This window comes from Pteropus medius, unplaced genomic scaffold (genome assembly GCF_902729225.1).
Source record: "Pteropus medius unplaced genomic scaffold, Ma_sr-lr_union100, whole genome shotgun sequence".
Taxonomy (NCBI): Eukaryota; Metazoa; Chordata; class Mammalia; order Chiroptera; family Pteropodidae; genus Pteropus; species Pteropus medius.
Window position 1 is genome coordinate 5889036 of NW_024350924.1, and position 121896 is coordinate 6010931.

General features: G+C 36.9%; 2 protein-coding genes and 2 pseudogenes across 3 annotated transcripts; 3 read left to right on the top strand and 1 right to left on the bottom strand.

Annotated features, from left to right (window-relative positions):
• Nucleotides 1-12626: 12626 nt before the first annotated feature.
• On the bottom strand, nt 12627-106785 carry TRIM33 (tripartite motif containing 33). Of its 2 annotated transcripts, XM_039841264.1 has the most exons (20): nt 106172-106785; nt 66767-66885; nt 66201-66345; nt 65911-66043; nt 46469-46585; nt 44787-44901; nt 42600-42746; nt 42035-42152; nt 40150-40424; nt 39413-39577; nt 36755-36955; nt 29816-29948; nt 28348-28411; nt 26200-26359; nt 24659-25008; nt 22256-22379; nt 20849-20923; nt 19107-19259; nt 17623-17673; nt 12627-17543 (listed from the first exon to the last, which is right to left on the bottom strand). In XM_039841264.1, exons 1-20 carry the CDS (start codon nt 106695-106697, stop codon nt 17331-17333), a joined length of 3384 nt encoding a protein of 1127 aa, XP_039697198.1. In that variant the 5' UTR covers nt 106698-106785; the 3' UTR covers nt 12627-17330. The 2 variants fall into 2 exon arrangements, with proteins under 2 accessions (XP_039697198.1, XP_039697199.1); XM_039841265.1 differs by lacking the exon at nt 17623-17673 and having other exon boundaries at nt 17283-17543.
• Nucleotides 85805-85923, top strand: LOC120585350 (uncharacterized; annotated as a pseudogene).
• LOC120584945 (uncharacterized) lies at nt 106696-120115 on the top strand. Its single transcript, XM_039841002.1, has 4 exons — nt 106696-106740; nt 106780-107224; nt 117538-117663; nt 119659-120115. Exons 1-4 carry the CDS (start codon nt 106696-106698, stop codon nt 119799-119801), a joined length of 759 nt encoding a protein of 252 aa, XP_039696936.1. The 3' UTR covers nt 119802-120115.
• Nucleotides 120116-120165: 50 nt separating this feature from the next.
• Nucleotides 120166-120284, top strand: LOC120585353 (uncharacterized; annotated as a pseudogene).
• Nucleotides 120285-121896: the final 1612 nt, after the last annotated feature.

Consider the following 121896-nt stretch of genomic DNA (forward strand, 5'->3'; position numbering starts at 1 on the left):
AGACTTTGCGATTCAATAAATGACTCCATTATAATGATCGGATTCATTACAAAAATTGTCTTTTTCACTAAAGGAAGGGAGAAGGCTGTAGTTTTGGGGAAACGTTACCTAACCATAGTCTCACAAGTAAAGTGCACATATTCCAAGAACCGCTATTTGCGTTTTGCTGGTGCATGGGAGCGGTTCGAAGGCTTAAACCAGGTGGCTTTCCAGAAACTTGGTTCGTTTATTGTTCTCCTGACAAGTATAATCGCTCTAATATTTACATGGCGCCACCTCAGATGTTCTCCGTCACAGCTTTGTAAGTGCCTTTGTCAAAGTTGCTTTGGTCCTTTCTGTCCTCAGGAGAGGGTTCCCTGCACCTGTGCCTGACACATGTATCTCCTGAAAACTCGAGGGGAAGGGGGATTCTGGGGAGGAGGCTCGGAGCCTGAGGGGCCTGTGGCTGGGCCGGGAGGGAGGACGGGAGGTCAGACACAGGAGGTCAGACACGTGGCCAGGCCTCAGGCTGTCAGGTCCTAAGCCAGGTTCCCAGGGCTCCTGAGGGGAAACTGCTAGTGTCCCCAGGCCACGGCTGACCATCCTGAGGGGGTGGCCCATCCGTGGGCTGGGGACAGAGTGTCTCCAACAGGCCAAGCCAGGACAAGCTGAGCACGGACAGGAAGCCTGGCTAAATGAGGATTTGTGTGGCTGCCATCCCCGAGGTCATCCGTGAGGTGCCCCAGGAGCAGCTGCCTGCGGCCCCCTCCCCGGGCCCAGCTCCGCCGAAGCTGCCAGGTGCGGACTTGCTGCAAAGCGTCCAGCCGCAGGGTCCTGACCTTCCTGGGTGGGGTCTTCCTCTGTGGGGCTGACACCCCTGCCCCCAGGCCTGTTCCACATCCTCCAGGAAGCTTTTCCTGAACGAGGCCCAAATCCTCCCAGCTCTCAGGAGTCAGTGGCCTGGGGGTTCATTTGGCCCAAAGCGCCCCTCCCCCGGCAGGGCCCTGTGCACCAGAGCCCCCACTCAGACCTGAGCCTTCCTGGGAGCCTCGGGCAGCCTGGGAAGCCGCGGGCTGAATGGCCGCAGCTGAGATTATGCTGTGCCACACTCCTAATTTCCATTTCTCAAGGACTTTTCATGCAGTTTCCTCTCTGTCGGCAGGACCGTCTTATCAACTAGGTGAGACCACGTCCATTGTGTCCCTTACATGAGCACTCTGCCTCGCGGGGCCTCCCGGGTCTGAGGTCGCACAGCCAGGGACCCTCAGACTCGCTTCCTCACTCAAGTCCAGGAGACCCATGAAGCCGCCGGCTCCACCTGTCCCACGCCCACCCTTTAAAAGGGCCCTGAGTGCCACCCCGTTTGAGAGGGCCTGGAGAACCACCCGGGCGGGGCGGGCGGAGCTGGCTTAGGTCTGGAAGGCACCACAGACCCCGGGGTGCATAGGACATGGCCGTGTCTTCCCTCTCCTGCTACTTGTTATAATAAGCGCTTCGTTTGAAAAGAAAGAACATTTAGGGACATGTCTACGAATGAGCGTATTCTCATTTTGTGCAGGAGAGTACAAAATGCGTAATTTATCTAAGAATGGCGCTAAACATTTGCTGATTCCCATGTGTTGCCACTGTTTTCACTTATGAAATCCTCGTGAGGACCCCAGGAGGCAGGTATCATCGTTACTGTTATTCCTATTTTACAGATGAGGAGGCTGAGACAGAGAAAGGCTAGGTGACTTGCCCGAGGCTACAGAGCTCAGACTCAACCCCAGCAACCTGGCTCTGAGCCCACACCCTTAGCTGCTAGATTATACTTCTGAAGATGTGTCACCAAAAAAGGAAAAGCATCTGGGAGCTAGAATATGAGTTATGACCTGCATAGTGCCCAGAGAAATTACCTGTAGTGCTAAGTAAGAACCACTTGCGGGGGGGAGGGGAGGGACAGGGGTAGGTGAGTGGGGCCGAGGGGACGACAGGCCCATGAGGAGCCCACGGCAGTCCCCGTGCACGAGGGCAGCCCCAGGAATGCCCACGACGTCCTGAGGGGGGCCCTCCTGCCGTTGCTGGTACTCGGCTCCCCGGGACCACCCAGGATGCAGGGCCACAGAGGGCTCCTCTCGCCTTGTCCCTGTCTCTCCCCCGTCCCTGTCTCTCCCCCACTTCCTGGAAGCTGAGGTTCCCTCTGCAGAGTCACAGGCCTCGTGGCATTTGTTTGCCTTCGGTCTGCTCCTAGCTGTTGGGGCAAGGCCTGAGTCACATCTGGAAACTGCACCTCTTCGAAACCAATTCAGTCACCCGTGAGCCGCCTGGCATGGTTCTGCGGGGGACCATTAGTGGCTTTCCTGAGCTGAGCATGCTGAGGGTGTCTTCGGGGGCCCCTCTTTCTTGTCATCAGGTTCTATTTTCCTGGTCACCCCTCCTTGCCAGACTTTTTCTTCCCTTTTCCTCAGGTTCCTTAATTTAATATCTGGATCTGGTTTTCAGTACCATTACTGACAAGGAAGGTGTCAGCTGATAACATGGTAATTTCTCCCCTAAAGCAAGTATTTTGAAAGGTTTGTGCTGAGAAAGCTTGTATTTAGGGGATTGCTTAATACATATGATGGAATGAACGAATGAACGAACGAATAATCAATAAAACTAACGAACGAACGAACGAACGAACGAACGAACGGGGCCTTCCGGAAATAGCTTTGGACAAGGTTGGTGTGGGCCCAGCCTTGCCCCTGTACACAGTATGGCCGCCTCACATCTGAGCTTTTCAGTAGCACAGCGGAGGCAACGGGTTTCAGCTCAGCTTCGGGGTTCTAAGAACAAAGAGCCTGGCAGACTAAATGGGGCCCCAGCACGCGGGGCCGGAGCTCCGGGAGCTGCCCGTGGGCCAGGCTCACCTCCCGGCGGCTGCTCTGCTCTCCAAACTGACTCACTGCTGCCGCGTCCTGCCCGGATTATCTTCTCTCTCCTGCGCGCGGCCCCTGCGCGCCCAGACCCCTCAAAGCCCTAGCTCTGCTTCTTGGTCTGGCCCCACAACGTGAACATTCGGCTGCCGTCCCCGTGCTGATTCCCTCCATGTTCCCAAATTCAAACGCCTTTCTAACACCAACCAGCCCAAGATCACCAGAGACAAATTGAGGTCCTGACCTGACAGAGCCAGGTTTATTGACCTGTAGCAAGGAGGGAGACCGCACACCACGGGATCCGCGAGGCATGTCACCAAATGCAGGAGAAGCTGAGTCGGGGTCCCCCGGCCCGAGCCCCCCAAGTTGGAGCTGGGAGGAGGGAGCCTTGTCCTCCTAAGGCCCCATTCCCATAGGGCTGAGCACGTGGCCTCGTACAGGGCGGGTGAATCCCACGTGTGAACGTGGGGGCCAGCTCCAGAGCCGGGGGTCCCTCACACTGTGAGCCGGGCTCAGGCTCAGCGCGCCACACGATCCCTACCAGTTGCTCCCGCCCCTCTTCCACAGGAGGCCACGTCTTAGGGCAAAAACAGAGAGACCTAAAATCCGAGGGCTTGGGCAAGACGGAAGTTCCCTGGCTCTCAGGTAACAGTCCACAGGTAGACAGGGGATCCAAGCGGGTGGTTCTGCCACCCTCGGCACATGGTTTCCACCGGCAGTTCTTGCCAACGGGAAGGAGGGAAGCAGGGCACACACACTCAGTCCTTCTAAGTGGAAACGTGCTTGGGAGGCTGGGAAAGGTCCTTGGCTCAGCAGCCAGGTGCCCAGGTGAACCTTTCACTGTGGAGAAGGGGAGAGCAGATGCGGAGGGGCCGCCCAACACTCAGAGACACGGCTCTTGTTAGGGTGGCCCCTCCGCTCACAGGAAAAGCATCCTTTCTCCTTTGTCCCATCTAGGCCTCTAAAGGGACCAGGGATATTAAGACCTGGGACTCCCTGCACCCACACAAGTGGGAAGGGGGCTGCAAGTGGTGGATCTCGCTGCTGGTGGCCATGAGGGGCTGCTTCAGAATCCTCCTGCAGTGTCCTTCACCACCTAGCACCCCTTCCCGTCATTTGTCGCTTGATTTCAGATACCTGGCCACCTCCAGCTTCTCTCCAAAGGGCTTTGGTAATATAAGAGGTCACTTGTGGGCACTGAAGCATCCTGAGCCTACTGCTGCCTCCAGGGCTTTCCCCAGCCTCCTCCAAACAGCTCGTTCTCTTTTCCCTCCCACGGGGCCAAAAGGCGTGGGACCAGGTGGGGACAGAGGGCACCGAGGTTGTGCTGGCCTTTAGGCCCAGCTCCCTCACTGCACACCCATCTGTACAGTTCTCTTGGCTCAGTGACTGGCCACTCTGTAGAGGCATCTTCCTCACGTTCAGAGCAAGCGGCAGGAGACGGCAGAGTCCGAGGCACCTCACGCACAAGCCCGCGCATCCCGTACCCGATCAGAAGCAGCCCTCCATGGCCAGCACCCACACCCCAGTGGCCCTGGAGGACCCCCAGGCTCTGGCTCCCAAGCCCACATCCCTGATGTGGGGGACACTGTTTTGACGCATGTCAGGCCCAGAGGAAGTGGGAACTGGTGGACACGATAGACCCCTCCCCCCGTCAGCACACACAATTATTGTAAATGGACACCTGCTCTTGAGTTGGCATGGAGGAATGCCCCAGGGAGACGCAGTCACACTGAGGTAACAGTGACCTCATATGCTGAGAGGCTGGGAGGCGTAATGGTTACGTGCATAGACCTGACACCAAATGAATTGAATTTAAACCTAGGGTCTGCCACTTAGCAGCTCTGGGGCTTGAGCAAATCACTTAACCCTTCTGAGCCTCAGCTCCTTCGTTTATAAAATAGGACTAATAACAGTAACTCACTTCATAGTCTTCACAAAAATTAAAGGAATTGCTACATAAAAGTGCTTAAGACTGTGCCTAGAACAAAGTATTCCATAAATGTTGGCTATTGTTACTCTTTTAAGGCCTTTGGATTTTAATAAAGGATGACAATGTGCGACCCTGTACAAGGACACACTAATGGTGGACTCCCACACGAGTTACTAAGTGACTTAAACCTTGGCACTTCCTTCCTCTCCACTCCAATTCCTGCCACCATAATTCAGGCGGACTTCACTGTCCAAGTGGATGAGCCATCGAGTCACTGGTTATTGGCCACCTTGACCGCTTGTCCTCCCTGTCTACACCCTCCTGTGTTCATAGTGGGGATATTATCATTCCCTGATTTTTTTTTGCCTTGAAAAATCACTAACTCAAGTTATCCTATTATCTGACCATGATCTTCTATCCTCTCAGCTTGTTATTCAACTACCCAGGCGACAGCAGGTCTTCAGCATTATTTAAATGCCCCGTCCATCCAGGTAATATTCTCCTTGCCCATCACCTCTTCCTCTCGTTACCTCCCTCTTGACCTGTGGTTCATTTTAGTCTGTGGTTCATCACATCATTACTTTCAGTCAACATTTTAAACTCCTTTAACTCCTGTCTTTTTATGCACCAGTCTGGTCTAGTCTTTTTTCTGATGCCTCAGTCATGCTGAAGAATGTGAGAAGATGCAGGCTCTGCATGACCTCAGTGTAGAGCTGACTCAGGTCTTTTTATCTCGTCTGACACTCTCTGCCATTTGACTGGATTGTTTAATCCATTCATATTTAGTGTTGTTAATATTAATTTGTTGGATTAATGTCCACGGTTTTACTTTTTGCTATGTCTCATATCTTTTTTGTCCCTGTATTCTTCCTTTGCTTTAAGTGAATATTTTCCAAAGCAGTATTTTAATTTCTATACTAAATTTTTGCTGTATTTTTTTTTCAGCTGCTCTAGGCAATACCATATACATCTTACCAGAATCGGCTACAAATTTACAGTAGGCGAATTCCATACAGGAACATTATTCATATAGCTCTATTCCCTTTTCCTGCTTTTTGTGATATTATTTTACATAAATTTCCATGTTATAAATCAGATAATATGCAGCTATGACTGTACCAATTATTACTGTATTATATCCTCAGGATACTACAACTTTGTTCCTATCCACCTCCACATGTTATTAGCAAATACAATATACATATATTACATTTCTGTATGGGCCAACAATATAATTTTATAGTTGCTTCTTAAAACAAGAGGAAGGAAATTTATGCATTTATGCTGTCTTATGTAATTACATCATTACCTTTACTGGTGTGGATTCAAATGACCACAGTGTCACCTGCTTTCAACCTGATTCCTTTTTAGTGTTTCTAAGGCAGATTTGCTAGCAATAAATTCTCCTATGTCTTGTTTATCTGAGAAGTCTTTGTTTCACCTTCATTTTTAAAAGACAGCTATGCTGGATAGAGAATTCTTGGTTGACTTATTTTTCCTTTGAGCATTTTAAATGTTATCCACAGCTGTTTGGCCTCCGCTGTTAATACTGAGAATTCAACTCTTAATCTTATTCCCTTGAGTTGTTTTTTCTTGCTTTCTTATTTTCTTCGCCTCTGACTTTCAGCATTTTTACTGTCTGAGGATGGTTTTATTTTTTTAAATTTTTATCACATTGGAGGTTCGCAGAAGCTCCTGGTTGGGTAAGTTGTTTTGCAAAATACTTTTAAGAAATTTTCAGCCATTATTCCTTTGAATATTTTTACTTCTTTCCTTCTTCTCCTTCTGGTACTTCCATTATGCATATGTCAGTGTGTCTAATGGTGCCCCACATTTCTCTGAAGCTGTATTCATTCTTCATTTCTTTTTATCTCTACTTATCTGCCTCCGAGGTTATTTATTCTTCTGCCAATTCAAGTCTACTGCTGAGTAGTGAATCTGTTATTGTACTTTTCAACTCCAGAATTTCCATTTGGTCCCGTCGAACATCTACTTCTTTACCGGTACTCTCCATTTGATGTGACATTGTCATCAGACCTTCATTTACTTTTTAACCATGGTTTTCTTTAGTTCTGGGAATACGTTTATAATGATTACTTTCAAGTCTTTCTTATATAAATCCAACATCTTATAACTCTCAGGCAGTTTCTGTTGCCTGCTTTATTTCCAGGCTATGAGTTAAAACTCCCTATTTGTTTGCATGATTATTATTTGTTGGGGACTGGAAATTGTTGATAATATATTACAGCACCTGGTCCTTCCCCGCCTCCCCCCCAGGGATTGTTACTGTTGTTTAGCGACTGAATGAATTGTTTTAGTGACGTGTACTCCCGCTCCTCTTCCAGTATTAAGCCTGTGATGTTTCTCTAGAAGGCACAGCTTTGGGTCGACTCAGTTTCCTTGGGATGACAGTGGGTTTGGTGGCCCTCTTACTGTTTCTTTGACCATGCCCAGCTGTTAAACATCCATAATTGCCAGCTGCTATATTGTTTTCAACAATGCCGTGGGGGCATAAATTGCTCTATAAACTAATCATATTCTGCTCCTTTAAAGGCATAGTGAGATCTGTGTTTGAAATATTTCTTGTAATCCCAGGATGGTTCCTTTGAGCTCTTACTCCCTGGTCCTCTCCTGCAAAGTAGCTAACCTACAGCTCAGACTTATCTTAAAACTCTTCTCAGTTGCCTTTTGCCACAACCTCCAATGTTGTACCCTCACATTTGAATTTATCTGTGTCCTGTTACAAATAAAATCTGTTCTTTTGGAAGAGACTAAGGGCTATTAGTTTCATAAAATGCTTATTTTTCAAGGCAAAACCTCTAAACCTGGGCTTAATTGGGACAATGTCAGCTTGAGTGACACTTCTACTCTCTAGAAGCCATGCTCAGTGGAGGGGGTGGGGAAGCAGCCTGAGGCCTTTTCGGCTCTCTCTCCTGATGTGGAACCACAAGAGCCAGGGCAAAGATAACTGGTGTCCTATTTTCTAAGCACACCACACTCAAGGTAGAGCCTCCATTCTCGAATGGGAAACAAGTAGACGAGAGCCCCCACTTCTCAACCACACTCACTCAAGACTTAAGCTCAGCAACAGGTACCTGGGGGCAGAAGACTGATGTCCTGTTTTTACCAGGATGAGTCCTCCAACCAGAGCTGAGGAAGAGGAAACCTTCTGTTATTGGCTGCGGCAGTCCGGGACCTCCATGTTGCTGAAGTGGGAGGTAGGGCAAGGGAGAAGTCTTGGTTCAGGTACCACATACTGTCACCATCCCTACGTAACGTTTATAGGTTTTCTTGAATAAGTGTTTCTTTATCTGCTGTTAGTACAAAGGACCATGTTCAGAAGCTTTATATATACTGTAATTTTCAGCAGTTTCCCTAGGAAGCGAGGAAGCAAAATTTCTTTTTAGCTCACAAAAAATTGTTGTTTCATAAAGTTTAATTTACCCTCATTATCCATTGTTTTTCAGTCACCATTCCTTCTCGTAATACAGATCTTCTGACTTCTTTTTCCTGGAATAAATGCTCAGAAATTCATTTAATGAGGATATGTTGATAGAAATCTCTCACCTTTTATCCAAAATGTTCTTGTCCTTTTTCTTGATAGCTTTGTTGTATAAAAAATTCTAGATTGACAGCTTTCTCTCAGTATTTCTCTCAGCTTTCTCTCTCAATATTATTCCACGATCTTATGGCTTTCATTGCCATTCTCAGGTAGCTGTAACACTAATTACTTCATAGTAAGGTCTTCTCTTGCTCTTATAAAGAAACCTCCAATTTTGGTAGTGTGCATAAAGGTGTCACTCTGACTTTCCACTCGTTAGGTCCTAGACTTTGTCTTCTAGAACTTAGCTCAGTAGGTCTACTTATTTCCCAGCCTCCACAAATCTAAGAATATGTGACTTTAATCAAACTTAGAAAGTCCTCAGCCAAAATACCCTCAAATATCACCCCTAACCACCCTATCATCTCCTTCTGGTATTGTTAGACATCCATGGACCTTTCCCATCAGCGCTTGCTGTCCTTTAACTTCACCTTCAGATATTCTGTCCTGTTGTGCATTCTGTATAATTTCATCTTGGTTTTCAGATTTTGTTTTGGTCTAGATGTTTTACTTTCAAATCTGATAATTTTTTCTCACGCATGAGCTCATTATCCCCCACCCTCATCACTTTTAATACTCTTGTTCATTCTCAATTTTCTATATTATTTTCTATTCCTTATTCGTATTGTAGTTTATTGAATCGAAGCCATCAAGTATTGGACACACCCATTTTTGTACCATTAACATAGCCAATACTACGATGCTATCCCAATTTCAGAGATGTTAAAATGTTTCTTTAAATGCGTCTTTGAAGACTCATCCAATAATTCCAGTATCTGCAGTCATTACAGGTCAGGTTCTATGTCTCCTGATTTTTTAATGACTTGTTTCTCATTTTTGTGACTCTGAATATGAGTCCAAGATTATGGGAACACTACCTATGAAAATTGAGATTGGATTTAAAAAGTCCTTCCATTAAAAACTATTAACATTTGTTTCTATTAAGCACCTGGAATCACTTCTAACCTGAAACCACTTTAAATTCTTAACTTTTCTCATCACATAGGTAGTATGTGCCTGGTTCCAAAACTGTTTTAAGTGTCAGCTAGTGTACACGAATTCTTAGGAGAGATTTTTTTTTTTCCATCCACCCAGTTTTCTTTTCCCCCTCAGCAGACAGGGTATTCTGGTTCATTATTTCACTGAGTGTATCATATTTTGATGTCCCAGGTTTTGGAAGAGTATCTCACTCTGACTTGGTGCTGACATTGGCCCCATACTCATCTTCCTGTCAAAGCTGAGCCAGCACTGAAGCCCTTAGGACACATGTGCTGGCAGAGCCCTCAGGGCAATCATCCTCTTTAACACTTCTCTGAATTCATGTCTTTTATTCCACCCACTACTAGACCTTATTTTGAAAATTTTCAAGTTTCCAAAAATTTGAAACAGTAAAAACCCATCTTATCTGTCACTAAGATTTACCAGTTGTTAATCTGCCACATTTGTACTATCTCACATGTATATTCTATACATACATATTTTTGCCTAACCATTTGAAATCGAATATTTCTTCACCCCTAGATATTTCAGCGTGCATCTCCTAAGAAAAAGGACACTCTCCTACAGCAACACCTAAGAAAATTAAACACTGCATTATCACACAGGAGTTCACATACAAATTTCCATAGAAGTTCCTAAAATGTCTTTAATGGCTGGGTTTATTTAATATCAAATTTAAGTTCATATATTGCATGTCGTTTGATCAAGAACAGTCTCCCCACCTGTTTTATACCAGTTACTTTAAGAAGTCACATTAGGTGCCTTTATAAATGTCCTACATTCCACTTTTGTTTATTCCACATTATTAGATTCAGGTCAAAGGTTTTTGGCAAAAATGCTACAGGTGATAAGGTGAAGCTTTAGTATCCTTCTTTCTTGCTAGCTCAGCAATACATTAAAAAAAATTTTTTTAAATGAATCTTATCCAGCATTTCAGATGTTTTGTGTCATCAGGAAAGTTCTCAGGGTATGTGGTCTGCCATATTGTCAGAAACAGACGTCCCTGTCTTTTCAGATCACCAACAGTAACATCTTTATAAATAATAGTGACATATTTACCACCACCTGAGGCCAGGTAATATGAAAAAGGTGAGCTTAAGACAAAACCTTGCATTAGGTGTGTCCTACCAATTCATTTTTGAATTATTCCCTAAAGTTCTAGAACCTAATATGAGTGCCGACATCTAGAAATCTATGGATCGCTTAAATTAGTGAAGGACAAGCTAAATATGAGTTGAGGATAGATTTTAAAGTCTTGGGGTCTGGGAGTCTTTTCTTACCTCATCAGTAAAAAGGGAAAAATTACATTTCTAACCTGCCTCTTTTCATGGAAATAGTAGGAAGAGGAAACAGGAAAAAGGAAACTGCCTGTTGAGAACTATTACTATGTGTCAACCCTGTGCTATAAATGATCTTATGCCCACGTTAATTCCATGAGCTGGACATGACTAATTTCACTTCACGAATAATCAAAGAGAAAATCAGTGTTCATACAGGTAACTGGTAAACCTGTTTACCATTTCAAACCAACGTCTGCCCAATGGCCAAAACCCGTCCTTTTTCCACTACACAAAATGCATCCAGTAATATAACAATTTGGAAGTTCCATTCTCATGTTTTACTTGGTTAGTCATGGCTGTAAGTTATGTATAACCTTAAAAAAAAAAAAAAGTCAAATTTTTTGAAAAACACCTACACTCAATCATTCATCTGTTATTCTTCCTGCTGCTCACAATGAAACAGCTCTTACCAAGGTCATTTATGGCTTCTATATTGCTAAATTCGATGGCCACTTTATTTTTACTTCATTTCTTGCTCTAACACTTGGTATCACTGATACCTCACGTTCCTCCTTGAAAACTTTCTCTTGTCTTCCATTATGGTCCTGGCTTTCCTCCATGACTAATTTAGTCTCCTGGAGTTTTTTCCTCTACTCCTTAAATTTTGTTTCTTCTGCTATGGTAAGTATTCTACTCTTCTCATTCTATAAATTTCCTAGGCAATATCATACTCTCACATTGTTTTAGTTACCAACTGTTACGCTAGTGGTTCACCTTCGTTCTTTACTAAATGCCTACCATGTGCTCGACATATTCAGTGATGAATAAAACAGTCGTGACTCTTGATGGACCTTACAGGCTCTACCTGCAGCCCAGGGATTCATATGAGCACCAGAGCCATGGACACATGCAACTTAATTTTCCATAGGTACCTTAAGCTCAACATATCCTCAAATTGAACTTACTCACCTCCACTCATAATCTATTCCTTTCTCTCTTTTTTATTTTAAAAGTACCATACGAAATACGCCTTAGGCAACCCCAAGGCCTCAACTACTGGTCCATTTTACTTTCTAAATCTCTCTAAAATTTGACTATTTTTCCTCTCCACTGCCAGATAACTAGTTTAAGGCTCACCTAGATCACTCACAGCATACAACTGCCTCTCCATTTCCAATTTTCTCCATAACCCATTCTTCACAAAATGACCTTTCAAGATACCTAACCACTTTACTGTATACCTGAAACTAATAAAAAATAATACTGAATTTCAACTCTAATAAAAAATAAAAATTAAATAATGGGTGAGCACAATAATAAATAAGTAAATAAGTAAATAAGTAAGTAAGTAAATAAATAAATAAATAAATAAGGCGACTCTGATTATGTCAACACTCCAAGCTCCCTCCTGCTCACAATTCTTCAGGGGCTCCTTGTTGCCCTCTGTGTAAGCCCCAAACCCTTTAATGTGACTTTCAAGACACTCTGCTTGAAAAGGACCCTCCTCAGTTCTCCAGCTTAACATTTCACTCCTCCAAACTTAAACTCTGTTCCAGCCAAACTGAACTTTGCAGGTCTTGAAAGACAAACATTTTCTCTTTCATTTTTGGGCTTCTGTATATTTTAATCACTTCTCTCTCTCTCTTTGCCTGTTCCACTTGCCCACCTTTTGAGTGAAAGAGATCACTTCCCTGAACAACAAAGTCTGGGGTTAGGTCCTGTCCTAAATGTTCCTACTACATTTCGAGTTAACCCCTATCCTAGCAACTCATCATTTTCATAAACAGTCTACTAAACACTTGTGAAGGCAGAGGCTCTATTTTGTCTTGTTTGCAACTATAACTCTCCAGTGCCTGGCACATAGCATACATTTTTTAAAAATGAATTTAAATGATTAAGTCTCAACTCAGAGAGAAATAAAAAAAAGAAATTCATTTGAAAACTTTTTCCATTTTCTAATTTAATAGAAATAACCAAAACAATGTGGCTTTCAAACAAGGCTTTAAACTAATCTAATACAACTTCTACAACACATTCCAGAGCATTGTAACAGGAAATATTTACAGGCAGCTAATGTATTAAATAACCATGGGAAAAAAACTTGCGTTTATTACACACCAGCAAAAAACACAGGAACGGAACAATTAGAAACCGCAACTTTGTTTTAAAAAATTAAATATGATTATTTAGGAGATACAATAGCACAGAAACAGCACTTTTTAAGAATCATATTGAAGGGTAGTTAACCATGTGCAAAAATAATAGTAGTTGTAGTAGTAGTAATAATAATAATAATAACAATGAGGGGAGACCAGTTGAAATACTGGAAGCAAGGAACTAGTAAGGCTGTGAATTTAACCCTTTCGTGTGTCAGTACGTCTACATAGAAAATTAACAGGCTTTCTGATTGCACAAATCTTGTTTCATAGGCTTATATACATGTTTCACTGTGACTTAAAACATAGTAAATGCCTACATTTTTCAGACCAGGAGCAGACATGCGTTTCATTCTTAAGACTGAAATTTAGGCCACACTTGAAAGGGAATATTGCAGTGGCACTTAGAAAATCATTTCAGTGCCCTCCCACATACAAATTTGGTGAATTTAAGAGAACGGCATTTTTAAAGACCACTTGCTAGAAAAGGGCTAAACTTAATTTTGTACATTTTGTAGTTTGACAAATATATCCAAATTGATTTATTTTTGAAGATACTTGTTTCTCAGATACAATAAAAAATATAAAAGACCACGAAGGCAAACACAAGAAACTAAGATGGAAGAAATGTTATACATGCATTCTGACCAAGTAAAAGAATCTATTATATCCCAGAGTACATGTTGAAACCTTGAAATGTCTATGTAAACTGTGGCATATAAATTTTTTTCTTAAAAAAGTACCTTCAATTTTTTTTACTCAAACACCTACTTTTAAAAAAATATGCAACTTTCCCCAATTTTTAAAATAAAATGCCACAATATATTGTCATTAGCTCCAGCACACATTTATTTTTCTTAATTTTTAAAAGATAGACTGGGTGATATGCATACAAACTTCCCTATAAAATCACCATCCAGGAGAGGATTATGACATGCTTAGGCAACAGACGTAAAGCAGTGTTATTGCTTTATCGAGGAGGAGATAACTGAGAGAACGAAAGAAAACAGCTAGGTCCGGGACCGTCAAACTGTGGTGCGGCCTGAAAACCTGGGACGACCTTGAGCAGGTTACTAATACAGACGGTGCGAATTACAAATTCATAGTACGAATCACGAATTCAGAGTACAAATTAAGAACTTGATTGTTTTAAATAAGTAGAGTTAGAACACGTTGATTTTACCCAATGCAGATTATGCAACAAGCAGTGGGAGTAGGTAAGGGACTTAAAAGGTCACGGGAGAGGGGGCCACAGCATCTATTCCCATTTTGGACACTAAGAGACTGTTTAATAACATGTGGCACGCCACAATCCAAGGGCACAGTCAAAAGACCTAAATCTATTGACTTGTTAACACTAATCACTAATAATTACATGGCAGGATACCTGCTGAGGTAATTGACAGATCTACAATTTGCACGCTATAAACCTTTTGCCTCTATTTAAAAACATTATTTCTTTGGATTAACTAAAAAGTTTAAAAACTGTTACAACAAAAAGTAAGAACTGACTTTAAAATTCCCTTTATATGAGAAATAGAAGTCAGAAAGTACCTTGTCGATTCCAAAAAGGATCATTTCAACAGTGGGTCCAATGCCTTATCACTTCTCTGTAGCAATGATTTGCTGTTTCTGCATAACCCATGACCTATAATCTAAACGTACTTTGGAACATGCACATGCTTCACCTGGTAAAGCAATGTCTTTACTCAGTGAATCAGCTCAGCAAAGTGCTAAAAAATACAAATTTATGCCAGTGGAACAGACAGAAGACCACTTTGTTCTTTGCGTTCTGATGGGAGATAGAAATTGAAATGTGGTGAAAACTTTGCAAGCTTTTAAGGAAACATTAACATCTCCAAATCTAAAACACTGCCTTTTAACCAAGAATACAAATGTGAGAGAATATCAATACAAACTGCCTTCAGGAATTGATACTCAATGTCTGTCTTTTTAAAACATAACTAGAAAAACATGTAAGATATCGGAATATCAATTTAAAGTTTTCATACTTTTTAACAGTTATATTAGTGCCCAAGAGATCAGCTTAAAAAGTGATCAATGTGCAAGAAAAAACCTTGAAATGAAATCTAAAGTGAACATCTTCATATAAGTGTGGTTTGTTGATAGCTAGTAATTCCTCAGCAGTATAAATTATCTTGTTAACAGAAATGGAGCCTATTCAATGTTGACAATAAAGTGGCTTTTTAAGAACCAACCTTATTAAAACAAAGGAAAAAAACCTTCCAAAAACCCATCTAACATGGGAATGTTTTTAAGAGAACGCACTATCTTTTAAGGCCCCAGATACCGAGAAATATTTACTGAAAATTCTGCCCCCATTGGTAGAACATATATATCACTTATCTAAGAATCATGAAAGGTTTCATTTGGAGAGTAAGCATAAAATATTAGAACTCGATAGCCTGACATAATGAAGCAGTACTGCCACTCATCGCTATGCCTTTAGACACATCTCCTGATAAAAAGAAATCATGAATGTTGTAGGAAAGAGGGAAATGAGCACAGAAGAAAGCATTTTTAAACAGTTTTCTCCCTCTTGTAAGAAAACTCTTCTTAAGTATTTGAAATTTGAGTAAAATAACAGTTTGTTATATGTTTTTAAGTTTAACTTACAACAAAACTGCAAGAGACACTTAAGATACAGAATGAAGTAAATCAATAGCAATAACAAAATCAATACTCTTTAAATATACCATCCGAAGGCCTGAATCATATTCATGTTCACCCCATCACGTGTTAAGAAAAAAACCCAAAGGAATTTGCATAATAATTTCTTTAGAGCACTTTATTTAATATGCACTAAAAATATTTACCTCTTAAGACAATTATGTCAAATAATTTTTTCTGAGTAGTCTACTGTCTGAATTGCTTAAGCTGAAATTTTTAAAAGGCAAACGATTTGCCACAAATCTGCTGACGTCTGAAAAATATCTAATGGCGAATCTTCTATTTTGGTCACTTTATAATCTAACGTGTCCATACGAAAGTAGGACTAAAATTTTTAATTCAACAAAAGAGAAGCCTGTACACAGTCTAGAACACACATCTTGGATATAAGCATCACAAATGAAGAGAGGAAAAATGAAATAGAGCCAAGGTGGTTTATCTGCCTCAGGTGCGGAAAACGGGGTAGTAAAGGTGGGCTTACTCCAGTAACCGTTCAAGTGGGGATTGGCTCATTTTCAGGATTTACTTACAGGTCTCTTCTAAGTCCTTTAAGCCCCCAGTCCGTGCAAATGTCCCACTTGGTGGACGGATGAGTACTCTAACCCCACCGGGTTTATGTCAATATTTTGATATTTTAATAATAAGCTGCTTCTGAAGATTTTCTGAGAAGTCTGTTCTCTATTAAAATAAGATAGAACCTCAAAATATGAATGTGAACATTAGAAATAGACAGCATATATTACAAATCCATTCTTGATAGGAACATTATTAGTAAGAATACACATTAGCTTAAAAAACAGGCTCAGCAAATGTTGCTGATCTGCCAGAAGTTTTAGTTCACTATTTACAAATAAGACAAAGTGAAATACAGAAAATTTTACACATTTGGTAGTTGACAGATTACTGTTTGCCAATAGTGGTCTATCAGAAAACTGACACGAAGGAAGACTGGATAAGAGCCAGTTGTCATCTTCTTAAATTTAAATGTACAGAAAACTAGGTTAATTTTAAAACAAACATTCTGCCTTTCATGGGAATAACTGTACGATCCGATGATTTGATTGGGAGGTGCAATTCCGTGGAAGGGTTTTCTAGAAATGACTACTATGTGATCTGCTACTGGAAAGTTACCATATTTACTTCTTTCTGTAGATCATTAAAGTTGATTAAATGATGATCAATGGTCACATTTCCTAGACACCAAGTAAGAATAGAAAATAAAACTACTGTTGAGTTCTCCAAATCAATATAAAAACTAAGGCCCAACAGCATCAAAATGAGAAAAAAGATAAGGATATGATCAATGCGCACCTGCACTGACGTCCGAGTGGAATCTCAGCAGCTTTGATTTTAACAAGAAAACAGCCAGTATGTACGTGTGTGAGGGGGAGGCATAAAAGTCGTTTTAATAACTGTGCGCTCTAGTCCAGAGACAATTTAGCAAAAGAATGACCTTTCAGTATTTACTTGTATACCCAGCATCCTGCACCAATCAACACCACATAATCAACATCTGCCATTTCTAACAATCAGAACTATTCTCTTTAGTAACAAAAATCTTCAAATCATTTCAATTTTGCTTTTTATTTTTAAAGTTGCAAATAAGAGTTCTCTCCCCCTTTCTTGACAAGAATGTGTTTTCTGTCCATTATTTTAATCTAATACTGTGTAAAAGCTATCAGCTTCTTCAAGGAGGTGCCCACTGTAGGCAGGATATACCAGCGACACTTAAATAAAAGTGTATTTTCTTCTCTCTCTCTCTCTTTTTTTAAACAATTCATTTAAGTTCATGTCATTTTACTTTATATGTACTGGTCTCTCATCTGACTTTAGGCGTTTTCTGCGGGGCTGTATAAAGTCTTCATCAGAGTCCTCAGTTACCTCACCATCATCCTCTTCCTGCTCAAACTCTGGCAAAGGTGCGAAGGTCCTGTCTGAGTAGATCTCTGTGAGTTTATCTTCAAAGTACAATGCAACTGCTTTCCCTGCCTGAGCTACTTCTGAATCAGCCTGCAAGCAAAAGATAGGAATATTCACCTATTGGTAATGCATATTCCTTCACCAAGTTTGCATGGTCTGAAAAGCTTACCTTCAAATTAATCTCTTGTGTTTCTGCATAAACTTGAACAACTCTCATCATCTAAAAAGGATACCAGAGTCAAAAAAAAAAAAAGGGAAATTATAATCCTTTCTAAAGTTATGAGACTGCATAGGATTGGCAACGAAAGTCAGCCACAGTAGGGGGAACAAATTGCTATAACCAGATTATAAGTGCTTTCTAAAATTCTACAGAACATGGAACCATTTTTTTTTTTTTACAAAGTTCTGTTACTAAAGCTTCTGTGAAACCTCAATAACTGTTTCAAATTCTGAATTAGTGAGGTCAAACTGAATAGAAACCAGTCTGAATTCATCTAAGAGAATAATATTTGTGAAACAAATAATATAAGAAATGTTGCTTTTAAAAATCTGCCGAACTTTCAACAAACCACTTAATCAGAATTCCATTTGTATGGCAATTTGTTAAGTATAAATCATTCAACTATTACTAAAGCAGATTAAAATGGTCTTCCTGGCAAATGTTAGCTATAGTTCAGGAAAGCATATTCATTTGAAAATTTCTAAGTGGATTAGAAAATAAGACAAAATACTTGGGGCTATATTAATTTAACCTCAAGTGAAGTTATACTCTGTTCTCTGTAGCATATTGCTATAAAGGTGACTAGACTTTTCAGCTAATAAAAGTTTTTTTTTTTTTAAATCACCTAGATACTTCCAGAGGCAGCTATGAGTACACTTTAAATGATTCAATGTGATTTATTTTAGTAACGGTCATATGGCACCCAAATTTCATCAGCAATAAAGAGATTTTAGTATTGAAGTAATCTTTTTAAAGGTTTTGTGGATTCTCATCCAATTCCATTTTCTTTTCCTAGTATAATGAAAATCTCTCTTAAAAAACCTTCGAGACTTGACTTATTCCAAGATAACCAAAATGATTTCCTTGAAGGAAGTATATATCAGATTTCTTTTCAAGGTATGGATAGCTCATCTTTATCCTCAGAAAAATACATAACCAAAGCTAATGTAAGTTACACTGTTGTGATCAGAAAACGACATTATACACTCCGGGCTACTATTCAAAGTAAGCCCCCAGAGATTAGTTTATAATTTTAAGGCTCTACATTTATTTGGTCAATAATAAAATCAAAGAACACTAGTACAAACACCTTTCCTACATGTGCCCAAATGTAGGCTATTTATAATCAATTCCCACAGAATATACTTAACTACAGGCTACTTTCTAATCTCAATCCTCAACTCGTTCAGGAAGGGATATTCAATAATATTCTTAATTTATTATGTTTAAGTATATACTTCAAGTTATACACAGTAAACTTTCTTCTTTGGAGCTGTGGATGCGAATTTTACTTTTGACAGAACTGAAGCAGAAATAAAATTTTAAATCAAATTAGAAAAATCTCTTGGCAGGAAAAGCAAAATCCAAAAATAAAACAAACGAACAAACAAAAACTAGTAATCCAAGACTCTATAGTTTAGAAGCTAACATACTTCATTAAACCTTTCACAGTTCTTGAAGATCAAACGGACATCAGCCACAAAGTCATCTGGGACTTGGTAGTGTTGGGAATGTTTTTTCTGAAGCTTCTTTTTCACGGTGGATAAATCCATTGGTTTCTTTATAATTTTATAGTAGTTTGGTATCTAAAGAAACAAATAAGGCTAGATAAGGATTCTCCAAAACACCGAACTGTTTTATTTGACAATGCATAGCATTTTAGTGTTAATTATTGAGCCAGCTGCTTGTTGATTTTAAATATAGTAAATGTACTTTAAATCTTCTGCCTCAATCATATCATGAAAATCAAATCATATTCAGAATATGTGGCAGTTTCCATGTTAGTAAAGGCCCCAAAGTTCTATCTTCAGTGTGTAGATTTGGAAAGAAGGCAATGAGCAAGGATAGTCAACCACATATGCTCATCAGAATTGTGGGATTTGTGAGGAGAAAAAGGTATGGAAAAAAGTGATTATAAAATGTATTGTTATTATTAGAATATGTTATCTTTTAGAGGATATAACAATATCACCAAGTACTCTGGACAAAGCAATAGAGAAAGATTGTAAAAACAAAAGAAAAAAAATTATATTAACCATTTAATGATCATGCTGGGAAGTTCTGCCCCAACTCTTGGCCAAATATTTGTATCCTTGGGAAATAACTGAACAATAGAGAGCTATTTAAATAGTTCACAAAAAATATTTGAAAGTCATTTTCTATTGTAAAGTCCCTAAACTTAAAGATAAGATGCGTATCTCAGTATCAGATAATTACTATTTGCACAAAAATCTTCCTTGTGTCTAGACCTTTTGTGCTTTAAAATTCATTTCTGAGCCTATGCAGTAAATAAGCCTATTATTCAACATTGTTCAACAGGCCTGGTATTCAATAATATCTTAATTCAACAACTGATGGCTAGCGAATAAAATGTGTGTAGCATGTTCTCATCCCATTTATGGCACACTGAGCACCTCTTGTATTCTTTTTACTATGGGACTTGAGAGCTTCTATTCCTTACAAAAGTCCCCTTTAAGAGAAACAAAGAGCACTGAATTGCAAAATTTCTCCAGTCTTTTCTTAATCTTGACTGTTTATGATAGATGGATTATGAAGGCAGAGCCAGTGTGAAAGATTTAATTTTATACTTTTATTCAAATTACATACTTTGTTTTCTCCCCAAGGTATAGAGCCTATAATCACAGAATTAGAATCTTAAAAATAATTCAGTCCAACATTCCCACTGTACAGTTAAAAAAGTAAAGGCAGAAAATTACATAATTTCCTCAAACTTATAAGGCTGGTTAATGGCAAAACTAAGAGAAAAAGTTGTCTTCAGACTCCTGGGTTCCAGATTATTTCCATTATACTTGTATCCCTTACATCCATCTTAGAAGTAAAAGGACACAGAGATCAAATTTTCATCACACAACAAAATATTTAAAAAATAAACCGCAATTTTAACAAGTGAATCGCACATTCACTTAGCCCTAATAAAATTTCTGAATAATAAGAAGTATTTACAACGTTATCAGGTACTGTGCTAACCATTTTACACAGGTTATCGTATACAGTCCTCGGAACAACCCAATGAGGGAAGGAATAGTATCAGGAAAGAAAATCTGAGCTTTGGAGAGGCTGAGATTACTCAAGAAGTCTGAGTTTCAAGAGAAGCTGTCTCCGGTCAGAGCCTCAGACCTGCTCCTCAGGGAGGCTGCTAAGGCAAATTACTCACCGAAGCAGGAACTGGCTCCTGGAACTCAATACTTAATTCATGGCAGTAGAGGTAAAGCAGAAGACGTTCACATTTCTGGCCCAAGAAAAGAAAGGAAAACCTCTAATAAGTTTTTTAGCCTTAAAAAATACTCTTGAGAATGAGAACTTTATCACTGTCAAGTATTATTACACCAAACTGAACGCAAGCCTCCTACATGCTAGCTATCCAACTCAGAGAAAATCGTTTGTTTCCCATTCGGTTTTGAGACTATCTTCTGTTCTATTTTGAATGAACTTACCAAAGATAGAGTGCCTTTGTTCTTGTCTGATCACTAATAATTTATCTACGATTACCTCAACTATATACATGGAAAGGAATAAGAAAAGCAATATACAGCATTTTGCACAACAATTTATAGATTACCCGGTATCTATAAATTATCGTCTTTGCTACTTGTTTTAATTCCCTGAGACAGGCAGGACACATGTTATTATTTCCTTTCTTGAAATGATTCCACTCAGGTTCAAAATTAAATAAAAACTATGTGTGTCTTCTCAATCCAATTCTAGAATTTTCTTACACAATCAGAACAAATTGAAATGCATTTTACATTTTATTTATAGTTTTCAATTGCTTAAACTTCTCTTAATACTGTTTGTATACTCTATACACATACCTTGTCTTCATTAATAGTGGAGAAGGGATTTTGAAAGTCTATACATCAGATGAGAGCCAAACTTAACAGTATCTGACCATAGAACTATGTGAAAGATACTGTGTCTTGGGATCAGGCTACAGACCACATCAGCAGAAATTTGAGTGAAGTGAGGAGAGGATTTTAGATTTCGTTTTTAATATGATGAGATGCTAGTAGAGCGTTTTAAGCAAGAATGTGATACATTTGTTTATGTTTTTAAAAAGAATGTTACGAACAGTACAGAAATAAACTGTAAGGAGGCAAGGGTAGAATCAGGGAGTCCAGTGAAGAGATTATTACAATAGTGCAGATGCAAAACTATGATGTCAGTCTCAGAAAATAATGGTGAGAGGAAGAAAACAGTATTATTGTTATTCCTGATGCTTTCATTTCTAACAGATTTCTGGCTTGAGCAACAGAGATAAATGGTGGTATCATTTAATGAGATAGAATACTAGGGGAGAAGTACAGTTTTTTATGTTGTTACCTGCTTATTTATTGCTTTTGCTTTTTGAAGGAGAAGATTAGAAATCAAGATTTTGATTGGGACATGATAAGTATGAGAAAGCTGGATATGAGTCTGCAGCTGAGGATTAGAGATAAAGATTTCACAAGTCAGGTGGTGAAGTTAAAAAAATGAAAAAAATTTGGGATTACATGTGTATTACACTAAACAAATATATGTATAGCCAGACAACTAATAATATATCAACTTCTCTGACACTCACCCTTTGGTCCACGGGGCTTAACCCCTGTGCAGTTTTCCCCTTCTTACTATGTTGCAAATTATCACAATCATATTCAACTTCTGGTTTCCCAATATCTCTGCAAAATGTGCATATCCAGTCCCCACTAAAGAGGGAAACAGGCAATTAGTCCATATAATTATAACAAAACCCATTCTAGGGAAGCTAATTCCCTAGAGGTTAAGTCTCCAATTTGTTTATTTTCTTTCCTTTCCATTTTTTTTTGGGGGGAAGGGAAGTTCTATTCTTGTCAAATCTCATAAAGTGAAGCTGTGTGATAAAAATGTCCTAAAACTTTTCCCATTCTTCAACTGCCTTCTGGAAAGCAATAAAACAAACAAACAAACAAACAAACAAAACAGTAGGTCGGCATTCAAAAGGGTTCCTCATAGCACAAAGTTCACAATCACTACTTGTAGCATAAGACCCATCCCCAGAGCCCAGTAATCACGATGACCCCATAACCACAAACAAGAAAAGACTACAGGGTACAGAGTTCCTCAGCTATCACGTACTGTTTTGGCATGTATTAAACATGCCCAAAAGAAGTTCTTTTTTCATAGCCAGTCAAGAGCCTAGGACACAGATACACATACCTGTGAGTGCGAGCACATGTACACACACTCCCCTTATCATTTAAATCTGCTCAGTCTATAACTTGTTTACATCAAGATTTCTATCAAACTATAAACTCCAATATGATTCATTCACATGCATTCCTCCCCCATCATATATAAATAAATTTTAAGTCTAGGGATTATACCAATGTATGTCAACAGTTCCTATTCCTTCTAAAGCATCTGCATTTGAGAGGAAGCATTCAGTGGCAAAACTCTACCATTCTAGCAGATGTTACTATTCAAAGAAAAGGAAAATATGAAAAGCCTTAATTTCAAGACCAATATGCCCATGCTTTCCTTTTCTGAGAGAATAAAGAAAAAGAAGCCACTTATTGCATCTATGGCAAATAATTATGCGTCCTAAGATTTAGGTAATTACAATTCTTCAGAAAAAAAAATATTCTGGCACTGTTTATGTATCCACCACTTTTCTAATCCAAAAGGTTGAATTTTTTCAAAAAGAGTAGCATTATTCAACTGAAATCATTGCTTCTCAGAAATCTGAGAGGAAATGTAAAAAATTTATCTATAGGCAGAAAATAAGCTAGGTTTTCCTAAGAACATTTATTTTCACTTAAAAAGAAATCTGGGTTGTAAGGGCTGGGGGAAGGAGAAGGCTGAAAGAAAGAAGCATGACTCTACTATTGCACAGTCTCTGAAATCAACTGAGGATGAAGTTGTGTGAACATGAAACAATAAATGGAAGTAATAAAAACAGCTGTCCTAAAACAAACTCTAATGTAGACACTAATCCCTGAAAATCAGTGAACTGCCCCGAGCTACTAAGCTTAGAGCTACAGCCAGACTCCAGGTGTGTAACCCAGCCCAGCACATCTATCTGTTCCACTGCCTGAGCTGGTAGGCCAGCTTGCCTCGGGTGCTCATCAATGAATATGTTAATGCTTGAAACAAGATTTAGCCAGCATGGAGTCAAATAGTATGAGGACAATGCTCTTATTTTCTCCCAATCTTTATCTTTGCCTCCAAAGTTCTTCATTTTTAAAGAAGGAATTCAGTAACTGTCTATTCCAAAGTTAATGACTGAAAGACACTCCAACTAGGTGATCAAAGGAGAAGTGAGAGAGCTGCACACTTGCTCCAGGCAGGCGCCACGGACCAAATGCTCCCCTTAGGAAGCGACCTCTGAACAACTCAAGATGTTGAAGGTGGTTTTACGAAGCACTTGTTTTTCTTTAAAATACCTTTTGAGAGCTTTCAAACATTAAAAAGTAAGTTTTGGGTAAGACTGAATAGAGTTGCCATAAAACTGAATGAACAGTATTCATTAATAAAATAATTGTAAACCCCATTAAAATTGATGGCAATAGATAAAAAATCCAGCTTCAAGAGGAAATCTAGGGAGTACTGAGATCTTGTTCCCTGGCATATGTCATTAGTTTGGCTCGAACTTAGAAAAATTTAAATATTAAAACAACAACAACAAAAAGAGAGGAAATCTAATAACTTTCTCCAATACCCCAGAACCCCTGCCCCTCAAAATTTAGAGTTCTATCTAATTTGTTCACATTAATTATAAATTGAAATCCAAAAAAATGGTCTATTTTTTATCATTAATGCACCACTTAGATCTCAGATAGTTCATCATTCAGCTGTTAGTTTTTCTAGAAGGTAATACTAAAGGAATAATAAGCTTCTTGTCTTATAGAAATACTATGTATGCAGTGGTTGAGAAGGCCATCTGCCCTGAATAACTTATTTTTTCGGTTTATATAAATAACAAAAATATCAATTATTTCACTAGTACCTTGGAAAGCTAAGAAGCGTTGGAACATGACAAGTTAGATGAAAGACCTTTGGACATTTTTCACAGCACAAGAGATCCCCTCCATTTTGGCAGACAGCACACCAGTCTTCATTTGGGTCATCATCTTTGCTGCTGCCATCTCCTCCAATTCTTGCTGACCTGTGCATGAGGCTTCGAATTGGGGACTTGCCGTTAACAAGGCTGCTGAGCCCTGACTGTTTGCAGCTTTCATTCGAATCTGTAGGTTCTGTTTTCACATGGTTTTCCAGGCTTGCTAATGCATCCAGCTCACTCTCTAGATGCAGGTTGGTTGAGAGAGGTGGTGTCAAGCTACTCTCAGGACTGCTCAACTAAAACAAAACAAGGACAAACTCTTGAAAAATCACCTAGATCACTGTTCACAGTGTGTGTGTGCGGGGGGAGGGGGGGGTATTACATTCAAAACTTATGTCAACATGTTTACATATATATACTGACCTAACTTAAAATTACTTTGGGAATCACATCAGTGACATGAAGGAATGAAATTAACCCCAAAATTATTTAGGCATGTTAATTTATGATTTTAGGGAGCAGTCTCTCCAATATTGGTTCATTCAGATAGTAAGGAACTTAATTAAACTGTGAAGCACTGATTATAAAGTGAGCATAGGGTTATACTTTTCCTACAGAGAACTGACTATGGTATGTCATCTTTCACTCAAGAATCTGTTGCATAGCTTTTGAGAAGCATTCTGAAATATTCTCTGTCCACGTTATCATTCTGCGAATGTAGGAAGACTGTGACAATGTTAAAATATATCTTTCGCCTCTGGGGGTACTTTCCAAACCAGTTCTGGAGGAAGAGGTGACACTGCTCCATGCCCAAGGCTAAATGTGCTCTCTAAATCTACATATACTGCATTGAATGTGTAATACCCTGAGCTGAAATCTCTATGTGTCAACCATATAAAAAATGAAACATAAGCCTGGGCAGAAAGAAAACAATATCGAAATTCCTAAACAAAGAGAAACGTGGGCTTTCTTTCATTCTATATTATAAATTCTATAAAATGTTCCATCTGGGCACTCTAAAATGGTTAATAATTCATAAGGCAAAGGCACTCTTCCAATCGTAAAACCCTTTGATCATTAAACTTCTTTCATGTCAGTGGTCTTAATCTTGAACTTAAAGGACCATGAAAACAGCCAAGGATATTTTGTGGCCCAAGACTCAATGTGACTTTGAGATGATTAATAAATCGGAACAAGATAGAACCTGACTTAGAATCATGGCAAAAATATCAACCAATTACAAACTAAAAGATAATTTGAAATGAATCCTTAACACTTAATGATTAAGTCTTTTTCTGATTAATTATCGCTGACACTTGGTTAAAAAAGTTGAGTCAGAAAAAGAGGTATTTGGCTTGTACCAGGCATAAAAATTCAAAAACAAATAAATGTCATAGAACCGCTATTTAGTCTAATATACTGAGAATGGAAGAATCAGGGAGGTGGCCTTCTCAGTGAAGCCCCTGACAGAGCCCAGCGGATCTCACCATGCAGGCGCTCCTCCTGCCATCCTCTGTCTTTTCCTGCTTCACAGCCCCGGAAAAGCTGCATATCTCGTCTTCGGTCCCGGGTTCTTGCTTGACCTTCACTTGATCAGACTTGAAACTAAGACTTGCTTTCTCAGCAGTTCTTCCTGACGACCCGCAGCTAATAAAAAACAACGAAGATCACGTATGGTATACATAAAAACAATTATATGAAAAACGTGAAAAGAACTATTTATTAACTTCATAGATAATAAGGACACTTCACAATGGTGTTAAAAGAAGTGGAGTATAAACTTCACTTCCAATTCTTAAAAATATAATCCAAATTTCAGAAGGCCTTAAAAACATTTTATGATGAGGCATTATACTAAATCATTTATGGGGTCTAGCAAACATTTTTCCAGGCTAGTAATATAGAATGTTGATGTCTGCTTCTCTCCATGAAAGTAGTTTCAGTTCTACTCTACTCTCAAACGTCTGAAGAAAATAGCATCAACAGTGGTTCATGAGCCTCCTCAAAGGAATTGCTACGTTAGCTTTTAGGGCGGGGATGGGGAAAAGGGGATAAGGAACAGCAGACAACCTAGAACGCCCTCATTTGAATCAACGTAATCATAGGCTAAGAGGACAGGCACGTTACTGATCCGTTCTCTCTAGACCATGAAGTTAAACTACTGGCAAGAAAAGTGAATAACTGGTAAGACTATATTACTACTAAGAATGAAGACTTTTTTCATTTAATTTGTACTTTTCTTCTAAAGTACTGATTATTTACTTAAGTATAATTTTAAAATCAAGCAAATGTTTGAAAATGCATATACACACATACAAACAAAAAACACACATATATCTTAAATAAAATCTTTCTTGCATTGTACTAAATTATATAAAATAAGAGTAAAACTCAGTCATCATTTACTACATTTCATATTAACACAACGCATACTCTCTCTCCCCAACCAAACCTCACTTCCTCACTAATGTGACCAGATTTCTCAGAGAAATGGCCAATTCCAGATCTGAGGCAGGAAATGTACAAGACGAACCTGGAACAACATTTCGTAACAGGAAACAAGGAAGCTTTCAGAGACTATCAGGGTTACAGCCACAGAACTAAGGACCCAACCTTAAAAAGCTCTGACAGGATAAAATGAAACACTTTAAGCACCAATAAAAAATATATTTAAACATCATATAAAGTATGTTTAAATATATGAGTTCATAAAGTTAGAGAAAATTAAAACTCATCGGTCACTGTTGGAGGGTGCTGGGAAATCAACTCATTATTATGAAAATAGGTAAATAAAGAGAAAAAAAATCAATTCATTCTGCCTTTCTTATAACCAAATATAACAGAAATTTTCTCTTTACAGAAGTATTCTAAAATAATAAACACGGAATAATACAATAATTATAATGTATCATTTTTCAAGCAGTAAAAAAAAAAAAATTAGAGTTAGGCAACGATCACTAATGGTTATTACAAAACAAACAAAAATCAACCAGACATTACGTGACCCTGACGAAAGTACATGCCACCACCAATGAAGTATTCTCCCCCACATCAAACATGAATCTCATCAAACCTCCTGATCTAAATACCGATAAGAGAAAAAACAGCAGGCAGTATATTCAAATGACAAAATGGGGAAAACTCTGTATGAGAAAATACATTTCTTAAACCAATACACTGATTTTGACCTTAACACATCTACTGATAACAATGTAGAGAGCTTATTTGAACCATACTCAAAGAAACTATTTTTTAAAGGCATTTATAGGAAAAATTGAGAAATATGAACATTAATTGAATCTCTACTGATATTAAAGAATTAGCTATTAAATTTTTTTAGGTGTAGTAATAGTTCTATGGTTATAAAATTTTTAAATCCTTGTCTTTTAAGTGAAATAGACTGAAACAGTCATAAATGAAATTAGATGTCTGAGATTCGTTTCAAAATAATCCAGACAGACCAAGAGAAAATGGGTAGGAATACAGAAGAATTAAGACTGGCCATAATTTGGTGACTGTTGAAGCTGGGTGGTAAGTACATAAGAGTTCACCATGATATTCTAGTTTTTAAATTTTTTTTGAAAATTTTCTTAATAAAAAGGAGAAAATATAACTATTAATAACATAATACTTACCTGCCTCGACTACCAGTACTAGAGGTACTAGGGGGTCTCACAGGTGTGTGAGAATTAGATAAACCTGCAAATAATAAGTCAAAATTAATATCAATACAGATAAGAATATTAAGAATTCTACCTACTAGTTACAGAATTCAAGATGATTACAATATAATTTAGTAATTCTTGGAAGTCAGACCTAGTTTTACTCTCGAAGTCAGGAATGGCATGTGTAATCGTGGCAGACATCAATCAGTTTCTCTCAGCTGAGCCCCTTTCTCAGAATCCTCCTCAGAACGCAACCCAATCAACAAAAACTAACAAATCAGAGAAAGCTATTTGCCATCCCGCCCCAAGTCATCTGGTAAAATACCCTATGTAGACTCCTATGATTCCTATTATTTCTTCTTTCTTTTAGAAGTCCTGCAATAACCCTATTAAACCTCAAAAACTGTATGGCTCAAAAAAATGTATTAATGATGCATCTCGTGCAAAACCTGCATCTACATTTGAACCATTCTTCCTCTAGAAATAATGAGGTAGTCTATTTCAGTAAAAAAGAAATAGCATTTATTTTCACTAGAAAAATATATTCTATAACCACTTCTGCACCATCGACCTGCTAGGAATTGCTTTAATCAATCACTCATGGTAAGAGGGCTAACAAAACAACTAGGATTTTGGAAGAGATCTATATCTCTTGGACTTGATTAGTCACACTTTAATAGATTCCAATGAATTTGAGTTTTTGTTTTAAAATGACAATTTGAAAGTTCACTTGCCTTTCCTTGATTTTTTTAAAACAATTTTTCCATTTTATTTTTACAAAGTGTTTTAAGCTTGGGTTGAAACCAAAGAATTCTTCAACTGACCATCTATATCATAAAAGACCAGGAAGTAAATGATACTATAAATCCAGCAAGGAACATAAACACAGCTGGGATTGGGAGAGAGGTACACTGGAGTTCTGAACAGTGTACACTACGTATATATTAATATCATTTCAGTTAACTGAGGCCTGCAAACAGCATTTCAAGAAAAATAATTGGAAAGAGCAATCAGAAAAAAAAAATATGGTACCAAGATTGTTAATTTTATGTGGCTAGAATATAGTACCCAGTAGATTTTGAGTAAAAGAGCTCAATCTCCATAATGGGGGTGGGCCTCATCCAATTAGTTGAAGACCTTAAGGGAAACCAGAGGAAGAAGGAATTTTACTTTCAGACTCAATACTAACATCAATTTTTCCCTGGGTCTCCAGGTGACCTGCCCTGCAGTTTTGGACTTGCCAGCCCTAACCATCACAAGAATTAATTCCTAATCCCCTACACATGCATTCAAGTACATATGCATTCACACACGTACGTACGCATGCACATACGTACGTACACACACACAAACACACCACCCCTCCTATTGGTTCTAGTTTTCTGGAGAACCCTGACTAATACATTCACTGAGAGATATTTTTGTAAGCTGGTTTTACCTGATGATCCTGGAGATAGGGCAGAGGGTCCTGGAGAGGGATTCATGGTACTTGTAGGCTGTGGGGGAAGGTGACTGCCTGAGATGTATCTACTTAGTAGATTATCTAAACTACTTGAACCAGCATCTTCCAACTAAAGAGAAAAAATAAAATAAATTTGCTTTGATTAAAGCAAAGAAGTTAATTTCATTAGTATAATTGCTTATGCTCATAGCTTACTAATTAACAGATTATCCTATATCAAACTCAGCTTAACTGTTGCTTCTTTAGGCTCCTCTGAGGACCCACACAATATAAAATTTATATGAATAAAGCTGTAATTAGTATTATTCAATAAATACCCAGCAGATCAAAACAAAACATAATAATCCACTAAATCCTTTATGTTCTAATATGAAAATAGCTATGACACACTGATGCATTTGTCTTTTCTCAAAGTTGATGCAGGACCTAGTTTTTTCAGCATCCTTGTCCCATCTTCCTCTCTTTATTTCAGCATCCATACTCTGCCAGAATCATCCACCCAAACAGAATTTAATCATGTCAATACCTAACCTTAAAGCTGTGAATAGTCTATATACTCAGCAGAAAGCCCTTAGCCTGAGATACAAGGCCCCTTCGTCAACAGGAGACTGAACCCTTTTCTCATTTACAGACAGTAGGCTAAAGCCAGAGAACCTGGTACTTTGGGCTGGTTCCCAATTGAAGATCAGTTTCCTACCTTTAAAACATCCACCCACACTGAGAACTGTGATGATGAAATGAGGAAATATTTATGTAAGAAACAGTAAACAGATACTATTTAATTATGAAAAATTACCTTAAGTAAAAGTTTACACTATTCCATATAAGAGATGGTCAAATTATTCTTAAATAACTACTAATCTACATGCTTACTGATCTGTTTATACTCACACTTGAAGATTACTTTTTCATGTAAATTTACCTCTCATTCAACACAGAAAACTGAACACATATATTTATTACTTGCCCTCCTTTCCTCTCAAAAAAACATACTGATTTTCATGACTATAAGATAGGAAAAGATGGCATCAAAGCAGAAACTTTGGAAGAAATTATATATATATAAACCAAGGTAGAACTGGATTGATAGAAAAATTACCAGAATAAAGCAGCTCACAACATAAAACAGACATGGAAAGACTCTTCTAAAAAGTAAATAGGCTTGATATCAATTTATAATACAAACTATCAACAAAGTGGGTATAGATGGAACATACCTCAATATAGTAAAGGCCATATATAATAAGTCCATAGCTAACATCATATTTAATGATAAAAAGCTGAAAGCTTTTCCTCTAATATCAGGAAAAAGGATGCCAACTCCTGCCACTTTTAGTCAACATGGTATTGAAAGTCCTAGCCAGAGCAATTAGGCAAGAAAAAGAAATAACAGGCATCCAACTTGGAGAGGAAGAAGTAAATCTGTCACTATTTGCAAATGACATGATATTATATGTAGAAAATCCTAAAGACTCCACCAAAAAACTCTTAGAACTAATAAAAGAATTCAGCAAAGTTGCAGGATACAAAATCAATCAAGATTAGAACAACTAATCATAAAATTACATGGAACCACAAAAGACCCCCAAATAACTGAAGAAATTCTGAGAAAAAACAAGGTGGGAGGTATCATTCTCCCTGATATTAAACTATGCGACAAAGCTACAATAATCAAAACAGTATGGAAAAGATGAGAGAGTCCGGGAAAAAAATCCTCATTTATAAGGTCAATTAATCTCTGACAAAAAGGGGCAAGGGTAAACAATGAGATATACAGTCTCTTCAAGTGGTGTTAGGAAAACTGGACAGATACATGCAAAAAAATGAAATTGGACCACTCTTACACCATATATAAAAATGAACTCAAAATGGATTAAAGACTTAAATGTTTAAGACCTGAAACCATAAAACTCCTAGAAGAACACACAGGCAATAAATCTGATATTGCTCTTAATAACATCTTTATGGATATGTCTCCTTGGACAAGGGCAACAAATGAAAAAATAAATGGGACTACACTAAACTAAAAAGGTTTTGCACAATGAAGGAAACCATCAACAAAATGAGAAGGCAACCTACTGAATGAGAGAAGATATTTGTAAATGATATATCCGATAAACAGTTAATACCCAAAATATATAAGGAACTCATACAACCTAACACCAAAAAAACAAACAATCCAATTGAAAACTGGGCAGAGGACCTAAACAGACATTTCTCTAAAAAGCACATACAGATAGATGGCTAACAGATATTAAAAAAAGATGCTCAACATCGCTAATCATCAGGGAAATGCAAATTAAAATCATCAATATATCAACAAATAACAAGTGCTCACAAGGATGTGGAGAAAAGGGAACCCTCGTGCACTGCTGGTGGAACTGTAAATTAGTGCAGCCTTTATGGAAAACACTATGAAGATTCCTCAAAAAAATTAAAAACAGGGTTGCCAAATGATCCAACAATTCCACTTCTGGGTATTTACCCAAAGAAAACAAAAACACTAATTTGAAAGGATATTTGTACCCCTATGTTCACTGCAGGTTACTAGTAATAGGCAAGATATGGAAGCAACCTAGACTTCCATCACTAGATGAATAAAGAAGATGTGATATATATACACAATGGAATATTATTCAGGAATAAAAAAAGAATGAAATTTTTGCCATTTACAACATGGATGGACCTAGAAAGTATTATGCCAAATGAAATAACTCAGAGAAAGACAAATACCATATGATCTCACTTATACATGGAATCTAAAAATAAAACAAAAACAAGCTCACAGATATAGAAAAGTTTGTTGTTGCCAGAAGTGATGAATGGAGTGTGTGTGAAATGGGTAAAGGGATAAAAAGGTACAAACTTCCGGTTATAAAATAAATATATCATGGGGAGGTAATGGACAGCATGGTGACTACAGTTAATATTCTATTGCATATTTGAAAGTTTAAGAAGTAAACCTTAAAAGTCCTCATCACAAGAAACCAAATTTTGTAACTACGTATGGTGACAGATGTTAACTAGACTTACTGTGGTGATCATTTCAACGTGTATAAAAATATCAAATCATTTTGTTGTATACCTAAAACTAATATAACACCATATATATCAATTATAGTTTAATTTTTTTAAAAAGTAGATAGGCCTTTCTCATTAATGAAGTCTTTTTCATTAAAGGTCTCTGAGACACAAAGGACTGAAAGTGAAAGTAGACTGTGGGCTACCTAGAGGGACAATTAAGGCATATTAGTAGTTGTGCCTGCCCAGGGGTCACAGCTATTGGCCAAGGAGTTGCTTGTAAGCTGTAATTACCGGAGGATCCCTCACTGCAACTAAAGTCAACTGGAGGACTTGTGAAGAGGGGCAGCTCCTAATCTGGGCCACAGATGGAAGGTGGGCTACAGCTCACCTAAACATAAAAGAGGAGAAAATGAATCAACCAAACATGAAAGTCCCATATTACCTACCTCTACTCCCACTCTTTTATACTCTCCAACCTGCAATTTACGTCTCTGGCCAGAGAGACATAAAACTGTCTAGGTTAGAAAAGTAGGCAGATTAGAAAGAGGCAAACCAAAAGTACATAAAAGGGCTTCCACGACACTATTACATCTCCAACAAAGAAATGCTAGCTGAAACACCGGCCTCCAGGTTTCACTAAACATGGATGAAGAGCCACCATAAATAAAGCATTCTTTTATTCACTAAACCAATGTTTTCTAAGCATCCTGAATAATAATAATAGTAGTAGTAGTAGTAGTAATAATAAAATTAAAGCTACATGGAATATGTGTGATATAATTTCTATGAATTAAAAGGAAAAAGACAATCCACAGAATACAAATAATCAACAAACTTAAAATAATCAACCACACAAATAAAAGAAATGGTAAATGAAATCAACATCATTTTTACCTATCAATCACATTGGCAAAGATGTAAGAAGACTGATTAATTTAGCCAGCTTTGGGAACATAGTACAGAAATGGGTATTCTTTAATATTTAAATTTGTACATGAATATTAGAAACACAGTCTTCCCAAGACCTCATAATATACAGTATAGTATCCAAACTAAGTTACTAATATGCCAAATACAAACTGTTTACAAAAAATTAATAAATCATTAGACTACTACATCTATTAACCATAATCTAATCTGAACAGAATCTAATGTTCGTTTATCTATTCAAAAAGTATTCAGGTTCATTATGTATGTCCTCAAAGTCTGAATTACAAACATGCATTATCACTGTGCTGGAGATGGGCAGCAGAGAGAAAGAAAAAATAACTCAGGTTAAGAGAATTCTATTTAAATTAAATCCTACTTTATAGTGGATGGCGGTAATGATCAGTATTAAGATATAGCAACAAATATCCAAAACTGCCTTTGTATTTATTTCCTGTTTGCGTTACACAGTTAATGCTACCTTGTCTGCTTCCTGTGTAGCCTCCCACAGGTTTCTTTTTACTATACCATGGAAACTACAGGATAGGAGAAAAAGTAAGTGATTCTTTAAAAGACGATAGGTTTGCTTTCCTTTTTATTTTTGGTTCAGATAGTTACTTCTTACTATGGTTGCGCTTTCTGTGGTAACCACCTCTAATCCCTTTTAAAAGTGACAATAACGAGTGCTGGCAAGAACGTGGAGAAACTGAAATCCTCATATGCTGCTGGTGAAAATATAAAATGGTGCAGCCACTGCGGAAAATAGTTGGGCGATTCCTCAAAAACCTAAACATACTCACAATATGACTCTAAAATTCCACTCCTAGAAATTTACCACCAGATAAGTGGTAACTTATGTCCACATAAAAACTTGCACACACATGTTCCTAGTAGCCGAAAAGTAGAACCCCAAATGTCCATCAACTGATGAACAGATGTGGTATAACCATACAACGGAATATTTAGCCATAAAAAGGAATTAAGTACTGATATAGGCTATGACATGCCTGGACCTAAGAAACATTATGCTAAGTGAAAGAAGCCAGGCTCAGAAGGCCACATATTGTATAATGCCCGTCATATAAAATGTCCAGAATAGGCAAATCCACAGAAACAGAAGTGAATTAGTGGTTTCCAGGGGTAGAAAGAGAGAGAAATGGAGAGTGACTTCTAATGGATAGTTTTTGTTGGAGTGATGAAAATGTTCTGGAACTGGATAGTGGTGATGGTTGCACAATCTTGTGAATATACTAAAATCCACTGAATTGTACACTTTTAAAAGTTGAATTTTATGGTATGTAAATTTTATCTCAATTGTTAAAAGCAGATGACACCAGTAAATCAGTAAATAAAAATAAGGTCTGCAAGGAAGAGAAGGTTCATAGGAGACAGGCTGGATTCTGTTCCTCCTAGCCCACATAACAAAATTAAACATGGAAGGGGATATATTCCAGAGCTTCTTGTCTTGACCTCAAAACTATTCTGGGCAAGAGGACAAGGAATGTCTGATAAGAGCCCCCCTTTCCTTGATGCCCGACTTTTCAAAAATGTGGCGCATTGACATTTCTACCATCTGGTCTGTATGAGAAAGAACTGAACCAAGGTCAGAGTGATCCTAGCAAATTAGAAATTTGACATTAGCGACCTTCCTTCTCCCTTTGAAAGTTTCTCAAGAACTGGAACCAAGTCTTGTTTATCTTTTTCTGCTTAATGCCGAAGGACTTTTGTATACAGTAAGTACGCAGTAAAACTTGGGTGGCTCCTCTAACACTGTACAGACCTCTCTCGGGTTGCCCAGACTCTCACTACTATACCTTTCCAGGCCTACAATCCCAAACTATTTCCCTGCCACATCTACAAATCATGGGGAGAGAAATGATCTTGTAATCTGGAGTCTGGCTTTGAATTCCAACTTTTCCATTTACTGGGTGACTCCGAGAAAGTGACTAACCTCTTACTTTCATCCATAAAACAGGGATATTATACATCATATGAGATGAATCAAGCATTAAATTTATATATTGCCTGTGAACATCCTTTATACATTATAAGCTTACAACTTAGGAATTTTATATTTTTATAAATATATACCAAAAGTTTCTATTCTACATAGTCCAGTACTCTCAGCACCAACGTAACTACCATTTGCTTAGCCAAAATAGATCTCTCTTAATATAAGGAAAGCAATCAGATTAAGAGAATTTACAATGAGTTCGCAATTTTGAAACAATTTTGGAGTTATAGAAATGTCCTTTAAGACTAACTCTTAGAAATCCATTAAACACAATAAACTATAAAACAGCAGTCACAGAAAGTGTCGAAGGTCCTAGTGTCTTAGTAGTTTCACTTCTCTTTGCTCCCATGGTAACTCATGAGGATGTGACCCAGTATAACCTTCAAAGGTTAGATTTACATTTAAAAATAAAGTGCTTTTGATTCAAATGAAGTGATGAAATCTCAGAAGGCACTAAAAAATAATTTTCTTCAGTAAAAAGTCACAGGTGAAAGGTGCAGGACACCTTAGAGACCCTTCAGGTTTCACTCTGACTCCTGCCCACTGCTTCCTCTCTCAGTGTACCCACCACGCCTGGTATCTAGAAGCTCCACCTTCTTCCTTTCTCAGTTCAACCTGTTTGCACAAGGGGTTGACTATTCCCTTTGGGCATAACAGGAACTGACAAAGATCTGACCATATTTAGGTCTTGGGTCTCCTTTCTGGATTCAAACTCACACCAGGAGTGCCTCACCTAACACAAGGTTTGGTAGAAAGATAAGCAAAGCTGACATCTTACAACTTTACAATATTAACAAGTGCTATGTGTAACTTTAAAAAATTCAAATAATATTCTCTTCGGAAATTTCAAAAAAGTTTCATCTAAATTTAGAAACAACCACCAGAAACATACACTCTAATTCCCTAATTAACACAAGGTTTTAAATCTCTCGTTCAACTTAAATACAAACCTGTATGGGTGGAATATCTGGCAGTGACGGAAGGTTTTCTGGATTGGTAACTGAGGGGATCAGCTCTATTGCTGTAACAGAAGGGCTGGTGGGACCTCGATTTGCACTTGCCATGGAAGCTGTGGTAGGGCTGGTGGGATTGATGGTGGTGTTGTGCACCGACACGACAGGGAAGGGTCCAGCGTGCCCCGGGTTTGAGTGCTGCGAGGAAAGAAGATGTTATCATTACTTCACCTACCGGGATACGCTAATGTGAATAAACCTTGACAACAATTTTTAATTTTGTAAAGATGCACAAGTCGAGTGTCTGAAACCTATGGCTGAGAAACGACAAAGTAAGCTCTCTCAAACTTATATGGAAAAAGAATAATTCAAATTAACCGTTTCATTTTTCTATTCATTTTTGTGTAGTATATAGGAAAAAAGAGACTTGGCAATAATTTTCAACCTGTCAGCCTGGTGATTTGATCTTATTTCAGGGTAAAGATGAATGTGATTTGATCTGGAAGCCCCCGAGTTTTCAAACACCATACCAGGAACACCGCTGTTCAGTCTATATTCCTCTTTGACTCATCTTTTTAAAAATAAAAGTAATTAACTGTATAACTGTATATTGTGTATTGATACAGTAGAAAGAACGACAACTCTACAAACAAAAATATGACATCAATTCCTGATTCTAATGCGGTGTGACTTTAGGAAAATCACATAATTTCAGTAATTTAGAAACGTGGATAATAATGAATAAGAATGGATACCTGTCTCATTGTGAGGACTGTGATAAGGGTCATCTAAGATAGTATAGATGAAAAGCTTTGGGAAACAAATTACTATACACATATAAATAATTTCAAATATTTAAAAATTTAAAATTCTAACAGAGATTTCTGTAGGGTCCCTGAAAGTAAAAGGGAAATGATTTTAGATGGTCAGTTAGTCTGCTTCTTTAGCTTCTACACGCTTCCAAAAAGGGTACCTGGCCCTAGTAATACTTGAAGGCTTTCCCTTTACTGAGGGAAAGGTATGTGAACATTTTCTAAGGAAATAAATTCCCAGATCCTTAACCTTCATGTGTACTTTTCTCCTAAAGAAAATCCAATTTACCTAAGAATGTGCTGTTGTAGGCAGGTTTTTTTCTACAACTTCTTTCACAATTGCCCTTCTCACCAAAAAACAGCAACCCTCTGACCCATTCCTAATCTTATCTAGCACATTGCCCCAGGGTGAAAAAAGTTCTAAGAGAGATAAGCAAAAGTACAATTGGAAGTAAAGCTGTCAAGTTGCTGAGAGGGTGCCAGGCTCCAAAACCTGGGTAACAAATAGCTGAGTGGGTTCTGAGACTTGATGATCAACAAAAAATTTAGCAAGACCTGAAGTAGCTATCATCTAATAAGAAAATGTTTAACATAGTTTTGATAGTTCACCACGAGATTCAGCTTTGATAATCCAGAAAAAGTTCAAAGAACCGAGGAAAATTCTTTGAATTCCCAGATACATACTTTTGTGAACGAGATTCTCAATTATCATATGAAAACAAAAACCAAAAAACAAGCTAGTAATAAAAACAGATGTTGAATTCTGACTTACTCTAAAATAAGTAACAGACAAACATATATAACTAAATAGGAAGGGGGAAAGGCTCCATTTATCTCAAAGAAATGTAGATCTAAAAGAATTTTACTTTTCTGTTTCCTAATATTCTTAAATCGTGTAAATATATGTTGTTTAAACAATTATACAGAAATGACTGTAATGAAAATCTGGTCCAAAGAAAAAGTTGTAAAGCTTATAATAATAGCCTTATTGTCATTGGAAATTTAAGAATTTCTAAATTAGACATTCTTCCTGCAGAAACATTGCAATAGAATCATAATTTCATCAAACATAAATATACGTATTACAAAATTCTACAGAGGAAACAGAAGAGAGATTCAAGTCCCTTGAGGAAAGGGAGTATAAAATTTTAATTTTCGAAAGAACTTGCTATCGTATTTGGGACTCATTTACTAGAATAAAATGTGTTTTACTTTATAATGTCAATATGTGAGGGGGAGTGCATATTCTTCAAAAGTCTTCCCAGAATTGTATTATTTTATAACTAGAAATCCTATGTAAAATTAGCCTATTTTTAAAATCATGCCTCCCATACAAAGAAAATCTACTACTGTTCAGGCAAAGATTAGGAAACATGTCTCTAAATACACTTATTTTTAGAAATAGGCATATCTATATCCTAAAAAGAACAATACTAAGTGAAGGAAAAAAGCACAGTTTCATTGTTTTCAAAGTCCTTTTCTATGTATTAGATTCAAAATGTCACGTTCAAAGAACAGAGGAACAATTTCAGAAAACTAAGTTTCTAATCTTGATTTTATCATTATCTCTGTGATTGTCGGTAAATAATAACAAGTTCCTCTGTAAAATGAGTTGGTTGGACCAGATCGGAGGTTCTCAATCCATAATGGATTTAATGGCATCAAAGAAGCGCTTTAAATTAAATACAAAACTTTACGTGTATTTTTCTAGGACAGGAAGATATACAGCATTAACCAAATTCTCAAAGTATCAATGATCCCCCCAAACAACAACTGATTAAGAAAAATGGCGTCTTTTAGTTTTAAAATTGTATGACTCTTACAAACGTAACTCTAGGCATACTTGTCTTTGGAGGTGCGGCTGCATCATGGAATACTGGGGGCCACTGTGCCTGGGTATCCCTGGTATCCGGGCAGCATTCTGGGCCAATCTCATCTGATGGGCTTGGAAAGCTCCACAGTTCATGTTGCCTCTTTGCATTGTTTGCACACTGATCAATCTTGGAGGCTACAAAAGGTAGAAATTGCATTTATATATTAATATTTTTTATAAACTTATCTTTCCATTATAAAATGTTTTAGGATTTGGAAGGGCATAAAGTAAACAGTAAACGTCATTCTCTTCATCTCTAGCCCCAATCCCCTCCTCTGAGTATATGGATGTGTTTAAAGCATTATCCAACCCTGGATTAATAGTTCTTATTTGGATAAGAGTTGGGAGAGCAGAATAGAAATAATCTGAACAAAGCCTAACAGATATTAGGCAAAAACAATCTGGTTCTTTGGCCCAAAACGACATGTGGAAAACAAACAAACAAAAAAACTGGTATGCAGGGATAAAAACTTGTGTACCTTCATAGCACTAGTGAGTTAATTTTGTATCCTATGATACATATTTACTCACTGGCTTTCCTCACACTTTCCCAACATCCCTGCATTACTCAGAGCAAATATTTAAACTCTGACCTTTGAGCTCTGTCCCTGGTGGGAACTTTAAAATGTGTAACTCACCTATGTAGGACAGAATGTGGTCTTAAAGTCGTCACAATTTATATCAATATGTAGTGATATAATATTTACCTGCTGTTGTAACATCTGAGGGGCTGCTTGTCGTGGGTGCTGCTGTGTTGTTGTCGTTGTTGTTGGTACAGGAGCAGGTGGTTGCTGCATTCTCATCTGTTGCAACTGCTGATGCTTCTGTGCATACACCTGCTGCTGCATGTGCTGGAGTCGAAGCTGTGCTAAGTTAATCTGTCCAGGAGTTTTACTAATGTGGTTTGTCCCTGGAGGAACTTGCCCAACTACGACATTAGGCGTATAACCAGGAGCTGGTTTACTCTCTATCACTAGATTACCTGAAGAATCAAAAAATGAGAGTAATTGGCAAATAATTGACTAAATCATCTACTTTGTAGATTAATCCCTATCTTTTCTTCTTTTCTCTGACAACTCTCAGCAGTCAAAATTTCCAACAGTACAGCAAGGATGAGAGCTAGATTTAAAAATGAAGATTAGAAACCTAATATAGTTCAAAGCCAAATAACTAATTATTCAGAATAATATATTATTTGCCCTTATTCTTTATTTACATAGATATACAGAAAAATAAAGAGCTGAAAGAGATGTTACTACAGGGCCATCGAGTCAGTCTAAATCAATTCTCTTTTAACAAGACTGAAGGATACTCAAGATTACTATGCTCATTTCATATGCCTTTGATTCATTAAATATGCAGGACAGAGTACTACACTGCTACAAAACTGTCTTCTGTGGAAATGGTGAATGTTATAAACAACTTATGTCCTTAGAAATGACAATTTTCCTTACTTCTCACAGAGCCCATTTGTTCTAATCTAAATAGAAGGCAAATTTTAGGAAGGTCTAAGGTAGAGTTGGCAAACCTTTCCTATAATGGGCCAGATATTTTAGGATCTTCAAACCACATAAGATCTGTCATATAATGTTTTTTGTTTTTATAACCCTTTAAAATGTAAAAACCAAACTTAGCTACCCTGCCACGCAAAAAGTTTGCTGATACCTGATCTAAGACTATAGCCGCATCTGAATATATACAAAGATTATTTTTTACAGAAGGCTATCTAGCTCTGCCTTTATAGCTTCCAAAGATGAGGACTTGACTTCTTTAAGAGTGAATTAACTCAATCTATACACAAGTCTAGCTATTGAGAAAGTTTTTTGGGTTTTGTTTTAAATTAAGCTATTCGTCTGTCTCTCCAACTTTCACCTATGGTCTTCAAGTCCACACTGTGGAGTAACAGAAGCAAAGTCCACTTCTCTTCCATATGAAAAGAGCTACTCTTACTTTTCAAACACCGCTCAAGACATGACTTTAGGACACATCAGCATCCTGGAGGCCCTCCTCTAGAGCAGGGGTCCCCAAACCCCAGGCCATGGACTGGTACCAGTCTGTGGCCTATTAAGAACCAGGCCGCACAGCAGGAGATCAGCAAATGAAGCTTCATCTGTATTTGCAGCCACTCCCCAGTGCTGGCATTACCACCTCAGCTCCATCTCAGATCATCAGGGATTAGATTCCCATAGGAGCACCAGTCCCTGGTGCTAAAAAGGCTAAAGACCACTGCTCTAAAGGACAATTTGGTACAATTAATATACAAACTACTAAGGACCTTAAAAATTCTCCCAGAGAATAAAGACCTGTTTGCTGAGTTTTCAATATGAAAGAGTTGATGTCAACTTTAATGTGGGGAAAATGTTAAAAATGATACACATTTTAAAAAACTATACAGAGGAGACTCGCAACATTCTTAAAGATGTAATGAACACAACAATTCAACTGAGTTTCCAATGTAGACTATATTTTCCAAGAAGTTTACATGTTAGAGTGAAGTTAAAAAAACTTTTAAGTATATAAAATTTGCTTTAGATGTTTTCCTCTCCTAATTCAGTGTTCCAAGTTACAGTCATAAAACGAATCACTTCTCACCTAAATTGACGACATTCTTTGCCCAGAAGGTGGGATCGCAGTGGAAACGTATCGCTCCGTTAGCAGCAGGGACAGGGTCACATCGTGCTTTCAAAATATGGCGCAACTGAAAAGTAATCTAAAAGGAGGAAATTTACATTAGTCTTAAAATTAAATATCACTTGAGAAAACATATAATATAAAGACATAAAAGCTCATGTAGCCCCACAGTGTCAGTCTCAAATGAGTATTTAAAAAAGACTACATTAGCAATCAAATGCACATTCTTGAATTTCTGCCATTTCTGATTATAAACCACATTATAATACTAGGTAGCTTTAAAACAGTAAATACTGTATGATTCCATTTTTTAAAGTTCTAGAAAATACTGAATCAGATTAACGGTTGCCTAGAGTGAGGAGGAGAGGGAAACAAGGATACTTTTGTGGGTGACAGAGATTTTCTATATCTTGATGTGGTGGTTGATTACATTTGCTAAAATTCAAAATCTGCACCTTTAAACAGTTCATTGGATGTAAATTTAAAAAGTCAATTTAAAGAAAAACAGAGATGCGGTGTGTCTCACCAGTCGTTTGCTGTACAGCAGTGCTGTGCTACTGCCACTCGCAATTGCCCAGTTTGTAAAGTTCATAACATGCTTCACCTGCCTGGAAAGGCCTGTGATGTCGTTTTGCTGCTGTATTAACTTCATCTGTCTTTCTTTTGTAACATTCTGAAACAGAACAAGAGGTTCTCTGAAGAATTCTATATGAAAAAAAATCAACTCAATTTCTACTGCAAATAAACACAATACCTACACTTCTTCTTAAAAATGAGATAAGTTAACAAGCTTCTCGTTATTTAAAGAGCCTATGATCAAAGGAAAAGTCACTAACAAAAGCAGGACTAAACCTTAGTTCCTTAAGCTAAAAAGGACATTATCCTTCAAAAGGTGAAATGTCTGTTAAAAATAGTCTTTCTTTGAGGGTAATCCAATATACAGTGTCGATGGCAAAATGAGCTGACCTTTAGAAATAATTTTATATAATCCTAACTCTACATCTTTCAAGCCAAAGACGACTTTCTGTTACCAGTGCCACCTACTGGTATGACGTGAAGCTGACGCTGAAATCTCTTCTTTTAAATACTGAAGCCAAAATGAGAAACATAAATTCCAGAGCTCTATGAGTAGGGGCTAGGGAACCTTTTAATATGACAAAAGTTCATAAAGAACAAGCAAGTAAGTTAGAGTTGAAGGAAAGACTAACTTGGAGGAAATGCTATAAAGGAAAAAATAAACTGCTTTCTGGGAACTAAAACCCCCAGAAGGGGTAGCTGATAACCCTATGTACGTCAACATTCAGCAAGCCAAACAACCTATGTACTTCATTCTTAGCCACTTTTTTTTTTACAAAAATGACTCAACTTGGTTTGCTGGACAGTTTTTTCCCTAAGGAAACAAGTTGCTCGTTTTACAACATAAATCAATGGATAACAGTATTTCGCTGACAGAAGTTTGACAACTTCCCTGGAAATCATCCCGCTTATAAAACTTAAGAAAAATGTTACTTTACAAAGTTTAGGAAGATATTACACTGGAAAACATCTAGTGTTTAGATTATCAGCATGTTAGAAGTATGTGGCAGATTTACCATGAGGTAATTATGTATATTTTAGCATTAAGAGGCAGCTTTTAATTCAAAAGTCCTTGAAATGGTTTAATAACATTATTTTAAACCTATAGTTAAAATGTATTTACAGTAAGTTTAAAAGTGTCAAAATTCATCGCTTGCTCAGTGCTCTCTCTAGTCACACAGTCCTCTTGTAAACAAAAAGCTATTAGGGTTAAATGCAACTAGCTGGATGTACAACAGGCAAGAGACTTCAGCTTTAACAATATGTGTTAGAGTACCTTTTCCTCACAATTGAGTCTCAATGGAAAGATGGAATTCACACTCCACTGATATAATTTCTTTCATTTGTATGTAACTATGTGTCTAATATTTCTACAGTGCTCTACAAAGAAATGAAACAGAAAAAAGTCTACTATGGAAAACTTGAGGTTAATAGTAATGAAATTAATCAAATACTCACATAGTTTAAATTGTTACTATTCAATGGTACAGAAAATACAACAACCCTGTATCATCTGAGCCAACTTAAGAGCACAAAATTTTGAGAACCAATCAACTGTGGTCAGTAGAGATGAGTCTGATTAAAACTTAATTTGGATTTCACAAATTGACTGGATTCTCATCTAGAAATTTACAGTTACATATTATCTCAAAATATGCAAAACAAAGACCTAATACAAAAAAAATATCAGTAAGTTTAAAGTTTATAAATTTCAAAATAAGCAGCGTTTTTAGCAAAACTATAGAATATTTTAAAAATAAAATGAACCACAAAATGACTCAAGCGGACTCCCAATATACACTCACAAATATGTAAAAGTTAACGTGGACCTATGGTGGGGCAAGGTCTTGGGTCAGCTTTGTCTTCATTACATCACATTCTAGTAATAATTCTTTCATTGGTAAGAGGACAACACTATCTCCTAATTTGCACAGCTAAAATCAGTGGTATTAAATGGCGGTGCAAAGTAACTAACTCAAAAAAAAAAGTATTTACTAATAGAACATGAAAAAAATTTTTCTTTAGTTTACTTCCATACCCCCACACACCGCCAATCTAAAAGAGCTTTTAATAAACATTAAAAATAGCTAAGGAGCAAGAGAAGCAATTTTTGTTCGATCTGGGCTTTGAACCATACCTCTAGCTGCTGTAAGAGAGATTTTCCTTTCTTATTAATTTCATTGATAAGGGTGAAAATGGCCACTTTAATTTCCTGTTCTACTCGTTTGTTAGTCTCATTTACTTCTTTTATCCTGAATAAGAGAAATGCATCATTAGGTTATCAACTTAACCTACATCTCTGAATCAACTGTTACAGAAATTCATCCAACTGGACACTTAACTGAGTAAGTAAATTTTTGTCAAAATGTACAACTATGGTTCAGCAGACCTGACCACTCGATTCGGTACAAACAATGTATGTATATAGACAAAAGAATGGATTAAATATTTAGCCATTTTAAATTAAGTTCATAAAGGCCAGTTTATTAATCTAGATAGCAATCTCCTTTAGTTCCTATGACATGTGATATATAAACATCTGACATTGGGGATTGCTGGTTACTACCAAATCTGGCATATTGGTTCTACTTAATCTTAATGCTTTTCAAGAACAAAGTGCAAAAAAACAATGTTGTAATCAACAATTATCTTTTGAAAAGTAGGAATTAAGCTTAGAAGCATTTATTTTCACTTATAACTTATCCACTTCAAATGTTGGTTCTGATATATCCCCCCTTTCATGCGTTCTTCTCAAAATGGTTTCCTATTACATACAGTTGAGGGCATGAAACACTTTCAATCCATTTTTTAAAATAGCTGTTAGATGTTTCAGAAATAAGTTAAGTTCCCATTGTGGTTATGTAAGTTTTGGCTGCAAAAATAAAACAGCTGATATCTTGCTACTATTAACAAAACAGAAAGGGGGAAATCCCACCAATATAAATAAGTAAAATGTTAATCAACCATAAAAAGAAGGCTTCAACTTTTATACACTTTAGTTCTGTACAAACTATAACCCACACTTTCAACCCCTAAACTGACTTTCATTTGCCAAATTCAAATTTGAGTAAATTTAATACACTCGGTCATAATAATAATTTTCCCTCCTTTGTGTATCAGGGTTTGTTTGGGCACTTATTTGAAAATTTTATTCAATTCTGTCCTTTTCTTATTCAAGTGAGTGGAAAACATTTTAAGAAAATGAGAGTGCTGGTTATCAGTGATAAAAAACATGGGACTCAAACTTAAAATGATTTTCCCGAAGACTGAAATCATTAAGCTTGCTGAAAGCAGAAAATAGCCACGGTCAGACTCTCATTGGATTTAAGCATGTTCATTTGTGAAGAAAGAAAAAAATGAATGCACATTAAAAAATGGAGACAGGTCATCAAAGAATGTGTCTAAAAGGGGAAGTATCGTTGGAGATGTTAATGCTTTTTTTACAGCTTTTTATGATGAAATCATCAATCTCCCCAACCTTTTGCAATCTTATAAACCATAAACTTTTCGTTCTACTTCTCTACAGATTCAGGACCACATATACAAAATATGTACGACACACATATACAAAAATATGACACTGCCATGTGAATCAACTCTTATTAATTATTAAATAGTTAAAGATGTATTCAAAATTTTGGTCAATTAAACTTTACTTAATTAACTGATATTATAATCCAAACTCAAACTTATACCATTTACTCCTCCAAAAAAAATAATGTTTTCTATATATGTTTAATATTAAAAAACAAAAGTAAACTGGACCCAATGTGTTTAAATCCTTAAAATAAAACTATGGTTTTAAGGCAACATACTTACCTATTCTGCACCTGAGTAGCTGCAAAATGAACATAATTCTTCTTCTCAAGTAGCTTAGCCAGTAGATTCTCAATTGCACCTTTCTGGTTTTGAAAAGCTTCTTCCAAAAACTGATACCTTAAAACCAAAACAAAAACTACATTTAAAACAGGAAATCTATGATTAAGATTTTGGAAATGAAGAACTGCTACATGAGTAAATTTTAAAATCTTACTTAAATGATCAACATTCCATGCTGGCCACACATACCAACAGCAGTTTTTAACTACCAACACCTTCCCATCTGACCTGTCCCTGAGAAACCATTGTAAGACAAAAAAAATTACTCAAAAAATTGTTCAAGTGCTCTTACATTAGCATTTTGATTCAGGATTACTTTTTAAAAATCCAAATGCTGGCATAAGTTGTATACATTTTAAATCATAAAATATGACCACATTATAGAAAATACTTTCAAAGGTGAGAAAACCACCCTAATTTCCAACATCATAAAATCACTGTTACCACTATAATATATAGTTCCTTAGTCTTTTTATTATGCATTTTAGATGCAAGTGTAATCATAAAGTACATGCTATTTTGCATCTGACTTTATTCTTTTTACAATCATTGCTTAAAATAATTTTTCAGTTTTAGATGCTACATACTATCAAAATTTTCCAAGTTATATCAATTAAAAATATCATCGACACCAGTTTTATTGTAACTTTGTCAACATGAATAGTATATGTTAAGATTTTCTAATATTATAATAGTGAAAAAAATTAAGACTTGATAGTAAAGACTAATTTTTTGGTTACTAGGAAGGTAGAATAATTTTCTTTGCTAGTTTTATATCCTTTGTGTAAATTGCTCATTAAGTCAAATGTTTTAGTTTCTTCTATATGTTAGGAATACAAGAGTAAAAAAATCCATTATTGTTCATATTCTCATAATAAATAGGCAGAAATATGAAATGATATGACACTGACAGAGCTACAATGGAGGCATATATAGTCTGCAACGAGAACACAGTGTTTAAATTAAATTAAGTCTGTCTCAATACCAAGGAAAGCTTGACAGAGAAGTCAGAACAGTACTATCCTATGCTAAATGTAGAAGCATATTTGGGGAACTACAAATACTTTAATACAGCCAAAGAAAGCCATGCAAAGGTCAAAATATGAGACAATAACTAATAAAATCCAGAACTAGACTGTGAAGGGCCGGGTATACCATGCTAATTGTTGGATTTTCTTTTCTCAGTAATGGGAAACTCTTGAAGAATTCTCACCAAGGCGTAATAATCAGACATGCATTCTAGGACAATGATCAGACAAAAAAAAAAATTATCTGAAGAGAGAAGGGGCAGACCAGCTAGAACTCTAAGAGTGGCTCAGACAAGATTATCAGGGTACAGTACTAGTTGGTACAGCTCAACAAACAAGTTTGAACAATGAACTTTGTCAAAGACATCAGCACCTTCGGTTATTTAGGAGTTTAGAGGGCTTCAGTTAAAGTAAGGTCCATGGTATGACCTAGAAATTGAATGTCTAGCTAAGGCAGATTCAAAAAAAAAGGTCACCGAAAAAACAACATGGAAGTAGTTTTGCCTACAAACTACTTCTGATTTTCTTAGCTAAGAGAACAAACGCTGCATTTTCTTTTTTAACTAATCAAAATTATAGTTGAAATACTTCAGAAATGGGAAGAATAACTAATAAGTGGGGCAAGCATAATTGAGGTTAATATGTAAATACATGAAAGCAATTTCTTAGATTTTAATCTTGCATATGAAGTAGGGATTCTTAATGTAGGCTTCTGTCATAATGAGCTATTTTCAGTATTCCAAAATGTCTAAGTAAAAATTATATTGGCCCATGATTTAGTTAGGACTGGTTAAAAGTAAGACTTTCTGTGCTTTTGGCTAGAATTATAGAAACTCAGTATAATAAATATACCATTGGTTATCTGGTTTTGAATAAAATTAATCCTCATGCTTATATTTTTTTCTTATTGAGAAATATATTATTTAATTGCAGTTTGCTAAGATGTTTTTGAAAATATGGTTCTCTAAGAATATGAGATGAATAATAAAAGGATTGTTTTTTTTAAAAAGGTTGTGATCACTTAGCTAATAATGTCATACTATGGCTTCTGAATGCACATTTAGAGTCTTATTATATTAAGTCCTAAGCTGCACAGGGCTGCTACTCTGCTTGCCAAATATCATGCTTAATAACTGTCAGTGTGTATAACAACTGATAAGATTTTACTCTGGTACTTCTAGAGAAATATATCATCTTAGTTTGTATCCAAAGTGAATATCTAAAAGTAACATTTAAAAAAGTTGGTTGGTAAAGTAGTAATTCTGTTTCTTTTAAAATTGTTATTCCATTTAAAAAATTACATAACATACATTAAAGTAGAAGCTCAATTCCACTGAACCTATCATCCACTTTCAAAAAGTATCCATTTATAGTTGATTTTGTCGAAACACCTACCCACTCTATTCTCGATTACTTTGAAAAAAATCCCAAACATCTTATTTTATTTAAACATTTATCAATCTATAGCTAGCGAAAGCTAGCCTGTTTTGAGAACTTACTATATTTTCAGGCACTGAACACGTGTCATGTGGACGCTCTCATTTAATCTTTAGACAAACTTAATGATGTAGGTATTACTGTCTTCACAGTAATAGCTGAGTAATCTGGAAAACCCTCTCAGTGTCTCAGTTTGGCAGATAAATCTGAAATAATCATATTTATCTCACAGGACTATTCCAAGAATTAAATAGGTCAAAACACACAAAGCACTTAATAAACACAGTACTTTGCTTAATAAAAACAAAGTAGGGGGCTTAATGCTAGTTACGATTGCTATTTTTAGTAATATTTTTAAATAATTTGCCTTGTTAGAATATAAAACCTCAATCCTGCAACAAAGACACAAAGCCTTCTATGCACATAAAGACTTCATAAGAGTGTTTTGAGAACATTTTTAAATGAGGCTGTGGTTCCTCATTTAAGGCTCTATATGCAGGGGTGATGTTAATAGCAGCAAGAGTTCAGGAAGAGTTGAAGAAGAGTAGGAACTCTGAGCAACCATGATGAGAAGCTAAAAGGGTGGAAATTTTGAGAAAGCTTAGGGAAGATATTAGGATTCTTGCATAAATAGAATAGAGAACAAAAGCTAACTTTAAAGGGGGCACACAGTGACATCAGCTGATATTTCAGTTACATAAGACTTCATTAGTAGAACAGGCTGTTACTTTCTATTGCTGTCTTCAAATTCACTTATCTTTTCTTCTGTAGCTATAATCTGCTGTTAATCCCATCTAAAATCAAACAGAAAAAAAAAGGGAGGGAATAAGAATAGAACAGTAAATTCTGAGGCAACTGTAATAACACTAATAGGTGTATATTGGCATCTCCGAATGCGGAGACAGAAGAGAAAAAAAAATTGGAAGAAACTGTAATAATGGAGTAAAATTTTCCAAATTTGATAAAAACCATAAACCTACAGATCGAGGAAGCTTAACATCCTCCAAGCACAAGATTTTAAAAATTACATTAAACTATGTTGTTTCCAAACTGCTTAAAGTCAGTAATAAAGAAAAATATCTTAAAAGTGGCTAGAGGGAAAAAGATACCTCATGTACAGAGTAATAAAGATAGTGGAACAACACCTTTAGAGTATTAAAAGAAAACTGTCAGCATAGAATTTGTTGTCTAGCAAAAATATCTTTCCAGTTTGATGGTGAAATTTAGGGGATAAGTATGTTCGCTATTATTCATTGTGATAAGAGTTTCACAAATATATACCTATGCTGCCAGAAGACAGAGACCTAAAAGACCTGGACCTTGATGCATGGCTGTGCCCTCCACCACCCCTAAAGGACTACAGGGAAGTTAAAGCAAAGCTGTGGGCTAGAGGCAGGAAGGACCCTCAGAAGCAGCAGCCTCAGAGAACTCCGCATGTGGAGTATTAGACACAGTGCCCATCATCTGGTAATCCAAACCAACTCCATTCTGGAAATTCAATGGTCCCAACCAGGCAGTGCTTCCATGCACTGACAAAAGGAAATTTAATCCTTTATTGAGAAAGCATCATAATTCTAGACCAAAAAAAAAAAAAAAAAAAAAAAAAAAAAAAAATTTTTCAAGGAAAATGAGTTCATAGGTTAAAATAGCCATATCTAAGGAAATATGGCACTTTGAACAAAAACCAACAGAAAAACAAAAAGGAAGAAAAGATCCATTAATAGAGGAAAAATATCTATGCTTATTATATTTAAAGGATGAAACCGAGTAAATATGCAGGCAAAAAGTAGGTAAAGAATACAAAGGACCTTTAATTTTTTTTGGCAACACCCTGTGAACCTATAATTTCATATCTCAAAACAAAAAGTGTTTTAAAGGGAAAAGGTAAACTGGCAGATTTAAGTTTTTAAATGCAACGGATGGGTTTTAATGGAAGCTTCACATGGTTAAAGAGAATAACTTGAACTGAGATTGTTCAGAAGAAAATGCCTCTGTTTTGCGTTTTGGACTTAAAAAAAATGAGAAAAACACATAAGTTAAGAGACATGGAGAACAGTGTGAGGGGATCTAACACACATCTAATTGGAGTTTCAGAAGAAACAAGAAGGGAACAGCTATATTATCTGGAAAGATTACTGATTAAAACACACAATCCAAAAATTGAGAAAATCAAACCAAAGGAGGAATCTTAAAAAGCAGTCAGAAAACAAAGATAGGTTACCTGCAAAAGAATTACATGTAGAAAGTTTGCTGACCTCTTAAGAGCAAAAAGGAAATGTGCTTACAAAGCCAATGTGCTAATGAAAAATAACAGCAGTCTACACATAAAATGCTACACACAGCAAAAATATCTTTCAAATACAAGAGCGAAATAAAGATATTTTAGACAAACTAAAACAAAATTCACTGAAACTTATTAATAAAGTATTCAGTCAAGGGACTGAACTTATACAAGCCACCTTCTCTAACCACAATGCAATTAGATTAAAACTCCATTAAGAAAAAAGATATTTTCCATGTGTTTGAAAGTTAAGAAAAAAAAACTATAGCTGACTCTTGAACAACGCGGCTTTGAACTGTGGGGATCCACTTATATGTGGATTTTTTCAACAAATATATAGTTGGCCCTTGTAACCCTGGGTTTTGCATCTGTGAACTCAACTAACTAAAGACTGAAAACAGCATTTGTGGTAATTGATTGGGACTTTGTGGGTGTGAAAGGCTGACTGCATGCATTGTTCTACACCACTGTAGCTAACGCACTTCAGCATCTTCAAATATGGTATCTGCAGGGTGTCCTGGAACCAATCCCCAGTAGAATCAGAGAGATTGCTATGGTTAAGTTTTGGAGAAGTCAAAAGTTACACACAGATTTTCAACTACATGGCAGGTCATCATCTTTAACTGTCATGCTGTTTAAGGGCCAACTGCAGTCTTTCACCTATCCACTGTTCAAAAAAGAAACGATGGAAACTAAAAAATATTTTGAATTGAACTATTAGAATACCTTGTATCGAAATATGAGATAGGGCTAAGGGAATACTTAATAGGAAATTACCATTTATTAGGAAAAAAGGGGTGAAATTCAGTAAGCATTCATCTCAAGAAGGTAGAAAAAAGTAAAATAAGTCCAAAGAAAGTAAACAGAAAGAATTAAAATAAAGAAAGAAAATAAAGCAGAGAAAATATACAACTTAGTGGACATCAAGCCAAAACTTGGTTTTTTGAAAAGACTAAGATTGACAAATCTGTGAAAAGAGTGATCAAGAAAAACAGAGAAGGTATAAATAACTAATATCAGGGACTAAAAAGAGGTCACAATCACTACAGATCTGAAGACTTTAAAAAGATATTGACATCTAATATCAAGAAATTGAAAAATTTAAATAAAATGGTCATTTATTTAAAAATATAACTTTGCAAAACTGATACAAGAAATATAAAACCTGTACCACAAAGAATCTGAATCTATAGTTAAAAAATAAATATAACCAAAAAATTCCTATCTAAAATACATATCCTAAAGAAACACATGCATGTATCCCAGGAGACCTAAAGAAATATTCTTATCTTTTATACTAGCCCAAACAACACAAATTACTATCAATAATAGAATGAGTAAACTATAGCCAAGAGGTTGCCAAACTTTCTTGGATCATGATATCATTTAGTGTTCCAGCAATTTTTTTTTTCATTTTTCCATTTACCAAGTAGGTAAAAACAAAAACAAAAACAAAAACAATCCAGATTTTTAAAGATATTTTAGTTATTCTTTATATTGCATTTTTAGGTACTTCTCCCTACGTATATCTTGTGATTTAAACCTTTTTAAAAGTGTGCAGTCGTTACTGATGCCAGGAAGTATTAAAGGCTATGGACACCACAGTAAATAAGAAAAACAGGCTCCTCTTCTATTCCTTACATTCCAATTAATGAGAAAACAAAAGTTTAAAAAGAGTGATGTGATAGAGAAGACAAGAATAGCTAAAAATTCTAGACTGGGTACAGAGAAAAAGGTTCTTAAGAGTGATGACATTTATGCTAAGATCTCAAAGACGGGAATCAGCCATGCAGAGATCAGAGATGAACCACAGATGATCAGAGGCAGGCTTCCATTGCTGCAAAGGAAAATGACCAACCAACAGGGTATTTACTTTTGTAATAATTTTACCAATTAACATTTTTACTAACATACATTTCAACCTGTTATGTCCCTTTGCCAAATGGATAAGTGATCATGTTGAATGGTATGTTTCTTTCTCAAATCTCCTCTCCTGATATTCCCCTCCTTCAAGCTAACTCTTGGCCATATCCAATTCTTCTCTTTCTAGCCATAGCAATGATTCTGCTAGGTGACTGACTCAATGAGCCTATGAGCTCCTCAGATAGTCTGACAAACCCACAAACTATGATATTAAAATAAACAAGGCTTTTTTTCTCCAGCAAAACCAAAATGAATTAACTCCATTTTGGAGATATCACTGAAATGAACTACTATTGAACCATATGTTCAATCTCAAGTCTCATATAAACTATAAGACTCCAAGCTTTTTTTATTATGGTATAGTTTCTTATGGTATTTTTATTATGGTATAGTCATTACCTGTATGGTACCTCGTACTTGGTGGGCAAATATCTACTAAACAAAAGAGCTGAATGCATACTGAATGAAGATCATTAAACAAGCTGCTTTTTCTGTGATGACAAATGTACCTCATGAAAACTATTTGCTTGGATAGGAAATCTTGATTTGTCGCTACAGTTCTAAATCTAGCTTCCTGAGAGGACTGATGGTAGATTTAAATTTACACGTCATTTCTACCAGCTATTTGGATCTTATCTGCAAGCCTATTTTAACTTCAGAAAAATTTACAGAAAGAAAACCTAAAAAATCCGTTTGGCAAAGGTTCTTCTAAAGTAGTGGTTCTCAACCTTCACTGAATAACAAAAACCATCTGGGATGTTTTACCAGTATTCTTAAAATACTGTAAAAAAAAAATCTTGATACCCACGATGTAATTTAATATCCTTATTAACCAGTGTGAAGTAGGACTAAGGCATCAATATTTTTTAAAGCTCTCTAGGTAGTTTTAATATACATCTATCTGGATATCCACTCATCCATCCATCCATCCATCCATTTTTTAATTTAAAAGTCTAACTCCAAGAAAAGCTATTTCTTTAGGAAATTTTACTTAGTTCAAGTGAACATCATTATAAACTCATACTCTTTAATAAAAATGTCTGATATTAGGTGTTAAGCACTCTCTCTTAAAATGCATCGATGTTCAAAAACAATCTACAAATACCCTTTTCTAACTATATACAAAAAATTGCAATTGGGGATAAAAAAATATTAAGCTGAAACAAAGGTGACTTTCAGTCATGACAGAATAATAGGTACCAGACTAACCCTGACACCAAAAACTATAAAACGAGACAGAAAAATATGAGGCAACTGTATTCAGTCACTGGACTACAGGCAGAGAAATTCTACAGTCCTTTGGAGAGTACCACCATCACCTTGCTTCTCTGTCTGCAGACAATTTCATGATAACTGGCATGGAGCGCTGGAGACTAAGCAGAGTACAAGAGTCTCTTTGAGCTGAGGAAGCAGAAATCAGGGTGAGAAACTACTGAGTAGCTGGAGTCCATGGAGCAGGGCACTGGAATAGAGGGGGCTGTGCAGGTAAGGCTGAAGAGTGGGGGGTAAAGAAGGAAGGGAAGATATAGAACAAGTGAATTCCTCACAAGTCCATAGCCAATCCCTGGGCTGTACATGCCCAAGATGAGATTGTATAAGACTTAAAGAGAGCAGCTGCTATGAAGTTGACAATGGAAGAGAAAAACTAGAGGTCAAACAGCTGAGCCAGCAAGGAAAGAGACTGTTCACCTCCCCAGACTCCTACCTGAGAAACCAGAAAGGCCGTATCCTGAAGGAAAGAACTAGGAGTAAGTTCTGCCTGTCCTAATAAAGCCTAAAACCAAGCCTTCATAAAATCTTTCAACAAATAAAGAGTTTAGAAGTTGAGTCCAATCAAGTTAGAGGCTTGAGAAATATCTTGGGCTTTCCACAGGTCATCCCTCTCAAAGTGTAAAACCACGCTTACACAAGATCAAGGTAATCAGCCAGTAATTTAACTGCCTGCTAGAACAATCAACGGTCTGCAAAGGAAGATAAAAGAATCCAGAGTTTCTATAATGCATCATCCATAATGTCCAAATCTCAATAAAAACTCTCTAGACATTCAAGAAACAGGAAAGTATGACTCAAAGAAAAACATACTTAACAGAAACCGACACCAAAATGGTCCAGTGTTTTACTCAACTAACACTTTAAATGGACTATTACATATTTATTCAAAACTTAAATAAAAACAGGTTCTTAGTGAGTGAACTGATACGAAATCAGCAGAGAAATGGAAAAATGAAAATTCTAGAAAAGCATAATAATTTAAATGAAGTAACTCACTGGATGGGCTTAGCAGCAAATGGGAGATAAATGAAGAAAGAATTAGTGAAAATGAACATAATGAAAAGTCTGAAGAACAGAGAATAGGCTGAAAGAAAATGAACAAAATCTCAGGGACCAGTGTGACAAAATCAAAGAGTGTACCATACATGTGACTGGAGTCCCACAAGACAATAAGAATGTGGTCTTAGTAAGCGCAGATTTACTCATGACCCTCATTTCAGAAGCAAACTCACTCTAACTGTGTAGCGTCCATGCTGCCCATGCTGACAGAGCTAATGGAACTAAGGAGCTCTGAGAAGGCGTGAAGTGCAAGGACCCTCTCTGTCTGTCATGACAGTGACTGGAGGATTACGGGATGCCTTCTAAAATCACAGGTCTACGCAGCTTTATCAATTTTAGACAGTTACAAGTAAACACACTATAATCCTCCTTACTTCTCCTACCATGCCCAATCTAATTTTATCATAAAATAGTGTTTACATTACTCTTAAGATCTCAAATTCAGTATGGCCAAAACTTAACTACCAATTCCCTAAACACACCTAACAAACCACATCTTCCCAGTCTTTCCCACCTCAGTAAATTCAATCTTACCCTTCCAGATACTCTTAGTAACCAGAAAGCCCAAAATCTTAGCGTTATTGATACCTAACTCATACAATTCATATAACAGCAAATCTATATATCACAATTTCAAGCACTGAATCCAAATTCAAAATATACAGAAATTTGACATATTATCTCCTATGTTAGCACTCTAGCACTCCAGTCTAAGCCACCACTATTTCTTGCTTAAATTATTGAAAACAGCCTAATTCTGTCCTTGCCCCCTTAAATCTCTCCTCACCATAGCCAGTGTAATCCTTTTAAAACAATGATCAGCCAAATTATCCCACTTCTCAAAATCTTTAGTTTAAAAGCCAACATTCTTTCAATGTCTTACAAAGCACTAAATAATTTGGCCCTTCTGCCCCTCTAACCTTATCTGACACCAATTCTCCTGTTGTTCATTATACAGTTCCTCAAAGATGTCAAGAATGCTATTATCATTGGCCCTTTATACTTGCTTTCTCTCTACCTGAAACACGTACCAAATTTAAGCAGGGCTTGCTCCTCTTCTTCCTTCAACCTCTACTCAAATCCCATCTTAAGCCTTTTGAAACCACCCTACTTAAAATAAAAACCTAACCACCAACATGCTCACATGCCCTGTCCCAATTTCCCAGCTTGATTTTTCTCCATAACAATCATCATCTGGTAATATTTAATTTGAAAATATGTATGTCCTTGGGGACAATGACTTTGCTCTGTTCACTGAAATATATACCATGTCTGGTACTCAGTAGGCATGCAACTATTGGTTGAATTTAACAAACGACTTTGAAAATATTGTCCAATGATGAGCCAAAGAGTATAAGAAGAATAATTTTTCTCATAGGACTTTTTTTGAGGAATGAATGTCCTTTTTTCTCATTTGCTTAATGTACCAATCCCTAATGCTTCTCATGCTCCATCAGATATGTAAAAAACTTGTAATATTTCTCAAATCATCTAATAAATTTAATAGAAATGGTTCCATTTTTTCTTGGAGACATCCTTCATGGAGTCCTCAGTCTTCATGCTTCAGTCCAAACCAGCTACTGCACAGCTGTTGTTCTGGACATTCTCATTCACTTTCTCGGTTTACTATCATTTTTGTGGATCACATTCTCTAACAGCTCTCCAGGAAAAGGTGCATGAGAGACAGTTTCTGAATCCCTGATGCTGAAAAATGTCTACATCTTATTCTCACACTGACTAATAGTTCAGCTATAAAATTCTAGGCTGAAAATGTTTCCCTACCACCACTCCCCAACTTTTGAAGTCACTGTTCCAGCATCTTCTATCTCCGGTATTGCTATTTTTAAAAATCCTATTTAAATTCCCATTTCATATTGCAGGTCAACTATTTCTATTCTTTGGAAACTTTGTTTATCTTTCATTTTAATCCATAGTGTACTGTCATTCTATGATGATATATACCTTCATACGGGTTTTTTTTTTTTTATAATCAGTGTAGTGGGCCTTAAATGAGTCATTTCAGATGGAAACTAGGTTCTTAAGAGAATTTTTTGTATTACTTATTTGATCATTTCTTTTTCTGTAATTCATACTAGTTGGCTGTTGGATCTCTTGTAATTTTATCTTTTAATTTTCTCTTTATGCTCTATTTTCTAGGAGACTAGAATTTAACTACTAAATCTATTAATATTTTACTGCAGCTATCATACTTCTCAGTTGTTTTCTTATGTAAATTACTTCTTTTTCAGAGATTCTGTCCTTATTTTGTAACTAATAATAGCTTGTCATATCTTTCAGGATGACATAAATTTGTCTGATTTTATATTTCTTTTTGTTCCTATACTATCTTCATGTCTTTTCTTTCAGTGTACCTTTGTGCATGGCTGTAGTGACTAACAGTGGCTCATATAACAAAACCACATATGGGCAGCTGATGGTGTTCAACAGTTCAACATTAAAGTTAGAATCTCTGAAATGATCTTGCCTTTACCTCATGGTCATATAATGGCATCACAGTTCCAGGTATCACATCCAATACAAGAAAAGAAAAAGGCAGAAAAAGGCAGACACCGTAACATTTGTCTCATTTATCAGGAAGGCAAAGCTTTCTGAAAATTACGCACAAAGCAGAATTCTCCTTAAATTGTATGGGCATAAAATGTGGACCAGGGCTACCCTAACTCAAGAAATGCTGAGAAAGGGAAGACTTAGCTTTTCCAGTCTCTATATCTGACGCCAGACAAGAGAGAGAAGAGTTGAGAATTCTCAACATAGCCCACGATGTATGGCATATGGCATATGATAGTGGCTCTCCACAAATGTCAGATGATCCCTCTGTTCATTCATATTTAAATATATTTAAAAACTGCTTAGAATCCGTGTGTGACAGAACAACTTAGGAACTCGTGGGCATTGCTGTAAGGCAATCTTTCTAATTAGAAATGAACCCCAAATGTCAATATTTAGAGGTCCTTTCTGATCATCCACTTTCTCCAGAGTGAAAAGGCCTCTAATTCCAGAAAGGGGACAGAGAGGGAGAGTGAAATGGCAAAGTGTCACTATGTGGAAAGAAGTCGGGGAAAGTGAAGTTCCCACAGTTTGGTGTATGGACATATTACTTAATCCCCAATTTCAGCCAAATCCCTCATCTCCACCCTCCATTTAAACCTAATATTCCCAAGACCAGAGCCTTTGAAGCTATTTATTCAAAGAATAAGCAGATTGTTGTCATACCTATTTTAGCTTTAGATCCTGAGCCATAGTAGGTTTCTAAGAAATACATGAGGTGGCTTCCTTGAAATCTCCTTTGCATGCCCTTGGGTTGTGTGTGGTTCATTCAATTCAACTAAGTCAATTATCAGATCCATTTCCCTGCTTTCAGGTCTCTTCTCTCATTTTTAGTCTTTCCAAATCTATACTTTTTTTTTTTATCCTTTTACTTGGAACAGAACTATTAGAGGGAGGAGGGGGTAACCTCAAGGTTTAACTGGAAACCATGTAATATTTCAAGGTACAAAATTTCTTAAAGTTCTGTAGCTGCTTTCCTTTTTGAGAACTTACAAAACCATAAAGAAAACCAAAGACCTCAATAAAGTGTTTTTAAAAAGAAAAAATAAATGTGTAGGTTTCAATGTTGGTAATAATAGGTAAACTGTTACTGAGCACTTACTGTGCTAAGCCCTTCACAGGTACAATTCTCATTAAACCCTTATAAAGTTGGTACATTTTCTCCATTTAAAAGACAGACAGACACAGTTCATCATCTTTATCACTACATCATGAAGTAATTATCTTTTTAAAAGGTGGGGGACCCAAAAATACAATTACAGACTGCATAATTCAAAAATGATTATGGAATGAGGCTAAATTTTAATTAGAGGAAAATATACATCTTTCTGATAAAGAGTCAACATAAAATCTAAGTACAACAAAGTCGAACTAAGGAAAGAACAAAGATAAAAAAAGAATACATTTAAAAAAAAAATAGAATACATGACTTCAAGAACTGAATCAATAAAGTGACCAATAAATGATGCAAATGTATGGCCAAGCTAATAAAGAAATAAATTCAGTTATACTACATTATAAACACGAAAAAGATATAACCAACTTAATCCTGTTTAATTCTAAGCAAATGTGTTTTGAAAATCTCTACTAAACAGACAAGTTTCTAAGAATATATCACAATTGCATAACTGACTCAAGAAAAGGTAAGAAATCTCACCTGATCAATAAGCCCAGGAGAAATTAAGCCCCTTGAACTAGACCTACCAAGCCTTAAGTCTACATAGGGAAAAGGAGTGGGAAAGATGAACAGTATCAGATGCACAGAAGTGAACTGGTTTTAAGGCTAACTAGTTTTCTGACAGATAAGGAAGGTGTTCTATAAATTAAGAAATAACATTTGGAAAGGCAGAGAAATTTAAAACAGAGGGCTTCCTACTGTAAAAGTACAAGTAGGAGATAACAGATTATGTAGTAAAGAATGCAACCTTGCCCAAAGAAAGGTCTGGCCTTTGCCCTCAGCTACTAGGAGGGCACCTCTAAGCCCTTGAAATGTACTGCCTGATAAAAGTATCTTTGTTTACCTGGGCCCTTGGGTCACACGCTAACAATATGATTTATAGTGGGGGCTTTGGATCACAGGGTATTAGCTCAACCTCTGGAGCCAAAAACAGGTCAGTGACATGGACAATGAATCATATCTACATGACAAAGCTCCAAAAATATTTTGTACACCAAAGCTCAGGTAAGCCTTCCAGGCTGCCAATACTTCATGCACACTGTCACACAGCATTACTGGAAGAAGTTAACTATGTCCCAAATTCCACTGAGATAAGACAACTAGAAACTCTACATTCAGGACTCTTCTAGACTCTGCTCCAAGCATATTTCCTTTGGATGATTATAATCTGTATCCTTTCACTGTAATAAATGTAACCGTCAGCCTAACAGCTTTCAGTGAGCTCTAGCAAATTATCTAACAATTTTAGCAAATTATCAAATCTGAGGGTAGTCTTGGGAAATCCTGAACTTGCAACTGGTGTCAGAAGTGTGGTTGTGGGGACCCCGTAATTCTGCAGTTAATGTCAGAAGCGAGGGAGAACTTCTGGATTGCTCCCTAACTTCACAGTTGACGTCAGAAGTGGGATTCATTAGAATGACCTCGATTCACTGAAACACGTGGTTTGGGAAGAGGAAGAATGCAGAGATGGGGGTTTCTGGACCTTTGATTCCTGCCTGACTACGTCAGCACTCACGGTATGTAACTGCAGCTGCAGTTACTCAAAGTAAAAGCTACCAATGGAGTATAGAAATGGTAGACCCAACTTACTCCCTAGGAGTTGACTAACTGAATAAATAAGGAAATGCAAACTAGTAAGAAACAAACTAATTATACGATTGTATAATTAGTTTATTGTTATCCATAGTAGCTAAAATGAACAGTGTGTTGAGACAGATCCTGACACTGGGCAAACCTCAGACTTCAGCCACTCTGAGCTATAGCCACTAGCCACAGGACCACTTCAAAGGGAAAAATTATGTGTAGAAAACAGCACCTCTCTGACCTATGGTCACAAGAAGGTAGTCCAGGTTGAGGAACAACAAAACCAAGAAACTAATGAAACCAGAGAGTACAGTGTGAAGGATTTGTCTCATTTTGTGGGTTGAATTGTCTGCTTCCTAAGAAAAACCTTTACTAAAATATTGTGAGTGATTACTTATAGGCAGCATCTTGGTTTACTATAAAATATTATACATACTACTATAATACTATGTATAAATACTACAGAAGAGCAATGTTTGAGTTGATAAAGGATCCTAAACTCATTCCTGAATAACCACAGATAGTTATACATAATCCACACATACAGCTCATTCCCACAGCAGCTGGCTTGGTGGATTGGAGAAAAGCCCCTGTAAAGTCTTTTTACCCTAAGAGAGATGACTGTCCTCTGATAAATGGCAAGTGGAACTCCCCAGAAGAAGGAGCTGATGTGCTTCTTATGCAAGATGTGCTGGATTGGCATTATAAAGATCGAGATATTCCCCTAATAGGCCTCTTAGGTCACAGTAAATACTGTGATAAAGGGAGACCCTTTAAGAACAATTTGAGAAGCCTTATCAGATTTATTATCTCAGCTTCCCTTTATAGGCCTTACAAATGCTAAGAAAATAAGAGTGGTTCATGAGAAAAAAGGAAAAGACCAAACAGGGAGTCAATGGATTTATCTGAACAGGATGGAAATCTTAAGGTGGCTATTAAAAATGGGATGAATAGAAGAGACACTGATGGGGTTGAAACAATATCTTAATGCAGCACTACTGAAGACTGGGTAGACCAATGGGAGTCACTGTGGCTCCCCAATATCAAAGGGCCCTAAACAACTCTCCTATATTGAAGAAATTTAAAAAGCTGAAAGGCAAAGATGTCAATGAGAAATCTGACCTCAAATTGCCTGGAGTGACTGTCCTATGGATTAAGCAAATTAAAGAATAATGGAGAGGGGCCAGAATCTTCTGGCTCAACCTCCAGCTGGAGAACCAAGGCAATATGCCCTAGTGTGAGTAAAACAGCCAAGGGACAGATAAGGAACATTTCTGGGACTCCTTGACCTGGAAGCCCAATGTGCTTTGATTCTAAAACAGCTGAAGTCCAAATGCGTACTAGGCTGAATTGGGAGGAAAAACAATGGTCGATAGGATTAAGGTGAAAGTTTGGATGAAAAATGAAATATCTGAACAGACTTTATGTGAAATGATTATATTTCCTTTACATGACTATATTATTGGGATGGATATGTCTGACTGATATTGTAAAACAGAATGCATATAAGTGTTCACTTTAAGGCCAGTCTTGATTGGACATGCTAAATGAGAACTACTAGAACTATCAGAACCCATAGGAGCTGTTAGTCTGAGAAGTATGGAAGGATATCTGACGGACAAAAAAAGATTACCACTTAATAACAACCAGAAGCTGGAGTGCTGGTACCAATGAATTCTCTATACAATAACCCTGTGAAGCCTGTGGAAAAAACAGATAGCTAATCAAGACTGACAGTAGACTATTAAAGCTTGAATAAAGTGGTGCCACCATTGCATCAACCGTCCGATGTGGTTTCAACAGTACAAAAAATATATACAAGAGGCTAAAGGAGACTGGTATTCAGTGATCGATCCTGAAAGAGTTTTTCTCTGTCTTGACCTCAGAAAAGGGCAAGAACAATTTTCCTTCACATGGAAGGATCCCAACTTACATTTACTATATTGCCATAGGGTTATTTCAATTCACCAGCTTACTAGTATAATTTGATTAGAAGGGATTTAGACTTGATGCAGATCCTGAGTATAATACACTATATTGATGATATAATATCAGAAACTAAAGACGAAGGAAGGTGATTGTGTGACCAACAGAGGCTGCTGATAAATCCAGCAAAGGTCCAAGAACCTGCCCAAATTGATGAAATTCTTAGGAATAACTGAGGCAGGAACCACCCTTGATATTCCATAGGGGACGAAAAATAAACTGCTTTTTCCACCTACCTCTAGAACAAAATAAGAAGCCCGACTTTTGGTTAGTATATTTGAATTCGGAACGACGCATATTCCTCGTCTGGTAACATTACTAGTACCTAAATCAATATAATGACCCAAACGAAGGCTTGTTTGAATGGGGGCCTGAAGAAAGGCAGGCCATGTATAATTGCAAAAAGTAGTCTCTTTCTTGATGCTTTCTGGGCCCCTATGATCCACACTAAGACATGACTTTGGAAGTGTCAGCAATACGGATTACGCAGACTGAAGTTTTTGGCAAAAGCCTGTAAGTGCCACTCAGAAATGACCAGAACATTTCTGGATGCTGTGGTAAAATACATGCCATTTAAAAAGAAAGTTACTGGCTTGCCATTAGGCATAACATTGAGATCGACTCTCTGACTGAAGAACATAAAATAACCTCAAAATCTGAAATACCCATAATGTCTTGGGTGATGAAAGAACAGTCTAATAAGGAAGGCAGTACCAAGAAGAGCTCCGTATAAATAGAAGTGGTTTGTGCGAGAACATGCAACCAAGAGGATGCAAAGAGGTATTTATGGTATTTATGAGCAGGTGGCTAGCCTCTTTTCCCCTAAGTATGACTATGGAACCACCCGAGGGGCTGCTGAGTCCTGTGATCAAGCCGATGGTGCCCTATGAACAACTCTATATTAACCAACAAAGAGTTGCTTGGTTTATGGATGGCGGTTCCGAGGAGAAGGGACAGCACTCTGTTTGGAAGGCTAGCACTCTGACTCCAGAAGGTAACAGTGAATCATATCAATGAGCTGAATTGCATGCTGCTGTTCTCGTGTTTGGGTTTTTATTGAACTCTGTAGTTGGTTTCAAAAGTGAGGGTGGTCTTGTAGACTGTTTCCTAACTTCAGATGATGATGAGAAAGGCTCTGGCAAGACTTAAAAATGTATGCTATATTGAACACTTTAAACTGTGACTATGGGAGACCACTGTAGGATATTTAAATGGAGGCGGGGGACTAGACTTCGGCAAAAAAATCCTGGCAGCAATGAGGACAGAATGAATTTAACAAGGAAAACCTCAAAGCAGGGAGACCAGTTACAAATGTGTTGTAGAAACAGGTACCTATGCTTTTAGGTCTAATGACATGGGTTCCACAGTAGTCTATATCCAGAAAAAACATAAAGTGTAAACTAAAGAAAAGGGAGAAAAGACTCAAGAAATAATTAGGACTTGGATATAAGTGATAAAGGAAAATGGTGAAGGAAAGGGAAGAATCACAGTTAAAGTTTAAGGGAGGGGTGGTTCAAGCTATTCTTTCAAGAGAAAAAGGATGCCATCTTCCTATTATTTTTGCTTCTCATATCAATTTAAAAAGCCGTAAGAAATCTAAGATGTTTCAAAGATCTGACTGCAGCTTTGAGAGAGGTAATCTAATGTCTTGCTGAGATTATTACAAGACAATCAATGTTAAGATCGGGCCCCAAGGTGAAGGCAACCACAAGATTAGTAACTCAAAACACTAGCCAACTTGCAGTTAAGATAAAACATTCTGGAACAAATTTTAAAAACAGAAAAACTTTAAGTAGCATTTCCAAACAAATGTTCTGTAGAACAGTGAGAGCTGCCTTGAAAAAGAATGAAGAGTACTACCTTTATGTGGTCAAGTCTGAGAGATTCCATATACTGTATTCTGTATTTGATATACCACACTGGGAGAAAATGAGCATATGAGCTAACAGAATCTGACTGCCTGTGTTCAAATGTGGAATCTGACTGCTGTGTTCAAATCCTGGCTCTACCACTTACTGTGAGACCTTGTACAAATTACTAATGCTTTCTGTGAGTAGACTCTCTCTCCTATAAAACAGTCACAATACCAGTACCAGCATGGCGTGGATAGTTAATGTGAATTAAACAAACATGACAACAGTCAGAAAAGTGCCCGGCATAAACTGTGGATGCAATAATTGTTAGAGATTAGAATTAATGTATCCCCTTCTTTAAGAGAATCCTAAATGAATTCCAATGAAATCTAACACTTAAAAGCTCTAAGACATCTGACAGTTAAGGAACACATTTAAGTGTAGTTAATTCAACTTAATCTACCCTTTTTTGGCAGGAGATTCATAAAACTTATTTCCATCGATTTGGCAGAACTGTTTTAAGAAAAACACTTCAGAAAATGGTGTACGTGTAGGCAAAATTATCTTTTTAATCGTAATAAATAGATACCACAGAAACTGAGAAATTTACTAGAGGATTCTGTTATACAACTGACTAGAAATCACAGTACATTTCCACAACAGTTTTAGATGTAACAGATTGGTGAATACTAATAGTGAATACTATTGAATTCTGAGGGTAAAACAGGGTTGAAATACTAAGCTATGTATTAAATAATTAATAACTTACTTAGATGTTTATAAAGCACTAGTTTTTCTGCAAATTATTTATCTAATGAAATCAGTATACTTATGCTTTAATGTTAAAATGGTAACAGCTAGCCATATCCATGCAAATACTACCTCTTTAGACAGCCCATAGCCTAAATACCACAGTACACTTGAAAAAAAGTGTATTTGAACCAAAGGCAGAGCAAACAAAGAAATACATCTCCATTCTTGCAAACCCAAACCCATGTCATGATACATTTTTAACCAATATTCATAAGACTATTAAATATGAATGTGGAAGCTATTAAATAATTTATCAAAAACATCTTGCTTTAAGAAATAAAATATACAAAACTGAGAATTAAGATGCTAACAAAATTATGGAATAAATATCTGCTTTAGGAAGAATAATTTTATAAGAACTTTTTATAATATTTCTTGATAAGCAATTATGACTTCTGTACCTATGTTCTTTGTGTTCCAATAGCTGACAGTCTCTACATGTCAGTCTATCACATGTTTCACAGAAAAGTTTCAACTGTTCTTGTTTGTGTACAGGGCAGAAAACAGGGCGCTGACCAGATGCTCCAACAGACTCTGTAGTAAAATAAAACATATATTTTTAAACTAAACAAAAAGTTTGTCTAACGTTCTTATTGATACTGGTATCCAAAGCTTATAAAGAATACGCAGAAATGCTACAGGGGCAAAAGAGGGAGATTAATAGTAATCATTAAAACTGCTTCTATCTTACCTGAGACATCTTCTTTCTTCCTGATCAAGTGATCTTTAGTGAATTTTACTCTTTGATGTGCTTCAATACATGTCTTACATAGCCACTCTCCACATTCTACACAAAAGCCAACTGCACTTGCATTGTCTTCACAACTAGTACATACCTAAAAGAGGAAATAAATACTAATCTACATTAAATTTACAAAATGTAGATCCACAAAATAAAAAGATGAAAACTTTCTAATTTGCTCTCAAATTATATTAATTCATTATACCTAGAATAAAATTATTTTGTTATCCATTTGTCTTCCAATGAAATCCTTTTCCTTCCACATCAAACATTCGGGTGGGTCAAAATATAAGTCTCAGAACACAAAATCTACACAAAATTTGAATTTTTAAGTAATGATTTTTTTCATCTCAGTTAGGTCTGAGGGTGTAGAATAAAGATATCTTTTATTCTCAATTTGAAAGATGGAATTATAGCAGAACTACCCCAATTTATGTAACAATCTAAACATGTTTTTCTTATAATTTACATTTTGATATCAAGATAGGAACATAAAGAAAAATTAAGAAGCATACCTGTTCTGATTTCTCATCAGAACTGCTAGGAGCTTCAGATGTATCTTTCACAAAATAATTATCCACAAGGTCTATCTGTCTGCATTCTTGGCGGCATACTGGGCACCGTATTACACCAACTACAACACAAAAGACAACATTAAGAAGTATTCAGGAAAAAAATAAGAAAATTGTGCATGATGTCCATACAGAAACTACTCATTCAATATGTCACAGATAAGACCAAAGAAATGAGTATTAAGAGCTGAGTAAAATAATCCACTGGGTTATTCCATTGGGAGAAAAGGATAACCTATTTAGGAAGAAATAAACATGCAAAAGAAATTTAAGGTGCTTCTTTATTACAGTATGTGGTTGGCTGAAAAATGGTCCCAAAAGATATCCAGGTTCTACTCCTTGGAAAACCTGTCAGTGTTACTTTATACAGCAAAGGGGACTTTGCAGATGTGATTAAATTAAGGCACCTCAGATGGGAATGCTGCCCTATATTATTTGATGGGCTCTGTCATCACAAGTGATCTTGTAAAAGGGAGGCACAGGGAAGATTAGATTACAAAACAGGAAAAAGCAACTAATAATGAAAGCTTTGGAGATAGAGCCACAGGCCAAGAAATACAGGTGGCCACTATGCGCTAAAAACCAAGGAAAAAGATTCTCTCCTCAGAGCCGCCAGAAGGAGCCAGACTTGCTGACAGACTGCAAACACTGACTCAATCTCAGTAAAACTGAATTCAAACTTTAGCTTCCAGAACAGTAAGAGCATAAAATGTATTGTGATAAGGGACCAAATTCATGGCAATTTTATTATAGCAGCAATAGAAATACGCACTCTATCGTCTTTAAATTCTGACTTGGTTCGCAATTACCCTAATTCACGCTAGTGTGGGAAGAAAGATCATCTGTGCTTTAACCTGCTAGTGTTCTAGCATCTATAAAAACAGATAAACCTGCTGAAGTAACATATGGAAGTTAAGAACTAAAAAACAGCACCACAATCAACACAACAAACTGATTACTATGTGTCAGCCATAAAATTGATGATAACGTAAATGACACAATCCTTGCTTTCAAGAAGAAAGGGTTCAAGACTAGATTGTAATTTTTATCTTTTATACCATGTACAACCATAGGAAATACCACACAGAGACTAGGATGTTAACAGAGTCCTCAACAGCTGTGAGGGCACAAACTACAGAACCTTATATAGAAATTCTAATGGAAAATGAAAACTTAAATGTCATTCTAAAAGTAGGAATATCAGTCTCCTAGGAGACACAATATATTGTTAAAACAAACTCAAATTAATAATTATATATTTGAAAACAAAATACTGTTTTTATAAGAAAATGCACACAAAGATATTGCTCAAAGGAAATGCATAAAATCAAGGTTTCAAATTGAAGGAAGAAACAGCATAGTGAAGAGAGAAGTGAAAAAGAATATAGTTTTACATTTGTGATGCATGAGTTAAAAACCTTTCAAGAAACAGTATATCTACAAAGGAGATAAATGCAAGTTATTATAGAAGCAAAACTATGTGAGCGACTAACTTCTTACAGTGAATCAGGTAAGTTTTCACTGAAGAGGTGACACTTGAATATGCTTCTGAAGAATTAATATGCATTTACTCGTATGCAAGAAAAAAATTTACTTGGCTGGCCTAAGCCCCTCAAACCCTGCACATTCCTAAGAAAGGCTGTCTTCAATACTGGCCCTTGACTGGCTCCTGGAAGATGACCTCTGAACTCTAGGAATATTATACCTGATAAGAGTGTTTTTGTATGCCTGAGGCACTAGACCTCCCTGTATTCAGTTTGACCTTTGGGGTGGCCAGAGTCCAAGTAGGTGGTGTCAGTTCTATGGAGGCTGCACCCTTTCATGACTGAATAAAAACACTAGACACAGAGGCCCAGGTGAGCTGCCCTGGTTGGCAATGCTCCCCCGTACTGCCACACATCGTTACTGGGAGAATTAAGCATCTCCCTGTGCAACTCCACTGAAAGGAGATACCTGGCGCTTGCACCTGCTACCCCCTGGGCTTCACACCATGTACCTTTTCTCTTTGCTAATTTTAATCTGTATCCTTTTTTCTGAATCCTATGAGTCCTTCTAGCCAATCATTAAGCCTGAAGGTGGTCTTGGGGACGTCCAACTCAACTAGGAAAGGAAAACAGCAGCAAACCAAGAACAGCAGGTGCAAAGTTCACAAATGGAAAGAAAAAAGAAGAGGAAGCTACAAAAGAGATATATATAATTATATATATGGCTAAGAAAAATGCAACATCTAAACTAAAGAATATTTTTGTTGAAGGATATAAAAGATGGAGAGACACTGTGATCTAAGTAAGAAAACACTCAAAATTATAAGAGTATCTGTTATACCTATATAAATGAGTGATTTGATGCAAGTCATACCAGATGTTTCGGTTCTTTTGGGAACTCAATAAGCTGATTCTCAGATTCTTAAAATTTCTACTTCAATCCAGCAAGCTGACATCACAGTTTATGACAACACAAATTTATCTTTTTCTCATTCCAAACCCCTATTAAAATAACATTAAGTTATTTAGAATATAAACACAGTATCCAGAAAAATTAAGGTGGAGGAATGAGCAAGGCACACACATCAATATTCACACAATTTTAAGAAATGTAGATGCAAAAGCGTGTCTGAACATTGCAAAGGAAACCTGACCCAGATTACAAATGAAGTGAAGACTCTTACTTGCCATAAAAGCTTTCATAGAAGCTTGGAATTCAGAAATTTGATGCAAGAAAGAAGTCCTGACGAGACACAAGGGAATGAAATCAAGTCTGTAGACATCGGCAAACCCCACTCCTATGTTGACTACTTGCATTAGACAGGTTACCCAGCAGCCAAGGTTCTTATCGCCAAAGCAAAAAGAGTTGAATCTTCTTTAGGGATCTTTTTGCTATTTGCTTCTATATTTATCAATCAAATTTAAAATTATACAAACGATGGCTTTGAAAAGGAGAGCCATTTTCCATTTGCGTTAAAGTATGTCCTTGTAATGAGTGTATATAAGTGTGCTCCCAACTCTCAGTGCTAGCCGTCATGGTGAGTTTTAATCACTACTCAAAACTGAAACCCAAACTCCAAAGCCAAAGCTACTGACGGGTTTTATGCATAATGTCCCTAGAACTGATTTCATTACTTCAAAGCTCAAGTTCTGAGAGACCCATTCATGCCTATTATATTAATTTATTTTAAATGCCAATTTAGTAAAATGTATAATTATCAGGAAGTACGGGGATTCAGGGGGACTCTTTTAAAAAGGCCAAAATACACAAGTCTACAAACTAGTTTATCACTGCAGTGTTAAGAATTCAGTTTCAGTAAACTGACTGGTAGACTTCCAATCAAGATGGGCAACTAAGCAGGTATGGAAAGACTACCTAACCCCCAACTCCAACACAGAAATGGCTAAAATATAACAAATTAAAGTGCGGTATGAAAAATATATAACTGAGTTTGCATCCAAGAAGGCAAAATTTTGAAGTGCCAGAAACAAAAACAGAACTCAAAGCCAAGTGGTGAGGCACTGACATAAGTGGGTGAGGTTCGGGCCCACTGCTGGGAACAGGAGGTAAGACAAAGGCTAAATAGTAAAACTAAACTCCCTCAATAAAGCCATGGGGGAGGCTTTAGGTGCCCTACAACCTAAAATTCTTGCCCTCCTTGGAGTCCTCCACAAGAACTCATCACACCAACTAAGCTTCATGCACAGATGTGTAGTCAAAGTTCGTACTTATCTGCACAGAAAGGCCAAGCCAAGAAACTAATAAGAAGCTTGCCTCAACGTAGGTGAAGTGGAGAGCCACAGAGAGTGGAACAGCAGGCTCAGAGAGCATGGAAGCTCCGCACCCCTTCCCACATATCCTGGCCTATGCATTTCTTCCATCTGGCAGTTCCCGAGTTATACCCTTTTAAAATAAACAGGTAATCTATCCAGTACTTGACGACTCAGCGTAAGTTCATGTAGTGATGCAACCACCACTCCTAAACCTTCTTGTCCTGGGCACCAGTTTTCCTAAGACTTCAGAAACACTGAATGGAAAACTGGGAGTAAATCTATTACGAACCAGAAGGAACCCAAGGAGTCCAGTCCATCATACTGGTCATCTTCCCTAAGGCTGAAGTCAACGTTTCTTTTATGTTTTATATACTAAGTTTAAGTTCTTATTTAAAATCTCATCTTTAATCTACTCAGAACTCCAAACAAAATGCCCACAAAACAGAAGTCATTAGCTTTGCTTCCTATCTACTTCTCTTTCTGGGATTCCTATTTAAGTGAATTCACATATTCATTCAACAACCATCCCCCCTCCCCCAAAAAGAAGCTTGCCTAGAAACTTATATACACAGAATCATATCATTAGAAAACCTCCCAACCCAGAGCATAAGTGGGACTCCTAGTGAAGATAAGCTCATAAATAAAACTACAATGTGCATGAGGAAACTCAATACTATTAAAAGTCAACAAACACAACCAAGAAATAACCACCTAAACCGCAGAAAATAAACCAGATGATTCATGGATAATTATGCAATTATTCGAAATGAGGTAAAAGTAATTTCTGCTAGAATGTAGTACGTTTTGGATAGATTGTGTTTAACTAGCATAGCTGTGAAGCTGAACAATGTAAAAACCACCAGCAGATACATAGTTCAAATACGAAGTACAATTATAATTAGTGAGGGAAAACAGGATCAAGAACCCTCAATACACCAATATTTATGGGTCAAACGAGAAAAGAAGAGTTCTAAGATTCAAGAGATAGATTTCAAACATTTTTCAACTGCAAATCTCAAGAAGTACACTTTGCATCAAAAGCCAGTACATGACACATATGTAAAACCAAAATGAGAATCGAACAGGGATCAATCACTTTTTCCATTAACCACTTATGACTGACTTGTCATCACTTTTAGAAGTGATGACAATTTACTTTTAGAAGAACATACTAGGCATGACCTAATAATCTTTTCATTCAGCTCTACGTCCTCTTTCCCATACCCTGGAGCAGTGAGTCCAAACTTCCAGTCACCAACTCCCATTTCCTCTCACTTAGAAAATAATTATGAATGAAAAAATATAGATACATTTTCAAGTGGAGAAAGCAGTGGAGGGAATTTATACTTATGGCCTCTGATGACTTAAGTAGGAGGCCAGATCAAGTAATGAGAGTGAGAGTCTTACAAACTGAGTGCTGAAAGTTTGAACTGACTAATCCAGGGAATGGGAAAAATAGGCTGAAGAGAATAAATAAGATTGTCAGGTAGTACTAAGAGCCCCCAGTCTGATAGGTATTACCATTCCTAAGGCAAATTCTCTGCTCCACCTTGCATCTATCTCCTGTTCGTCACTATGCCTTCCCTGTGCACATAGTAACAGCCATCTTGGAAGCAGTACACATTTACTAAGGTGGAGGAAGGTAAAAAACAACTAGAATTCTGAAGCAACAGGTCACTGATCTTTTCTACAGAAATTTTTTAACAATAGAGGTAACGACAGAAAGATTTTAGTATGAGCAGAAGGAGTGGAAGATACAGAATGTTGAATATATTGCCCATTCTTACAAAAAAAAAGTTGGCAATGAAGAGAAAGAAAGAGACAATGATTTGCTAAGAGAGGCACAATAAAGAATACTGCTTTATGTAGGGAAAAATTGAAGATATAATAAAGAAAATAACAAATAATTTATAATCGAACGAGCTTAAGGCCTACAAAATACTGTACAATGACATGTATTTAAATTATGCTGGTAAGTATCCAGCAAATTTCCACAAGTAAATTTTTATCACTAAATATAAAACTGGCTTAAGTTGAAGTTATATATGGCCACTTATGTGTAAATATGAACATATAAGACCTGACACTGATTATCAAATATAACAAACAAAATATATTTAGGAAATGCAATTAAGCATGAATGTTATAATGCGTTTTGGTATTCTTTAAGCTTCTTAATTCTAAAAGATATAGCAGTCTTTAAATTAACATTCAAAAACTTTGCATAATCAGAAAATTAGGAGTTCATTACCAAATACATCAATCTAATTCCAACACGTACATTATCTGAAGTACCCAAGTTTTTTCATTAACAGAAACTTATATAAATACATACTTTTTCATTGGTGATATGGGCAAGTTATAGCCTGCTAGCTATAAAATAAAAAACTCTGGAATTTTAAACGATAAACATTTTAGCTAGTAACTTATTAAGAATGACTTTTATACTTTTAAAAAAAAAGGAAGAAAGAAAGAAAAAAGCTATGGAGATAGTATTTGGGCCAAAAAGGCCTAAAGTATTTCCTAACTGGTCCTTTACCCTGCAGGACTGAATATCTAGTTTAAATGAATGATTTTTCAATTACCCAGGTAGAAACAATGCCATGTAACCAGAAACTTCAAGAATTCAAGTACTTCTTGAATTCAAGTACTCAAATCCAAAACTACAGGAAGTCCAAGTATCTCAGTGGGGATAGTTCACAGAAGAAAGGGCGTCAGTCTGTGTACACACATGTGTGCTTATGAGAAAACCTGCAAGCAACTAGGTTTTCTTTTCTCTTTATGGGGGGAAGAAAGTATGGAACTGAAAAGGCTCAGTGGAACCTGGAGCCATGAAAACCCAGGATTCCGAGGCTGCCTGCATCCACTGCATTTGCTTATTCATTTCTCTTTTAAGAGGCCATCTGAATTCGGCACTGAGAAGCTCAACCATGGATTATGAGAGGACAGCTCCAACCCCACTGTACTAGCTAAGCAGGGAAACAGTGAGACTCTGCTGCTAGTCTTGGGATAGGCATTTAATTTGAAAATGCATTCAGTACAGGACAGCTGAAACAAAGTTTATCATGGTCCATTCATTCACCATTGACTAATAACTACACAACCATCCCCAAACTTGACCCTGTAAAGGTAACTATACTCATGAATAGAGAACAAATATAACCCATTTTAGTAGGTTGAGTAACTTGAGGGAGACCAAGGTGAATAATCAGAACCAGCTGGCTGGCTCCTACTGAGGCAGAATAAAAGAAACAAAAGAGAACCTGAGTACTGAGTAATAAAAGGACCAAGAATGCTCAGAAAAATGCAATTAGAATACACATCACAAATATAAGGAAAAAGGCTCTCTTAGAATAAACATGATTTCCACATTTTAAACAACAGAAGACCTGAAAAAAAGAAACAGCAATACCTGAGAAACAAATTAAGTTTGGAAGATCAAATTAAGAAACATCACTAAAATAAAACAAAAAAAGGCTGAAAGAGAAAAAGATAAATACATACCAGCAAATGGGGCGAGAGGCGAAACAAAAACAGGAAGAATGATATTAGCATTAAATTTAAATTCTATTCAAAAAGCATTAAAAAGGACAAGGAGGAATTTCATTTAACAATGAAGGGTACAATCCACAAACTGTCATCAACTTTTGTGCAAGAAACAGGATGGCAGCCACAAACAAAAAGCAAACATAATGCCAAAACAAAAAATTTAGTGGCTTTCAAACTCATATTTTCTTCTCTATGTCTGAAGTCCAGAAAATTCTGACAAAAGTTCAGCTTCAGAACACATTTAGTGAAAAAAATCTGATCTGAATTGGTGTGAAACTATTTGTATGTATCTTTATTTACCTTACTTAGTGTAAACACTGCTGCAGAAATACTAACATGTTTGATTACAAGGGTACTATCACATACCTTGATGAAAGGTTAAGTACTATCTCCCTTTTCGAAAATGTGAACACCTATGCATCCAAAAATGATTTTAACCCACACTGAGTCCATGAATAAAATTTTTAAACTCAAAAATAAAATATTTTGTTTTCCAATATAAACTTTTCCATAAAACTTTTATTGTGGAGCTTGACCATGATAGAAAAAAAATTAAAAGATTTTACTGACCACTATATATGGACATAAACAAATAACCCTAAAAAATAAATAAAAAATGACCTCCCCACCCTACAAAAAAAAAAGTTAAAATAATTGCAAATAAGAAACGATATTCTGGTTCAAATAGGAAGTTTTTAAGTGAAAATTTTAAAAATTATGATGGAAAACATTTTATAACAACATTTTATTTCATAACAAAGTATCACAAGGCGAAGTACAAATAGGAAACTGTCTGGCCTTCATGGCTTTTATAAAAATTAATGTACTAACATATCTTTTAAAGATACACATAGTCACAGTTAAATTACTGACAGTCAAGGACAAGATGATGTTTGAAAGGAGTTAAGAAAAAGTGACTCATGATGTACGAGGGAACAACAATGAGAATAACAGACTTGGCAAAAGCAATTCGAGGCCAGAAAACAGTGGGATGACATAATTCTAAGTAGAGAAAAGAAAAATTAGCAACCAAGAGTTCTACAGTCATCAAAACTAACCTGCAAAAATGGAAATAAAGACATCCCCACCTATATAGTCATGGATTGAGAGAATTCATTACGAAGTCTACCTGCCTCACAAGAAATACCAAAGAAAGTATTTCAGGCAGAAAGGAAGTGACATAAGAGTAACTCAAATGCATATAAAGAAAGAAAAATACGAGCAGTGTCTGCCACACACCTGGAGAACAATATTTATCAAAACGTACATCCCAACTGACTATATCAAGTGTTGGTAAGGATATGACACAACTGAAACTCTCATACACCATCTTGAGTATAAAATGGCACAACCACTTTGCAAAACCATTTGGCAGTTTCTGATAAAATTAAACATACACCTAGAAATTGTACCCCTAGGTATTTTCTCAAGAGAAATGTACACAGATGCCTATGAAAGACATTTAAAAGAATATTCGAAGCGGCAATATTCATAACAGCCCCAGACTAGAAACAACTCTAATGTCTATCAAAGATGAATGAATAAACAAACTGTAGTATATCCATATACAATGGGACACTGCTCAACAATAAAAAAAAAATAACTATTGATACACAAAACAATATAAATGAATTTTAAAAGTATTATCCTAAGCAACAGAAGTCAGGCATGCTTACAGCTTGATCCCATTTATAACTATGAGAGAAAGTAAATAAGTGGTTGCCTAAAACCAAAGGTTAGGGAGGGATTTTCTGCAAACAGCTGTGAGAGAACTTCTGCAGTAATGAAAACTGTATTAAACATATTTCTAGATTCAGTAAATTTGATGCTTTAACATCTGCCTTGTCTGGAGATGCCAGACATGCATTGTTCTGGACATCTGACTTGAGTAATTTAAAAAAAAAAAAAAAAAAAAAAGAGAGAGATAAGAATAAAGAACACAGGTAAGGGTAATTACATAAGTAAATGTACGACAAAGTATAAACCTATTTTTTTCTCTTTCCTTAACTGATTCAGAATAAAACTGCATAAAACAATAATAGTACAAAGGAAGAGAAAAGAAACAGAATTATACTGGAGTGAGGACTTAACACCAAACCATAACCCAAATCTACAGAAATTAAAGAGTACCAGAAATGGTCAATGTATGCAGGTTAATATAAAAGATTATATTTTTTCCTTTCTTAACTTTCTTAAAAACCATAAAGTATATCAACAATAACTATAACAGCATTGCTGGTTTTATAACATATAACTTTAACACATATAAACAACAGCACAAAGGAGAGAGGAGGAAAGGAGCCATATTGAAATTTCTACATTTTCCTGAAGTCGAGTTAGTGGTAACCTGAAATAGACTGTGATAAACTGTAATAAATGTGATAAAGATATATATTGAAACCCCTAGAGCAATCACTAAGGAATTAACTAAAAATTCAAAGTAAAAAAAAAAAAAAAAATTAAAACAGAAAACTAGAAAATATGAAAATACAAAAGATGGCAAATAAAGAAAAATCAAGGATCAACAAAAGTACATGAGTTACACAGAAAACAAATAGCAAAACAACACAGATCTGATCATATCGATGATTGTAAATTAGGATGAATTAAACACTCCGACCAAAAGGCAGAGTTCGCTAGATATGAAAAAAATATTAAATAAATGCTGTGTATGAAAGATACACTTTAGATCAAAGACACAAATAGAAAAAAGAAAAAAGATGGAAAAAATATGTCATAGAAACTATAAAAGAGCTGGACTAGCCATACTAACATCAGATAAAATAGAGTTTTAGACCAAAAAAAGGTACTATAGACAAAACTGAACATTTTATAATGATAAAAATGTCTACTCTAAGATATAATAAATATGTACACTTAACAAGACAGCTTCGAAATACATGAAGAAAAACCTGGTAAAATTAAGGAGGACAAAACAAAGCATGAATATGAACAAAAGAGTGAGGGGGGAAAACCAAGAGGTTCACTACCTGTGAGACTATATTAAGTTACTAGTTTAATATACAACTGACCCTTGAACAACATGAGGGTCAGGGACTCCAACCTCTGCAGAGTTGAAAATCCACATATAAACTTGTGACTACATTCGGCCCTTAGCATCCTCAGATTCAACCAACCACAGATTCAAAAGAGTATCTTCAATCTGTAGTTGGGAATCACAGTTGGGAATGCAAAAATACTATTTTCCATCCATGTCTGGTTGAATCTATGGATATAAAACCTATAGATAGGAGGGGATAAAGGGGTAACTGCATAAATTGAAAAAATACACATATAAGTGGACCCACACAGTTCAAAACCATGTTGTTCAAGGGTCAACTGTATGTATAATTGGAGTTCCAGAGTGTAGGTGACAAAAAAGGATCAGAAAAATATTTTAAGAAATAGCCAAATTTTTTCCAACTTTAACAAAACAACAATCCAGAGATCTAAGAATCTCAATAACACCTGTGGATAACATCTCTAAATAAAACCATGTCAAAGCACATCATAATTTCAAATTATTGAAAACCAGTAATAAAAGAGTAAATCTTAAAGGCAGAAAGGGAAAAATAAAGTATTACATACAAAGGAACAAAGATAACAATGACAGCTGACTATAAAAGCCAGAAGTTAATGAAGTGACACCTTTAAAGTAATGAAAGCAAAGAAAACAAACACAAATAAACAAACCAACCTAAATGACAAACTTAGGGTGGGGAAAAAATAACAGAAGGGATTGCAGATATTAGTAAATAAACATAAAATGAATGTTTAATGTAACAAAAATGGAATACCATTAATTATGACTAAGGGAAAAAAACATAAAAATAGATTTCAAAAAGAACAGAAATCCAGAAACAAAAACGACTAAATAAAATTTTCAAGTATTCAAATGAGACCATGACAAAAATAAAAGTATAATGAAACTTTTCAGTACTTTTTAAATGGGATAAAAAGGAAAAACAAAAAGGAAGTGGATAATACAACTTAAGAGCTATTTATATGTCCCTAGAAACAAAAAATAAACATTTTTGGTATGTTTGTAGAATACTGAGAAAAACTAATCTTGTATTTAGTAACCAAAAACAAACAAAGAAAAAAACTTCCAATTTAAAAAATACTGATATTTACAAACAAACAAAATGAAAATAGACTAATAGATACAGAATACAAACTGGTAATTGCCAGATGGGGCGGGGGCGTTTTGGGGGACTGCATGAAAATGGTGAAGGGATTAAGAAGTACAAATTGGTAGTTACAATATAGTCATAAGGATGTGAAGTACAGCACAGGGAATAGTCACAGGGATGTGAAGTACAGCATAGTGAATACAGTCATGATATTGCAATAACTATTTATAGTGCCAGGTGGGTACGAGACAAATCAGGGGGATCGCTTTGCAAATTACATAAATGTTTAACCACACTGTACACCTGACATTAACATAGAATATTGAATGTCAATTCTAATTGCAAAATTAAAATTAAAAGATATTTTTAAAAAAAAACACACAGAAGGTACTGATTTTTTACAATCCGCATCTAGATCATGATCCAATAAAAAATTTTACAAAGTAAAAATAAAGTCACATACACACAACCCAAAAGAAAAATGAATTCTAGTTAACTCAGACTAAAATTAACAAGCTCTAGAAAACAGTGCAGAAACAGCTCATGCTCAAAGATATTATGTTAAAGCTAATCACAGCCTTGATTGAAGATTAGACAAGATAGAACTTACCCCTTCTCAAAAATACTAAAAATATAAAACAAACCAAAATAAGTATGAAAACAATTAACTATATAAGATGAAATATTACTGAAAACAAAATTGAAAATTTATATTTAAATGATTTTTGAGGAAAAAGTAAAATAACCCTTATGAATATAATCAAAAAGATATACATAGAAAAAAGGAGAAAGCAACCGAACTATTTTAAAAGAATTATAAAAGAATATTAAGTCTATTATCAGCAAATACTACATTTAACTCTAAGTTATTTTAAAACCTAAATAAATGGATAATTTCTTAGCAAAATGTGATTTATCAAAAGCAAGCCAAGAAGTAAAAAACATAAACAGACATATTAGCATACAGATTAGAAAGAGCTGCCACTTTTAAAAATTCCAAATCAAGTTTTTACAGAAGAGTAATGTGTAAGTAACAGACCAGCAATTCCATTATTATTTGCTCATCTAGAGTGTAGAAGGAAAATCTCAATTCATTTTATAAAGCCCAGCATTATTTTAATAGTAAAAGTTGACAAAAACAATTCAAAAGAAAACTGTAGACCTTTCTAACATACTGATTCTATATTCCTAAATGAAATATTAGTAATCAGTCTGGAAATCTGTCAACAGATTATTATGATCAACCAAGGTTTACATCGAGAATTCAAAGATAATTCAACAGCAGGAATATTAAAATAACTGTATCAAAACAACTAAAGGAGAAAAGCATATAGTTGTATAAATAGATGCTAAGGTGGTATATGATAAAATTCAGATAGTAATAAAAACTCTAAGAAATAGAAGCAAACAACTTAAATATGAAAAGAATCATTTACCAAAAAAATCAAGTAACTTTCGAAAACAGCCAAAACATTAAGAACTTTTCAATTCAAGTCAGAAACCAAGCATCATTTATCAAAGAGAAAATACAACAAAATAATTAATGACACAGACTCTGAAACCAGACTAATTAGGTTTTCATTCCAAGCCTATCTCTCTCTGAGTTGTGTGGCTCTAGGTTGGTTCTTTAACCTTGAGTCTTAGTTTCTCATTTGTAAAATGGGGATAATAATACTACCTATCTCAAGGGGTGTTAGAAGATTGCATATGTAAATAAATGTAAAATCTGACATATAGTAAGTTCTCAGAAAACATCTATGGTTATTGGTTACTATCTGTATCAAAGATTTTAGAGCATCACTATGTAAAAGAACTTTCCACAATAATGAAAATGTACTATATCTGCAGAACCCAATGCAGTAATCAATACAACAGGTGGTCACTGAGCACCTGCAACTAACAAAATGAATTTTTAAATTTAATTTTAGTTAACTAAATTTAAATAGCCACAAGTGGTTGACTAGTGGCAATGGTATAGGACAACGCATGTCCAGAAAATGTAGAATACTTGAAATGTTACTTATTTTTAAAAAATACTAAAATTGAAAAGAATTTGACAACAAAATGAATATTCAAAAGAAAAAACAGGTAGTCAACTTCCGCTAATGAAAGAATGAAAAGCAAATCCTCTCTTCGAAGCATAAGTATAAAACTGGACAAAACTGTCTCACACAGACAAAAAAAACCCTATTTCAGAGCACAGGGCAACACACACACACACAACCACCAATTCTGGAGCACTAAGAAACAACCATTATCAGACAAAATGATTACCAGACAAAATGATAAGTGCTTACTCTACAGAAACTGCTAGAGTTCAGTTAAAAACAGCAGGAGGCACTGGTCTTTTAGCCTGAGGATGACCCTATGATCCCTACTCCCACCCCAGCAGTCTGGTCTGTCTTCAAGGTCACTGGTTTTACTAGGATGGGCAGACCATAGAAACAGTAGCTCTGCTGCCATATGAGATAGAATCAATTGAGGGAGGAGAGCAAATGAGAAAACAGAAGCTTTGCCAGCTAAAAGTAGGTATCTCCAGAAAGAATAGCTTTGCCATCCTGAAGGAAGGGTCACAGAGCAAGCAGCAGCCCTAACAGGAAATTATACAAGATACTTAAAATGAGAGTCACAGGACTTAAGATGAACTCTCCATGCATACCTGGCCAACTAAAAGGGAGGCCCAAGAAAGCCCAGCAAAAACTAAAGGCCAAGTGAGACTGAAAACTGGTCGAAACTTTGAATGTGATTCCCAAACCAGAGAGATCGGTCATTAATGGGTATGAGGCTCACAGGTTCATGGTATTTGATCAGAACGTCTGCCCAAAGCACTGGCTGACCTTCAAGCAATGCAGACACAGGAGCAAGCTCTAGGGAAGCCAGGCTAAACAATTAAAAAAAAAACAAAAAACTGAAAAGAGACATTAGTAGCTATACACTGTACAGAAAGACAGATTCCATACTTTAAGTCTAAGCAAGTAACTAAAAAAATACTAAAAACCCATTGAAAAATAAAGCAGAATTCAGAGTTGCTGTAATATATAATCTAAGGTATCAGGCTGTGGAAACATTCAAAGAAACAGAAAAGCGTAACATAACCTCTAGGGAGGAATCACTCACTTATCAACTAAGCCCAAACACCAGTGGCCAATGATTTAGTCAATCATGCTTGTGTAATAGAACTTCCATAAAAACCCTTAAATGATGGGGTTTCAGAGCAGCAATTATAAATATTTCCAAGAATAAAAGAAATCATGCAAAGGATAAACTAAAATATGATGGCAGTGTCTCAATATATATATAGTTTCAAATGAGAACTAGAAATGATAATATAAAAACAATACATAGAGATAAAAAGTAGAATATCCATAAATTTCATTATACCTATCTGGGCTCAATTAACAGACCTGAGTGAACTTGTAGATAGATAAATTAAAAGTATCCAATCCAAAAGAGGAAAATAGACCTAAAAAAGGAACAGATCTTCAAGGTCCAATGGGACATCAAGAATCCCAACATAAATGTAATGTGAATCCCAGGAAATGGAGAGTAAGAAGTGAAAGAAAAAACTGAATGTCCAAAAATGTCCCAAACTTGATGAAATGCAGTAATATGAAGATCCAAAAGTTAGAAGCATTCCAAATATGATAAACGCAAAGTGAATCAAACCTAATTGCTACCACTATCAAACAGCCGAATGACAGATTTTCAAAGAAAATCCTGAAAGTAATAGAAAAACAGTTCATCACATATAGGGTAAAGACAATACAATTAATATCTGACTTTTTATCAGAAACAGTGGAGGCCAGAAAGCAATTAAATGACATATCCAAAGTACTGAAAGAAGACTGTAAACCAAAAATTCTGTAACGAACAAAAACATACTTCAAAATAAAAGATATCCCCAGATAAATAAAAATTAAAAGAATGTTAGCACATTCGTACCACAAAAAATAATAAATGAAGTCCATCGGGCTGAAAAGAATTGAAACCAGACTAACTTTTTTAAATTAAGTTTATCGGGGTAACATATATAATTTTCATTTGATATCATTTGACATCTGTACATTCTATTGTTTACCACCCAAAGTCCGGTTTCCCTCAGCTACCATATATTTGATCCCCTTTACCCACTTCATCCTCCCCTAAACCCTATATTTGACCCCTTTTACCCCATCTACCTCCCCCTCCTCCACCACCCCTCTAGTTACCACTAGTCTATAGTCCTCTGGTAACCACTAGCTTATAGACCATGTCTATGAGTCTATCTGTTTGTCCTGCTTATTTGTTGCTTTTAGGTTTATATCCCACATATAAGTGATATCATGTGATTTTCAACTTTTTCTGTCCGGCTCATTTTGCTTAACATGATGATCTCAAGCCCCGTCCATATTGTCGCAAATGGCAGTATTTCATCTCTTCTTCTGGTTGAGTAATATTCCATTGTATATATGTACCACAGCTTCTTTAGCCAATCATGTATTGTAGGATATTTTGGTTAATTCCATGTCCTGACCACTGTGAATAGTGCTGCTATGAACATCGGTGTGCAAATCTTTCTGGATATAGGTTTTCAAGTCTTTGGGGTAAATACCCAGTAGAGAGATTGCTGGATCATACGGCAGATCAATTCTTAGTTTTTTGAGGAACCTCCACACTGTTTTCCATAGTGGCTGTACCAATTTGCAGTCCCAACAGCAGTGTATGAGGGTTCCTTTTTCTCCACATCCTCTCCAACATTTGTTATTACTTGTCTTGTTGATTATAGCTATTCTAACAGATGTGAGATGGTATCTCACCGTGTGAAACCAGACTTTAACTGAGATTCACAGGAAGGAAATGAAAAGTGCTAGAAATGATAAACATGGGCGAAGACGACTATTTTTTTCCTCTTAATTTCTTTAAAAGAAACATAAGATTGCTTAAAGCAATAATCGTAACTATGTACTGGTAACTTTTTAAATAGATAAATAGAATAACATGACAATAACAGTACAAAGTAGGGAAGTAATCTACACTGAAATAAAGTTACTATATTTTAATAAAATTAACACAGTATTACCCAGAAGTGGCTTGTGATAAAGGCATATACTATAATTCGTAGAGCAACTACTAAAATCAAAGCAAAACAAAATAAGAGAAAAATTTTAAGTACATTGAAAATATTAGTTAACAAAAAGGCTTAGTGAAGGAATGAACAACAACAACAAAAAGACATGACATAGATAGAAAACAGCAAAATGGACAACCTATATCTAAACATATCACTTACCTTCAATGTGAATGGACTAAGCACCCCAATAAAAAGGCAGACAGTCAGACTGGATAAACTACAAAATCCAACTACATGCTGTCTAAAATAAACATTTTTAGATTAAATCACACAACAACTTGAAGGTAAAAGGAAGGAAAAAAACATACCATGAAAACAGTAACCTAGTAAGTGGCATGGCTATGTTACCGTGGGGTGGAGGAACTCTCAGATGATGCCAAGATAAACATTTTATATGCTAAAGGGTCAATAAATCAAGATTATGTAGCAATTATAAATGTCTATGCACCTAACAAATACACAAAGCAAAACTAATAAAGACAAATGGAAAATTAAACAATTTCATCAAGTCACCTCTCAGAAATTGATTTTTTAAAACTATATTAGTAAGTACATAGAAGCTTTGAATATAACCAACTTGCTGTAACACACAGAGAACACTTCATACAAAGACAGTACATTAATGATACATGCTATTCAAGCACAAAGAAAATATTCCCAATGACAGACCACTTACTAGTCCAGAAATGGACACACTAAAGCCCAAAGGCCAAATCAGGCCCAATATGTTCCTGTATGATCCACAAGCTAAGAATAGGTTTGTATTTTTAAAGAGTTGTGAGAGGTTTCTTTCCTCCTGACACCAAATACCTAGTATCTTTTCCAACACCACTTCAACTCTGACACCAACTAGGTGTCCTACAACTCAATTCAATTCTGATCCCAAGTACCTGGCATTAACATAAGACTTCACAAGTTAAGGTCTCAGGCTCACAAGACAGCCTCCACTTACAGTGCCAGTCACAAGTCCCAGGTTGTCACAGAGACTTCTGACTGACCAGTGATAGATTCAGAGAGTTTCTACATCCCCCTCTTCAGGTTCAATTATTTATAACTATGACTCGCAGAACTGAGAAAAGCACTTTACTATTACTGATTTATTATAAAGTATACAATTCAGGAACAAATGAAAGCAATCCATAGGGCAAGGCATGGGGAGGAGTGGGGAGCACAAAGCTTCCATGCCCTCTTCAGGCATACTAGATTTTCCCAACACCTGGACATCTTCACCAATCCAAAGCTCTCCAAACCCCATCACTTAAGGGTTTTTATGGAAGTTCCATTATATAAGCATGACTGACTGGCCACTGGTGACTAAACTGCATCACCAGCCCTCTTTCCTCCCCAGAAGTCAAGGAACTTTCAGCCCCACCCTCTAATCATGTGGCTGGCTTTTCCTATGAGAGCCCATCCTGAAGCTCTCTAGAGGGTGAGGCATGTTCTTAGAGGGTAGAGTCATGTTCTTAGTATAACCTCAGGTATAGCTGACAGGAGTATGAATGACAAAAAATGCTCCTATCACCCCATCACTGAATCTTACAAGCTCTGAGTCTGACAGGAACCAGGGACAAAGACCAAATGCATAGTTCAAATTATACGGCAGGGGAGCCACAACAGAGACCTTATGTGTCTAAAATATACATTACCTGGTCCTTCACAGCAGGGGTCCCCAAACCCTGGGCTTTGGACCAGTACCGGTTGGTGGCCTGTTAGTAACCCAGTTGCACAGCAAGAGGTGAGTGAAGTTTCATCTGTATTTGCAGCCACTCCCCAGCGCTGCCTCAGCTCCACCTCTTATCATCAGGCATTGGATTCTCATAGGCACACCGGTCCCTGGTGCCAAAAAGGTTGGGAACCGCTGCTTTACAGTAATAGTTGCCTTGAGCTATTTAATAAGACAAATCTCAATAATTAAATCATGCATAGTATGTTCTCCTACCGTAACTGAACTTAATTATAAAGTTAACAACCATAAGAAATTGGAAAGCTCCAAATATTTAGAAATTTAAAAATGAACTTCTAAATAACCAATGGGTAAAGGAGAAATCACAAGGAAATTAGAAAATACCTTGAACTACATAAAAATTAACACTAGTGTATATGTAAACTATAAGTTGCAGCTACAGCAGTGCTTAGAGTCCAAAAGAACATTCTACCATTGATAAATGTTCTGTATCTGCACTGTCCAGTGTGGAAGCCACTAGATACATGCTATTATCAAACACTTAAAATGTGACTAGAGTGACTGAGAAATCAATCTTCAATTTTATTTAACTTTAAATTTTGTATCAATAGCTACATATGGATATTAGCTAACACATTTGACAATACAGGCTTAGAGGAAAATTTATAGCTTTAAAGACTTAAACTAAAAAGGAAATAAAATCTGAAACCAATAATCTGAACATGCCCCTTAATAACAGCAAATCAAGTCTACGGACATGCTACCCTGAACAAGCCCGATCCCGTCTGATCTCGGAAGTTAACCAGGGTCGGGCCTGGTTAGTACTTGGATGGGAGACCACCTAAGAAGACCAGGTGCTACAGACGTAAAAAATAAAAAAAATAAGGGATTGTAAAATGACAAGGTCCTTGCAATCTGTGAGGTCAACCAAGGGTTGCCTCGCCTAAAAATAAATGAAATTAATTAAGAGCAAATCAAGCCCATATTAAATAGAATGCAATAAAGATCACAGTAGATATCAATAGAGAGAGTGGGGATGAAACCTAAAGATGGTTCTTTGAAAAGATCAACAAAACATACACAATTAACTAGATGCAAGAGAAGATACAGGTAAGGAAGGGAAGGTGCAGTGGGCAAGGAAGACAGAGAGGAAGGGAGAAGGAGGGAGACATTCAAACTGATTGATTTAGAGAGAAAAAGAGAACAAATATTTCTAAAATCAACAGTGCAAGAGTGAAACAGAGAACATAACAGCCCCTACAGAAACCAAAAGCTGTAAAGGAATATCATAAGGAATATCATGAACGTGTTTATAACAAGTCGGACATCCGAAATAAGTCAAATCCTTAGACAAATATTAATTACCAAATTGCCTAAAGAAGAAAGAGAAACTGAATATACTCATATCAAGTAAAGAAACTGGATTAGTAATTAAAAATCTACAAAACAAAATCCAGGCCCATCTGGTTTCAATGGTGAATTCTCTCAAGGAAAAAATAATACAAACCTTACATGAACTCTTTAGAAAATAGGAGGTGAGAACACTTCACAACTCATGTTCAGGGGCCAATGTCACCCCGTTACCAAAGATATAAGAAGACAAAGACATGACAGACAAAATCCTCCTGTATACATATCAAATCGCCGTGATTTGAACTTCAAATATCTTACAATTTTGTCAATTGTATCTCAATAAACCTGGAAAGAAGAGAAAAAATCCTCACTATCTCCACTGCCGTAATCTTAAATAAAGGAGACTTTAATTAGGCCAACATCATTCCTTACCTAAACTACTAAAAAACTCCTACCCCTCCACGTCAGTGGGTAGTAATAGGGAGCCGAACTTCTACTCCCACTCAGCAATAACAAAAAGGAATCAGTGGTGGGAGTTGGGGCAAGTCATCACTCCACTACCTGTCCCCTCTCTGGTATGTTAAGGTCCCTAGGGAGAAGGGGGGCTGAGGTTCCACTCTCTACCCTACAGCAAAAAGGTGGCATGAGTCATCTCAATGCTTCCTCCATCCCTGGTACCAGTGGGGCTCAGTGGAATTGAGCTTAAATGGCAACCAAGTTGTATGAGCTGGTACATTTTTGGTGGGAAAAACCCAGAGAGAACTGAAATTCCATCTCATCCATTTACAACAAGACAGTGAGTCAGCACTCCACTTTTGCTGGGATAGTGTCAACTGGGCCCAAGGAGAAGCTGAACATAAACCTACATGGCCAAATGTCTTCAACAGGAAGACTGCCTGCAAAAGAAAGATTAAACATCACCTTGATCATCATCAGAATGTAATATCCAAATATCCACAACGTACTCAAAAACCACTGTCAAACCCAAACCAGAAAAATAATTGAGAAAAGGCAGTTAATACATGCTCACATCAAGAAGAATCAAATATTAGAATCATCTGACAAAGAATTTAAAGGAATCAATGTAAACATGCTTTAAAAAGCAATTACAAGTCTCCTGAAACAACAAAAAATAGATCAAAGAATCAGAAGTTATTTAAAAAGCCAAATGGACATTACAGAACTAAAACACAATAACCAAAATTTAAAAAGTGATAAATGGCCTCAATAGTAAAGTGAAAATGACAGGACAGAATCACTGAACTTTAGACCAAATCCATAGAATTTATCCAAAATGATGGAAAAAAATTAACACAGTCTCAAGGACCCGTGGAACAATAAGAAAATAGCTAACATTCGTGTCATCAGTATCCTAGGAGTGAATGGAACTTAAAAAAGTATTTCAACAAATAATAGCTGAAAATGTCCCAAATTTGCCAAAAGACATAAAACTACAGAATCAAAAACTAAAAATCCAAAACAATTTAAACCCAAAGAAATCCACACCAAGACACATCAATCCATCTAAAAGCTAAAGACAAAAAAGTCTCGCAAGCAGACAGTGACTTCATGACCTGAGAACATCAATTCCAATGACAGTAGATTTCTCAAGGAAAACTACAGAGGCCAGAAAGAAGTGGCATAATGTCATTCAAAGGCTGAAAGAAAAGAACTCTTAACCACAAATTCTATATGCAACAATAAACATTCTTTAGGAATGAAGGCAAACAAGACATTCTCAATGAAAGAAAACTACAAAAATTTGTAACTAGCAAACCTATGCTTAACTTGTATGGCTAAAGGAAGTTTGCTAAACAGAAGAGAAACATTAAGAGATAGAAACTGAATCTTCGGAAAAGAACAGCATTAGAATGGTTAAGAATGATAGTAAACAATACTTCTTCTCACATGTGCCCTAAATCTTATGTGATGTCTGTCACGGTGATGTGAAGTAAAAACGTAGCCAATATTATAATTGCTGTGTATAGTGCCAGGTGTACACTAGAATAATGGGGTTGAGGGGGCACTTTGTAAATTATATTATCTCACCACTATGCTGTACACCTGAAACTAACATAAAATTTTAAAAATCTTGTCTGATATAAAAATTGTATCGGATATAATGCTATGTACGGAAAATAAAGATAATCATTTTAAAACTAGAAAGGGTAAAAAAAATCAAAATAGAAGTTTCTATACCTCATTCCAAATGGGAAGTCGTCAATATAGACTATAAATTATAAATGAATATTATATCTAGACAAACCACTAAAAAGTTATTCAAGTACTATACAAAACTACACAAAACTATATAAAACTATACAAAAACACCATAAATAAAGACTGAATCTTTAAAAAAAAAAAAAAGTCTTGGTAACTCATATGAAGGCAAGAAAAAAAAAAAACAATAGAATCAAACAGAGAGAAAAAAAGAGGTTTAAGCCCTATAATGTCAATAATTTCCTTAAATGTAAATGGTATAAATACACAAATTAAAAGACAAAGACTGGCTGAATGGATAAAACATGATCTAACAATAAGTCTAAAAGAAAATCACTTCAAAGACTGAAAGCAAAAGAATGGAAAAAGACATATTATGAAAACATTGATTTTTTTAAAAAAAAATCAGGACAGAGACAACTTTTGAAAAGGTAGTAGATCCTTCCCCAGGAAACAACAGTAAATGGTGAAAATTATTTTTTAAAAAACAACCATTTAAGTCTCTGGAAATTATCCTAAAAACATACATTTAAAAAACAAAACAAAACAAAAAAACCCACAACACTTATTTAAGAAAATCTACTAAATCTTAGTTTAAAAAAAAAGTCTGTTGCACTTGAGCCACAATCCACTCCCTCCCTCTCCCACCAACTCATCATGATGAAAATAAACTCCAGGTAGATATGGCCGAAAAGATCTCTCCTACCAGCTCCAAGGGCTATACCTTCCCAAAAGGGGCAGGCCACCAGCATTTCTCATCCCACACAGCTTTGTAAATGCTAATGAAGTCAAGGCAGTGTGGCCAAGAAATCAGAAACTTCCTTCTCACACGTAGCCCCAACCCATAGGGCACAGCTTTATCCCAGGCACAACAGAACAAAAATACTGGGGAGCGAATGGCTCACCTGCTCATAGGGCAGAGGTCCCATGCCTAAGCAGAGGCAAGCCAGTAAGACCAGAGGCTCCTTACCCCACCAGCATCCTACTCATACAGCAGAGATATCACCGAAAGAAGGGAGCCACTGGCCCTATCTACAGCTCCACAGCAATGACTCAGAATTTGCCCAGGGGAGAGGCAAGCTATAAGAACTGAGAGCTCTGAAGCTCTTCTCAAGATAACTGACTTTATGTGGAACAGCATATGCAAATGTTCAAACCTAAGTGCACTCTTAAAAACAAAATAAGCTAAACCGCAGGCCAGCTAATTTACAAGAGACCCAAAGAACCTAAAAAGAAGGTGTCCTGTGGTCCTAACAAACCTCAAAGACTAACTGGAAAAAGGTCTGAATTGAATTACAAAAGATTATGGGAAAAGTTATGTCCCAGGGCTTTATCAAAAACAATGGAGTATCCAGACCACAATTAGCAGAGTCTAAAAGCTACCCACAGAGGGGGAAAGCTCAACAGACACCAAAGAAATAGTCAAAAAGAGCCCTCCTAAAACCATGTTATGTCAGGGTGATTACACATGCCCAAGATTATGACCTCTGACAAGACACCAGAGGCTTCACACTGCAGTGGAAAATAAACTTGACATCACTAAAATGATCCAGTCAAATCACTAAACAAATTATCAAACAACTGGCAACCCTGGGGGTGGGAAAGATCGAGCAATATCTCAAAAGGCAACAGAAATGGAAAATTGAAAGAGCAAAGGATATGAGACATATATAGGAGGAAAAAAGCTTAAGTGGCAAACATAAACACAACTGAACAGTAACATTAAATGTGAATAGATTAAACAATACAACCAAAAGACAGAGATTGTCAGGCTGGATTTTAAAAACACAAAAACAAGACCCAACTACACATTGTCTACAAAACACTATTTACAATCAAATATACAAATAGGCTCAAAGTAAAAGGGTGGGAAAAGATATATTGTGCAAACAGCAACCAGGAGAAAGCTGGAATGGCTGTACCTAATCACAGGAGGCAGAATAATGGCTCTCCAAAGACATCTACCTCCTAATCCTCAGAATCCGTTGAAGAATGAAAGATCAATGTATAAAACTCAACTGTATTTTTATGCAGTAAATGAATAATGAATACGAAGGAATAGTCCAATAAAGTGAAATTAAGAAAACAATTTCATTTATAATAGCATCAAAAAGAACAATGAAATAAACAAAGAAATAAAAATTTAAAAGTGTAAATCCTCTCCCAAAAACTATACATGCTGAAATAAAGAGGACCTAAACAAATGTAAAGACATCCGTTGTTCATGAGTCTGAAGACTTAATATGGTTAAAATGGCAATACTCCCCAAAGCTAACTTATGAATTCAATACAATCTCTATCAAAATTCCAGCTGGCTTTTTAGTAAAATTGATAAGCTGATGCTAAAATTTATATGGAAAGTCAAGGGGCTTAGAACAGATAAAACAATCTTGAGGAAAAAAACAAAAATGGGAAACTTACCATCAATTTCAAAACAATACAAAACTACAATAAGCAAGACAATTTGCTACAGGCATAAGGATATATTTACAGATCAATGAAATGGTACTGACTGTCTAGAAATAAAAACTCGGTTTTATGGTCAGCCGATTTTAGCACTTAGGGTGCTAAGACAATTCAATGCAGAAAGAATAGTACAGCTGACCCTTGAACAACACAGGTCTGAACTGCACAGGTACACTTAAATGTGAAATTTTTTCAATAAATATATGGGAAAATTTGGGAGAGATTTCCTTACTACCATGAAGCAACTGCATCGATTACACCAGGCTACCATAAAGCAATCATATGGCTGCTTTGTTATCAATGCAAGAATCATTATACCTGTAAAATATGAATTTTTTCATATTCTTTTAATTTTTGATGGGTAGTATTAATAATACATTAACATCTATTTTGTGTCATATAAGACAATATTGATGTAGATATTGACAGACAATTCATCATAAACAGATATTGTAAACTTATATATATAGTAGTGTTATAAATGTATTTTCTCTTATGATTTTAATAACATTTTCATTTCTCCAGCTTACTTTATTATAATACAGTATAAAACACATATAATATACGAAATATGTATTAATTAACTGTTTATGTTATTAGTAAGGCTTCTAGTTAACAGTGTTAAGTTTTGAGGGAGTTAAAGTTATACCTGATCTTTCACCACATGGAGGTCAGTGCCCCTAATCCCTGCATTGCTCAAGAGTCAACTGTATTTTCAATAAATTGTGCTGGGTCGATGGATATCCACATTAAAAAAAAAAAAAAAATGAAGCTGGATCTTTACCTCGCCCACAAATTTTACATACACTGCATCATGGAACCAAACTTCAGAACTAAAACTGTAACACTCTTAAGAAAGCAAACATAAGCATGTATATCTTCATGGCCTTGGATTAGGAAATGGTTTTTTAGATACAGCAACAAATAAAAGAGCACAAAAGAAATAATAAACTGGACTTCACTGAAATTAGACTTTAGCACAAAAATTTTTGTGATGCCAACTCTGTGAATATAATTAATGTCAAAGAGTTGTACATTTAAAAATGGATAAAATGTCAAAAAAAATTTTGTATTTTCCCCACAATAAAAAAGTTTTTAGAAAAACAGCAAGGTGTGAAAAAAACTTTTGTACAACAAATAATACCACAGAAAAAGTGAAAGGCAACCCACAAATACAAGATGCATGCAAATTAAATATAAGGATCTATTATTATCCAGAATATACAAAAAAAAAAAAGACAACTTCATAATGTCAAATAATCCAATTAAATAATGGGCAAAAACCTTACACAGGATCAGGTCTCATTTCTTCAAAGAATACAAACACAATAAGCACATGAGAAGATGCTCAACATCACTGGCCGTCAGGAAAATGCAAGTCAAAACCACAAAGAGATACTACCTAGCACCCCCAAGGATGACTGTAATAAAAAAAAACCATAACAACTGTCAGGTAAGATTATGGAAAAATTGGGACCTTCATACATACACTGATAGAAATGTAAAATGTTATAGCCACTTTGGGAAAGTCTGGCAGTTCCTCAAAAGATTAAATATAGAGTTACTATACAACCCAGAAATTCCATTCTCTCTCTCTCTCTCTCTCTCACACACACACACACACACACACACACACACAAGTGAAAACATATGTTCATGCAAAAATGTGTAAAAAATGTTCATAGCAGTATTATTCAAAAAAGTCGAAAAGGGGAAACAAATCAAATGTCAATCAACTGAAGAATGGATAAACAAAATGTGCTAATGGCTATAAAACAAAATATTATTCAAAGGCAAAAAGAATGATGTACTGACACATGCTACAGCATGTATGAACCTTGAAAATTCTGTTAAATCAAAGAAGTCAGTGACCAAAGATCTCATATTCTATGATCCCATGTATATGAAATGTCCACAATAGGCAAATCTATAGAGAAAGCAAGTAGATCAGTGGTTGTCTAGGTCTGGGAGAGAGTATAGTGGGTAAATGGGGAGTGACTGCTAATGGGTACGGGATTTCTTTTGGGGGTGAAGAGTTATTTTTTTTATACTGTGTAAGGTAGGGGTCCAACTCCATTCTTTTGCATGTGGAAATATAGTCATCCCAACATCATGTGTTGAAGAAACTATTCTTTCTCCCACTGAATGGATTTGGCAGCCATGTCAAAAATCATCTGGATGTAATGGGAAGAAAAATAAAGCTACTAACACATGTTATATGTCAAGGGGAGGATAGAAACTAGATGGAGGCAAGGAGTGAAAGGGAGGCTTTTCACTATTTAGCTTTGTGTACTTTTTTACCTTGTGAGCAATGTGAAGGTACCACTTAAAGTTAAAATAAATTCAAGTTTGTAAAATATAATTACTAGGCAAGCCACAAAGTAGGCCTATCTGACGAAGGACTCATCCTTGGAACATATTAAGCAGTCTACACTGGAGATAAGGCAGACGGAACACAGAAAATAAGTATGAGCACAACTTGAACAGGTGCATTACAATAAAAGATATCTAAAGGGCAATAAACATTAAAAAAGAAGGTGCTCAATTTTACAGGTTATCAGCGCGATTAAACTGCAATGCTATAGACCACTGAATGCCCAACAGAATGGCTAAAATGTCAAAGACATATCTATCAAGTATTAGTAAAGATATGAAGCAATTAAAAATCTCTACTACTACTGGTAGAAGTATAAATCAATAAACCACTTCAGAAAACTGTAGCAGTTATCTAGTTAAGCTGAATTTATGCAACCTATTACTCAGGAAGTCCACTCTAAGATACTATGAGTCATGTTAAAGTAGAGCTTCCATGAACACATTCATAATAGTAAAAAACCACAAACAAGTGTCCATCAACATTTAAATGGATAAATTTTAGTATATTCATACTATGAATCCTGTAAAGACAATGAACAAACTACAACCATAAGTAACATGAATAATCTCACAATACCGAGCAAAAGCATTCAGTCACAAATTAGTACACACTGTTTAGTTCCATTTAAATGAAGTTTAAAAGCAGCAAAATTAACCTATGGTGTTAGAAGTCGGGATCATAGGTAGTGACTGAAAGGGGACACAAAGAGGGTTTATACGGTGCTAGTAATATACTGTTTCTCATTCTGGTTGCTAGACTTACAAGTGGCTTATGCATATTCACCAAACTACATCTTTCGATTTTTATACTTTGTGTATGCATATTTCAAAAGAACATTTACTTTAAAAATTACACTTATCACTTAAAATACACCAACATTTTGGTCTTCCATCACAAAACTACTCTGTATGAGTAAATCTGTTTACTACCTTGACCAGGTACTCTACTAAAAAGGCAATCTTCAGACAACTTTATTTGGCATCAGGTTGACTTTATCTCATGCTTCTGCAAGGATAAGAAACATAAGCAAGTTATATCATGTTTTATGCCACATTAAATGACCCACTGGACTCAACAGTAATTAATAGGCATCAAACGAGCAATTGTAACAAAAATAAATTTCACACACTGTTCAAAATTTGGCAGTAAACCTTCAAAGGGCTCAAGTGTAACATGCTACTATGACACATCAGTTGAGACGCTCTAACTCCATTTTAAACATGTAAAACACTTGAGTGTTTCAAAAGGTAGGAAAAACAGGCAAACTTCAGGAAGACATTATAATGTGATTTGGTACAGAATTAGTAAACTTCTGAAGGCACATATGTCATAGATTAAATTGGCTTTTCTGAACTTGCTAACCACTATTTATTCAGCATTTCAATCTATTTACCAAATTTGACTACAAAGTTTGTACTCTGAAAATTCTGTTGCATTTGTTTCTTGTCTATCTACCTAGATAGTAAAAATAATACTGATCACTCTAATGATGTGTAATCCTCATTAAAATGTTACAATATAGCTTACTGAAACCCTCTAAAGGGAAAAGATTACATAAATGCTTAAAGTTAAGCTTTTAAAATTATGAAATCAAACTAATTATAAATTAATTATATCCAACTCAAATAAACGTGACTAATCATATTCTGAGTTAGGACAAATGTGGAAAACTGGTAGCCTATCTGGCATTATCTATTTGACCAGGATAAGATATTTTTAAGTTCTAATTTTACTGCTTTTAGGCTGGGCAAACTTTTATACTCCAAATATCTTACACTAGTTCCTGCCTAGCACTTACAGCATCCATCTGAGGCTGTGCTACTATCTCCACATGGGAAAGCCACATTTAGGCAAAATTTTACCTGCCTCAGTAGCCTTGTATGTTTTTAAAAAAAAAAAAGAGAGAGAGAGAGAGAATATTACCTAATAGTTTTGTTTAAATAAGCAAATAAGATAAAATAAAAAAGTTTTAACTTGGAGCTGTATTATTTTACAGATAAAGAACACAAAGTCTAGTCATATTCGAATAAATATGTCCACATCTAATTCTCTCCTGCCGTTACTAATCAGATAACCTACCTTGAAACAATACAACATAAACTGGGGATGGAAACCAGAGAAAGAGAAAACTGGATTAATGTTATAACAGCTTGGATTACAGCCAAAGGCTTATAAGAGCCAAAATCAATCACAGAATATGCATACGAGAAAAGGAGAGCATCACCTCCAAACCAACATTAAGAGCAAAAAAGGAGTAAATTTCAGCCATGACTAATCCCTACTTCTGAACGATATTCCAATGTACATTTGATTATTCATATATTATAAAGTCTTACATTATTCTCTAATAACATCTTATCTCTTCAGTAAAATTCAATGACTTCAAGGTTCATTTTACCTATCTCACAACACATAAAGGTGATCAACACAAAACAGAATTTCAAATTTGAAGAGGACAGTTGAAATGCAGTGTTCTCTCTTATTTTCAATTCTTCAGCCTCAGAAACAGTATGGTTAAATGATTCTAAATATCTTACCCTCATATCTGTTCTCTTTCCAATGAAAAAAGGAAATCTTTTGAATGACCTTAATTTTTTACATAAGTACTTATTATGATTAGTTTTTAAGCTATTCTTTAGTAATTGAAAAGGAAATCTGTTTAATTTGAATATTAGCAATCTATTAATAAACCACAAATGGGATGACAGGCCAGAGTGGTCTAAAATTCTTATTCTGGCAGTCACTTGTGATGCTAGAAAAAGAAATCTGGAAATTCTCATCTAAATCCACTGTGAACAACAAGTCAGGCTACACACACCATATTCCTTGAAACCTGGCTCATAACCAATGCCTAACACTTCTTATCAAATCCAAATGTGGGACAGGGCATGAGAAAACACAGTAAATATTGTAGGCTTTGCAGGCAAAGATATAATATCAAGCACATGTAGGTACTTACGTAAAAAAGAAAATAAATTTTCACAATTTTTATTCACAAAATTCAAAATATAATAATCTAGTAAAGATTTCTGTGATTCAAATCTACTAATAAGAATTATGAAATTCTTACAAAGAAGATTTAATTAACTTGTCATCCTAAGAGCTTTCCTTGCCTGATTAACAAGCCACTCAGAAACTTACCCTTGATTTCATTTAAGAAATTCTGCTATGATAAACTATGCCATTTAAAATTTTCTAATTTCTCTGTCCACTGCTTCCCTGTGAGTTGGGAATATCACAACCAGAATTTAGTCTGTCCACATATGCTGTACTCTTTTAGCAGAGCTATAGTAAAAGTATGTAATAAACATTTTGCCATCTAATTCAAAAACAAAATTATCCACACCCCACTGTGCCTTAAAAAGAGGACATCTGAAATCCACTTTTTTCTTGTTTGAAATGACAGGTATGCATTGGTAATTAAAATATTTTTGTAAATTGTCGTGCTACAGCCATATACATGCCTATTAAGTTATTAAAGTATCACTGCAATTTGCAGTGCACCAAAAAGCAGTGCAAAGCAATGAGTACCACATAGTCTTTGTCACAATTACTCATTTTGCCACTGTAGCATGAAAGCAGTCACAGATAACATAAACAAATGGGCATCTCTGTGTTCTAAAAATTTATGAACAAATTTGAATTTCATGTCACAAAATATTCTTTCAATTTGTTCAACTATTTAAAAATGTAAAAATCATTCTTAGCTTATGAGTCGCATAAAACCAGGCAGCAGGCCAGTTTTGGCCCATGGGCCACAATTTGCCAACACCTGATCAGTGAAGTCTAACAATTAACAAGCACAGAACCTCCAGATCAGAATTTTATTGCCCCATTCAAGTAGGAAGAATATAAGGATTATCCACTGCTTGAGGAAACCTCAAACGAAAAGACAAAAAGAAGTCAAGATAAAAAGAAAAACAGATTAGAAAGTAGAGTCAAAGAGATCTTTCAGAATGTCAGCTGAATAAGAAAGCAAAGAGAAGGAGAACATAAAAGAAAAGGTAGGCCAGAGTATGAAATGGAGTGTCAACATCCAAACAGAAACAGTTCGAAAAAGTGTGTTTGCAGATGGCAGGGAGAAGGGCGGAGATCCTAATTTAAAAAAAAAAAAAAAAAAAAAAATTTAAGTTTAACTTTTGTTACTATAAATAAAGATCACAAGACTAATAGAAAAAGCACACTGAACTTTTAAAAACAATGAAAAGGGGGAAAAAAATCAACAGAGGTACATGATATATTTCAGAACAAGGATAAAGAGATATTAAAGGTCTCAGAAGAGGTAAATCAAACAAACAAAACTCAACTGGGGTTGTACAAGGCAAAATCAGACTAACATCAGCAACATTGATTTCTTCAAGACACTACAAGAGACATCTTCAAAGAGCTAAGGAAAAAAGACTTAACCTAGAATTTCGTATCGAGTCAAGCTACCATTTAAGTAGAAGATAAAATAAAGAGAAACGAAAAATATAAAGGCTCAGAAATTCTACTCTCACTGACTCTTAGTATGTACAAACAAGGGTGTGAGCAAAAGAATGGAGAAGACATGGGAGCCTAGGGTTGTGCAAAGTAATTAGAAACAAGACTCTCACAGAGCAGACTTGAAGGATTACATTCTCACAAGTCTGTCCATAGCAAATAAAAATGACAGTAAAAAATTTCTTTAAAATAAATCTGACCAACAGCATAGCATAGAAAGAGAATTGTCTGTCACTGCCCGAGTTCTGAATGAGGCAAAAAATTTTCTCCTGAGAATTTTCAAATACAAGTTAGCCTATAAGGTAAAGTAAACCCTAAATCAACATCTGCCAGTTCCAAAACACACTAAACTTTATTTCAGTGATTCTGTGTTGGTGGCAACTGAAAGAAGCAAAAGCAAAACATTCTTTGAAGGCCTGTTCTCACAAACAGCTCTAACAGGATTCACAGATAAAGCCGTGGTGAACAAGCTCACAATCCAAAACTAGAAAGCACGGGAAACACCACTTACTACGACCAAGAGTGGGCGGAAGCAAGTAGTAAATAAGACCTCAAGAATGTCAGATCATGGAATTATCATATATAACTATGAAATCAGTATATTTTAGTTATTAAAATATAAAAAGTAAAATGAAAAACAAGAAAACAAAGCAAATACACCTAAGTGTGTTTTAAGGGAAACCGTGTACAGTGAAAGAAAAAAGTACAGATGCTCCTCAACTGACGATGGGGTTATGTCTCTATAAAACCATTGTAAGTTTAAAATATTAAGTCAAAAATGCATTCAACCTACCATAAACCATAGCTTAACCTAGCCAGTTTCTATAGGATGGGTATTGCTTTTGCACCATCGTAAAAATGAAATATTGTTTAAGTCAAACCATAGTTAAGTCTGGGACCATCAGTATATAGGAATAACTCATAATAGATGTGAAAGACCTTTCTAAAAAGAAAACTGCATAACATTCAAAAACAGAAGATTTAATGGAAAAGCCAACAATGTTTATGAATAGGCAGATACCATATTATAAATATAGCATTTCCCCTCAAATTTATATAGTCAAAGCAATTCCAACAAAAACGCTGACAAGTTTTTGAAATGCACATTCACAAAATGATTCTCAAATGTGTAAGAGCAGAGTCAAGATCAGTCAAGATAATCTTAAAGATGAACAAGGCGCATGTAGAGGGGAATGAAGTTACCTTAATAATGAATACAAGCAGATCTCCTTTATTGTACAGTAGAGATCTTGCCTTTTTTACAAATTGAAGCTAAGGCCTTCCACCAGCAAAAAGATTAACCAGTCACTGAAGGCTCAGATGATCGTCAGCATCTTTTAGCAATGAAGTATTTTTTAATTAAGGAACATACATTGGGTTTTTTAAGACAAAATGCTATTGCACACTTAACAGATTACAGTATAGTGTAAACGTAACTTTTAAATGCACTAGGAAACCAAAAAATGAGTGTGACTCACTTTATTGCAATATTCGCTCTATTGCAGTGGTCTGGTACCAAACTCGCAATATCTCTGAGGTACGCATGTAACAGTTTACTATAGCTATATAATAAGCAATAAAGGCAGGAAAATGGGGGTGGGGGGGAGAACCAAAGGGGAAAAAATAACTCTCATACATCAAAAGACAACTTTCTCAAGAGAGAAAAAAAAGGTCAAGTGTATTATCTATTGTTGTATAACAAATTACCCCAAAATTTAGCAGCTTAAAACAACAATTCATTATTTCTCTCAGAGTTTGAGTCAGGAATTTAGGGGTGACTTGGCAAGTGGTTCTGGCTCTGTGCCTCTAATGAGGCTGTAGTCAAATGCCACCCAGGACTGCAGTCATCTGAAAGCCTGACCAAGCTAGAAGATCTACCTCCAAAACAGCTCACTCACATGGCTGACAAGCTGGTGCTGGATGCTGGTAGAAGGCCTCAGTTCTCCTCCAGATGGGCCTCTTTAGAGAGGACTACTAAGGTGGCAGCTGTTTTCACCTACAACAAGGGATCTAAAGAGCAAGGCTGTATGCATTTAATGACCTAGCTTCAGAAGTCACTATTAATTCTACCATATTCTCTTGGTCACCCAGACCAACCCTGTGGCAGAGACCAAGAAGGGTATGAATGCCAGGGGAAAGGAACATTGAGGCTATCTGGAAGGCTAAAAGGCTAGCTACCACGGCAAGCCATAACAGGCTTAGAATAAATCTTCAACTTAACCAATAAAGGTTCAGTATGCAGAACATATCAAGAATTCTTGTAAATCAAAACAAAAAATGTAAGCAAGCTAAAGAAAAATAGAAGACATACGGACAATTCACAGAAGCAGCAAATTGCATATAATCAACATTCCAAAAATATTAGCCATTAGTACCACATAATTCATGGTATTTACCCATCATTAAGGTACAGACTTTATTATTCTAAAAATGATGCACTTATGTTCATCCTCGTTTTTTCTCACTTCTCCTTGGAACCAATGTCCATTCTAGAAGCTGGCTAGAGATAAAGGCTCATGCCCACCAAAGAGACAAAGGTTAATGTGCCAAACCTCCAAAACGGGCTTCAGGATAGAACTCAGTAAACCAGACAGTCGTAAATATGGAGGAAAAAAAAATCAGATCTACAGTGAGGTATTTACAAAAGGTCAATTTCAGTTACTAAGCACTTTTTTCATCTCTACCTTCGATTGGGGGTAAGCTCTTTATGAACTGTGCTGGGTACCCCAAAATGAAGTATTACAAATGCATGAATCTGTCACCTTCTACTATTCCATGGTCTGAAATTCTTCTCAATGACTCTACATTGCCATTTTCTGATTGTTCCTTTAAGGGAGCAAGTCTTAAACTTTTTAATCTCAGGAGCCTTCATACACTCTTACTTACTGAGAATCTCAAAGAGCTTCTGTTTAGATGAATTTTTATCCATCAATATACACAATATTAGAAATAAAAACAGATTTTTTATATTTTTATTAATATAGTAATAATTTTAATAAATCAAATAACTGTTCATTGAAAGTAAATATTTTAATTCATTTAAAAGAAACTCATAACATGTTTAAATAACATTTTTATCAGAAATAACTACATTTTCCAAAACAAATTTTTAACAAAGAGTGGCACTGTTTTTATATTTTTTATATCTCTTCAATGTCTGGTTTAATAGAAGATGAGTGAATATATGCTTTTGCATTTAATTGATTGTGATGATTTGTTCTGTTTGAAGAATATGGAGAAAACTCGGCATCATACATATTTAAGAAACGGGAAGAAGATGATGGAAATCATGACCTGAGAGGTGCAGACAAATGACTTGAAAGAAGTAGTCAGTAAATTGATTCCGATAGCATTGAAAAAAAAAAGGGTTTGCTATTTATCTGCTCCAGGACTGATGTCTTTATTAGAAAAGTCAAAATGCTAATGAAGCCCAAGTTTGAATTGGGAAAACTCATGGAGCTTCATGGTGAAGGTAGCAGTTCTAGAAAAGTTACTGTGGGATGAGACAGGTGCTAAAGCTGAACAAGTTGATAGACTTGAGTCCCAGTCCAAGAATTTGTTTAAAATTCAGGCTTTCGATGGTGACAAATAAAAAATTCTATTTGTGGGGGAAAAAAGTCCCCAGATAAACCCCACATAGAACTAGCCGACTGCAATACAGTATGTGTACTACTGGAGCAAAAAAATTCAAAGGGCTCAAGCGAAAGATTCCCCAAAGTGGTTCAGCACGCTCAGTGATTTAAAAAACAGAACCTCTGTGCTCTTCACACTACACCCAGAGGTATTCCCTCCCACCTACAACATGACTGTTGCCATCTCAGATTTTTCACAATAAGTTTAAGATTCAGAAACAGAATCATGTTTCCATGTTGTCTCTTCTATCATTCCCCACAAAAGAATATTAAACTTATGTAGATGTAAAAAGTTAGCATAAAAGACAATAAAATCATAAAATTTTATAGAATAGGTACTCAACCTCTTCATACTGCAGGCCTGGAGAGGCTGCCTAGATACCCTGCTCAAGGTTACATAGTGAATTAATAGCAGAACCCAATGCAAGTTACTCCCAATCTAATTCATCCACATCACCAGCTCTCTCAGATGCATCCTACTACAAAAGTCTCATCTCCTTCAAGAGTTCATTTTAGAGTTTATTAGGTGCATCAATACAAATCTGTATTTTTATTGATACATTATTGATGTATACATCATCAATACTGATAGCTATTCTGACTCAACCTGAAACAGAACTAAAAATAATTACAAAAGCACTTTAAAAAACTTACTATTGAGATTCAACAAATACTAACTAGTGTATATCTACTTTGATTTTCCAAATACTCCAACAGTAAATGGATCAGCCTTTCTCTTCAAACATACTGAAATCCATGTTTCTCAAAGTGTGGTAGGTTCCAGAATCTGAATCACATGAGATACTTGTTAAAAATTCAGATTCCTAGTGTCACCCCAAATTAATTGAAACAGTATCTCTTAAACTCCCCAAAACATTTTAAAAAGCTCTCCAGGTGATTCTTCTTCATTCAAAAGCTATTTTGAACATTCAGTCTATGATATTCTAGTGAGAAACAAGAGGCAAATGAGAACAACAAAAACAGGTAAACATTTTGGATTTTATCTGTGCTATGAAGAAAAATAAATAAATAAGATGTCAGAAAGTGACCTGGAAGATTACTTTAGAAAGAGCAGTCAGAGGATTTTTAAGGCAGTGGAAATACTCTATGATGTAATGGTGAATATATGTTATTATACATTTGTCCAAACCCATAGAATGTACAACACTAAGAGTGAGCCCTCACGTAAGACTTTGGGTGATTATGATGTGTCAGTGTAGGTCCTAAATGTATCACTCTGGTGGAGGATATTGATAAAGGGGGAGGCTACGCAGGCACTGAGGGCAGGTGATATATGACAAATCTCCATATCTGCCTCTTATTTTGTTATAAATCTAAAACTGCTCTAAAAAAAATAAAGCCTTAAAAAAAAACAGCGAAAGTGCTTCTCAGGAGGCAACATTTGACGTGAGGAGCCCTTTGCTCAAGAACAGTGGTTCCCAAACTTAGTGTGCATCATTATCACCTGGGAGACTAGTTAAAACAGACTGCTGGTCAGAATGTCTAGAGTGGGGCACAGCTTTTGTATTCCTAACAAGATCATAGGTGATGCTGATGCTGCTGGTCCAGAAGCCACATCTGGAGAACCATCAATCATCAATCTACAGGGAACAGCTAAAAGCTGTGAGTAACCTGGTGTGTTAGAGGGACAGAAAATGGGCCAGTTAAGAAGGAGGGTAACCTGCTTATTGTTTCAGAACCACTTGAGAGACTGAATTAAACAACCATCTATGGCTCCCAGACCAGAGATGGAATCACAGGTTGTTTAATAATATCTTGCATTTGAAAAGCACTTCACAGTTTATAAAGCATTTTCGCGTTTATTATTTAATTCGACTTAGTGAGATATGGAGGAAAGCCTATTAGCTACATTTTAGAGAGAAAGAAACTGAAGGACAGAAACATTATGAACCTGAGGAAACCGGAAAAAGTGACAGAACTGTGTCCCCTAACTCCAAATCCAGTGTTCCTTCCAAAACAGCATGCTTGCTTTTTTAAAAAGCAAAGCAAATGATATATACAGAAATTAATACTAACAAATTATTTTCTAGACTCCTTGCCCAAAAACATGTGGCTTCCAGACTTTTAGATACTGGTTAGAAAGCAACATTAAGGCTGACAGTACTTAGTCCCATCCACTTATGTCTATTTCAAAAAACAAAGAAGGATGGAGATATGAACACGCAAACTACGGACTATTATTCTCTCTCCTGCATAAATATCAGAGGGCCTATTTCATTACCCCAGTCCCTCAGCCACATAAGTCAAACACTATTTTCATCTTGTGTTCTCTAAATCTCTCACCTAATCCAGGTTCCCAAAAGAACACTGAATCTCACATATCTTACTATACTCACGAGGCCATGAGCAGTTAGTTACACACCCATTATCCCTCTTCAGTACACCCATTATCATTTAGTATCTTCTCCATCAATCCAACCCTTATTCTTAACATAACATTCTCACTTGCATGTCTCAATAATACTTCAAACCCAAAACAACCAAAATTGAACTCATTATATTCCCCCTCTATTGTATTGTGTGTCTTGCGTGGAACTACACACACACACACACACACACACCACACCTGCTCTGTGCCTAAATTCTTTTACTTGCATTTATAGCACTGCAACCCATCAAACAAGAAACCCTGGACTCAGACTAGACACCTGCCTCTCCCTCACACCATCGCACCAATCTTAATGCCCCCGCAACCTCCACTCCCATGGCTACTTACAATTAGTTACTACTGCTAACAAACTAGCTGCCATTTCATTAATAATTGCTAACAAACTAGCTGCCATTTCATTAATGATTGTACTAGTCAGTGTACACACTTCGTTCTTTCAATAACCCTATGAGGTAGATAATTTTGCCTTTGTTTCAAAAATAAGGAAACTGAGGCTAAGAAAAAAATCTGTTCCAAGCCATAAGCAGGAAGTGACACAGTAGACATTCAAATTCAAATATGTCTCACCAACAGAAAAATGCTTTTCTTTAATACCTGACCATCAGTTCTTTACTACCCATTCCAAATGCTAATTTCTTACCTAGATTACCGTCAAGATTCTAATTGGTCCTGCCTCCAGTCTTGATTTCCTTTACCTTTCAATGTGTTACCAAGTGATCTTTAGGATCACAGATGTGATCCTTTTATCCTCTTGATATAAAAGTCCTTCAGAGACTCCCTTAAGTCTACAGTATACAGAATACACTTTACAGGATGAATCCTAAACCCTTTGGTACAGGTCCACAATCCCTTACTCACACTACTGAAACTCAGAAGCTTTGAAATATTAAAATTTCTCTCAAATTTGTGACAAAACCTACCCTGAATTGCAGAAGACTACTGTCTATACTATTAGCGTGATATTTATGCTCACTACAGAAATATTAGTGTAATGCTGTGTTGTTAACCAAGACTCTACTGTAGTATTATTGACCTTATCAGGAAAAAGAAAATTTTCCAACTACTCTTAAGCCTAAAATACACCGGTCCCAAGAGTTTCAGATAAGGGATTGCAGACCCCTTATCTATTCAGCCCATGAATCCAACCTAATTTCTACCAATCACCGTACACATCCCTCAGCTTCAGGGATGTGTAAGGTGCCCGGTGCCCGGTGCCCTGTGCCCTGAATACTCTCCAACCCAGTGAGCTACTCACCTTTCAAGAAACTTGCTCAAGGGTTTCCTTTTCAGTGAAGTTTCCCTGACCTTCTCTTGACTGTGCCACAACCACTGTAGCAAGAACCCGCCGCCGATACTATAGATTTTACATTTATTTCCCGCTAGACTGTGAATGAGCTCCTCACTGAGTATTTTATTCAATCCTACAGTGTCTGGAACACTAGGGGCTCCTTAATGTACAATGAACTGAAATTCATGCCCAGCTCTAACTCCCAATTCCTTTCAAAGTTCATTTATCCTTCAACTCTAAACCTTGGGATTTTTCCCTAACCATGCAGGCCCTTCACAGTTATTTTCGTTGCCAAGTTCCTCTGTCCCAATGTCATCTTAAAATTACTATCAGGCGCTTTCTCTTAACCCCAAACTCTCCAATGCCTTTTATTCTCCTCTATTTGATCCCTAGCCCTCCTTTCCCTTAGTCTTGGAACAGATCAAATCCTTTCCCACCAAGGCAATTCCTCCTCACAGCCCCCATCCCTTACCTACTCCCTCCTTCCTTCCTCAACACCTCTTCCGGCTCTGGGCCTTCCTTCTAAAAATGATTCTCACCAGTCGTGCCCCAGGCCCCATCCTCTCCCCCAGTCCAAGTCCAGCAGCTCACGAATCTGCGCTGCGCACGAGTCCACGCCTTCCCGGCCGGTATCCGCACATCGCAAACCTCCCCGGCGGCGGTGTCCCCTCCCCCCGTCTCCGGCAGTCTGCACCCCTCCCTTCACCCTCCGCATATCTCCCGCGGTCCAGCTCCTCTGAAAACTGTCCCAGGGGCCTTCCACCTCTCAGACCCCTCAGGATCGCGCAGGTCGAGGAGCCCCGGGCCCGAGTACCTCCGTCTCCAGCTCCCCCTCGGCCCCGCAGATCCCTTTCAGCCCAGACCTCGGGCAGGGCCTCCCGCTCACCTTGGTGGATGTCGCCGTTGCTGCCCCCCGGGATGGGCACGCTGAGCTGGCGCTCCGGCTCGGGCAGGCAGCGCAGGCAGAAGGAGTGAAGACAGGGCAGCAGCTTGGGCTCCGCCTCACGCCGGCTCTGCAGGCTCTGCTGACACACGGCGCAGGTGTCCAGGAGCGAGGCTGGAGGTCCAAGAGGCGGCCCCGCCGAGGGACCTGGAGCGGGAGCCGAGGCCGGAGCTGGGGCCGGCGTCGATATCGCCCCCCCGGGAACTCCGAGGCCCACTGAGGCCGCAGGGGCTGAAGCAGCCGGGGCCGAGCCCGAGGAGGCCGCGGCCACCCCCCCGTCGCCGGGCCCGGCCGCGCCGCCCTCCGCGCCGGCCCTGCCGCCTTCCTCCTCCTCCTCCTCCACCAGCACCGCGGCGAGAGGCGGCTCCGCCTCCTGCGCCGCGGGCCCGGCGGCCCCGGCAGTTACCGGCGCGCTGCCGCTGCCCCCACCGCCGCCCTCAGCCTCGCCGCCGCCTTTGTTTTCCGCCATGTTTTCCTCTTTGAACCCGCCGGACCGCCCCGCGCCGCCAGCCGCCCGCCGCCCGCGCCGCCGCCGCCGCCCCCAGCCCTAGCCGCAGCCGCAGCGAGAGCGGCCGCCGAGAGCGAGCAGGCAAACGAACGAACGGACGAGAGCGCGCGCGCACGCGGCGCCCCCGCCCTCGCGTCGCGCGGTTGCAGTGGGGCGGGCCGTGCGCGCGCACGTACGCACGGACGTCCTGGGGGAGGCGGGAACTCGAGGCGCGGGCGCGGAACGGTCCTCACAGCCCCTCCGGGCCCCTGGGCTCGCGCCCTGTGCGCTGCGGCGGCTCGGCTCCCCTTTAAGGCTGCAGGCCGTTGACGTTGAACTGCCTTTGCCTAGGGGTAGTTGTGAGCTCGGTCGCGGCGGTGGCGGGCGGAGAGCGCGGAAGAGGCTCGGGCTGGTTCCTGCACCTCTAGCGTCTCCAGGGCGGCGCCGTCCCCAGAGGCAGGCGCGTCTCCGCGGAAACCTCATTTGCACTGTCGAACGCCAGGGCCGAGGTGCGGACCTCCTCACTGTTCTTTAATCGTCCGCGTTCCTTTGGGTGGTTTTTCTTGACTGGCACAGTAAAGCGGCGCTTTTTTTTTTAATGAGCCCTACCAGAAATCAGCTGAAAAGACCCGGCGAGGAAGAAACTCTTTAACAGCTGTTTTTAGCTTAAAGTGATTGATATTTCAGTTGTGGTTTCCTATCAGAAAACCAATCAACTGAGGAACTTTTTCAAAGCCGAGATAGCAGGACCACACCCCAAATCTGTATCAGGAAGTGGGAGAGCGGGCTGGTGGATGTTGAAAAGTCTCTTTGAGTCTGATGTGCGTCAGTTTAGGGAGTCGCCTAAGCAGTCATCTAACCAGATTAGGTCCTAAGAGTCCCTCTTAGTGCCTTAGCATGAGTCGGATTACAACTGCCTTAACAATGTTGGTTATAGAAGCTTTCAGAGAGGGGTCTTTGAGAAACAAGTACACTGGGGACTTTATGGAGTGCAATGGACTGTTTTAAAGTTAGGGTCATGAAGCGCTTTCTTCTGACAGTGTTCCCAAGAAACTTGTTCTTTAAGCTGCTGCTATAAGTCCTTAAAACAAGCCATCTGGAAACATTTTTCATTTATTCTTTCAAAAATATTGACCTCTTAGTATGTAGCCAGTAGTGTTTTAGAGTCTTTAGGATTACAGCAGAGAACAAAGGAGATCCTTACCTTCAAGGAGTCTGCAATCAAATGAATAGAGTGAAGAAATAAAACGGAATCACTGTAGGCAAGCTTCTAAATTACTGAAATCAAGTAGGTTGTGGTATGAGGAAACTATTCTATTTTGTTTTAACTAGCCTGAGAACTTAAACTTTTGAACTTTCCTGTTCTGCAACAATGCCTGGACATAACATCAGACCTCCGATAACCCTCTTGATTAGACTCACCAATTCGGACCACCTGACATCTGACTGATAACCATCCTCGACCAATCCTAGGGCTAGGAACGCAGGACTGATTTTCCTCAAACATGCATTTTTTACTATAAGAACTCTTAAGAACACGTCTGGGTTTTTGCCTAGTTGTGTTTCTGGTTTGCAAACCTAAAGACCCTTGTATAAATCATTTCTAGCCAAAGCCTCTAAACTCTTTTTGAGTTTGTTCAACAATAACGAAGGGACATAGAAAATAAATATATGCTATTAAAAAAAACCCTAAGCACTGTAAAAGAGATTAGAGATGATTGTGGAAGGTCTCTGTGAACAAGCCTGGTGGCTCTCTTGCAGAAGAGTGTTCCAGGCAGCGGAACAAACAGTAAGTAGGTTCTGAGGCAGAGATTCATGGCTTGTTAGAGGAACTGCAAGGAGACGGTGTGGCTGGAGTGACTTGAACAAGTGAAAAAGTAGAACATGACATGAGAAAATTTAGGGGGCCAGGTCATACACAGAAATAGTCTTCAATTTTAACTTTTATGCCCTTGAAAAGAACTTTGAAAAAACTATTTTTTCCCCCTCAAACACTGTAAGTTGACTATATAATAAGTGACAAGAGTTCAATTTCTGACATTTTACAACTCACATTTTTAAATTAACTGTTACATTACTTTTAAATCCAATGGAACAGTAAACACTAAAGTGGCTTAAACACCAGCATCCATTTTGTATTATTTTTTAAATAATTTTATTTCTTGATTACAGTTGATGTACAATATTAGTTTCAGGTGTACAACGATTAGACATATAACTTAGAAAGTAATCACCCTGATAAATCTAGTACCCATCTGACATAATACATAGTTACAATATTATTGACTGTATTTACTATGCTATACTTTACAGCCCCAGACTATTTTGTAACTGCCAATTTGTACTTCTTAATCCCTTACCTCATCCCCCTATCTGGCAGCCATCAAAATATTCTCTGTATAAGTTTGTTTCTATTTTGTTTGTTCATTTATTTTGTTTTTTAGATTCCACATATAAGTGAAATCATGTGGTGTTTATCTTTTTCTACTTCATTTAACTCGGTACCCTCTAGTCAATCCATGTTACCACAAATGGCAAGATTTCATTTTTTTAAGGCTGAGTAATGTTCCATTATATATATGTACTACTTTATCCATTCATCTATTGATGGACATTTAGGTTGTTTCTGTACCTTGGTTGTTGTAAATAATGCTGCAATGAACATATAAATGAATGTCTTTTCAAATTAGTGTTTTCGGTTTCTTTGGTTAAGTGCCCAGAAGTCGAATTATTGGGTCTTTCTTTGTCTCTTGTTATAGCCTTTACTTTGAAGTCTATTTTGTCTGGTATAAGTTGCTACCCCAGCTTTTTTTTTTTTTCATTTTCATCAAATATGTTTTCCATTTCTTTCAGTCTATGTGCATCTTTAGATCTGAAGTGAGTCTCTTGTAGGCAGCCTGTGCAAGGGTCTTGTTTTCTTATCCATTCAGCCACACTATATCTTTTGATTGGAGCATTTAATCCATTTATATTAAAAGTAATTATTAGATATATAATTAATGCCATTTTTTTCATACTTTGATCTTTTTCTTCTTAAATCTGTTTAACATTTCTTATAATATGGTGGTGATGAACTCCCTGAGCTTTTTCTTGTCACAGAAGCTCTTTTTATGTCCTTCAATTGTAATTGATAACTTTGGTGAGTAATCTTGGTTGTAGGTCTTTGCTTTTCATCACTTTGAATTTTCCTGCCAGTCCTTTCTGGCTTGCAGTTTCTGTTGAGAAATCATCTGACAGTCTAATGGGAGCTCCCTTGTAGATATCTAACTGCCCTTCTCTTGCTGCTTTTAAGATTCTCTCTTTGTCTTTAACTTTTAGCATTTTAATTATGATGTGTCTTGGTGTGGGCGTCTTTGGGTTCATCTTCTTTAAGACTCTCTGCGCTTCCTGGGCTTGTATGTCTATTTCTTTCTCCAGATTAGAGAAGTTTTCCATTGTTATTTCTTCAACTAGGTTTTCGATTCCTTACTCTGTCTTTTCTTCTGGTTACCCCTATGATGTGACTCTTGGTTCACTTGGTATTTTCCCAGAGGCCCCTTAAACTATGCTCATTTTTGGATTTTTTTTCTTTTTGCTGCTCTGATTGGATGTTTTCTGCTACCTTATCTCCCAAATCGCTGATTCAGCCCCCTGCTTCATCTAATCTACTGTTGATTCCCTCCACTTTATTCTTCATTTCAGTTATTGCTTTCTTTATTTCTGACTGGTTCTTTTTTATGTTTCCTTTCTCCCTTTGTTGAAGTTCTCACTGAGATCACTGGACATCCTTATAACCAGTGTTTTGAGCTTTAAATCTGGTAGATTGCTTGTCTCCATTTTGTTTAGTTCTTTTTCTGGAGCTTTCTTCTGATCTTTCATTTGGGACATGTTTCTTTGTCTCACTATTTTGGCTGCCTCCTTGTGTTTGTTTCTATGTATTAGGTAAAGCTTCTATGTCTCTTGGTCTTCGTAGAGTGGCCTTATGTAGTAGGTGTCCTGTGAGGCCCAGTGGTGCAGTCTCCTTGGTCACTAGAGCTGGGTGCTCCAGGTGTGTCCCTTGTGTAAGTTGTGTGTTTCCTCCTGTTGTAGTTGATCATTGATTGCTGTTGGCACGTCAGTGGAAGGGATTGAACCTTGGTCAATCAGTGGGAGGCTGATTGTTGAAGACTGGCTCTAACTACAGTGGAGGACCTGTTATGCAGGGGCTGACCTTATAGAGCAGGATTTGCTTTAGCGGGGCTCTGGTGTCTGCTGAGTTTGCCCAAGTGTGTTGTTTGTGGAGGTGGTTGGATGATGCTCTAGTGTGATCTGAAGTTGGCCACAGGGTTGCTGGTTCTGGGGAATCTTGGGAGTGGGAAGCTCTGTTACAGGCCAAGTCAGCCTCAGCCTGTGCCCTACCTGGGGGCCACTCGGTATGAGCTACAAAGTGATCTGCAGATGGTTGTCATTTGTGCTGGGCTTGGAGGTGAATGGGTGAGGCTAGGCTGAAAACTGAGGCTGGCTGCCATTAGTGCCAGGCTTGGAGCTGCTTAGCAAGAGGAGTAGGGCACACTGAGGCCAGATGCTGCTTGTTTGTGGTTTGTGAACCTTCAAGAGATTTTAGGAAAGTCTGCAGCATGAGTCAAGACAAGTCATTTGTATGGAAAAGACACTGGAAGGGGCTTAGGTATGCCCACAAGTTGGGTGGGATGGGGTCTTGGAATCACCAGGGCAGAGCGAATGGTGTTAACCAGGTTGATGGTACCCACCTACGTGTGCAGGATGGATGGTGGGAGGGCTCAACAAAGGAACAATGGCTCTGCCAGCACTTCTGTCTTTGAGAACACTGCCCCTTCAGCCCTTGCCCTAAAGTCAGACAATTCACTTCCTCCCCGTATGTCCCTCGTGCCTTTTGAGCTACTGCCCCAGCACTGGAGCTCAGAGCTTGTGAGTTTGTAAGCAAATAAGTCCATGTGCTGTCCCTTTAAGAGGAAGCCTGCGACTCCAGCTGCCCTCTGTCTCACTCAGCCACAATCTCTGCTGGTTTTCACAGCCAGAAGTTGTGGGACCTTCTCTTCTCAGCACTGGAACCCTGGGTTGGGGACCCTGGTGTGGAGCTGGTACTCCTCAAGGGGGACCTACACAGCTAAGATATCCCTCCCAATTTTTCACCACCACATGTGGGTGTGGAACCAGCTTGTTCCACATCTCCACCTCTCCTACCAGTCTTGATGTGGCCTCTTCTGTATGTCCTTCATTATAGGACTTCTGTTCAGCTAGACTTCAGGTGATTCTCAACAATGGTTGTTCTGTACTTTAGTTGTAATTTTGATGTAGTCATGAAAGTAGGTGAGCACAGCATCCATCTATTCCACCATCTTGGCTGGAAGCTCCACCAGCATCCATTTTAAAGGTACATAATTTAAAAATGTTATGTTTTGTTAAATATTAAACATGAAAAGTGTTATTGGTAGTGTTTTAATAAGATGGCTGGTAGTTTGGTTTTTTTTTTCTTTTTTCAATTAGTTTATGTAGACATTGGTGTGTACGGCATTACTAGGAAGAGATAAGATCCTGTGTCAATTTCACTTTTTTCATTTTTATAGATATAAGCACTGCATTAAAAAAAAAATCTGTACATATATACATACTCGTATACCCCTTGGGAAATTTTCCTCCACTGGAGTACCCAAGGAGCATTCACACCCAAGTTTTAAGATGCTGAGAGAAATGGGAAGTCTTGGATGAATTTTGAGGAAAGACTCGAAGTTAAAAAGAGACACTGTGGCTTTCTTGGATAAATCACTTGTAGAGGGCCAGAGTGGAAGAAGGAAGACATTTTAGGCTACTAATCAATAATGGTTGATTGGACTAGGGTGGCATCTGTGCAGGTGGTGAAAAGTATGAGTATATATAATAAGGAGCAAATACTTTTCTTCAAATTGACTTAAAAAACATAAGTTAATGGCCGAATTTCTCAAACAAAAGCTTTGAATTTTTCTTAACCTTTTGATGCCTGCTACTGTTTGCCTTTATTAAAATCTAGTGTAAAACTGTTGTTTTCAAAGACTGTATAATTTTAGAGAGAGGAAATTGCCCCCATGCAATTTACTGTGTGCTCTGAGAAGGCAGTGCCTGGAATTAAACTGTTATGTAATACTTGGAGACACTAAAAAAGATACCTGGCCACATCCTTGATTTGCAATGGGAGCTTAGAAATCCTGCAGGAGAACTGTGAATTCATTCATGAGGCTGAGATATGATATGACATATCTGTGACAGAGAGACTGCGTAGCCTGGAGGTTGAATCTGTGCTCTGGAGCCAACATATCTGGTTTTAAGCCTGGTTCCACCAAAAACTAGCTGTGTGACTTGGGGTAACTTACTTAACTTGCCTCAGTTTCCTCAGTTGTCAAAGGGTGTTTCTTACTAGTGTGACCTACCCCAAGGTTGTCTGACAATTAAGTATTTGTTAAGTGCTAATAGTACCTGGAGTATGGTAAACAAATGAAGGTAAAAGTAGACCCGAAGGTTCTTGAAAGGGGCAGAACTGGAGGAAGAAGCAAAGGTACCGCAGAGAAAAATCTCAAAAAGAGAAATCATACTAAGGGTATGAACTGTGCAAAGTGTACAGTAGAGGCTGTGTCCAGCCATTCTCCTGACCTAGGCTATCTTTTACCCCGGACCCGTTTGCCCAAGCATTATGAGAAAAACACAGTTCTGAAATAAAGGAGAGAGCTCTCAGTAGGTGCCTAGCAGTTCTGCTATGGAGAAAACTCCCCTGAAATTGCTGGTAACCAGGGTGGAAAGAACTTTCTAGTTGTCCAGAAAAGAGAAAGAGCACGGGAATGACACAGGTGAGCAATGATTAGAGCATAATCCCTCGGCTGGGCACAGGAGGTTGGTGACCCTAAAGCAGTGGCCCAAAAATAGCAGGAAAATTTGCAAAGGCAGTTCTGCAACTCTGGGACAGAGAAACAGTAGTTAACAGCAGGAGCAAAAGAGTTCACGAGGACCAGCAGAGAAATGCCCGGCTGCAACAGAGATACGGGGCATTTCTATTAACGTGTCATACTTGCAGTCACGAGTCGGTGAGGCCAGGGGATATAAAGGGTGGCATTTTGTGATTTAAAGTTTACGTCTCTGAACACATGTGCCTTGGACTTAGCATGTCCTTGGACTCAGCAGGACGTATATGACGTTAAAAAGGGCAAGATTTTTGTCCAGAAGTGTGTCCAGTGCCACACCACAGAAAGGAAGACAAATACAAAAAATCATGGTCTCTTTGGGCAGAAGATAGGTCAGTCCCCTGGATTCTCAAACACTGATGCCAGTGAGAACAAAAGCATCACCTGGGGAGAAGTGAATTTAGAGAATCCCTAGAAGTACACCCCTGGGATAAAAATAATCTTCACTGGCATTAAGAAGACAGAAAGGCAGACTTGATAGCTTATCTCAAAATACTAATTAATAATAGTTAGGCACTGCCTTATTTCTTACAAAATGGAAATGTCTTTTGTGTAACATTTAAACTGATCTCATGCACAAGTATTCAGATCATGAATGGCTGATAGAATAATTTTGTTGGTCAGTCCTGATTTAAATAAGATTGGCCTGTACTTAAATTAATATGATCAGCCCTTAAAATTTAGATAGTAATTCCAGTTCAGCAAGTGCTATCACTGTTTCCCCATTCTAAAGATATGATTGGACTTGATCAGTAATATTCAACTTTTCACAAAGATGGCAGATGTCATCTCAAAACTATAGGAGACTAGTTTTATATTTAGATTTAAAAAACTGGTTATACGAATATATTTAAATATTGGGAAAAACTCTCCACTGTCTCATAGAACTGAGCAAGACTCACCTGTGTTCCATTTTGTGTTCATTAGGGTGTTAAAGGGCTGAAGATAAGGTTGTAATATCCTCTTTATCTTTTTGGTCTTTACCATGCCAATCTAAAATTCCTTCTATTGAAAACGATGCCTTTTACTTAATGAAAAGCATGTTAGTGTGGTTTGTGTATAATATCAAAGAATGCTTAACACTTCTCACGTTGTATAGATAATCTATCAGGATCAGATGCTTTTGAAAGTCAGCATGACAAGCCATAATAGCAAGTTAAACTTTGCTCTTGAACACTTTACTAGCTAAGTAAGTCTAAGTTATGATTCAGGATTGTCTTTAGAGAGCTAATCAAAAACACATGAACCTCTCTATAATTCCTATGTATGTGTGATTGGTAAGGGTGCTTTTCTCAACTCATTAGCAGGATTAAAGTAGAGGAGATATAAAAATCACAAATTTTTAAATTACATAACCATAAGGCTTAAGATAAACACAAAATCAAAGGAAAAATAATAAAGTTTGCTTCTCAGATGTTCGTGATGCCATGCAGAGTGCACTTCGACTTCTGGGGGTTATGTTGTGTAAATGAGTTAGAGAACCACTGTTACCAGGAAAAGAGGGACAAATGGCAGAATGCTAATTGCTAACTGTTGGCTTTTCTATATTTCCAAGGCGTTCCAGGGGCACACTGGTAATTACAGTAATTAAACACAATATTTGAAGAGCCATTTACAATTTACGAAGTGCTTCCACACACATTTCTCTAATTCTTGCAACCAGTAAGATACATCCCAATTTAGACAATAAACAGATTTCATAATGTGAGTATACTGTAATGTATTAGCTGTTTTTACACAATGCAGTTGTTTTCAGTATTTTGCTATTATAAACAGTACTGTGATAAACATTGTGATGAATACTTCCTTTCATGTCTATAATTATTTCTTCTGAATATTCCTAAAAATGGAATTGCTGATTCAAGGAGTATACTCATTGTAAAATTTTTTAATGTGTAAATTTGAAGGATTCCTATAAGTTATCAGATAACTAGATTGCGTTCGATGTCTGTTGCTACTACGAATACAGGCAAATTAACATGTAACCTTTTTTCAAATATATTTGTCTCTGTAGCGGTCTCCGCTTCCTCACATCCACTCATTCCTTGTTCCACCCTGGCTGCCCCTCCCATCGCTACACCAAAACAGGTCTTGCTGAGGTGGGTCCTCAACGACCTCCACTCGAATGTTTCAAACACGCCTCAAACTCAGCATGTCCAAGACTCAATAATCTTCTCCCCAAATCTCCTCATTCTTTTCCACATTCCCTGTCTCGAAGAATGTGTTACCGCTTACTTATTTACACTAAAAAGATAGATATTTCGAAGATAAATTCACTGATTTTATTGACAGATTGGATATAGGAGGGGGTCATCCTTGAAACCTACAACTGCTTACCCCTCATATCCAATCTATTACCCAGTCTTGTCAATTTGACTTTCTAAATATTTCTCCAAATCCCTTCATTTGTCTCCATTTCCACTGTCACCACCCTAAATCAAATTATGGCATTAAAGATACCACCACACTCACCTCTGCCTACATTGTGACTCCCCAGCAATCCACTGCAGTAAGCTGCAGTAAAAGTAATCCATTCAAAGGGAAACTGTTCCCTGCTCTCTCAACCCTCAACTCCATATCTTTCTCCTACTCTTAGGGTGAAAACAAAATCCTTAAGAGCCTATCAGACCCTGTTTCATCTGGCCGGGACTACCTACCTCTCAGCAATGTAATGTCTCACTTTCCTGTTGTTTTCTACATTCTAGCTACACCGGCCTTTCAATTTCTTCACTGCGCCATGCTCCCTTTTGCCTCAGGGCGTTTGCACATTCTGTCCTTCAGCTGGAATGATTATTTCCTCTACCACCGCCACTGCCTCCACCACCCACTTGGCAGAGTTAATGCCTACTCCAACTTGGGGTCTGAGCTCAAGCAGTACTTCCTCAGAGAGCTCCTTTCTCATAGATCCCTGTTTTTTCCCTTCATAGCTACTCATGAAAAGCAATATAGTATAATGGTTAAGAGCAGGAGCCAGATCTAACACTTATTGGCTGTGTGACCTTGGACAAGTTATTGAACCTCTCTCTGCCTCAGTTTCTTTATCTGCTAATGGGTATAATAGTGGTGGGCATATTAAAACTATAAACATTATAGAGCATGTAATAAGTTTTTATGGTTAAATTAACACATGGAAAGCGTTTGGAATAGAGACCAGCAAATACAAGTATATAACATTTCATTTTATCATTAAGGTCTCAATTGACAAGAATGCATTCATTAGTGTGATTATCTGATTGACATTTGTCTCTCTCATTAAGCTCCATTAAAGCAGAAATTATATGTTTCTGTTTACCATTTTATTCACAGTACTTGGCACATAGGTGCTCATAAATATTTGATAAATTAGTAGTGATTTTTACAAGTGGAATTATTGGATCAAAAAATTTGTAGATATTACATGTTTTCCTATACTTATCCAAATTCTGAGGGTTTATTTTGTTTATAAGGGAGAGACTTGATCATGTTTCTGCTTACAGGAAAGAACTAATGATAATCCAGAGTTTGAAAATAAAGAAAAGAAAGGAAACTTGTTAATAAAGCAGACTCTAAGAATCTAGAAGAAGATAGGATGTAGAACACACATGGGATAAGAGAAAGGATATCGCTGCTGCGGAATTACGTGGAGATGCAGGTAATTTTGTGGTTTAGGGGTTGGGGAAAAGAAAAGTGGGAAAAGGCTGTAGCCTCTGAGAAAGAAACAAGGTATGCTGAGAGAAGGGGCATCCATAAGGTTAGTTGAGCAGTTAGAATTCTTTTGGCTGCAAGGAACAAAAGATGCGGGAAGAATGGTTATTGAGAAGGCAATCAACATGGTCTGTTACAACTGATAAATATTAAAAATGGTCACTGTGCTCTTCTTTCCCTTTCTTTTTCTCTTCCCCAACAATTCTGCCCAGAAGCTATTAAGTGGAATTGGCAATGTACATGTCCATGCCTGAGATGGAGAGCAGAGTCAGAGACTGAGCAGGCTGTCTGCAGGAAGACAAGGGTCATCTTTGTGCAGGGTGCCAAATGTGTGCAGGGTGAGTAAAAAGGCTTCTGCGTAGGAGGTGAGCCATCAAGGAGTTTAGGAGACAAGCAGGGTGAAGAGGGTGTCCACTCAGGTGATTATCACCCAACACAGGCAGGAAGAGGAGGACATCCACATGGGGGGGCGGGGTGGCATACTCGGCATGGGACATGAGTGAGTGAGGAGGGAGGCCAGGCACTGGGGTGGCCTGGCTCTGGAATCAGAACCCAAGAAGCAAGATGAAAGGTGGATGAGAGAGGCATCTGTGTATGAGGAAGGCCCAGTGCAACGTTTTAGAGTCTGACAGGTTAAGGAAGACAGCCAGTGGGAGAACAGAATTGGGTGGGTGACATGGGAGCCCTAAAGCGTCTATCGATTGATGAATGGATAAACAAAATGTGGTACATTATTCAGCCTGAAGATGAAAGGAAATTCTGACATATGCAATAACGTGGATGAAACTTCAAGACATTATACTAAATGAAATAAGCCAGAACAAAAGGCCAATTCTTGTATGATTCTACTCATATGAGGTATCTAAAGTAGTCAAATTCATGGATATAGAAAGTAGATTGGTGGTTACCAGGGGCTGGAGGAAGGAGAAAATGGAGAGTCATTGTTTAATGGGTATGGAGTTTCATTCTGGAAAGATGAAGTTCTGGAGATGGATGGTGGTGATGGTTGCACAACCATGTGCATGTATTAATGCCACTGAATTGTACACTTAAAAATGATTAAAATGGTATGACTGTTTTGATACAAAGGACGTATCTGGAACAACTGGTAAAACTTGAATGGGATCTGAGATAATAGTAATGTGTAGATGTCAATTTCCTGATTTCGATGGCTGCACTGTGGTTATTTAGGAGAATATCATTGTAGGAAGTGCATGAAAATATTTGGGAATGATGGGGCATCATATCCACTGTTTGCTCTCAAACGAGCTGAGGGGAAAAAAAAGTTTTATGCTGTACTTATGACTCTTCAGTATGCCTGAGATTATTTCTAAAAAATTTTTAAACACAAACTAAAAAATGAAAATTAGCTGTCATCTGTTAAACAGTTGAGAACAATGAATCCCAGGTTAGTTTTAGCATCAGGCTTTGAGCTCAGTTCTCCTGGCTTATGATGTGGAGCACCTTCCCACACGTCAATGCAAAGTTAACACAATAAACACTACATCACTAGTATGTACTTTCGATATATGGGGTTTTATTGTTAAAGGTTTGCTTTTTCTAACTACCTAGCACATTCTTGTGTTATGAGTCATCATCCTCCAGACAATGCATCCTCAGGAAAGGTAGATATAAATTAATAATAAGGAAAAGAGAATAAAAATAGGAAAGCAAGTGATGAACAGATAAATCGTCTTTGAATTCTGAAACTAACAAGTGATTTTAATTGTTTTTTTATTTTGTATTATATTTGTCACAGAAATGTGTGCATTTACTAGATGGCATGCTTTATAACTTCCTTTAATTGTAAATACACTATACTCAAACAGGAACTACTGTCTACTGTCTTCCTATTTAAATTACTTTCATATTTTACTTGGCCTTATAAAGCCTATCTTTTTATTATATAAATACACAAATTAATCACTGAAAGGAATGGTCCAGAAAGCTGGTTTGGGATTGGAATAGAACTACTAAATAGATTTATGGCTAATGTCACTGAAGAGCAGGGAAAAACTGAGATAAGGAACTGGCGTTGGAGGGGAGGAAGGGCTGCTCCAGGCTGTTCTTCTCTATTTAATGGCCTGAGGGAAGATGTTAAAGGTCAAGAGCCAAATCTGACCTGTTTTTGCATGGCCCCAGGAAGGAGTATGGTTTTAATGGATGAGTATTTGCAACAGATTTGAGCCCCAATTAAAAAAATGTTATTCCTAAAAAATAATTTTTTTTTCATTCTTTTTATTGGTAGACCTTTTATATAAATACTTATATAATATCCTCAATTTTGCCTCTTCGAAGTCTAAAATAAATATTTGTTCTTTATCCCTTTGCAGAAAATGCTTGCCAAGTCCAGTCTAGGTGCACAGGAAGAATGGAGTCGTGGCAAAAGTTGAAAGAGACTTTATTATTTGTAAAGTTGTCTATTGAGAGTGATGGAAAAATGGCTAATGGGGCTAAAAGAGTTGTAAAGTTTTGAAACAATTGCTGTGGGAACTGCCTGTGATAAAGACAGTTCAAATCATGCAGAAGAGTTAAGATTCTTAGTAAGTTATGTTTGTGCAACTGGCGAGTCATATGCAGCAGAAAGAAAATTAGATTGTTACCTCATTCCACCAAATAAACTCTGGAATAATTAAAATTTTAAATGTGAGAAAATGAAAACAGTAAAGTACCAACAGAAAGTATGGGTAAATATCTTTCATAAATTTGGGATGAGAAACGACTTTTGACACTTGATAAAGAATTAAAGTTGTGGCTGTATATTTGACTTAATAAAAAATTTAAAACAGATATAGCCCTACCCCCTAATTTTTTTTTTAATTAAAAAAAATAAATAAGTAGTCTACGGCCATGCCACCCTGAACGTGCCAGATCTTGACTGATCTCGGAAGCTAAGCAGGGTCAGGCCTGGTTAGTACTTGGATGGGAGACCACCTAGGAAGAACAGGTGCTGTAGGCATTAAAAAAAAAGAGTTTGATAAAAAAAAATAAGCAAGGCTAAAAAGCAATCCACAAATGGAAAAACATATATACAACATATATTGTAAAGGGGTAAGACTATTCCTTAATAGTATTTTATTTTAAACATTTTCGTCTGATGTTATTCTTTGTTCTGTGACAAGTCAGTTGAGTCATGCAAATATAATTGGTGAAGGCATCTACTGCCCTGCAAGAAGGTTCTAACCAAACTTTTTGGTGTGCATGTGTGCGTGTGTGTGTGTGTGTGTGTGTTTCTTTTCTAATTAACAGAAACTGGCTCACATCAGTGTTGCCTAGTTAGTCACTGGGGAGGAGGTGGATCAATTTGCCTTAGGAACCTAGTACATCAGGGGTCCCTAACCCCTGGGAGCCATGGACCTGTACCTGTCAGTGGCCTGTTAGGAACCAGGCCGCACAGGAGGAGGCAAGCGAAGCTTCATCTGTATTTGCAGCTGCTCCCCAGCGTTAGCATCACAGCCTCAGCTCCACCTCAGGTCATCAGGCATTAGATTCTCATAGGAGCACCCATGTCTGATGCCAAAACGGTTGGAGACCTCAACAGTATGTTATAGGAAAAGGGAGACCAAGTCCCTAGTTTCTGCTCACCATGATCTGAAGTTAAGAAGACTTTACGTGGATGTGCAAAGGCCCAGTGGCAAAGGAGAACTGAATTGAATAGACACCAGTTTTAGTTCTCTCTGTATTTGACATTTAGAAGAGGACTCTGATTTGTGCTGCAGGCTGAGTAAGCCCCCCTCAGGATTCTTGGACAATCAGCGGAAAGAAAGGGAACCACAATGGGAAAAACTGGATTTCTAATGTGGCATGTGGGAGGCCTCAACTACAGTAGCGAAAATTAACCGATGTAACTGACCACATTTGTACCCTGAGTTTGTGGAACAGAACATACTAGTTATATTAGTATGGAAAGAACTCTTAAAAATCAAGAAAAAAACATTCAATACAAAATAGACAAAAGGCATGACTAACCAATTATAGAAGAATAAAAATGAATGGTCATTAAATGTATGAAAAATGTTTAAGGTGCACTGATAATCAAAAAAAACTATAGGAATAAAATGTAATGTCATTTGTCACAGATTACATCATGGTCCAAGAAAATATCATTCAATGTTGTAAAAAAGATGTGATAAAAAAATGTACTTCCATATGCTATACATTAAGAGGTACCACAAATTATCGTTATATATGTAAATTAATGTGTTTAAGAAAATAAATAGAAGAGGGATTTATAATAAAATAATTAGGCAAGCACCTAAGGATATGAAAACATTTGTTGTAAAGTAGTTAAATAATATATGATTTGTGAGTACAATTAATTGTGACTTGGAGTAGAGTTTAATATAAGAGACCGGTGTGAGCCTTCTAAATTTATGAGAGTCCTAAGATTTTCCTTCTGTTCGAATGTCTATATTATTGAAAGCTCATTCGCTGCCCTCCACCACCAGATCCCACCCTCAGCTATGCTTAAATTGCAGGAAATTCTGTCAGCTGTTCTTAACAAGGACAAATGAGAAGGAAAGAAAAGGGAGGAATTGGCATTTCCCAGTCTACAGAAACTTTGACTTTTT

Coding starts and splice junctions, on each gene's coding strand:
- LOC120584945 (XM_039841002.1), top strand. CDS start 106,696: ATGTTTTCCTCTTTGAACCCGCCGGACCGCCCCGCGCCGCCAGCC. Junction 107,225..117,537: donor TGTCGAACGCCAGGGCCGAG/GTGCGGACCTCC, acceptor AATTCTGCCCAG/AAGCTATTAAGTGGAATTGG. Junction 117,664..119,658: donor GGGTGCCAAATGTGTGCAGG/GTGAGTAAAAAG, acceptor ATCCCTTTGCAG/AAAATGCTTGCCAAGTCCAG.
- TRIM33 (XM_039841264.1), bottom strand. CDS start 106,697: ATGGCGGAAAACAAAGGCGGCGGCGAGGCTGAGGGCGGCGGTGGGGGC. Junction 36,956..39,412: donor AGCCGCACCTCCAAAGACAA/GTATGCCTAGAG, acceptor CTTTCCTCGCAG/CACTCAAACCCGGGGCACGC. Junction 28,412..29,815: donor CCTATCTCCAGGATCATCAG/GTAAAACCAGCT, acceptor TATTATTTGCAG/GTTTATCTAATTCTCACACA.